The sequence below is a fragment of the Martes martes genome, assembly GCF_963455335.1.
Source record: "Martes martes genome assembly, chromosome: 15".
NCBI lineage: Eukaryota > Metazoa > Chordata > Mammalia > Carnivora > Mustelidae > Martes > Martes martes.
The window spans coordinates 25,508,084-25,651,176 of NC_137903.1; the positions used below are offsets into that span (position 1 = coordinate 25,508,084).

Here is a 143,093-nt window from a genome sequence, read left to right on the forward strand (position 1 = left end):
GGCTGTGCCCGTGGCAGGCAGTCCAGATGGGGGGTCAGCTCCCCCTCCCGAAACCGGCTCTAGCTGCAGCGACCGCTACCAGGTTGCTCTCAGGCTCAAGATCTCTCTCTGAGGCTGGGTACCTTTGGTTTCTGAAACGGATTAGGTGGGGAGGCTGAAGGCCGTGCCTTGGTCTCTGAGCGCTGCAGGCTGCGTGGGTCTTGGGCTGGGCAACGGGGTGCAGGGCACGCGGTGAGCGGCTGCTCTGGGTCTGTGGTGACGTTCGCCCAGGCCGCCCCATTCTTAAGAGACATCGCTGGAGGCTTCGAGGCTTTACGGGCAGGGACTGGGGACCTGGGAGCTGCAGGGCCACATCAGAGCTGCATAAGGCATCCGGAGGGCGCGGGGTCCCCAGGCCAGACTCTCCAGCGCGGTCAGCGTGGTGTTCCCGCGCACTCTCCTGATATGTAAATACCCCGAGGACAGGACACACTGGTTCGGTCTCAGGGGGCAGCACGGTGTGAAACACCACTTTCGACATCTTACAGAATTGACGGAGGAGATGCTACCTGCTAGAGGCGAGAGGGGGAGCAGCACCTTGTACTCCCAAACACGTCAGCAAAGCCTCTGCATTGCCTGGTTCCATCCCCGGGAGGGTAGCAGCGGGGATTCCTGACCAGGTGGGCGGTGCCCTCATCCCTCGAGGCAGGGGGCACGGTCCTTTCTCCCACATCCCGGGTTTCACCGATGGGGAGGAAGGAAGTCCAAACCCAGCCCTTTCCTTCTCTCCTGAGGTGAGCACAGCTCCCCAGGGACCAGACGCCTAGTTTCCTTCTGCTTGAGGTACTCGGCCACTGGCTTCGAAGCTCTTCCCATCCGTGGCCGCTCCTGTTGCTCAAATTCCTTCAGAGCTGGTGCAGCTCTTGTCTGGGACACGCTGGGGAAAGGGGCAGGGTGAGAGCCAGGAGCAAGAGGTAAGCCCACCTCCCGACTGAACCAGAGCGGGGCAAGGAGGCCTGCCCACTCTCTCCCTGCCAAAAATACTGTCATTTTCCAGAAAGCAGCCAAGCCCAGCTCTGCAACTGACAAGGCCAAGGTGCATGGGATGGGGGCCCGGGGAGGCATCTGGCGAGAAAGGCATCCTTCGGAAATACATTGGCCCGGGGGCGGTGTGAATATGACAGCTTTTCTACAACATCTTTTACAGGTCAATCCTTTCGCCCGTCTGGGGGAGAATCCTCCCATTCTTTCTTTGTCCAGGGACATTTCTTCGAAAGGAAAAGAAAATGGAGACGCTGGGTCTGGGCAGGGAAGATGCACAAAAGAAAAATAAAGATAACGCGAAGGGCCGTGACCAACAGAAACCGGTGAGTGCGCGTGCGGAGGGCAAGGGCGGGCCGGGGTCGGGGAGGCTCCAGGTGGCCGAGAGGCTGAGCGAAGGGCTGGGCTCCCTCCAGCTGAGCTTAGCCAGGACTCCTCCACACGGTGGCACCCCGGGGGTGCAGGGGCGGTCATCGGGAGGGGGCTTGGGGTTGGCTGGGCGGTCACTGGTCCTCACAGCTTGGCAGACCCCCTTGTTGTACCCTTGTCCCTGAAGGAGGTGGCGGCTGTGTGGTAGGTCTGCGGTGGCTTCATCTCCCCCTCTCCCCTCCTCCCACTTGCAAAGTAGTGGCTGTGTCCTGGGCGAGGGGGCTCCGTTAGGCCAGAGAATAGATGGCGTTGACAGGTGACGTGGCCTCTGAGCTTTCATTGCCCTCGGTCTCCTCCTTGTCCTTTTTGACCGTGTACTGGCCGATGAAGGACCCGTCCTCGTTGAACTGCCCCTCGCCACCCTCGCCATAGTCCACCAGGCTGTCATCACTCTCCTGCTGCTTGATGGTGCCATCCAGGGACGTCTGGCTGCCCTGCAGGGGCTTGTTGTCCTCGTCACTGGCCAGAGAGAGACAGAGAGTCAGAGCCTGGCCTGGTCCAGTGTCGCTTAAACCAAGGTGGCATAGCACCGGGCCGTTGGCCTCTCGCCGAGCACATGGACTGCGCAGCTCCGAGAGGGGAGGATCTCAGAGGCCACCGGTCAGCCTCTCCCACCCCCAAGCCCTCCCCTGCCTGGCTGGATTATGGTGGGAACCTAAGGCCTGGAGAGGACCAGGTTTCTCCCTGGCGTCTTCTCCCAGGTGAGGTGGCAAGGTGGTGCCGGGCTGGGCTTGGAGCCCAGTCTTCTGACTCCAGTCTGGGGTCAGCTGCCCCACGGTGAGGACAGCCAGCTACTGGGAGACAAGGCAGGACGGGGTGGGTCAAGGAGCTGGGGTGTGGGTCCTGCACGCATCACTGTGTGGTCCTGTGGCCTCGGGAATGCCTTTCTTCTCACCAGGCCTTAGTGTCTCCATCAAGAGGGGTTGGACTCGCTTTGACTCTCTGTGATCTGGGTGGCCCCTGTCTGGAAAGGCTCTGCCCTTGGCAAAAAGCAACGGGTCTGGGCCATGGAGAGAGAAGCCTCTCCCCGGGCTCTCCCTTCCCCACCGTGCTGTGCTTTCCGTCTTCTCTCTGGTCTACCGAGTGGCAGACGCTGTTGCTTGGGGCCTTGGCTGAAAGAGGGTGGGATAAGCGGAGGGGCACACACAGGAGCGTGTGAGGCCAGTAACTGGAGACAAAGCCCTGAAAGGCTCTGACGATCATCCTGCCTGGGTTCCTCCGAGGCCCCCAGGTCCTGCCCTTCAGACACCCCCCAACCCCCTGCAAGGAGAGCTGACAGGCTGTGGGGCAGAGCAGGGTCTACCTGCTGGGATGTCTGCAGTGCCCCCAGGGAAGTGAGACACCCCTCCCCGCTGTCTCCCATGACTGGGCTCTGCTCAGGCATCACCTCCCTTCCCCAGCCTGCCGAAAGCTCTGCTCTTTAGGCTCTGAGGGGGACCGGGTGCTGATGGCCGCATCTCAGGGGTAGATGGCCCCCAGCGGTGCCAGGCAGCATGGGCAAACACATAATGTCCCCTCCCTGGCCCCCGGGCCACACACAGTCCTTCCTGGGTGTCTGTGTGCAGGGGGAACAACCGGTTGAGTTGCCTTTAGAGTGGACAGTGCGTAATAGCTTCTCGCTGCAGTGCCGGGCAGAGACAGCCGGCAGGGGAGGACCTGGGGCCCGAACCCGAGCCCGGCGTCGGTACTTGGAACGCTATCAGCCCCTCCCTCTTGCACCCTGTTCCCTGGGCTACGGGGAGGCAGCCTGTCTACAGGGCTGCACCGAGTCTGTGTGGAGAGTGGGGCTCACGTTTTGAAAACTAGCAGCTTCTTGCTGGTCCTGGTCCTACTCCTGGGTCTTTTTTACACACGCTCCCTCCCAGGAGCAAAGAGGGTTGTGTCTGTGTGACTCTAGGGGACTCCGGGCACCTAAGCCAGATGCAGCCACTGGACAGGAACGGCCCAGCTTGGAGGGAGCGTCTTCCGTGTGTCAGGTTCTCACAGAGAGAGAGGATCTAGATCTCGAAAGAACAGACTTCTTCTAAGGGAAGCTTGAAAGGAACCAGAAGGACTAGGGGGTCTCTGGTCTAGTCACCTGTCAGCCCATTTTCTGAGAGACCCGGAAGCAGGGGGACAGATGAGGGAGAGAGAAGCAGAGAGACCCACCAGAGAGGTGTTTCTCTGCCAAGCCAAACCCGAGGCAGGTGTGTGTGTGTGCGTGTGCGTGTGGGGGTGGGCCTGTGCAGGCTCCTGTGTGTGTCTACCCAGCCTCGCTGTGGGTGGGACAGGGGAGTGGGTGGGGACAAGGCAGATATTTTTGCCCAACACCTTTGGTGTCTGGGGGAGGAGAGGTGCCTGAGGAAGAGGCTTCTCGGAGCCCAGGAGGTCCTCGCCCCTGTCTGGGGTTGCACTGGGGGCCTGGGGGAGGGACAGTCCTGTGTCCTTTGGAAACTGGTGGCCAAGAAATAGGGCTCAGCCCCTGGGGAAGATGGGCCCTGCCAGGGGTGCTGAGGACAGTCAGGGGGACTCTGCTGCTCGCCCTTTTAGGAGGCCTTTGGAGACGTTGGGGCTGGGTAGACAGATTTGGTACATAGTCTTCTGCTGGGCTCCTAGCCAGGCAGTGGCTCTGGGCAGTGTTTACCTGCCCAGCTGCTGGTAAGCGGAGTGGTGGAGGCCAAGGGCCGCAAAAGGAGAGGTCAGGGAAGACGGCGTGATCTTGCCCCAGACAGTAACAGGGTGGGGGTGGGGAAGTAGGGCTCTGATCAGAGCATTTCCTCCCGCCCGCCTTGGTCTGGGAATGAGGCCTCCATGACCCACCCTGCATCATTCCTTAACTCAGGATACATTTGCCATCAAAATGGGACATTACAACGTCATCATGCCAGCCACAAAGGCCCATCCAGATCTAAGAGGGATGGCTCATGACGTTGCCCTGCCGGACGTCAGGCCCCGGCTTCTCCAGCTCTGCCACCAGCTCACGGGTCATCAAGCGTGGGTGGGATTCCTCGGCAGGTCACTTCCCTGTCTGGGCCTCAGTCCTCCAATTTGGGACAGGCCATGACCAGATGCCTCTCCAAGGGCTGTTCTTGGCCAGGGCCCGGAGATATCATTCAAGTTCATGAGGAAAAGGTCTAGAACCGCCTCCCCAATTCCTCACTGAGTTGAGGTTTCAAGACAATACAGCTTCCCTGGGTCCCTGTCTTCAGGGTTGTGGGAGGGAAGGGGCGGTAGGCAGAGAGGAAACCGACCCCTCATTTCATGGCCATGGCCTTCCCAGCGTCTGCTTTCAGAGGAAAGAGGTGGAGCTCGACAGCTTGGAGCTGTGTGGTTGAGTGAATGGAACAGTGTCCCTCAAATCCATGAGACTGTGCCAGGCAGTGTCCCCCCTGTGGGGAGGCAGCCTCGTTCAGCCCCCTCATTACAAGCAGGGGCTGTCGGCGAGGCAGAGGTGACAGCCAGATGGGTGGGGGTTGGGGACCAGGTGCCAAACAGGTCACCCACCTGTAGTCAAAGGAGCCGTCCTCTTCCTTGGGGTCTTCGGGGCCCAGGGGAACATCCTTCTTTTCTCGCACTTGGCCGATAAGAGAAGCAAAGACACAGACACGGTGATTATGCCCCTGCTCCCCGGGACCCCAACTGTAGAGTCGGTAACACTCTCTCTTTCAACAAGGCACCATCAGTGCCTCCCTTATTCCGGCTTCCTGCATTTAACCAGCTGTCAGGTTGATGCCCTGCCTCCTCCTCATCCCCAGGGTTTCTCTGTTGACAACTGAAACCTCCTCCAGCCTGCCCCTCCCCCACCCCTACCTCTCCATGGGGTTGCCCCCAAGCACCGAGCACTGAATGGATGTGATCTTTTCTTTGGCCCCTCTCTTATTCTGTTCTGTAGGATAAGTATTTGTGCTCAGTTCGTAAAAGCCCCCAACAGGGGGCCCTGGGCTGAGGGGACGTTCCGTAGGCACCTTTGGGTTGGAAAATGCTCTCCCGGCTGTGACCTCACTAGTGTGTGGGACCCTCTTCTCCCACGCTTCCTCTGTGGTTTGCACACACCCATCCCACACCCTGTCTTGTTGGGCTGTGATCTTCCTGCCGGGTGGGCCCCTGCTGTGTCTTGAGGGAGAGACCACCTTTCTTTTCCGGGTCCTTAGCGCCCAGCACAGAGTCTACCGTGAAGCCTAGCATGAAGGCTGGAGCCCGGGCCTCATGGTTTGCTCATTTTTCTAGTGGACTAGGGCCTTACCTTGCAGCTGGAGGGAAGGAGGTAAGCTGTGAGAAGAACTTTCTGGAAAGCAACACCATATAATGGGCAAAGGAAGCCTCAAAGTTTATCTGATGAGTTGGGGGTTGAACTCAGTAAGGCTACTCTTCTCCCTGACTCTGGCTTTCTCTTTTTCAGGAGAAAAACAATCCCAACACAGCACAATAAAGTGAAAGGAAACATTATTTGCCAATAAAGAATTATAATTTCCTGCCCTCCCTCACAGACACCTGCCTCACTTAAATCACAGGCAGAACCCTTTAGAATTCTAGGGTCTGAGGGTACGCGGACACAGGAAGGAAATAAAAGAGAATCTTCTCTCTGAGTTGAGTTTTAGGGGGACCCTGGAGGAGGACTCATTTAGAGGGAGGGAGAGGCAGGCATTTGGGGAGCATGGCCCGTGCTTGGCAATGGGGCTCTGCGGGGGCAGGGAGCAATTTCATTTTGCAGTCCGGCTGGATTTTTGCTCGCTGGGTCATCCATTACCCTGTCTCCTGTCATTCTACCCACACCATCCCAGACAGATGGTTTTGTTGCCCCTATGTGAAAAAACAATCAATATTTCCAGAAGCAGGAATGCCAGAGGTCCTTGTCCTTGACCTTGGTTTGTCCGGGCTGGTGGATCTGGAGGCACCCAGAAGAGCAATGGCTCTTTGGGACGCTAGGAAAGCCCAGAGCTCTTTACTGATGGGGTCTGGACCAATGCAGGCCACCCCCGAGCCTCTGGGGGCTCTTCGAGCAGGAGCTCCTGACCCTCTGCCGGGGGTCTGTCATTACAGCCCCGTCCCCGAGAGCCTCTCTCATAGGCGTGCTGCTTCCATCCAGACCCTCCCTTCTCTGTCCTCTCCTTCTCACGGTTAGAGAAAATGCCTTTCTTCCTTCTTCCTTCCTTGGGACATCAGATCCTAATGAGATTCAGGCTGAAAAAAGCCAATTTACTGAGCAGACGGCTGGTGAGTCAAGGGGAAGGAAGGTCATTCTTAATGGGAGTCACGGTTCCTTCCGTCCCCTCTCTGGAGCTGCCTGGACCGTTCCATCCACCCACCCCAGGCGAACCTGATTAACTCAAGTGCTTTCTGGCAGCTCTAAGATGCACAGACCAGGCGAGAGGACTGTCTGTCCAAGCTTGGCAAGGGTTAGGCTTGCCGGGAGAACCTGAGCCCCCTAGATATGGCCGGGGACCTGGGAGCTCCTGGGAAAGCTTGCTGGCCCCATGTCCCCAAGCCTGTTCCTCTTGTACATCCTACCTGGGTACTTGCCGCCCCGACTCCTCTTGATGAAACAGACGATGAGCAGGATCAGCACCAGGAGGGCGATGGCGCACATGAGCCCAATGAACCAGCCCTGGGTGGCGATGTCTGCCTGGTTGTTGGTATAAGCTGGGAGGGGGCAGAAGCAAAGACATGAGTGCTTTCCCTCGGGCGGAGGTGAGCAGGGAGACGTGGGGGGAAGAATGGCTATTTCATGTCGATGTTCCTCCTCGAGCCTTAAGCTACTACCTAGCAGCCCTCTGGCCCAAACCACCCCGCTACAGGGACAGAGAGAAAATAATTAAAGAGCCAAGGTCCAGAGGTCAGAAAAGAGGCACAGGAAAGGGATATAGGAAGCAGAATAAGCAGCAGAAGGCTGAACAGGTCCTCTAGGAAGGGGACGTTTCCTAAGAATGGGGCATGGCATTCTTGCAAACCAGATGGCTGGTCACAGCCTGATGAGGGTGGAGAGAAGGCCAGGGATTGGCCCTGGAAGTTCGAGTCCCCATCAATGAGCCTGGGATGAGGAAACGGGACTCTGCTTCCTTTCAGGGAACGGAGGCCATGGCTACATTGCAAAAACCTGTTCCAAGAACACCTTCACGGGCCCGCACAGGCCCCCAACAGTGACCTTTCCCACCGATATGTTCCCGAAGCCGACCAGGTCTCCTGGCCGGGGGTCCTGGCTGGAGTGTCGTTCCAGAACGCCGTGTGCTTTCTCGCGTTCCCCCAGCTGGACTGTGTGCTCCCTTACAGCAGACAGTCCCTGTGCGGGTACCCCCAGATGGGCCGAGGCCATGCCTTCTGCGCACCCCATGCCACTTCAGAGCACGTCCATGTGTGGAGACACCCCCCCATGACTGTGAGTCCCTCCCTAGCCCCACCTGGAGTGCGTGAAGACATGTCTCGACCTGAGCAGACCCCTTCACAGTTCAAGGAGCACGTGAGTGGGCCCAGAGCACAGGAGCTCAGCTGCCATCTCACGGTATCCCGGCTGGCCCAACGGTTGGCATTAGGGTCTGGGAGGGGGTGTGGAGTGGGCAGGACCCCCCCCGACCCTTCTTTCTATGGACTAGCGCCCCCTCTTGAAACCCAGCCTGCCATGGGAACCAAGACTTGGGAGGAAAGGCAGGATCCACCCACCCAAGCAGTCCCAAAGTAAGCCCGGAGCCCGCCGAGTGAGCTGAGGGGTCGTCTCAGAGCGCCAGTCGACAGCAGGGTCCCAGAGAGCCCACAGAGCCTAAGCCAAGCACAGGGCCTCCTTCCGGGTTGGGGCGGGGGAGCACCAGGAACAGAGGGGGTGACCCGGAGCCCTCGTGCCCCAGGGTCTTTATCCCATGCCTTTTTGTGGGGCAAGCGTCAGCGTGCAATCCTACCCTTTGCTCTTCTTGGACAGAGAAACGGTCTTTATCGCCTTCCCTGTGCCTAGGTAAGGTCATGGCACCAGGAAGGGTCTGGACAGATGGGGAAGACAGGAGCAAGCACTTTTGTGTTCTCTGCCCTTGTGCTCACCTGGTCTGTGGATGCTGTTGGGGGGGACGTCCCCTCCCTCACACTCCTGCTCCTGCAGGCTGCTCCTTGGACAGTGTCACAGAGATCCTTCTAGAACCCCATGTCTGAGCAAATCACTTCCTCAGTCCAACCCTCCAATGCATCCCACTGCTACCGGGGAAACACATACCTCCCTATCCTGTCCCGGCAGGCCCCACCCGGGCTGACCCCGGACCCTTCCTCAGGCCCGTCTCCCACCCTCTCTCCTCCAGCCACACCGGCCGCTCACCTCCCTACCTCGGGCCTTTCCATGTGCTGCTCTTCCTTCAGATGGCCGCCTCACCCGACCTCCTCTCCTCCTAGAAAGGTCTTCCCAGCTAAAGGCAAAGCCCTCTCCCCCAACCAGCCACTCCCAGATGGCTCTCATTCCCCTTTCTCCTGGCGCTCGTCCCCATCCGTGTTGGCACTAATCACAGTTCACACTCCGAGTACTTCTCCACGCTTCATCTGATTCAGTCCTCACTACCTCATCCAGCAGGCTTTATTATCCCCATCTTACAGATGAGACGACTGAGGCACAGAGAGTTCATGTGATTTGCTCAAGGTCGCAGAGCTGGTAAGCTATGTGCGCTTCAACCAGACCTTTGGGGCTGCCTGGCAATCCCTCCATTCCCCTCTCCCTGTCCCCACAAACTGCTGCTCCCTCCCACGCCACTCCACGCCATCATATCCCTGTGTCGGTGACATTAGCGTGACCACCGAAGCCTCACAGCCTCCACAGCTGTCCTTGTCTCCATAGCCGTGGCAGTAGCTCGCCCCTCCCAGGGGGCTCAGTCTTAGAAGGATCACAAACCCTGCAGCACTTTCCTCGTTGCTTTCTCCTCCCGTGAGCTGTTAAACACACTGAAGCTCCCTGGATCATAAAACAAAGACCCTGGGTGAACCCGCCACACTTTTCAGCTCGAGCTCTGGCACACTCCTTCTCTGGGTAAACTCCATCTTCCATGGGCTCCGGGTCCCGTCTACTTCTTCCTCCAACCCCGCCAGGCCAACCTCAAGCCCCTCTCTACTCACTGCTTCAACTACCACGGTGGAGTGGGTCTTTCCCAAACCTCCCTCTACCTCCTCGGCTCCTACCTTCCCCCATCCTCCAGGCCTGACTTTCCAACCAGCAATCCCTTAACTCCTCTCGCATTGTCGCTCCAGCCGGTTCCACAGCACCAAGCCCAGTGCTCCCAGCTAACACCCTAACATCTCCTTGGATGGTCTGTCTGCTCGAAACTCGACCCATGTCTTCCTGTCCTCACTCCTGCCAGTGGCTTCCCCATTCCTGCCATCCCTAAGGCTTATCCTTTGTCTTTCCAGCGTCCCTCATATTTGCCTCACTGCTCCAGGCTAGGGGCGTCCCCTCCTCACCCTGGGTCTATCAGGTCCCAAGGATACAATGGCACACTGTGTTATTATGCTCTCAGGACACCTCCCATTATGCCCGGCCCTCCAGGGGCTCCACGCGTCCCCTCCGGACTGCTCTCCCGCCGTGCCCGAGAGAGCCCGGCCTGCTGCCCTTCTTGCTCTCCACACTCCACCTCTCCTTCCTGAATCTCCCGTTCCTCCCGCTCACACCAATCTCAGAAGTCCAATTTTACTGGTTTACTCCACCAAACGTAACATTCAATTGCTCTGTTTCCTGGGTCCGGATTTTTAATGATCCTATTAAAGGCTTGAGAACAGGGGAGTCGTTGGGCCCCCTAGGACTTCATGTGATGCTGGTCATGTAGCAAGCAGGCAGTGACTACTTATAAAATATCAGTTTAATCCTAATTTAATACGGTTAATTAGGGAGACTTGCTGGCGTCAGAGGGAGATTGGCTTGACCATGAGCCACGCCTTGAGTTTGGATGGTGGTTCCCACCTTCTGTGCAACAGTTGGTTTGTAGGTCTGCAGGGCCCTGTTTGCTCCACTACCATCTTCCTGATGCTTGTTCTGTATGTCCTGACAAGCCATCTCCCGGAGACTCCCTTTGTCTTGTGAGAGGAAGTCACAATCCCAGGGACAGCGGCTATATGGGCCATCTGGGAAGCGAATGTAGCTGTCCATTCCTGACAGCACCTGAAGTTCAAATGTTACCTTCAGTCCTTGCCAAAGAGGTCAAAGAACGTTCTGGACCCAGAAGGCTCTTCAAATCCAAGCGGTGTGCTAGCCACTCACTAAACTTCTCGTGGCCCCCGCTTTGTAATACCTACACACATCAGGTCATTATGTTGTACACCTGAACCTAATACGAGGCTTTAGTCGATGATTGGTCAACAAAACCCAAACCAGGCGGGATCTGGGGTGAGGTGGGCTCCACCAGACTCCATCAAAGTGACTTAGCTTCTCAAGAACCAAAAGCAATTTAGGACAAGATGATCTCACTCACAACGTGACCCGACAGAATGGACTCTGCAAGGCGGAAGGCACTGTAGGGAGGCTCAGGGCATTACACTTGGCTGCCAACATCATTCTTAATCGATCTGTTCAACGTGTTTCAAGATTCCTAATGGACACGGTAATGACAACATTCGAAGACCGGGCTGTGTTGACACTCACCACCTCCTGCTGGGACGGGGAGCACCTGCTCTTCCAGCCCACAAGGCCTGGCAAACTCAGAGTCCCAATGCCTCTCACTCTAGACCAGAGGCCATATTTTGTGTGCCTTCCGCACACCACACCCCACACCACTGCTCAGAAATGGGCCATTCGGCGGTTCTCATGAGTCAAAGGCCGGTCACTCAAAGTCCGCAGGAGAATTACATTTCAGAAATAGGAACAGAGAAATATGCAGAACGGGACTTCCTTCAGATGCGCTGGGGCTTAGCTGCTCTTACTTAAGTCGCACCTGACGCCTCCGTATCCGCACCATGCCCCATCCTGGGTTTCTTCCAAACATAACAGAAAGAGACTGACTACAGGGAGGTCCCCTGATGTCCCTCCTTCTTGCTTTCCTGCGGTCTGAGGCAGTCCGCGGTCTGTTCCGCTAGCCCACTGTCCCCACCTGCCCGCTGCCTCCTTGGCCCATACTGCCCACCCCCCAGGACAGAAGAGCCGAGGAGCCCCCCGGAGTCCAGAGTTATGTGTCTGTGGCCCCTTGGGTCTCTTTGGCTTCAAAAGCATCAAGGAGGTGATTAACTTTCCATGTGGGATCTTCCTGGTGAGGGCCAGGGAGCTGGTTAGCATTCCTAGGGGTTTTCTTCCATATCCCCCCCGAACCACTGCTGTATGTTTGAGTCTGTGGGCTCAAGTGATGGCCTGTGGTCACCTAAGTGACCCAGAGATGCTCATAAACTCTTGCTTTGATGAGACCCTGGGACCAAGGCGATCGTGGGAACTTGGCTCGGGAGTCCGCCCACAGGATACACAGCGCGCATTTTTGAAGAATCCAGAAACACACAAACTTCAGAAAGTGAAAATATTTCTTTTCCCTCTGTGGTTTGTACGTGGTAATTTCTAGCCAGCCAGTGACGTCAGTGAGCAATACGTACTCAGGGTTGGGGTCACAAACCTGTTCACCCCAGCTTGCACGGAGTGGAATCTGGGAAAACTCATTCACTCTGAAAGCCATCTATCAGGAGACATTTCTCCAGAACCACCACAAGAAAAGAGAAAAGGGCACTGAGCCAATGTTCGGAAGTGTATTATCAATCTTCTTATTTTTCTTTTCTTTTCCTTTTTTCCCCCCTGTACCGCATGTTTGATATGGGGAAGCAGACTGGGATGTCCCCGAGGGCAGGCACTGGTTCTTTTTTCTCTGGCTCTTTCTCCACACCCCTCACTCACAGCCCCAGGACTTGGTGTTGGGAGAAGTCACATTCTGGAAGCAGAGGGTGCCCGCTTTGGCAGTGTTCCCTACCAGGGCGCTCCAGCCAGGGATCTTACCTGGGCTCCCTGCCTCTGTGCTGAACTCGGGTTCATAATGAAGCAAAATCAAACGCACGTACTGATGAGCGCCAGCTTGGGATCCTGACTGGGTCCGACAGAGTCCAGCCACCTGCTCCGCTCGCCCAGCTGCCCAGTTCCTTTGGCTGGCTGCCAAGCTGGCCTAGCCACTTGCTCAGACGTCGTGCCCGAGTTGGCTGGGCTGGCCTCAAGCGGGCAGCTGGACTCAGACTCCCTGAGTCTCGATGGCCTGGACACAGGCAGGACAGGTGGAGGCACGGGGAGGAGGACAGGACGTCCAGACCAGGAGGGTCCAGGCCAGAAGGGGCGGTGGGAGACATTTATACAGAAGGGGGGTGACTCTCAAGATACAGGCTGCCAGGATGAGCCTGGCCAGGCACAGGGGGGTAATGAATATTTCAATCAACATTCAGAAAGTCATATAAATCATTGTGTGGCATTTCTTTTTCTTCTATGCATGTGTCTACTAACCTGCATCTGATTAGGACATCCTGGGGGCAGGGACTGGTCCTTTTCTCTCTCTGGCTGTTTCCCCAACCCTCGCCCTTGGCCCCAGGGCTTAGCACGGCCACCTGCCTGGCCGACTGTGAAGACACACATGAACACATCAGCAGTGCCCTCCGGTCTCCAAACTGCCTGCCCATCCTGACCTGCTCCCGTGTCCTGAGCCCCGCTAGCCTGTCCCCTTGGCGCACTGAGGTTGCTTCTCTAGCGACAGCTGAAGTCCCTTTCAAGCCAGAACTCTGCTCCAACCGGAGAGCTTCCTCCTCTTCCCGAACACGACAGATTAACTACTCTGAAGCCACGGCAAACTTGGGATAAAAAATTAAGCCAAAATAAAGCCCCCAGCAACTCATGTCACACACTTGGGAATTCTTCTAACAGATGATAGTGGCAAGGCAGTGACATATGTGCTGATCCTGGGAAGATTTGGGGGATCGAGGCCCTTGCATGGCCCTGTCTCTTAACGCCACGCGCAGGAAGCAAGGTCCTGTGCGCATGGAGTGGGTTGCTCTGTGCTCCTCCGGCCCCCAGCCCCACACCCAGGGCCCGGGTTTGCACCTATACCAAGCCCTTTTGTTTCAAGCCCAGTGGGGGGGCCAGGTGGCCTCCTTCGTCCTCATGCTACAATTCTATTTACTTCGGACTCCCCGCTCACGCCGCGGGGTTGGAAGGGCGCTTCCTTTCCACTGTGCATGCACTCTGCCTCCTCTTGGCTTCCTGGGAGCTGTGGGCTGACGTATAGTAAGAGCCGAGACACGCCATGCAAGGTGGGGAATGGGTGGGATGAGTCTTCTTTCCAAGGAGAAGAGACAAGCAGGAAGCTAAGAATGGGATGAAATGCCCCATGCTTGCCGGGGATGGCCAGGCCAGCTCCCCTCTCACCTGTACTGGTCATAAAGGTGATGATGGTACTGCTGATGCCCTCGTTGTCCCGGGAATAAATGCGCAAGGTGTAAGTCATCCCGGGATAGAGGTCTGTCAGCTGTATAGGCTGGGCCTGGGCCTTAACAGGGACAGTTTTTTTCGTATGGTTGCCTGGGGAACAGAAACCTCAGTCAGCCTAGGGCCAGGCACGAGGAGCTGGAGAGGCAGTGCTTGGGTTCCTGGTCACCGGTCAAGGGCAGAAGCATGGCGGGGGGTGGGGTGGGGGGCACCGTGCAGACCAGGTCACCGGGCAGCTCTACCAAACCTTCTATGCGATGCTGACTCTCCCATCTGGCAGCCCTTCTGCCAAGGGCGCTCTTCCTTCTCCTCAAGCTTTTTCTCCTCACTATGGTCTTAGCACTAAACAATTACGACCTACTTCGTGGGTGCGAGCTTTCCCGGGAGGGTCAGAGAGCCAGTCAGCCCCCCTCGTGGGACATGGAGGTGAGGCAGGACTCTACTTCTTGGCTCTCCCTCCTGGCTTCCCCTCTCCTGTCTCACTGTGTGGAGAGATCACACATCAGGAGAAGCGCGTGCCTGGCCTCTGAGGTGCGGGGTGAATGGTGGCTGGCGGGAGCTGCGATGGCAAGGACCGGACTCGGGGCGCCGATTCTACAGATGGGAACGCCTCTGGCCACAGAGGACTGAGAGTCGGCTTTGCTCTTTCCTTACAGATCTTTGGGGAGCCCGCCCAGGTGGATCTCCCGGCGGGGTGAGCTGGTTTCATTCACGGCTAAGGAGAACACCACGGTGGGTCTGAGTCTCTAAGGGCAGGGCTCTTCCTTCACAGAAGGCGGATATCTGACCACACTCGACAGTCTGATCAATATGTACTCTTGATCCTGAGATCCCATAGAGAGTGAACAGCTCAGCTCCAGTCACCCACTGAGACAAAGTGGCCCCGGTCAGTGCCTTGGACGGGGGGGCCACTGGCATTCCTCTGTGCACAAAGCACAGCCGAACCCAAAAGTCTGAACTGGCCTCACCTCTCCAGTGGAGACCCCATGGGTTGTGAGTTACGGAAATCCACGCAGAAGTGAGGTTTGGCTCGTGACGGGGTGGGGGATGCTATTCAGAACCCGCATCCTGGGCAGGAAGCAGACGCAGAGCCCCATTACCCAGGTCCTCCCCAGCACATGCAACCCTAGACCTCCACTAACGGTTTCAGAAGCCCTCTTCCCTCTCCTTTGGCTGCTCTTCCCACCCCACTGCCGCCAGAGCGCGTATCGATTTCATTAAGTCATAATTAAGCCAGGCTCGCAGGCCCTCAGAGCCTGGGGCAGTCCGCGGGGTCTCTCTAATGGCATCTGCGCTACCCACCGCAGCGGCCACTGCAGCGGCCGCCGCCGCCCTCCCCCCTCCGCTCAGCAATGCTTACTGTCGATGTACTCAACCACAAAGTCAGTTCCGGGCCCGAAATTGTGCTTCCAGGTGATGTTGGCCCATTTACTGTTGGGGAGCACCGTGACGTTCCATATGGACTGCCTGTCGGGGGCTGGTGGGCAGGTTAGAAGAGGGGTTAGTGGTGAGGAGGGAGGCAGCTCCGGAGACACACACATGTGCACACACACATGCACACACACATACACACGCGTGCTCGGCTTGGAAAGGGAGGACCCAGAGGAGGCTGTGCACGGGGCCCGCCAGAGCTCCAAGCTGCAGCCTCAGTGGCCAGGCCAGAGGTCGACATCCAGGTCAGAACGGGTGCAGTCAGGAGCACCTGTGTGGGAGGGAGAGCTGGAGACAGTCTGTGGGTCTGCCTAGGTAGGGGCAGGAATGAAAAGTCGGTTTCAACCCATGCCACTGGAGGCTCGAACCTGGGCTCTTTCCTTTTCTAGATCCCCTGTCATGGATTGGAATGGGGCGGCGGAAGGAAACCAGAGAAAGCCCCGTTGACCAGCGTACAGACAGAGGGCGAGAGATGGGCCAGCCTCGTTCCCTTCAACCACAGACATTCTACAGGAAGGAGAGTGGGATCTCTTGAAGGCCCTGGAGAGACATGATGTGTAGGAAAGGCAGGACCAAAGGTGGGAAAGCCTTACTGGGCTCCTGAGACTAGAGAACAGTAACCCAGAGGGGTGGCTCTGGAGTCCCTGTGGTCCCTCTTGGTCAGCAAGCTCTTGGATTATGTGGAACAGGGCCTCCACGGTCTAAGGGGACTTGGGGTCTACAACCGCAGGGTCCCAAGTAGAGAGGAGAGCTATGAAGCCCTCCTCTCCCTCTCCTGGGCTAGGTGGGACCCAAAGAAGGTAACTCCTTCTTGACTGCCAAGCCTCAGAGGTTCAGACACCAGAAGAATCCAGTTCTTTTGGCTTCTCAGCATTAAATTGTCTCCGAGGCTTGATCTCCACGCAATATGGGAAACATTAATTATCTGGAGCCTACGAGCTGGGAGCTGCTTTATCAAAGCCACGGTACTGTCTGAAACCATAGCCTGCGGACAGGAGAGTGGCACTAATCTTCAAATGTAATCATTTCTCACCAGTCCCAGCAGTCTGATTACCCCACTGCCCAGCAAAGATTTCATAGCGGAGTACTAGCGTGAAGCCGTGTATTTCAAAGACTTTACAAGTGTGGCTCCTGTATATTTTATTAGCATGCAAAGGGGCACTGTCATCGGCTCACTTGTCAAAAATAAATGAGTAGAGTACGGTGATGCATTTATTCATTATCTACTTGACACGTGACCGAGTCTGCAGGGCTGGGAAAGTGATAAAAGATCTGGCCTTCGCTTCAAAGAGGTGCCTTCTCTATGACAACCTTGTTGGATGCCGGTTGCCCCAGGTGAGTATGATTCATGTCAGGTGAGGGGCCAAGACGGAGGCTCCACTGACAGCACCATGGGCATTCTCCGTGGGGAGGGCAGAACACGGGATTTTTTACTTATCTGCCCGGGGATCCCATTGTCCCGGCGGCTTTACGCCACCCCGAATCCCAGCTCCTTGGCATCTCATGGCTCTTGCTAGTGGGAATGAACTATGAGAACTCATGATGTGGGAACTCGAGCTTCTTCCTCCTCAGCTCTGGGGCCTGGAATTAGCCAGAGAATTTGTGTTTAAACAGCTTGGCTGCCAATACAATATCGACCCAAATCTGACAGTCTCAAAGGTAGTGGAGATTGGGGGACTGCTGGAAAAGGGGAAGCCATGGGGAAGCAAAACGACTTAGAGAAGCTGGGGGAAGACCGTGCCACGGAGAGAGAGCTGGACGCCGACCGCTAAAGAAAATGTTTGAAGAGAAAGACCAGGAAGGAGGACTACCAATTACTATGAAAACCAGAAAGCGTGACAGGAAGTGTGGATGGTTCTGCCGAGTCCTGCAATGGGAGAGTTAGGGCGCATCCCTTGAAATCTGAAAGAGACAAGTTAAGGACAAAGAAAAAGTGTCGTTTCACCCTGAAAAAAGTAAACTTTGGAAACATCTGGTCCTAAGACATGATAAAGATGAATGATCATTTTAAAAATCGTGGATGGCAGCGCCAGTCTGCTGCATTAAGGGAAATGAGGATGTTTGAGGGGTGTCCCCAGGCTCTAAGGATAAGTTCAGGGGCACGGGCAGGTCCCCCGCGGTGTCTCGGGCAGTTAGGAGTCGCACGTGAGAATCCATGGGTTAGTCCTACGGCAGCAAGGCTGGCCCCTCCGGAGGGCAAGGAACTCTGCAGGGGGGCAAGATCTGTCCCTTCTTCAGCCTCCACGCATCTGCTCGGTGACCTCACAGCACTCGTGGGGACACGGGGCCCTGTTATAAGGCAAATATGCCTCCCTGTGGCCCCAAAGAATGCCCATCACCAAACTACTGGTGGCAGCTTCTAGTAGCCTGCCAGGCTTCTCCTCAGCCAACATCTTCCTACAGTCCATGCTGTTTAAATTCTAGATATTGTACCTTCATGGCAAATTGGCATTTTCAAGGTCCGGAGAACATAATGTCAGTTATGTGTCCCTTGTCCCCTTCGGGCTCACGTAACTCCGTGTAATGGAATTAAAGACGATACTCACACGTGCATCAAGCCTCCATCCTCATTCAGGTGCTGAGAACTGAGGCCCCAGAAGGTAAAGGGACTTGCCCAGGACCAGGGGGGTAGGGGGGCGGCTACCACCCCACAGCTGCCGGCGGAGGGTTCTGGATGCTTCCTGCCTGCCCTGCCAGCTGCATCAGGCTGACTCTACAGCTGGCCTGTGCACTCTGCAAGCTAGAGGCCCTCCCCGGGCCAGTAATGAAAGGGTGTTTGATGCTTGTTTCTTAGAAATAAATGGGGGTGTGTATCTGGGGGTGTGGGGGATGCGAGTGGGAAGAACAACAGAGCACCCTTGGGCATTACGGGGCTCCGTAGCAATGCTTTCCTGGAAGCCCTTCTTTAAAAAAGGCTGGTGGGCGGGGGAGGCTGTAGATATGCTTTGCTGGGAGAGGGGCGAGGGAAGATCTGCTTGGCAGGGCTGGCCACTCCCCACTCCTCTAGGTTGTGGGGCTGGAAGTGACATGGCCCCGAGCAGGAAGCCCCCTCAGGCCGACTATCTGGGGTCAGGCCCCTGAACTTGCCCACACTCTCTCCTTTCCAGAATGCTCAGCCCCGAGCTGCTGCTCCACATGGAGGTGGAGGCAGCCCTCCCATCCAGGACCCCAGGGTACTGCCTGCGGAGTGTGGGCGTCTGTTAACAGGATATGAGGCTAGAACAGGCGTGCGGAGCCGAGGAGGGCCGCCTAAGGTGGAGCGTGCTAGGTGGCGCTCTGTGCCCCCGGGCTCCCGGAATGAGCAACCCCGTGTGCTCTCCAGGTAGAAACAACGGGAGGCGTCGGCCAACGGCACCCCCAGACCCGCCCTCCTACGCGGGAGGCTCTGGCGGAGGGACGGGGCACAGGGGCAGCGGCAGTACCAGATTCGGGCATCTTAGTCCCGGAGGCGGTGGTGGGAGGCCTCTCTGCGGTGGTGGCGGCAGTGGTTGTAGTGGTGGCAGCGGTGGTGGTGGCCACGGTGGTAGGTGCGACACTTGGGATGGTGGGGACTGTTGTGGCTTCGGTGGTGGCAGCGGGGGCAGTAGCGTCAGTACTGCTCACAGCGCCTGTCGCACCCACCGTGGTCGGGGGCCACGTGGGAGGAGCTGGGGGGGGAAATGTAAAACAGCCCATCCGGTTGGTCTGGGCGGACCCCGGCCTGAACTCGCGGCCTCGCGTGCAAGGCAGGCAGCCCCAGGGAGGAGATGGGGCTCAATGACCAGAAGCCTCCCCCCGCGCGTGACGCACCGGGTCGGACGGATCACAGTGAGAGGACACAGCCATGGGCCAGGAAGAGAATGAAGCCCCGTGAGTGTTTCATTTTCTTCTCATGGTCTGTGTGGCTCGAAGCACCCAGCATGCACCCCGCCAAGAGTGAGGATGAGGATGGGAAAGGATGGACACCGAATTGCTCAGGTGCCAGGGACGGCATGGGGTCCCCAGCCAGCACCACCCAGACACAGGCCCGTTAGCAGCACCTGGGTCTGGCCCCGGAGCTCCCGCCTTGGAGGGGGGCAGGTGGCGGCCGTGCCCTGCAGGAGCACTGGGAAGCCCCCCATTCCCAGCCATTCACTCCCAAAGTACCCTTTCTCACAGCTGCTTGAGTCCTAACACCCCCAAACCCAACGACAGAGAGCAAACAGTCCCCACTCTGGGGGTCAGCCTCCCAGTGGGGTCTGCATCTCCTGTCTCACTGTCCGCCCGTCCCCAGGCTCTCAGCTCTGGTCTGTGGCCCTGCCTCTCCTCCCTTCTTCCCTGCCCAGTGATGTTCCTTCCCGTAATTACTCTGCCCTAACTCCTCTCTTCCGAGGACATTAGGGCTCCAGGAGCCCCAGGTCCCTTCCCTTCACATTAGTACGTGGGATGGGCACTAATGGAGTCGCAGTGTCACCTGTGCTCCGTAGATGGAGAAACCCCGGGACACAAGCGAGATATATTTGTGGGCCTCTTTGTTGCATAAATCTTCAGGGAGATTGGTTCAAATCTGTGCTCACTCGCATACTCTCGTCTCCCACCCAAAGCCACCCTGGATGTCAGCCACCCCTGGGTGGCTAAGCCTATCTGTGTGACATTGTCTCCATATGCCCGCCTTCCTTCTACAGAAGGGTCGGGGAAGCTAACCGAGGGCGGCCCTACTACTCTCTAGGTCCAATATTACCGAAAGCCATGAGGATGAGAATGATGGGGGCAAGCCAGAGAGAGATAGACCCCCTCTCCCCTTGCCATCTCCTGTCATCTGATCATGGTCTGCTTTCTGGGGCAGAAGGCAGGGATGTTAAGATGAAGGAGATCCTTGTAAACCCCCGAGAAATAGACACACGCCAGCCCTATCTCAAAGCTCCAGAAGTTTAGGAAGATAAGATCCCCACTGCCCAGAAGGGGGGCCAGGGCAGGGAGGGAGTCAAAGAGACAATGGCCAGAGAGCTTTTCTCAGGGGAGAATGAAGAGACCCACAGACTTCGCACTAAGAGCCTGAGCAACAAAGGCCCTTTCATTCCCTTGGGTCTCCAATATTCCCCGTCCCCACGGAGGAGGAGGGAGTGTTCTGGGATCCCAGCCACTTCCCTATTTGCAAGATCAGAGGCGGTACTGGACCCTGAGGGTATGCTGACCACAGAAGTCACACTGGGTAGCCAGCTGTGTCCCACGCATTCCAAACATTCCTGGGCGGGGTCAAAGCCAACATGGACATCAGGAAGGCGTGGGGCGTGGCCAGATTCCCTGTCAAAGTCACCCTTCAAGGATGCATTAGTGCAAGGTGGCCCCAGGCCTGGAAAGCTCAGTGCTGTAAATGCTCAGGGTGAGGTAGTCCACCTACCCCACTCACTAAGACAGACAGACAGACAAACACACGGAAAAGCCGGAGAGACCCCAAGGCAGAGGTTAGCTCCCTTCCAGACCTGGTCCCTTGCAGCTCCCGTGGCCACGCACACACATGGGCTTTTCCCGCTGCTCTGTGCTGTGGGAAGGACCCTGGAGAGGCTAGCTTGCCCGTCTGGGCAGGACCGGCTCTGACTTGGCTCCTTACCAGCGGCGTATTTTCTAATCACTTCTGGCAAGTAGGATGTTCACAGCGCCTTCCTTTTCCATGACTATTTAAAAGGCATCGCCAAAAAGCTTTGAGGGAACAACTCTGAGTTAAAATCATCCTGTTCTGGGTAATGCACACATAGGCGGTGGTGTTACATTTCCTGGGCCCCCAGACTCAGTGGCACTTGCCCCCAGAGCTCTACACACTCCCACATGCCCCTTGGCTCTCGTAAAGCAGAGACACACACACTACACTCCCACAGGCCCACAGTGAGGCTTGCACATGCTTCCCTGGGCATTCCAGCAAGCAGCCCTAGAAACAGAGAGGCTACGAGAGGCTAGGTTAGGGTGACTTTTTTCCTGATGCTGCTGGTCAGAGACAAGAATGGGAAATGAATCTGCAGATGCTGCGTGGTCTTGCCCCTCCCCCCAACAGTCCCTTCTGCCAAGTGTGACAAGGAGGAAGCATTTCTGATGACGGCCACCTAACCACTTTCCCTCCAGGTCTGCATCAACAGTCTCGGTATCGGTAAGAAGGGAACAAAAGGCAAGGTGTGGCCTCCCAAGTGTCCTCCCATTGGAGTCACTGTGGAGGTGGCAGCCTCAGCTAGGCTGAGGTCACAGCTGGCAAATTGCTGTTCTCTCTGACCCACTCATTAGCTGTGTCTGTTGTCCCATAGCTGGACAAGGGCAGAGAGACAGGGAGATAGGGAGAGGGAGTCGGTGGTGGGGGCAGAGGCAAGATGGAAAGGCTCTGGGTCAGGGGAGTGAGTTGTTAGAGGTTCCCACGGGTGAGAGGGGGAGGCAGGTTTTCATGGAGAAACTGTCCAGTTCTTAGGTCAAAGGTGGCCCAGAGGAGTTCATCCCCTGGGGTGGGTTTGCACACAGGAGATAAGGGGCTTAGAGACGGAGAGGCCCACAGGCTGGGGAGGCGCGATGCTGAGCTCAGATGTCCTCTCCAGTTAAAGCAGGAATTACAGGCTGGAGAACCATGGTGGCCAATGAGCAGCAGACAGTATCAGCCTGACAATGGAGAGGAAGGCGGTGGGGGGCGGGGGCTAGAGCTGGAAGCACAGCACCCCTCCCCAAAGGCCACGGCAGCCTACTGGGTTACCTCACGCACACTGGAAGGTACCCCAGCCACGGCTGAGGCTTTGCCACCAGAGTTTTGGGGAACACCAAAGAGATGGGGAAAACTGGGGAGAGAGGGCTTGTCTTATTCATCTTCCTGACCCCAGAACTGGCCACAGAGCTGCCCAGCAGACATTTGCCGATCTGAGTCACAGAGGAGGACAGCAGTTTCCAGACATTCCAAGGTGAAAGCTTCAGTCCAAAAATGGCCACATGGCGTATGGACGACTGTGGCCAAGCCACAGATGGCCAAGCCAGATGGGCAGCCATCCTGAGAGACTACAGGCCGGGTGCGCAAGAGGGTTTATTTTTAGTGGGTAAGACATGAACAGGTAAGTGTGGGGATAAAACACCCAGGTTCAGGGACGACGAGCGGTAAGGGAGCAGCGGGCTGGACAACGGACCCGCGTCGGATTTGTCAGACCTGGGCTCCACCGCCTGGCACCCACAGTGAGCGCAGAAGGTTCTGGAGCATTTACAGCTGAGGACAGCCGATGCCATGAGCAAATCTCATTTACAAAGGCGTGCACTATGCCTCTACTTCCACGTCCCGGGGAAGCTGGCGCCCAGGAAGCAGGTGTGATTGAGGGTCGGAGACCCTGCAGTCACTGTACATAGCACGATGGGCTTAGATCTTTTCTAAATGGGGAGCAGAAGGTGGGGGGTTCGGAATGATCACCTCTCCCTTGCAGGTGCCACTCATGAGAGCGGCAGTCCAGGCTGGCACAGACGCTTGCTGGCACGGCAGACTCCCTGCTACCTGACCCACCTGCCTCGGGTCCCAGGGTGCCAGAAAGGGGGAGGTGGGTTGGGAGCTGGTTGACCAATGAGTTTCCAGTGGATTCTCTTGGTGTCCTGTGTCTCCCCCTTCTATGTCCACTGAGCGTGCTTAGGCTACCCTGAGCACCTGCTAGAAGAGTTCCAGAAGAAACCCCTGGGCCAAGTTGCGCCAGAAAGTCAGGGCAGCCTGTGGTCCCCACACCCAGCACATCTGTCTACCTCATATCCCAGTGGAGGCTGTTTGGGCCCTGTGGGGAGGCACTGGGACCCACCAGCCTGGGCAATGATGTGGAGGGGGGATGGGGAGCTGGGGGGGTGGAGAGGGAGGGATGATGGCTGCGCACCACCCACAGATCTGGCAAAACAAACACAAACCGAAGGAAGCAGGGTGTGCAACAGAAATAGAACCAACCTAAAATGGGGGTGGGAGGAAACCAGATCTGGCAGTCGTCTTCATAAGCTAACCCTCCGGTTCCTCACCTGCTTCTCAGTCCACCCCACTGCCTAGCGCTTCAGGAGGTGCTAGTGATCCCTGGGCCCCTAGCCTTTGCTCTGCCAGGGTAAGCCTTGCCCTCAGCTGCAGAGGAGGACGGGGAAGGAGGCGTGGGGTCCCCTGCCTAGCATAACCCAGCCTGAGGATAGGCCTTCAATAGTGACACGCCCTTTGCTGTCCTCGAACCTACAGCATGAGGGCTTAACAAGGGGGCTGCAGTCAGCAGACATTGTCCTAAGTTGGGACCTGCCCACCTACTCCTCCCTTCTGCTGTGCTTTAAGCTCCCAGACCCCAAGAGTGGCGGCTGTTCTTCATGCTGGAGACTCTGAGAAGCTGGGTTTCTAAGGGGGGCAGGGAAAAACCAGCCCACGGTGCCCACTGAGACTCCAGGTCCTGGAGCACCTGGCCCTATCCAAGGACAAGCTCAGTCCCGGTCACTGCCCAGAGCCCACGGCAGATGGCAGAGCTGGTGCCGGGCCCCCATGCCGCGTGCGCGGGCTGCATGCATGGAGCGCTCGCCCCTAGGCACCTTTCAGGGGATGGCAGCCGGACCGGAAGACAGGAGCCAGCTGCCTCCACTCACAGGCCAGCATTCCTTTCAGGGGCACGGCCGGCCACCCAAGGATGGCAGACCCTCTCTCTGCACCCCGAGATGTCAAAACTAGGCCAGGGCCCACGTTAATCAGGGGAAGGAATCACGCAGCTTCCAAGAAAGCTGCAGGTGCAGAGATTAGGTCTGGAGCCCGTGGGCGGGGGGGGGCCCTCCTAAGCCATCCGAGGGGGACCAAGAGTAAGTGAAGAGGAAGAGGGAGAAGCTTTGACCTCCTCTGGTCCCATCCTCCGCACACAGCCTTCTTGACAGTCTGGCTTCCCAACCCCTGAAAGAGACAGTCTGGAACATGCTTTCATCCTGAGCTCCCTCCTTCTCCACCCTAGCTGGGCGGGCTCCGCCTGCACTGTCCCATGCCATGCCCATTACCTCTGCTGCTGGTACGGTACCTGCGGTTGGAGTGGCTTCAGAACACAGCGCCCAAGATGGCCAGAGAGAGGGAGAAAGGATGAGAGAGGGAAGACAAAACAGAGCACAGGTGAAACCACAGGACAAGCAAGCAGAGAAGCGTCTGGCTCAAACCTGACCCCGACGGTGTGACCAGGGGCTGGCTACTGCCCTGAGGATGCCAACTGGTGTCCAGGGTTCATGGTCAACTCCATGGGCAGTCTGGTATGTTCCTACAGAAAACTTTCCACCCGGATCTTGGAGACCAGTCTAATACACTCGGATTCTACCTCCACTCAAGGACTACCAACTAAGGGGTGGTCGTAGGGACGGTGAATCTCGAGTGCTTTGTTTCCAGGTCTTTCCCCAAGGGTGTGTCTTCCCTGGCCAGGCTGATCTCTATGAGGCAGGCTGGGTGACCTTCCGGGATGCCAAGAATTGTGGGCATAAGGAGGACGTCAAACCCAGTCAAAAGGATGGTTCTCGTATCTTTGGGGGAAGATGGTGAGTAGCATTGGGACAGATGGAGGAGGGGTGAGCCTGTTTCGTGAACCCTCCCCAACACCACCTTGGCCTTGGAAGGCCCAGGAGTTCTCACAGATGGCAGCCCCGAGGCCCCCGCCCAGAGGGTCTGCTGCCCCCTGTTCTTTCCCACCAGCTGAACTTTATGAAAGAAGAAACCCAACTGTGGATTGGGAGTCCTAAAAAGGAATTCCTGAATTTACTGCAAACCCCTAAATGGAGAAGAAAGTCTCCCTTTGTCCTCTCATCCCCTGGGGCCCCAGAATGTACCCTGTGGTGGTCACTAGGGCTTGACAATGGGGTATTTGTTGATCTGATGTTCTGTTTTGGGCCAGGAATGGGGAGGGACAAGAGGCTCTCTTTATGTCTCTCCTTATAGAATTAAGGAATCAGGAAAGCGCGTTATCCCTTTTCTGGCCAGGCTTTTGCTCAGTGGCGTATTATTAGCTACTTACCCAAAGTCCCCCAGCCCTAATAAACTGCCCGAGTGCCCAGGGGGGTTGACGAGCACACTAGGAGGGGAGTTTATTGTGTGGCTCATGCCCAGTTTATAAGACCAGAGGACTGTCAGCCTTTCTCCAGGTCCTGCCTGTCCCCGCTCCCGCCTGCTTAGCCTGGCCTGCTGGCCCAGGGGGAGGGGGACGATGAGCAGGGCTGGGGAGGGATGCAGGGTGGCTGTGAAGCTGAGCTGGGAGTCCCTCCAGCAGGCCTGGTAGGCCCAGAGGAAGAAGCCCTGAGGCTCTGCTGGGGTGGGGAAGAGGTGTTTGGGAGGTCCAATGTGGGCCAGGGTCAGGCCGTCAGACCTCAGCTTCTGGGACAAGCACGGCACAAAGTAACCTGTTGTCTGCTTCTAGAAGCCCCATTCACACTGCCTCTTCCCTTGCAGAATGGACCTCTCCTCTCTGACCTCTCCCAGCCTCTGCATGGCCACTGCACCTGCCTCAGCTAAACCTAACATTCCTCATGTGGGACAGCAAAGAGATATTCTTGTGGCTCTCCCCTGCTGGACCATGTTCCTTGTTTTTGGCCCCGTGTTCGGACCTCACATGGCAGATGCTCAGGAAACGGCTGTTGAACACACCACTGCACCTCTGGAAAACAGGGGGTCCCCTCCTACAGGGCCTCCTGGAGGTTCCGGGTGCCAGCACGGGTACGAGTGGGCCTGGAGTCCCCTCTAGTGGCCTTCTCAGGCAGGCGCAACCCAGTGGGAATGCTCTGGGGCTAGCAAGATGCCAGGAGCCAAGAGCTGAGCCAAGAGCTGCTCTCAGGAAAGCTGGCTTGGCCAGGGGCTGTTTCCCAACGCCCTCCTTTCGCATGGCCTGACACCCCACCCAGCTCAGGCTCCAAGCAGGGCCGACACCTGCTGTGCTCACGCTCCTGGCAAGTAGCGTTGATCGAGGCTGCTTCCCTCCCTCCTTGGCTCCGTGTGCCCTCCGGAGAAGAGGTATCCCGGAGTCGTCCCCAGGCATCCTTAGGAGCACTGCAGCACCCTCCCCCCCCCCCCCCACACACACACAAGGGGCGAACACAGCCGCAGCTCTCTGAAGTTCATTAGCACCTTTACTTCCCACATGCTTTCCCTCATGTCGTCTCTACTATGGACCCAGGCTCTCTTTCCCATCCCCCACCCCTCCAAGGAGGACAGGTGACAGATGTTAAGTAGCTGAGCAAGTCAAGGCAAAGTGTGGGTCAGGTCTGAGTGCCACTGTCTAAGATCTGAGTTTTCCAGATACACCTACCTCTCAGCATAGGAGATGGGTTCTCTTGTATCCTGTGGGGGGGCTGGAGGACCTGCAGCCTTATTTTCTCTCCAGCCCAGAAGGCTGGCGGCCAGAAGGCCAGGTGAGGGTGTTTCTCTAGGCATCGGAATTAGCCGGGACCTTCCACCCCTGAGGCTGCTGCAATGCACCTACCTTCATTCGGGGGTGCTGGTGACTCCTCGGTGACGGCTTCCCCAGAGCCCACCTGCGTCCTGGCACTGAGGGTAAAGCGGTAGCGCGACACGGGGTCTGCTCTTTGCATCGTGAACTTGGTCTGATTGGGAGAGAAGTTTTCCACTATCTGCTTTCCTAATTTGGTTCCATTAACTGGGGAGAGATAGGTAAGTGAAATTGAACTCGAGCAGCAGCGACTGTGATAGGTTATATAATCTGCAGCTGGAAGGAGAAAACCTTCCCCACTCTGCTGCAAAGAGAACAAGGGGAGCTCGCCCCAGGACCTTAATGACCCAGGGGATGGGAGATTGGGGTTCAAGGGCAGAGACCTGGGCAGAAACTTTCTGGCTCTTCAATGACACCCCAGGGCTCAGGCTTTTTCACTGATCTCATTATCTCCAGCTCACTGCAAAGTTATGCGGCTGGTTCTGAAAGATTTGGTTTATAATCCGCAGGCCTTTTCAATAAGGACAAAACTTTTGAGGTCCTTTCTTCCTTTCAAACACAACTAGGGCAGAATCACTAGAGCTTTTGATCATTAATGCCTCCTTTGTAAAAGGCCTATTCAGTATACCTCAAAGGGGGACGGTCAGGCCAGAGATCATTCAGAACAGCACACAAGCATGCCGCTCGCTATTAAAATCGTCCACAGCACAACACCTGGCCCTTTGAGCTTCCCAATGAGGTACAACATCGGCCACTGTGGAGGCTTCTCAAATATAAGGACACTGCTGTCCAGACAGGGTGACACTAAGCTCTTTCAGTGAGGTCTTCCCTACCCGACATAAACGGTACCTGGTTTAGCCTCCCCGAGTGCTGTGTGGATTCCCCTGTGTGTAATGTATTCCGTCAGATGACGCACAAATACGGTCTTTCCTAGACTCACTTGTAGGTGTTGGAAACTCTAAGATCCCCAAAGGGTAGGGCTGAATCCCTCATTAGACCGGAAGCTCCTGGCAGGAGCAGCTGTGTTGGGGGGGGCCGGCGTTGGGTCTCTGCCTCCCCTAATCCTCTAGGGGAACTTTCTCCCTGGCACCTCCAGCCCCCTGCAGGGTGCTCTGAGCTACCTCGAGCTTTTCTCCCTCGACTCCTTAGTGAAATGGTGAGGACGGGGCTTGTGAATCCCAGATTAAGAGAAGGAAGCGTGGAACGTACAGGCCACGTATTTGAGCGTGTATCCGATCAGGATCCCGTTGGGGTGTTCCGGGTGATCCCACTCCAGGCTGATTGTCTCCAGGTTGGGCTGCCGGACTCGGAAGCGCCTGGGGGCACTGGGTACTTGGGGAAGGAGGAGGGGACAGGGAAGAGAAGGGGAGGGCAGAGGCAGGATGAGGAAACACAAAAAAACAGAGCACAAGTATGAAGGCATTGACCTGGGGCAACCCCCATGCTGGACAGCTGCTAAGCCAGAACCCAGGGGAACCAGAGCGGGGATGAGAGCCTTCGCCCCATCCAGGATGCTGCTCCCTACCCCTGTATCCCCTCCCCGTTTAGGACAAGTATGGCTCAGACTCTGTTTAAATGGGGAAGAAGTCAGTCAGGTTTTCCTTTAGCAGCTACTGTGGATTCAGCACACGTTAGGCTCTGTCCCTGCAAAGATGCCTTCGAGCCAGCAGGGAACCAACCAGAGCTGTGGGCACAGAAACTGCGGTTCCCAGTCCTCAGACAAGGTTCCTCACCCTGGGGCCCAGCGGCAGGCCCAGGCCTCTGAGCTGAGAATGCAGGGTTCAGAGGTGAGAAGAAAGAAGCCCAAGGTGGGCCTCATGGACAGAGCACCAGGAGCGGGAGCGACGGGGAGAGGCTGGAGATGAAACGCAAAATGAGGGGGCTGGAAAGATAGGAATAAAGGAAATTAGAGGGAAGAACAAAGGAGGAGGAAGAGAAGAAAAATTGGGGGGGGGGAGGCGGATAAGAAGGGAGGGAGGAGAAACAGAAGGGGGCAAAGCAAACGCTGAGCCGGCACAGGAGGACATGGTGAACTTCACAGGTGTCTGCCTCCCAGGCCCAGGGGGACCCGGAACCAGCAGCAGGCAGGGCGCCCCCTGCAGGGCCACCGCACACATGGGCCAGCTGTCCCGACAGAAGCTTCCGGAGCACAGCGCTGAAAGAACTCTAAAGGTCCTGGGTGCTGGGGAACAAGCCGGGTGCTTCTGGTGGCCAGAGTGATGGTGCTTCGGCCTCCGGAGGTGGGGGTGGCCCGGGCTCCCGTAGCGCCCTTGGCCGTGGGGGTCGGTCCGCCGGCCCGTCTGCAATTCTGTCAGCAGGCGGCACAGGTCTTCTCTTGAGACATAGCGTCTTGTCAGGGCAGGCCGGCCCGGGGATGGAGCACTCCGGGAATGGCAGGAGCTGCTCGGCTCGCAGGACGCTGGTGCCTTGGGCTCACGCAGAGGTCACCTTGTGCTGTCCGGCCCAGGCCCGCCGGGGCCGCTCCGGGCCCAGCTGGCTGTGCTGCCCTCGTCCTGCCCCACCCCGAAGAGCTGCAGGCCAGACCTACCTCCTTCCGGGGTGGTGAACTCCTTAGTCTCACTGCGAGGCCCATCGCCTCTCCCATTGACCACGACCATCTCCAGCTTGTAGTTACTGTAGGGGAAGAGGCGGGACACCACGCCACGGGGGCGGTCCCCAGGGAAGCTGGCTTGCTGCCTCTTCTGAGACACCCACAGGTTCTTCAGCAAGCTGCTCTCCCGCCAGTAGTAGGCCTTCGAGACAGAGGCGGGCCGGTGAGGGGACGGTCAGGCAGAGCTGGGTTAGTTGTTAGTGGCGCTGGGAGTGACGGGTCTTCCCTCTGCTTGTCACAGGCTCCAAGTCCCGAGTGCCCTGAGCAGCCCTGCCTAGGGCTGGGGGAGCGGCCCGAGAGGCCCCACTCCTCGACCCCTAGCAAGCATGAACTGCTGTCAAACAGGAAATAGGGATTTGGGGCTCAATCACTTCCTGAGCCACATGGGCTCTCTGGGAAATAAGCAAGTTGGCCAAAGTTTCTGGTAGAAAGGCCCCTGATTTCCAAGCTGGGGAACGAGTTGCTCATGGAGTCCATGCCGGAACCACAAACATGGGCCAAGGGTCCGGGCATGGAAAGCTCTCTTCTGGGCTCAAAGGCCACATCGCCTGGAGTTGGATTAGTATGGTTTAGCTTGGCAGCAGGCAGGAGTTGAAAAGGACAGGTTACCCCCGGAAGTCTGAATAGGAGAGTTGATTTAATCCTTTGAAGTCAAACGGTTTCTTTTAAAATTGTTTGGAGCCCTTTAGAATGAGCTAGACACATGTCCAGGTCAGTGGACACCAGGCTGCCTGGTGGCAAGAGCTTGGATGGGATGGCTTTCGGAAGGCGGCAGGGTTATGGGTAGAGTTGAGAGAGTTTGGGACACGAGGTACAGTTAGCGGTGGGGAAGAAGACCCAGGTCAGGCTGCCACACCAGCGTCACCTGGGCCTCCAATGGCCAAGGAAGGCGGAAGCCCACACTTTAGAAGGGGACCCAGTAGGAGCTTTAGCCAGAAAAATCTCCGGGCAAGTCGGTTAAGGGTACAAGTGCTGGGGAGGAGCTCATTCAAGTGTACACATCTTCTTGCCTGCCTTCCCCTGCCTACTGAATCCATGGCCCCAGAGAGACGGATCCCTGCCATTCTGCCTCTGAACGTCCATCAGCCAACTCTCAGTGACGATCCAGTCACAGAGCCTGCACTAACCCACGCTTATAGCCGCCGTCACCTCCCAGACACGTTTTGAATAAAGCTCCGTGTAAGGGAGAGCCTGGCAGAGCCTGGTTTTCTCTCTCCCCTGCCCACCTCAGCTTGCCCTTTCCAAGAGGAGAGACACGTGAGCGGAAATTGCCTGCAGGCAAGGAGGCCCGGCGCAGCCAAGGGCCTCGGTAACCCGCAGGCCCGGTAATCCGGAGTTGGCTGCGACACGGGGAAGGTGTCTACACCTTTTGGAGGCTCTGCCTGGGTTTCATGAAACCGGACCTGGTGAGGCAAGCAGCCCGGTGGGGGCCACGAGGAGAGGGGAGGGGTGCAGCTCAGTGGGGCCTCAACGCTTCTCCTAAGACACAGGTGTGTGTGCTCGCTGGTGTAGGACCGCAACGGGCCGCGCGCGGCGTCCACCCGAATCCGCCGCCCTCTGTGTGACTGTCCGCTGAGCAGTCTCTCAGCCCTGCTATCGCAGGACACACCTGGGGATACCCACATCATCATTCTCTGGGGGTATTTTTGAACAGCTAACCCGGATATCATCTTGAATCAACTCTGGATCCCACAGCGAGCCCTAGAACCCCTTCCGAGCAGCCTGTGGCCCGAGTCTGCTGGCCCCTTGCCCTGGTTAGCAAGCCGGGTGGTTAGGCCGGGCTGGGAGCTGTTTCCTCACTCGGTACTCCCTGAGTTGGCCCTGCACCGTGTCGGGGTAGACGCGGTTCCACTGCAGGCTGATGGCCGTGCTGTTCAGGACTCGGATTTTAACATCAGTGGGTGCAGCCCTGGGATCTGCAATACGTTGGGACAGAGAGCCGGTTAAGCAAGCAGGGCTGGCCCCTGGAGTCGAGGGGCCCCTCGGACTTGTTCTCAGCTGGCTGGTGCCTCCACCCCACTCTGGTCACGGGGTACTCCATGAGGCCAGGACTGTTCCAGGAGATTGCCCTTGGGGAGTGGGGGGAAGGCCAGGCCAAGGCTGGGAGAGATCTGCCCACACGTTTAGAGGGAGATTATCTGCTATCCTCCCAGCTAAGTAGCCTCCGTTTGCTCCCCCATCCCATGTACTACCCTTCTCCACCTGCTCTGCGTCCCAGCAGGCTGCCCTCTCCGGACTGTGACAGCTGCCCTCCTCCCCCTGTTCACAGGCCCCTGGGAGGCCAATGGGAGATCCCAGGGCAGGAGGAGAGGGAGGTACCAAGTCCTCTGGCCGCCTCTCTGTGGGCTGCAGGGCTGCTACACTTTTCTACCCAAGGTTCTACCCCTTGCTCGTGGGGACGCCCCGGTCCGCTGCCCCTTCAAGGCTCAGAGTGTTATACTGGGGTCCTGCTGTTGCTAGTCCTCTGGGTGGTTCCTGATACCCTGCTGTTTTCCCTCGAACCCCATCCTCACATTAGAGATAGTCCCCTCTGAGTGACACTCCTTTCCCACTAGGTCCCTGCAGGAGATGTCAGCCACAGGCTGAAGAAGCCCAAACCTCGTTCAGGAGGGGATTCTGACACTTGACCCCCTGAAAAGGGAGACCCGCACTCCCCCCGTTTGCTGCACTCTGCTGCAGGTGCAGCTCTGCCCCGCCCCTCTGGTCCAGCAGAGCACAGGCGGAGGGCTGGCAGGTGCCGTGGGAACTGTGGGCAGGCCCACGAAGTCCACGACTAGCACTACTCGTTCCATACTCACCAGCCGGTAGTTCTTGCCAGTCTCCTGTCTGGAAGTGTCTGCCACCAGGGGTGGACAGAGTCTGCTGATACTATCCACTTATCCCCGAGTGGCTGCAGTCCATAGTCACCTCCAGGGAAGTGGTGCACGGGCCCCCTGCCTCACTTCTTCCCACCTGACTGTCATGCACAACATGGGCCCTACTCTTGACCCCAGCAGTGGGGTCCCCAAGACTCTCTCCTCCCTTCCTTCTGTCCTCCTCTCCACCTGCCTACATGATCTTTTCTTGGATCACCCTGATCGGGAGGGGCTCCCCTGGCCCTCCTGCTCTGCTCAGCAGCCCTACTGAACTACTGTGCGGGATACAGGAAGGCCACTGTCATCTTCAAAGCCGGGGATAAACTTCTACATACATGCCCAGAATCTTGTTGATTTAACAAGGCTAGCCTCCAAAGAACTCTTTGTATGTTCAGTTCCAAGGGTTAAGAGCAACACTGGGATGCCAGCAGGTAGCTGGTCTGGGTCATTCCAGTCTGGGGCTCTGGAGATCTCTATTTCTCAAGGTTTCCCCTGGGGAGCCAGGGAGGAGTCTGGCCTGTGGCCCTGCTTCCTTTGGAGGAATCTGATTGTGGCTCTTTGGGAGGGAGAGTCCTGGAGTCTTGGCACTAGCAAGGGTTGACATTCAGGTAGACTAGAAGGCCTGGCTTCTGTTTTCAAGCCTGACATTTGCTATTGGGTAATATTGACAACGGTTTTCCCTTGCAGGGCCTCAGTGTTCACATCCGTGAAATGGGAGTATTGGATTAGCTGATAATGTTCGATAATTCTAACTACCGTTCAGGTGGTGATGACATTTTGGCTCCCGACATTATCAGGGGCCTATCTGCCTGAGGTCACCATAGGGAATTTCTCTTTCCTGGGAACCAGCAGTCCTCCCAGGATGTTCTTGGTAGTCCCATGACCCACCCTGAGGTTTCTGGGCTGTGAGGCAGGCTGTGAGCAGCCCGACCGGGAGGATCCTGGCTGGGGGATGGGGGAGGGTACTCACAATCTTCCCCGGAGTAACCGATGACAGTGTCTGGCTCAGGGCCCTTTCCAAAGTCATTTTCGGCCTGGACTCGGATCTCATAGGGCACGTAGACGGGGGTCTGCCCCACCACGTAGCGGGAGCCCCAGACTGTGACATTGTTCCAAGACTCTCGAGTTTCTCTCCGCCGCCACTTGACGATGTAGCGCAGGTTGGGGCCAAAGGCGGAGGTGGCGTTCATGGGCTGAGCAGGGAGAGATTGAGGGCAGGGGTGGAGCCTGGACCTACCCACAGCCTGCACCCTGCGCCGATCTGCCCAGCACCGCCCCCTTGCGGCACTGGAAGAGCAGGCCACCCTTACACTGAGTCCTCCAAAGCCCAAAGTCTTATGAATTCAGCAGCATGTAGATTTTCTGTGACAGTCTTCACCCGAGACCTAGTCTCTCTGAGTCCCAGAGCCACCCACGTTTGCAAGTGCATAGGAAGCCAAAGATTTATTTTCAACAGGACTCTCCTGTGACCGATCGGTAAGCAGAACAAAACAAGAAAATCACAGAATATTCTTTGACGTTGGAGAGGGATGAGTTTTGGTTTAACCACAGCATGCCAGCTGCCAATGAACTCAAAATTACAGAACCGACTTGGGTTCTACTGAATCCATGTGTGTGACTATCCTGTCCTGCCCCGCATCTAAGGGTGGGTACAACTCTGCTCTTTGTTCCCTAAGGGCCTGGTCCAGGAAGAAGTCCCCTCCAGAGCTGTAGACCAGGAGCCGGTCCTTGCAAGGGCCTGAAGATGAACCCCAGTGTTTTGGATCTGGGCCCAGCCCAGCTGCCTAGGCTGCTGTGAGATTGGGCCCCCAGAAAGATGGGGACAGCCATAATCTCACACGCTGTGTCTCCCTGCTTCTATCACTCCTGGCGACAGCACAGAAATGTTAATATTTCCATGGCTGAATGTGCATCTCTCAGACTTGGAATTGGTTTTGGAAAAAAGTCATTTTGAGACCACAAATCCCAATTCTGGTTTGGAAAACAGTCAGAGAGCCAAGATGAAGATGCAATTTTTTTTCAATCCCGGCCCGGAGAGATGATCTTACATCCTCTCGTTCCTTCCTGGACTAAAAGAAAGCCTGCACTCAAAGCAGCTTGGGGGTTGGTCTCCCCTGCACCCCAACCATCTCCAGTGGGAGGACCCCAGGACACAGCAACACTAGGCACCGATGTGTAGGCTAAATCTTTTCTACACCCTCCTTCTCCTAGAGAAGTTCCATTTTTGTTTGCTGGTACTCTCTCTGATTTTGCCAGACTAGCTGCCTATGTTCCTCGGTCACCTCTGCTCCTGTCTCCAGTCTGAAATCTTGCTCTTAGACAATGCTCCTGTCTGGGCCCTGCATGTCCAGTGCAGAGAGCAGCCTTGGCGCCTCAGGTGTATACGGAGCAAAAGGGCTACCAGCGCTCAAGGTCAAGAGAGCGGGTCCATTGGGAGGTGGGCTGGGAGGGACCCTTACCGTCCACGTGATCTCCATGTTGTTCTTCCTGGTGCCTTCTCCCTTCACGTCGGCAGGATTGGACTCAGGGGCTGGAACCCAAGGGGGGTGCAAAGTTCAAGTCCAATGTGCATTACCAGCTCTCCCTCCCAGCCGACCAGCCCCTTCCACAGCCGTCGTTCCTCAGCATCTCTCTGCACACCGACCCACAGGCAACTGAACTCACTCCGTGGTTTTCTCCTGAGGAGGACGTGCCTTCCTAGCTGAGACTGAACGTCCCCCACCTGCACCAAGCAGGGCTAATTTCTTTTGAGTTTTAATCCCTCACTAGACAGCATTTATCACAAGGCTTTCCGCACTTTGGATGGTCCCAACAGCCAACGCAATGTGGATTATCCCCTTCCTGGATTATCCACTAAGTAAATTTAATACCAGGCTGGCTTATCCCTGGCATTCAGCATTTTGGGGGAGCAGCACCACTCGCAATGAGCTGGTATATTTTCAGAAATCTAAATTACCCAAGTGTGATAGGGAAAGAAATCTGAGATAACACCAGACTGTATTTCTAAGGCAAATCTTTGCCATAGTGCTTCCCTTTATAGCAGACAATCCAGAATTATTAAGGATATTAGTAATAACAACTGCAGTGAGCATTTACTGGACGCTTACGACACGCCAGACATCGCGGTAGGTACTCAAACTGTATCTCCAGACCCAAGCCTCCCAACTGCCCGGGGATGGAGGCAGAGTTGCCGTCATTCCCTGTCTCAAAGCTCAGGAAGTCCAGCCTCGGAGAGGTTAAATGGCCCACCACGTTCATGTGGCCAGGAACTGGGGGGACTCAGTGGGGCCTCAGGGCAGCTGGGTTCAGCACCTTGGCCGTCAGCCTTCAGGTACTCACGCGCCCCACTGGTCCGGTAACGCTCAGAGGGGAGGCTGGGGTGGCTGCTGCCCACCTCGTTGATGGCAATGACCCGGAACTGGTAATTGACATATGGGGACAGCTGGAGGACAGCAGAGTTGACACTGCCCGGGAACTTGGAATGGTCGTGCCAGACCCCAGGCTGGAACTGGTCCTCTTCGAACTGGACGACATAGTCTGAGTAGGCAAGGAAGACAGCGCTGTTTGGGAGCTGAGGTAGCGGACTTCTGTGACGCTGTCCTGTGCGGTTCCCACTAGTCTTTACACTCTCCCTTGGGGAGACAAAGGCACAGGGAGAATTCCCCCCCAGACACTGAGAGGGGAGCCAAGGCCTCCATGTGCTCCACGAATAGCCCAGGGCGCACGTCAGGTGAGGGGGAAGCGCGACCAGAAACCAGGGCAAGGCCTCCAGCTGCTACCAGAAACCAGGTTGCCGTCCATCCCTCTTTTCTGGATTGGAGCGCAGGGCCCTGGGCTGACCTGTGATGGGGCTATTGTTGTCATCCCCTGGGATCCAGGTCAGCCTCACGCTCCTCTCGGCCAGGTCTGTGAGCTCCAGGTCCCGGGGTCGGTCTGGCCGTCCTGGCAGCAGAGGAAGAAGACACCACGCGGGACTCCCCAGTTAGAGCTGGCCTGTCCCCACACTGGCCCCGGCCTTGGACACTGTCCTGTGACAGGTCCTGGACGGGCCGAGGTCAGCACCCGCAGGAACCAGCCCTGGCCTCCCTGGAATGGTCAGCCCAGGGCCCACCCCAGTTCCTCTTCCTGGGCCGAGGAAGAACAAAGAGGAGACTTCAAATTCCACCACTTCAAAAAATCATCAAAGGACACAGGGCACAGAGAGAACCGGGAGCAACCCATCCGTGTCTGTGGCTATTCTTAGGGGTTGAGCGTTTGGAAAATGCTGCCCTTTCCATGAGACCCATGTTGGCCACCTGTAGCGAAACTGGGGAGGAAGTGTGGGATCCGGTCTCATTTTCTCGGGGTAATTACCTTCTACTCTGCGTGCCAAGGCTTGGAGGGGGCAGGGGCTCAGTGGGGTGTTGGGAGAGCTGAGTGAGGTGGACTGGTTAGGAGTTGGGAGGGACAAAGGCAGAGGACCGGGCGAGGGTAGAAGTAGGGACTTAGTTTAGAGCTTCGGTGATGCACAGCAGGACAGAGGAGCTGGGGCTGGGGACAGCACTTTCGGGGGATCCGGTCTCACTGGACTTCCTCAGTGGCTGCCAGGGCCACCCTGGCCTGGGGACAAGGCCACCTCAGCGCTGCCGGTGGGGTACGCAGGATGTTTCCCCATCCTGGCTGCTCGGGCCAGTTAGCTCAGTGCTCTGGCTGGTTACTGGGAGCATCGGGAAGGCAAGTCACGGGAGCCCACGTTTGTGTCCGCGTGCACGTGTGTGGATGCCGACTGTGAAGGGGTGCGCCGCCACAGACGGGGCTGCAAACAAGCCGGGCCTCACATAATCTGAAGAGAGAGCTTTCCCAGCTGCCCCCTCCGTGCTTCTGAGGCCGAAGCTGGGGGAGAAAACAGGCCCCCACCAGGAAGTGCTGAGTGTGGCCAGAAAGAGGGCATGGGGAGGAACGCAGCCGAGGACGTTGGAGCCCCACCTTGGAAAGGTGCAAGAAGCCCGGAGTGGGGTGGTGGCTGGGCTGCGAGGAGAGGGGCGGGGCCCTTGAAAGGCATCGGAATTGGCAGCGAGCGGCCTCCCCCCCCCCCCCCTCCGCACGTCCTGTGCTGCAGCACCTTCCTCCTCAGACCCCACCCTGCTACCTGGGCAGGGCTCTGGCTGGGATCCTGTGATTAGTACGAATTACCTTTGGGCAGGGCCGCCAAATGGTTAGTTGGAGTGGCCTGATCAGCTGCAAGGTAAGATGGGTTGTCCAGGTTAGCAAGTTATCCAGGGTTACAGGAGTTCTAGCAGGATGGGAGTAGGTGGCCAAGGGTTGAACAGCTGCCCTGGGCAGAGGTGTTCTGGGCACAACTTCACCTTCACCTCCATGGAGAAACCCCAGCCCCCACCCCCCACGCTTCCTTTGCAGCTGGCGCTTGTCTCCTTCCCATCCCATCCATGGGCCTGGGACAGCCTCCCCGGCGACCGCGAGTCACCGCCACCAAAGGGACAGAGCACACCAACAGTAACGGCAATACGATGCCTGAGAGAGGACAGAGGTGAGGAGGGGACACCCAGGCATGTGCTTCCCTGGATGGGAAAGGTGATCTTCCCCTGGGGTTGAGGTTGGCTCCATATTTACAGTCTGGCCTAGACACGAGGTGGGACATGATGGAATCGGTTTGCTAAATGCAGGGCGCCCTGCAGAATCCCATCAGGAGACAGGCGCAGGGTGGGAGGGGGAGGGAGGCTGGCCGAAGGTGTTGGTGGGACCAACTCAAAACGCAATCTGCCTTCAACGATGGATTGTTTTAACCGGGTACAGAGGTAAAAATGATCACAAGATCATTTGACAGTGATTTTGATCATTTGATCATTTGGTCATTTGACAAGATTTTGACAGTGTCTAAAAAAAATGATTTTGATCATTTGATCATTTGATCATTTGACAAGATTTTGACAGTGTCTAAAAAAAATTTGTCCTCTGTCCACCTTCTGTCCACCTTCCCTCTCTCGTTCAGGCATCCATCCGTTGAGGATTTAGGTGAGTTAATGATTCCCCTTGGAGGTAAGGTGCCTGGCACAGCTTGCTCAGAAAGGAGTGCCTTCCTAACCCTTAGATCAGAGGGAGGAGATCACTGTGTCTGCCCAGCCCGCTGACTGCAGGCGATGGCCTGGGACCTGCCCAGGCCCCACCGCTTCTCTGGGATCGGGAAGGGGTGGGGCGGGGGAGGGTCAGAGCGCGTGTGAGCATGGCTGTTACCTAGCACAGTGAGGTAGGCCTTGGCCAGGTCCTGGTCCAGCTCAGTGCTGGCAACACAGGTGTAACTGCCCTGGTCCCGCTCGGCCACACCGAAGATGGTCAGGGAGTCGTCTTCCTTCTTCATCCTGCAAGCACCCCAGGAGGGGTGGGGAGGAGGGTGAGTGGGCCGATAGCGGGGGAGCTCTGTGCCCTGCCTGCTGTCTCCCTGGAGTGGGGATGGGGGGTGAGAGGGGAGCATCACAGGCTGGGCTGGGCAGCCACAGCCCCTGGCAGGGGACAGGAGGTTCCCTCCCATGGTCTTCACCGTTACCTGGAGCTCTTCAGTGCTTGACGGAGAGGAAAAGGCAAGTGGGTGAAGCAGAAGTGGCTCTGACCCATGTTCATGTCCTCAACCTCTCCAATGTCTACTCTCTGTGCCTTTCTTACACTGTGCCCCCCTCCCAAATGAGGGTACAGCTAGGTCTACCCCCGCAAAAGGCAGGCTGGCATCCCTCCCCTTCTCCTACTTCCAGCTCTCCCTTCAGCCCAGGCCGGTCTGTGCACCCAGGCTCAGGCCAGGTGTCCTGGGCTCCTCTGAACTGTCTCCTGCAGAGGGAGGTGGGCACCACAGAGCAGGGTGGGCTGTGAAAGCTGTGGGTGCCCACTGAGTGCGGATGCCTGCGCCTGCCTGTCAGATATGCCCCTGCAAAAGCCAGATGATTGTGCTGCTCCCTGGGCCTGACCCTGCACCACCATCCCCCCTGAGATGTTAGGGGCTGCGACAAAGAGTCTTGCCGAGGGAGTAGTTCAGACCAGTCCTCGCCATCACAGACTGCACATTACAGACACCTGTCGGGACTTTTAGACACTGTCAATGCCTCCCCGCCCCCCACACCACTTGAATCTGGACCCGGGAGGCTGGTGTGGTCTAGTAAAAGCGTCCCAGGTGCCTATGGGCTGAGACACCCCGCTAACACCCTAGTGGCTGGCAGCTAGGGCCAGCCCTGCCCTCTGCTGGACAACAGGGGCACTGCAAGCGGGGCTGAGGACGGAGCGCCAAGGGGACCTCAAAGCAGAAGAGGAAGGGAGGAGGAGTGCGGAGTGAGTAGGAGGGGAGAGGGGGAGAGAAGGAGGGATGAGAGAAAGGAGAGGGGAAAAGGAGACTGAGATAGAAGAGGAGAGAGGCAGAGAGCACTGGGGTGGGGGAGCCACTGGCACAGCCACCCCACCCCCAGCAGCAGTTCCTGGGGGACACGTAGGATGCAGGCTCCTTATGCCCCGGTTCCCTCTGTGTGTCGAGGGGAAGGAGGAAGAAAATGGGCCCAGACTCGCACCAGAAAGAGAAGGAAGGAGCAGAAACCTGTTTCCGATGTAGAGAGGCTCATCATCCTTTAGCCAGGAGACCGTGAGCTTCAGGGAGGGGTCGTGCTTCACCCGACATTCCAGCTGCACCGTGGTGCCCCGTTTGGCCACCTGGTCCTCAGGCATCCGGAAGATCCTGGTGGGGTCTGTGGGGAAGCCGAGGGAGCTCATCACTGGCGTGGCCTCTGCCCACCACCCCATGTGCCCACATGGCGTGACATGCATGAAAGGTTAGATGGACCACGGAAGATGGCAGAGATAACGTTCAGTTATATGAACGGTGGGGGGTTGGGGGTGTGGGCGCAATTCCAAGGAGGAAACAATCCCCAAGTTCTTTCTCTTTTGTTTGGAAATCTGTGATGATTTCCTGGGGTGGTAGTGAGGTGTTGGTGGGGGTCTCACTCTTCCCTTTCTTTTTTTTTTTTTTTAAAGATTTTATTTATTTATTTGACAGAGAAAGACAGCCAGAAAGGGAACCCAAGCAGAGAGAGTGGGAGAGGGAGAAGGAGGCTCCCCACCGAGCAGGGAGCCCCACGTGGGGCTCGATCCCAGGACCTTGGGATCATGACCTGATCTGAAGGTAGATGCTTAGTGACTGAGCCACCCAGGTGCCCCAGGCTTCGCTTTCTAATCCCACGTGGCCCGGGCTGAACAGGACCCTGCCCTTCCAGCACCCAGGCCAGCTGGAAGCCCTGTGAGGACACAGAGGTCCACAGGGAGGGCTCCATTAGGGAGTCAACAGGACAAGCAGTGAGTTGTCAAAGGGAATGGCGCGTGGGAATCATGGCTTCCTTGGCTGCCCCAACCTGCCCTCTCCCTACCAACCTCTCCTTTACCTTTGACCTCCAGGCGGACCTGGTTTTCAGCTTTGCCCAGGATGTTGGTGGCGACACAGGTGTAGATGCCTTGGTCCTCTTTGCGGATCATCTTGATTTCCAGACTGCCGTTCTCATAGACGTGGTAGTTCCCACCATCCAGGTTACTCCCCTGCCCGTTCTTAAACCTCACGACAGAGCAGCGGAACACACAGCACACTGAGAGAGGGCCGGCCCCATGGGCAGGGTTCTGCCTCCCACTGCTGGGTGGCCCTGGCAAGTCTCTGGCCTTCTCTGAGCTTCAGTTTCCGTCTCTGCACATTAAGGGGGCTGACCTCAATGATCGGTCAACTTCCTCCCCATTCGGACCCCATAAGGTTGCCTGGTCTCACTGAATACCAATTTTGGGCCGAGGACCCCTGGGGGCGTGGCCTGGTCTCCTGGAACTTACCATCGGAGTGTGGGGATGGGGGACCCAAAGAACGGACAGTCCAGCCGTGTCCGGTTGTACAGGATCACCCTAATGAGCTGGTTCCGGGGTGACAGCATCCGGGGTGGCACATCTGCAATTCCCGGAGAATGGACCTTGGCTAGGGGGACCTACCTCCTCCGGTCCCCACGCCCCCAGGTCTTCCATGTGCCCCAGCAGCGCAGCAGCATTCCAGGAGCCCTCCCTACCACCCCCCAATCCTTCCCCCATCACCCTCCCTGCTTTAAGAAGCCTCCCAGGGTTAGGGGAGGGAAGAGGAAGCTCATCCCCCTGCCCTCAACCTACCATGTGTGCAATCCAGCTTTTGCAAAGGGTCTCCCCAGATTATACAGCAGCTACTGACACTGCCCCTCCCCACCCCAGCACAGCTCCTAGTTGCCCCTGCCCTCCCCCTGATCTAGGAGTGACCCCAGTACTCAGAACCACCTCCTGCCCTGGGGCACTGAGAATGCAGGCAGAGTTGGCTTGGATACGCAGAGGGGGTGAGACGGGCCCCTCCCCCTCATCTGGAGACATGATCCTAGCAAGGAATTGACTGTCTGCACACCCAGCTCCATGGATCTGAAGTTCCCCATCTTCCCTGGCAAATTCATCTTCTGTCTCCATGCTCCCTCCATCCCAGGCCCTCCAATCCCACACAGCCGGGCTGACCTTCGGAGCAGAAGGTGGGCCCAGGACAGGAGCAAGCCGGGGGAGGCTGCCCCGAGGGTGAGGGAGGGGTGCGCTCACCCAGCACGCTGACAAAGGCATTGGCCAGCAGGTAGCCATGCTCGTTGGACGTGTTACACTGGTACACCGCCCTGCTGCTGATCTGGGTGTCCCGGAAGATGATGGTGTCCCCGGCCACCTCACGGTTTGGGTTGGGTGGTGCCGCTACGGACAGGAAAGACGCGCCTCGTGAGAAACGGGAAGGGCGGTGGAGGGCCCTTGGGGCTCTGGCCAGGGCTCCCCATGATGACTGGGGTGCTGTGGAAGCAGCAGCCCTGGGTGGCCCCCAGGAGACGCGGCTTCTGGCTCCACTGCTGCCTGGCAGTGTGACCTCGGGCCCATCTTCAAACCCATGGGGGCTGCTTTCTCAGCCTGTCCGATGGGACTGTGAGTCCCTGCTGGACCTGCGTGAGAGCTGGGCAGATGTGGTTGAGAGCATAAGCCGTAGAAACAGAAAGGGGTTTGCATTCCAGCCACATCATCTGCCAGCGTCATTCAGCTCCTCTGAGCTCCAGCATCCTTGTGTGCAGAATGCGGATGACGTACCACCTTGCGGGGTTCTTAGGAGGATAACCTGAGATTTTATTACATGTCTAAAGTCATCAGCAGGGGCACCTGGATGGCTCGGTCAGTTGAGCATCTGCCTTCGGCTTGGGTCATGATCCCTGGGCCCTGGGATTGAGCCCTGCATCGGGCTCCTTGCTCAGCGGGGAGCCTGCTTCTCCTTCTCCCTCTGCTCCTCTCCCCTGCTCACTCTGTCCTGCTCTCTCTCAAGTAAATAAATAAAATCTTTAAAAAAAAAATCATCAGCAGAGGCCCAGCACACACTGATTACTATTTTTTTTTAAAGGATTTTTATTTTATTTATTTGACAGACAGAGATCACAAGTAGGCAGAGAGGCAGGCAGAGGGAGAGAGGAAGGGAAGCAGGCTCCCCGCTGAGCAGAGAGCCCGATGCGGGGCCTGATCCCAGGACCCGGGGATCATGACCTGAGCCGAAGGCAGAGGCTTTAACCCACTGAGCCACCCAGGCGCCCCTGTTGTTATTATTTTAATACACTTTGCATATACTTAAAGGTTTTGAAAAGGACAAAGGAATATACAACTGGATGAGACCTACCACCTTCCCATCCTTGGAGCAGAACATTCCTCAAACATTCACACAGGCCCATGAGCCCATGCCTGTTGAGACTGAATGAGTCCTTAAATTTGCCAAAGCTACCTGATCATCCCAAGAAATTTGTCCTAAACTGAGAGAAGCTATTTCCTCCCGCAGCTCTTCCAGCACAGCTGGCTTGGAATGTAGAGAGCAGAGGCTGGGGAGTGGTCGCGGGCTCTCAGTCCTGTTCACACATCCATCTGGGGCTGGGACAGATCAGTAAATTTGGGCCTCATTTCCCTCATCTGTCAAGTGTTGGAGAATTACTCCCATCCTTCTCCAACTCCGAGGAGCTTTACTAAAGGAATGGTAATGAGAGGTTTAAATTAAGTTTTCTAGAAACGCAAGGAATCGCCACTTTTCTCATCTTTCATGGGAAGGTGACCTTCCTCTGTAGGGTTTCTGGACTGAGCCAAGGTGACTTGGTTTGGACGGTCTGCGAATGCATCCAGGATAGCTCAGACCGATAGCCACAGTGGGGAGAGGACCACCCAGGGTCCGGCCCCCGAGGCGCCCCTCCACAGACAGCAAGTCTGAGCCCGGAACTGGGGAATCAGCAGGAGGCAAATAAAGACAGGTCAGCATCCTTATCACCCGCCCCCAAGGCCCCACTCAGCACAAAAGCATGAAGTCCGCGCCAGCAACTTCAGCACCTCCTTCCCTGGCAATTCTTGTGGAGCCAACTTTCTTCTCAGCCGCTCCCCGTAAGTGACAGGTGACCTTTCCAGGGCCGGGGCTCAGCGGCAAGTCCTGGGCTCTGCGTTTATTCCGCAGCGCTGTGGAGTCTGCTGCCTTTGTCTGCCTTGTTCCCAGAGTGCTGTCAGCACAGGGAGAACAGCAGAGGGCAGGCAACCTCTGCGTCTCTGCTCGTGCACAGGGCGAGGTCATGGGCCGGGAGGGCGCTGTGCCCCCGGCAGTAGACGGTGCAGACGTCCGGCAGTCTCAAGGACCCACAAGGACCCGGAGAGACTATGATGGGAAAACCTGACCGAGAGCCCTGGCCGGAAGGGGCCCTGCAGTCACCTACTCCAGCCAGCAGGCAGGACTCAGTTTCCCCAAATCTGGGCACACCCAGGAAATGCATCAGTGCTTCTCTGCTCTCAGGGGGCAGTTCTTCCTCCTATCCAGCCTGGCTCTCAGTTTGCCCTCAGCAGAGAGTGGGGCCTGGGTTACTAAACACGGCAGCGTGCTGAGCTCTGCTCTACCTTCCATGCCCCTCCCCAACTCAGAGGCCAGCTCTCCGCAGACCTGGAAACTGGGCTGGGTGGTGGTTTAGGGCAGAAAGCAAGATTCAAGAAAAACCCAAGGGAGTTTCATGCTCCCTAAATATGGGAACATAAGCCTCTTGAGATGCCCAGAGAGCTGGGATGCTCCCCAAGCAGTGGCCAAGGGGCTAGTCATTAACTTCCTTCTGTGTACCCAGGGCCGGCGCATAGGGATGGGGCCCTGGAGGCTCTGACGGGAGGCCCAGCAGAGTCAGATGGGACAACGGCTTGTTACTTACACTGCAGAGGCTCCCCGTTTATCATCCACTGGACAGTGGGCTTGGGGTTCCCATTGGCTCGACACACTAGCCTCCCGTCCTCGCCAGGAGCCAGGATAAGGTTCTTGGGTTCGTCCAGCCAGTAGGGAGCAGCTGGAAGACAAGCGGAGCGCAGGCCTCGGCATTAGACGGCTAGGGGTAGGCAGGAGCCTCCGAGAGCCAGCTCCAGGCCCTCACCACCTGCCCGGGGGCTCATCCTCATGGGACGACTCAGTCCAGGCTGCCTTTGGTGGGCTTGGCACCGCGGACGCTTCCCATTCTATTTTGGGTTCACAGAACAATAGTTCTAAACTGGGGCCGCCCATTAGACTCCTCTGAAGAGCTCTGAACAAACATGGGCACTGGGGCCCAGCTTAGACCTACTAAGTCTGAATCCTCAGGGGAGGCTGGGGCAGTGGATGCTGTTTGAGCCCCACAGGTGTTCACGATGAGCACCCAAGGGCGACAGCGGGGCAGTTAGTAAAGTAAGCCCGGGACTGGCCCCTCAGGATCCTGGGGCTATTGCTATGACATCAGACCATTTAGAAAAGACCTCAGGCATCAAGCTTTGGTTAGAGCAGACTGGCTGTCCCTTCCAACTGGGAATATGTGGAGATGGGGATTTTTTTCCTGAGAAGTTCCTGTGGATCGATCAGATTCGCAAAGATCTTGATACCCCCCAAAAGGTTAAGAACCCCTGGTCTGAGCATAGCTCTGAAACCAAAGTCATCAGGTCAACTGAGCGAGGGCTTCCCAAGTTCTTGCACTCTCAGTGTCAGACCTCATCATCCCCATCATCCGGTCAGCGCCAGGCTGACAGGGACTGGTGTACCCCATCACCCACGGCCGGGACCCATAAAGGCACATGCTCTATCGCCCACAACAGGTCAGATGGGCCATCGGCACCATGGAGGGAGGGAAGTGGCTTTAAAAAAAATAATTTGTGCTCTGATAACTCCCCATTTTTAAGAAAAAACCATGCACAAGTACATAGACAACACAGGGCTAAGACAACACACCGTGAACGGGAATGCAAAATGTAAGAAAGAAAAGGGGCTGTCTGAAATCTAAATGGCCCATGGGGGTCCACTCCCCTGTGGGGAGAGCCCCAGGCAACACAGAGAGGTGGGGGATGGTCAGGGTACAGCCTCTTCCCCTCATACCCACTGTGTGTACACACACACACACACACACACACACACTCTCACATCCGGGGGGTGACGCTGTCCCTGGCAGATCACTATTGCCACTAGCCAGTGTGTCATCAGGTCTCTCCTACTCCCCCCACCCCCTCCTCCCCTCGGAGGGAAAGGTGGGCTGTGGCGTGTAGGGCTGGCAAATCATCATAATGAGAAATACACACAACGTACCCTTTACTCTCACCGAGATCGTGTGCCGGGTGCTGCCCATCTTGTTGGAGGCCAGGCAGAAATACTCCCCGGAGTCTTCCTCAGAGACGTTGGTGATGCGTAGAGCCTTGTTAAAGTTCTCAAACTTGGCCTTGTCAGAGGGGAGGTCCCCACCCTTCTTGTACCACGCGATGTCTGGTGTTGGGCTGGGAGAAGGAGCGAGCAGGACACAGGGGTTATCCCCAGCCGTGGGCCTGCTGCTCTTTCACAGAGCCCGGGACACCCAGGCATCCTTGAAGCATACAGGCGCTCAGAAGGACGGACACTCCCCTGAGAGGGACCTCTCCTGTACGGAGCGGGTGCTCGGCCACAGAGCACTGAGGCGCTGCTGGGAAGTCACACGGGTGTGAACACATGTGCAGGACATTAACCCGTCTCCTTTCCTCGTTCATTACCCATAAAGAAGACAGCCAGAAAGGGATGGGAATGATGATGCTTTGCAAAGCCCTGCTAGGGGCTGTCTGTGTCTCTTTTCGCCCCCTCAGACTGCGGGAAGAAGAGCGCCTGCGCAAATTCCCGCCCCCCGTCCTCCTGGAGAGGGACCAGAGTGGGGGTGCGGGCTGTACGTACACCCCGGAGGCGATGCACTCCAGCAGGAGATCCATGCCACGCAGCACCATCTGACTGCTCGCCGTGCCCTGGGGGTACATGAAGCTGGGTGTCCTTTCTGCAACTCCTCGTGCTGAAATAGGATAGAAGATGCTGTCATGAGCCTCCTGCCCAGAGCGGACCCACTAGGCCCAAGCGGTCAGGCTAGGAAGAAGTGTCATCACGCCCTCTACTTACCCCATTACCCTCAGAGGCACCAAGCCCCAGACCCTCCCAGCTGAAACCCACCCCCTTCACAAGGGCCGGGGCATCATTAAGAGAGGTGTGTTAGGAAGCACAGGGCTCCCCGGCCCCACTGGCACATGTGTGTGAGCATCTCAAGTTCTGAAAGGATCTGCCAAGAGGAGTCCAGCTTCCTCCCCAGCTCAGTAAACCCTGCCTTCCTGGGCAAGGAGGAGGGGGTTGCCTGAGCAGTGAGCCGTCTACCCCCTGAGAATCTTGCATTGGGACCCCAGAGACCAATGTGGCGGCCCCCCCAGGAGGCTGTCTCAGCAGCAGTGGATGAATGAGAAGGCACGTACTGGGGCCACAGGACAGACAACCTGCTCTCTGGGACCCTGGAGACAAGGAGCCAGGATGAGCCCACAGAGACCCGGATGAACAGTCTGGTTTAGCAGAGACGTGGAGAGAATGAATGAGCAGAGATGACAGGAAATCACTCTGGGGCCAAGGCCATTCTGCTTCTTCACTAATGACTCTGGGAGGGGGCTGGGGGGGGAGGGTGTTAATTGGATGTGAGAGACTCGGGGAGGGGGAGTGGAAAGTGGCAGCCAAGATGGAGGAGGGGATCTACAATTCAACTAGGCTGGAACAGCCACGTCCGCCGACAGTGACGTGCATGTGGGGTTTGGAGGCCAGGTGGCTCCCGGAGATCGACACGGCTGGGATGGCTGTTTGGCTGTGGACGGGGACATGCAAGTCTGGACCCCACCTTACCTGCACCTCACCTCTCTTGGGGAGCTTTTTGCACAGTTCTATGGGCATGGGTAAGACGGAAGGGAGGAGAACGAAGGTTTTCCAGCCAGGAACCCCAAAGCAAGGGGAAGCTGGAGGACACACCCCTGCCCAAAGGTGTAGGGTTATAAACACGAAGAGTTAACTCTAGAAGCTGAGCCCACCCAGTGGTGCAGTGGGTCTTACGCTGGAGAAGCAAGAGGAGGAAGGCAGGCAGAGTTGCCAGGAGCTGGAAGCCATCGGAGACGCCTGGAGTGGGGACAAAGGCATCTTCCCGGCTAGGGGCTGTTAAGGGGTCCCGGCCATGAGGACAGAGTGGCAGGGAAACTGATGTCTCCTACAGGAGCTCGTTGGACAGGCTGGTGCCTGGCTGGATCCGCAAGGCTCCTGTCTTAGAGGCACTCAGCTTCTCTCCACTAGCCATTGCGGAGTGCACTTCAAAGAGGTGGGGTCTACTTTATGCTTTCGTCAGGGGAAGAAATGATGAGACGTGTGCAGAGTTAGTGAGGCGGCCGGCACAATGCATGGCACATAGAGTAAGCGTTCAGTAGGTGTTGGTGGGATGAATGAATGCAAAGGGAGAAGGGAACAAAAAAGAAGGCAATAGTGTAGCCCACGTGTTATTACTCTTTGTGCAGATGTCTTCACATGTCCCACCAGCACACACACATACAACAGTGGCTACTGACCGGGTTAATCCATTATGCAGTTAATCAGTTACTGTCTACGACCCTCGTAGCAGCCAGCTCTCAGGACCAAGGAAGCCAGACATCAAAGCAGCGGCTTCCTCCCACCCGTTATCATGGAATCCCCCAAACAGTCCAGATAACACAAGGTCAAGGGAACTGTGAGGAGAAGGCTATTTCAGGGCAGGAGGCTCTGGTGAGGCTGTCCGTTGCTGGGAAGCTGGGACGACGTGGAGGGGGTCCCAGCTTGGTTGGCATACTCCTTCCACACAGGGACAAAATTGGCAGAAGCCAGCCTGCGACCCCGTGGACATTTAATTCACACCATAGCAGGCGGCACCACAAGCACACTTAGCCAGCAGAGCAGGCGGAGAAAAGAGCCGAGTCTGGCTGTGGGGGCCTTGACGTGTTGTAGCCATGACTATGAAAAGGTTACAGCCATGCTGCACTGGTAGGGTGTGGGCTAGCAACCATAGAATTATCCCAAAGGAAGAGAAGCTACTGGGAAACAAGCCAAAGTTCAAAAATAGAGGGAAGAACATCCAAAAAGTCAGAGGCACTAATCAGGGCCAGTGTTCGGTAAGCCCGAGGGGCCAAGCCTGAGCTAATAGCTCTCTCTAGGCATCAGAGTCATGCTTACTCCTCACAACAAGCGGGGAGGGGGGTGGCTGGGTTTACCACCACCATTTTCAGCAGAGGGAACTGAGGCTCAAGGAAATCCATAGACTTGGCAAGGTCACAAGCCACTTATGTTTTGGATTCTGGACCATTTGGCACCAAAGCATGTCCTGAGAGCTCTCCGAGCTTGCCTCCTTAGAGATGGTTAGCCCATCTGTCCCTCCTTCGGACAGCCAGCTTTGGGAGTATCAAACCAAAGAAAACCCAAACATAAGGGCAAAAGAGGTGAAGGGGAAAAGACTTAGTGTCTTGGTGAGCCGCTCTGGTGAACCTCTTCTCGGTGAGACTCCGTCCTTCCTTGGTGGCCATCAGATAAACTCGGGCCTGAGCTGGAGAAAGAAGCTGGGCTAGGAATTAAGAGGCCCCAGAGTATTCTCAAGAGGATTCTTAAGGCCATGGAAAGCTTGAAGAGGAGTCAGGGTGACACGTGGTGTCATTACGGGATAAGAAGCTGGACCCCAAGTGGGGGTTATGAAAAATGCTGTCAGCAGCAGCTGGAGGGAATTACATGAAAACTGTCGGAGGACAATCTAGCTGGTGGCTTTCGGGGCCACTGCTCCCAAGGGAAGGTGGCTACTTTCTTTCCCTGGGGAAGGAGACCCAGGAAGACTCTCCAAGACAAACGTGATTACTCTCTAGGCCTCTACCCGGTGGAGGATGACAGTCTCCCAGGGTCACAGGATGTCACCTACCCTCTTAGAGGTGGAGATTCAGCCTGACGAGCTTCATAATGCTTCTCTTATTCTCCCTGATCTTCAGGGCTGGGGTTGGACCTAATATCGGATAAAACTCAGAACCCAGACGACAAAACTCACGTTGTTGGGTTCGGGAAGATCTTCCCACGAGGGCCCTTCTGACCCCTAGCCTAAGGACAGTCCGTCCTTTCCTGCTCTCCCTGGCTCAGGAGTGGGAGCGTGGGTTTCCAGGGGGATCTGGTCAGCAGGGAGACATCAAGAGATGACACTGCCTCACCCACCTTGGCTTTAAAGGGCCAATGAAAAAATGTCTTCATCGATTCCTACAAGAGGAAGGGTCAAGATTGCTGAAAACCTGAGTTGCTCCCTTCTGTTAAGTGCTGTGGGTTAGCAGAAGAGAGCCCAATGCATCAGATGTAGCTGAGAACTTTTGGCAAAAACAGCTTTTATGGGCAACTGGATCCCACATTTGCTGCTTCTGATTCCCAGGATTAAGAGCTTGTGGGGTTGGCTTTGTGGCATTTCATCCAGCTCTGGCTCCGGGAATGGTTGACGAAACAATCCCAGAAGACAAGAAAAACTCTCTGTCTAGTAACATTTGATACCTTCCACCGCCAGGAAATCTCTCCCGTAAGTCTGACCTCAACCCCTCAGTTGAGAGTCGGGCTTTTTTCTGATCGAGGTCTCAAGCAGGGCTGAGGATCTGAATAACTTTCACTTTTCTAGTCTGCCCTCAAGTCCCTCCCTCCACAGTACTTTCTTCCCATAATCGTGCTTGCTGCTTGGCTTCTTGCCCTTGGCTTCTCTTCAACTTCTCTGTGCCCATCTTGACCTCAGTCAGCACTAAGCCATTCAATCCTTCAATACCAATACTGGGGGGACACGTACTCATCACTGACGTGTCTGACGCCATGCTAGCGACCAGACGTGCATCACCCTGGTCACTGTTCACAGCAGTCCGGGGGGGCACGTTGTATACCTACTCTACAGATGAGGACATTAAGGTTTTCACACACTAAATGACTCGTCCAAGGTCACTCAGGAGCCTGCATTTAATTCGAGGCTGTCTACCTCAGAGTGCCCACTCTTCTCTTCCTTGTCTCCTCGCTGGGTGAATTCTACGTGGCAAGCTGCCATCTCAGACCAGCTTCCCTCGCCACTCAGTGGGTCAGGGGCCATCTGGCATAGGTTCGAAGGATACCAAACCACTGTAGAAATCACCAGAACAAAATGTAGTTCGTGGGGTGGCCCTAACCCTATAAGAGATGTGCCATATTTCAAAGCTAAGCAGACAGATGCACTGGGCACTTGTCACTGTCTTGTGTCTCTATGTCCCGCCCTGTACTCAGGAAGGACCTTATCTTTCTCCCTTTTCACTTCGTGTTTCTTTCTAGAAGCATTCGACCTAGCTGTCCTTTGTTCAGTGTGTGTCTCACTTTGACTTTATATCCCTTCCAGCTGGCTTAATGCTTGGGTCAGCCCCATTCATTCTACCCTGGCTTGAGGAGAAGGGGTTGATCTCCATGTGCATTCTTATGAGCTTTGTTGGGTGTCCTAGCCCTGGATGGCTCTTAGAACTCCCACCCATTCACTCGTAATCCCATCTACCACTGGCCACAAAGTTTAAGTGGCTGGAATCACTCAAATTTATCCCGCTGAGAAAATAATTCTACAGGCGTGTTCCCCTGAACGGTTTATCCAACACAAAGCGAGGTGCTTGGACCAGGTGGTCTCTAAGGGACCCTCTGGCTCTGACATACTCTAGCTTCAAGAATACTTCTGTAACAGATAACCTGAAATCCAATTTAGAGACAGGCACATTCCACACCAGTGCTCTGGGGCTCTAGACACAATGCTGGTTGGCCCCATTATTTTGAAAACAAACAGCGTCCTGAATCTAACAAAGATCTCCTGCTTCCTTGGGCAGTAAATCTCCTTGGCAGAATCTCAGTGTGGCTCTAGCTGCTTGATGCCAAGATAGAGCCTTTGCCTCGCTCCGGGGCTCTCCCTCCTTCTTCCCCTCCCCCACTCTAGACACCGATCATTGTTTATATTAGCACATCACAATGCAGACACTTCCTATCCATCTGAGGCCACAATGACCGCCCTGGGGACCTGCAGCCTCAGCTTCCGAGGCATAACTGATGACGGGGGCCAGCTGCCTTGCCAAAGCCAGCAAACGGACTGTTCCCTCTGGCTGCGCAAGGAAAACAAGACATTCTTGAGCCGTGGCGGGGGGGGGGGGTGGTGGTGCTCAGGTGTGGAAATAGCCAATTACTCTACTAATCAGCTTGAGCAACCAGTTGTGTGATGAGTTAGAAATACGCCTCACAGAAACTCTTCCGGGACGTGCAAGTGTGCGGACTGGTGGGCCCTGGATTTGCACACGCTGCCGGAGGGCACAAGCAGCCCAGGGAACAGAGACCAGGCATGGCCCACCTCCCTTTATACTTACCTTCAAAGAGAACTCAGAGCTGGACTCTCACTCATTTTTCCCAGAGGGATTTTTAAAGAGACATGGGGTAAAACGGTGCCCCCAGTAACTAAGGCTATATTGCAAGGCAGGCAAATCACATCCAGACACTCTATCACAAAGCTTTCTGCATCCTTTAAACCGCTAATAGGCACCAGATTCCCTGTTTCCTCCTCACTGTGCAGACAGACTCCCCTCTCCTCCGACACGCTCCCTCCACCCATCACAGAACCTTCCAAGAAGCTCTTTTGGAGTCCTACCCTGGTCCGACCAACCTGATCCAGACTTCAGCACCTGGTGGCTTATGCATTCCCGGAAGCCACAGCCCCTCGTGAGCTACCTCAAGACTCCCGCACTGGCCACCGTCCTCCCGGAGAGTGGTGTCCGGAAGGGGGCCCCTTGGCACCCTGGTGTGGCTGACTATCAGCCCCTCCACCCAGCGTGGGTTAATGACACGGTATCAGTCAAGTTAGGCAAACTGGGGTTAGGACAGGCAAGGTTACTCCCAAGGTTACCGCGGCGACTCACCACTATACATGTCAGGGTGGTTTCTTAAGGACGAGTCATTATAGGGGTTGTCTGCAATAAACAGAAGAGGGTGAGCAAACAGGCCACGGAGAGCTCACGCAGGCATAAACAGGGAGAGAACAACAGAAACGCGAAGCTGCAGAAAACAACCGGGGATTTTGCAAAGGAAAGACACGGCGTATTTGGAAAGGAAATATGCTTGGTGAAAAACAAGCAACATAAAACAGCCCCAAAAAGAGAAGAAAAGGTTAAATCCTGCAAAAGAAGGCAATAATAAAAAAATCTTCTTTTTAATGAAAGAAATTAGGCTTGACCTGTAATGGCTTGATCCTACTGTATTTCAAACAAATGAGGTAAGGATTAATGGTATCCCGTAGCCGTCTTTTGAACAACTTCCCATCAAAATCCTCAGTTCCCAGGACTCTGGATCGGGCCAGCTCCCAGGGCAGCTAAAGAGAAAGGAGTGTGAGTGAGCCCTGAGGGAAAGAGCAAAGCCCTCCCTGGGCGGAAGCTAAGGTGCAAAGGTGGGAGGTCAGTGAGAGAAGACAGACCAAGAGATACAGTTCAGCAGCTGAGACACAGGGACAGACGGACCCTTGGCAGCGCCCAGCGATCGTGGGCTGACCGGCAGCAAGCACCCCTCCCCACCTGAGCACTGGGAACCACCCTGGTCTCTGAGATGTCTCTGGTGGCAGAAAGCCCTCCTCCCAAGGAGTCCTGGAATGTTCTAGGGAGGCAGACAGGGCCAGGCTGTGGGTCAGATTTTCAGAACAGAAGGGGACCCTGCCTGGGACGGGAGAGAGAGAGTGTATGGGCTCAGCACTCTACACTTGGATGGGAAGGGACCGCGGACGAAGCTGGAGATGCGGAGCTCCTAGACTGGCTTGGGCTGAAGTCATTCCTTAAGGAGCAGACCAGTGCCTTTGGTGCCAAAGTCAGGTAATTAAGACTGCTGGGCATTTAATCCTCAGTGAAAGAGGTTTTGGAATAGGGCACTTAAGCCTGCCAAGCTCGGCTTTTCATTCTTCTACTGTCATCCCCATCCAGCTACGGGGTTCAAGTTTTGACGGTACCCACAGGGGGTGGGGGGCGGCACAGTGGACTGGAAGCCAAGCAGACGGCCCTGAGAAGCCGGACCCAGTCCAAGAAAGCGCCTGAGGGAGGCGAGGTGCTGTGCCAGAGTATTTGCATATTTGAAGACAGATCAGCTCCCCTTACAACTGATTGCCGAGGCTGTGCGCCCTCTTTGCTGGGACCCATATCGCAGGGCTTCCCAAATGTGCTTAAAGCCCGCTAGGGAGACTCGCATTATTCAGAACCATCCCTTAAGATGGCATGTGTTGCAAGACCGAGCCTGTCTGGGATGTCAGCTTGGGTTTGTTCAGGGCAGTGGCGTGGAGAGGCAGGGGGCAGAAGAGAGGAGGGGCTGAGGATGTACTCAGGAGTGGACATTCCTCTCCGGGGGGCAGGATAGGGGCACACAGCTAAAAAGACCCTGGCTTCATGCTCCTAAGCTCCCATGCCACTGAGGGAAACAGAACTCCTCTCTTTCCAGAGAAGTGACCCAAGCTTGGAACTGATCTCACGGTTTGTGGATTCTGCAGCTCATCTGGGTAATCCAGGGAGATTTTCTGACTCCTGAGAGTGCTACTTAGACAGCAGACATTAGGAGGAAACAGGGTTAGTGCTCCACGGTCTACCTCAGGAGACCCCTTCTCCTTCACCACGGTCACCAAAGAGACCTGCTCTGGGGCGGGCAAAGCGGGACTGGCACATCACCTCTGCTGTCTTTGGTTGCACCCAAAACAAATTTTAAAAATGGTTTCAGACTGCCCAGTGTTTTGCGTTATATACCTTCCCCTCTGCCATTCCTTATATGTAGGTAAGGCACAATCAGCCATGCTGAGATTGGCATCTTCCCCCAACGTCCAGACTGTGATGGAAACCTGTGGCGAGGAGGGACATTGAAGCCAGCCAAGCTTGGCTGTTCTGCCTCCCACCCCCAGACACGGTTCTGAAGGTTTAAGAAAGAGCCTGTGTCCTCTCCAGGCAGGAAAGCAGACAGAGCACAACTGTGCTATTTTAAGCAACTGTACCCAATTCTGGGCTGGCTCAGATGCCCAGAACTTGCTCCCGGCCAAAGCTACCCCTGGGAGAACTCCAGGAAGCAGACAGGGCTCTGTTCCCATTACCTGGGGTGGGGTGTGGGGGGGTGGTTCTTGGCATTTGTAGGAAAGAGTTTTCAGTGGAGTAGGGCACCCAGAAATGAAGCAGAAATAAACAGCCCTTACCTCCGCAGGTAGAGATAAGGATGTTTCTGGAAAACCCAATTTCTAAATGCTGAAAATCTCTAACTGCCTAATTCCACAGAGGAAGGCTCTTTACCACCTCCAACTCCCCCTGCCTCTATCCTGTGTGACCTTGAGGGCCTCTGCCCAGGACTGCAGAAGGTCACCTGGCTCAGTCCCCAGAAAGGAGTCTGACTGGCAGAGAGGAAGCCAGGGGACAGCACTAAGGACCATCCAGCATCCAGCATCTTGCTCGATGCTCCTGCCGCCCTCACCTCCCCATGCTGCCAGCCCTGTCCTGGCCCCGGAGCCCACTCAGAGGTCCCAGGCGCACCACACTGTCCTCCACGGCCCAGCCAGCTGGCCAGCAATTGCTCCTGATGTGCACTGAGACGCTTCAGGCAACCCAACTTTCTTACCCGGGGGTCCCCTCTAGGCCTCGGTCTGGAATAAGAAGGCCAGCGAGGGGGCAGCCAAGTAGACTGGACCTGGGTCTGCTGCCAGGGGCACGTGGGGCTCGTCCCCAGGTTTCCGGCCATCCTGTTGGTTAGCAAATTGTGGGCAGCCCGACTCCAACACAGAACAGTGTGTGGGGAGCTGCAGGAGTGGGGGCCCGCCTCCATGCCGGGTAGAGACGGGGTGTGGAGCTGGGGTTCTAGGCACCACCTGCTTCCATTCCTGGCAGGGGCAGCTGAGGAAAGAAGACCAGGCCCCCGGCTGTCCTGAGCAAGGACCAAGGTCCCCTAGACTCTCCCCACCTTCCCCCAAGAGGCGTGTGGGCGCAGAGAACCTGGGGTTCAGGTTCTCTTCTGCGACCTGGGGCAGCTGTCAGCGCCCACATGCTGCCCTTTGCTTGGCTTCCCCCACAAGCACCACTGTCCCCAGTGTGGAAAACAGCCTCCACAGCTGAGTCACACAGACCAAGGTCTTTGGGGGGTGGGGGGGCTCCTCAAGAGAAGGCCTGTTACACATCTGCGGTGCAAACGAACACAGCCACTTGGAATGCAACGTCCTAGGCAGGCTGAGGATCTGCAGCCGGAGCGCCAGGCCCGTGGGTCCCCGGCAAGATGGGTGTCTGGGAGATGACTACGCGGTTCTCTCCTCTGCGGAGGGCCACCGACCCCACGCTATTCTGGGTCAGGCAGGGCTGACCCGCTTCGGTACCAGCCAAACAGAATCCGGAAATAAAAATGAAAACAAGTAAAACTAGAACATTAATCTGCAGCTTGCAAATGGAGTCGTCCCATGGGGTCCGGCATCGAACACATTTCATGCTGGGGTCCCAGCCAATGCGGATATTCTGTACTGTGGCTTTATTTCTAGAAGTACAGACCACCAAACGGGGACTAGCTAGAAAAGAAATCCTCAGGCTGAGGGCATGGGAGAGATGTTGGGTGACCACCGAAAGCAGGGCTCCTTGGATGCTGCTGTGGGTCCCGAGCACCTGGAGAGCTAACAGAGGACACGGAGGCCGGGACCGTGGAGGCAGGCTCGGGTCGGGCTGGGGATGGCTGCCCTGTTGGCCCGGTGATTCGGACTGAGCCCGCAGCTTGAGAAGCACTGACTCAGAGCAGGACCAAGTTTAACTCAAGGCTTCAGAATCAAGCAAGTTGGTTTCAGAGCCACGGAAACAGCTCAGGCACCACATGCTGGAGGGATTTCTGGGTCAGCCTCGGGGACAAGGCTGCCCCCAGACCCAGGTACCCGGGGCTCCTTGGGGTCCGAGGGCTTCCGCCCCGGCTCCCAGCCCCGGGCAGGGACCTGCACTTACTGGTGAGGACCTTGAGGGTGAAGGCGTTCTTCTGCTGGATGGTGTGGGTGAAGTGGAAACGTGCGTTGCAGCTGTAGTCCGTCTGCATGTCCTGGAGCATCACGTTAGAGAAATACAGGTCGCCGTTGTGGCCCTGGGAGACACGCTTGTCTTGGGTGATGGGCTCCATGGCTGGAAGGGAGCAGAGGTACAGACAGAGGTGAGCGGTCACCGTAACAGGAGTGATGGTAGCGACTGCTCTGGTGACGGAGCGCCGACAGAGTGCCGGGTGGGGCTGGGAGTTCAACGTGATTCCCTCTCATCCTCTCAACTCTGAGGGGGGCTTCTTTCCAGTTCACAGATAAGAAAGCAGTGAATTTCACACCTCCTGGGTTGTGAAAGCAGTGAGGGAAGACGTCTGCCTGCCACATTCATGCTCTGTGACCAGACTTTTCTAGCTCTCGTCCATGTCACAAAAGCTCTGACTGGCCCCGAACCAGAGGCAGGAAATGCTATCTCTCAGGTACTTCCCAAATCAGGAGTCAAGTTCACTTGTTTTCTTTTTTTTAAGCTCTCACTCCCACCAGGAAAGAGAAAATCACTGCCAATTACAATTGCAAGATACCTACTAATCAATGATTCTAGGATGCTTTCTAATTAGAGATGTTAACAGATGAAAATGGTGCTTTTTAGAATCAGTGACGTCACAGGAGTGGCTGAGGAAGTGGACTACATTGTCCATGACTGTTGAAGCAATAGGTGTCAATTCAAACGACCGGGTCTGCCGGTTACTCGGTTTGTGAAAGCGTATTTGTCAGGCTGACGATTCACAGCTAATGCCTTCTCAGCCCCCCACGACCTTTTATTAAGTCATCATTTCTGAAAGTGCAAGGTTAATGATGCCAACTTTCCAACAATGGGATGGTCAGTGCTTTAAATGACTTATTATCCAAAATTTACTGCAGGCCTACTGTGTGCCAGGCACTGTGCCCATGATTGGTGAAAGAGACCTGAGTTAGATAGCTCCTGCCCTCAGGGAGCCCGCAGCCTAGAAGAGGCGGGAGATAAAGAAATCACTGGTACGCAGTGTGGCGAGTGGGGAGCCCGGATACGAAAGGGGATGGGCTGAGCGGAGGAGCCATGAGTCCCTGCCAGGGGGCCCTGAGCTCCGCCTCGGAGGCTCCGTGACACCAGGCAGAAGAGACAGGGGCCCAAAGAGGTTTCCAAGCAGTAAGAACAGTGCGTGCTAAAAATTAAGAGCACACAGCCGGGGAAGGGGGTAGGAGAAAGGCTCGAGAGGCAGAGGGAACTAGATCAGGAAGGGAAATAAGTCTGGACTTGGTCCGAGGTGATGGAGGAGCCAGTAAAGGGCGGGAGCATATGAATGAAACGATCAGATTTATGTTTTTAGAAAGACCGGGGAGGCCAGTTATAGAGGGTTACTGGCACCCAGGGAAAAGCTGATGGTGGGCAGATGCCAGTGATGATGGAAAGATGAGGGTCATGAGATCCACTCAGGAGATCTACTCAGGATATACTTATGGACATAAGCTGGTGACAGGTGTGATGCAGGGACGACAGACTCTGAACCAGTTAGCAAACCAACCAGCCCTCCAGCCTGTGGCCAGACAGCCTTCCCCACGCAATGCACCGAGATGACACAGAGTGAGACAACGGGTGAGCACGAAGCCATACTCTCTCTGTCAAACAGCTCACTACCCTGCTTCTTCCGGAAGCAAGCTGGTAAAAACTCGGGGATGGATGGATGGATGATGGATGCTAAGCAGGCAGGCAGATCTACAGATTGACCAATGGATGGATGGATAGAAGGGGCTGGGGGTGGGTGGGCGGGCAGGTATGGAGGATGGGGAGGGGAAGCCAGGAAGACAGATAGCCAGCAATGCTCTAAACACCTTTATAGCATGCCCCCACTTATTGTGATTGAAAGCATGGGAAGAAACTGAGGTCCACAGTGGTTAAATGAATCTCAGTGCAAAATGAAACAGGACAAGCTCTCAGTGATGATACTCTGCCCCTGCTACAAATGTCCTGTCTCCCTGTCACTCCTTTATCAAAGGTTTCATTCCTGTGGCCTCTCTGTCCTCAGTAAATCCAGACCGACTAAAGACTGAAAGGAGGCTTGGTGTCAACCTGCCTGCAGCTGGCTTATTGACAGTTTCTCCTCTTCCTCCTCTTTCCTTTTTTCTTGTTCTGTTTCTTCATCTTCACAAAGACTACTCAGCACTTACTGTGTGTCTGGTTGTGTTATAAGTTCTTTGGATGTATTAACTCATTTATTCTTACAATGATCAGGTTCTAGCCCTATTTTTTTTTTTCCCCAGAAGAGCAAACTGAGGCCCAGGGTTGTTAAGCAACTTGCTCAAGATTACACAGCCGATAGCATCTGGGCCAGGAAATGGGCCTGAGCAGCCTCTTGATGTGTTTTCCGCCATGTGGTCCCTTTACACCTGCTTCTCATAAGTCAAGGTCTCCCAACCTTGGGCAAGCCCCTCCCATGTAAGACACCCACCCCACTCCCTAAGATAAAAGTAGAAATCAAATGGCAGGCCTCCAAAACTTACAGCTGCTCATCCAGAAGATGACTGGGGACGGAAGTCCGGGTGGGGGGTTGCACTGGAGCGTCAAGGGAGCGCCTTCTTGAACCACAACAGGGTCTAGGTTTTCCTTGGGCCACAGGGGAGACTCTGGGAGGAATCAGAGGAGCATGAAGTGAGGGTGATGGTGGGGGCCAGGACAAGGAGCTCGGCTAGGGGCAGGCATACAAGGAGGAAAAGCAGAAGGGCAAAAGGGAGAACAAGGGAGTGGGTGGAGACGGCCCGTGAGTCTAGGCTGGGTGCAGCAAGAGAGGAGAGGACTTCAGTCTTAATAGATACACTTCTCCAAAGGCTCCTCTCCTTCCTCTCCTCCCGGGCCCAGAATGCTCGTGAAGTTGTTCAAGACTCTGGCTCGGAAGCCCCGTTTCCAAGCAATCTTTTTGAGGAGGGCAAGGTGTGCTCCTGCTTGGAGGCAGAACAGGAGGCAGGATGAGCAGAGCACCAAGGCACCCATAGGCCAAGGGCAGGGATGGCCCTTCCGGAACGACCCTCCATGTCCCTCCCCACCATGCGCCGAGGAGCAAGGCACGCTAGCAAGCCCATGTGCTACTCACTGGACACCTGTAGGCGGATCCTGTTGGACAGCGCCGTGCCATATTTGTTGCGGGCGAAGCACTGGTATTCCCCTTCATATTCCTCCGGCCGGCCCCCGCTGCGGAAGTCGATCACCAGGGTCCCAGACCGCCTCCTCATTGACACTCGGGGGTCCTTGGCGATGTTGAAGTACCTGCTGTTTCGAGTCCAGTGGAAGCTGTGGGCAGTGGGGGGTGGGGGTGGGCAGAAGCAGAGGCAACAAGGAGGAACACAGTGGACTCCGGGCTCCAGGCGAGAACCTCAGGGCCCTGGTCCCTGGCCCAGTCCCATAACCACACCTCCATGTCCCCCTGACTAGGTGGCAGAACCGGCTGGGAAGCCGGATAAAATGCAGAGTCCCAGGCCAGAGCCATAGGTGAAGCTGGAGGGGAGCGGGCTCCTGACATTAGTGCTTTTAGCCAACCAAGGCTGAGAGTCATGGCTGTAAGTGACACGTACCCAAGCCGCCACTGGGAGATTCTGTCCTCTGCAGGAGCCGGCGGGGACTCGGATTGCTTTAAAATCCAGAGTCACCTGCAGCTTCTACCCCAGGGCATCCCAGCCTCTGACCACGAAGTCAAGCCCAAATTCCCATTTCACCGGAGCCAAGCCCATCAGGGAGCTAGTTCTGCTCCTCCTGTCTCCCTGTTTGAGAACCAACTCTAAAGCCAAAAGGTGGGGCACCTGGGTGGCTCAGTCATGAAGTGTCTGCGTTTGGCTCAGGTCATGATCCTGGGGTCCTGGGATCAAGCCCCGCTTCGAGCTCCTGGCTCAGCAGGAAGCCTGCTTCTCCCTCTCCAGCTCTCCCTGCTTTGTTCCCTCTCTTGCTATCTCTCTATGTCGTAAGTAAATAAAAATCTTAAAAAAAAAAAAAAAAAGGCAAAGGGCAATGGCTCAGGTTATCCGTGCCCTGCTCAGTGGGTAGAGTATAAAGCAGGGGCCACACATTATAACCCAGGAGGGGAGTTTGAAAGAACCGGCAGCCTTCAAAAGACCCCAGGGGAGAAGAGACTAGAATCTCCCTTTGCTTCTGGGGGTGGGGGTTACGTCTGCAGCCGCCCAGGACATAAAAGAAGCAGGGGCAGTAGGGGCTGCTCCTTGTCATGGAATCATTGTCCCTGCAAAGGAACCATGGTGGACAGACCAAACTTCAGAAGGCCATCTGTGCCCCGCCTGACCCTTCCGGGTGACCCTGCTTCTTCCAGCCTGGATGAGAGTGGCGCTCCTTGTTCTCGGGCTCATGCAAACTGGGGGGGTGGGGGGCTAGGAGGCAGGCAGAAGGAGGCTGCCATACACCCAAAGTTCCGCCCTGCCTCATTTCTCCAGAGAGACGCCCAGCACAGGGTCGGGTCATGTCTGGTTTGCACGGTGCAGCCTGTGGCTGCTGCTTTGAAGGAGGGGGACAAATAGCAGAACAGCTCTCCATCTCCTGCATCTTCCGTTTGGTAGAAACACACCTGGCCTGGGGCGGGGGAGGGGAAGGGTGGGGTGCTATCAGATGCTTGGGTTTAACTCCAGGCTCCCCCCCATTTCAAGCTGGGTGACCTTGGCAAAGGCAGGTAATACCTCTGTGCTTCCATTTCACTTCCTCTTCCTGAGGACATGGGTCCCTCTCTGAAGGACGGAGAGGGGCTCTAAGGAGATGGTAGGAGGAGCATCATTTAACCCGGTCCGCGCGCACACACACCGAAGGCCTTCGGCTCTGGTCTGCAGACGCCCTGTTTAATGCTGATGTGCTCACAAGCCGAGATGTGCTCAGCATGAAAGACTCCGGTGAGCCAGCAGGAGGAACTTCCTATAAGCTACGCACGGTGGTGGTGCACTGGGTCGGGGGGAGTTGGGGAGGTAAGGCAGTGGAAGGAATGTGTGACACCGACAGTCAGAAAAATTAGTATCTCGTCCTGACTTCCGGGTGTGACTTTAAGCCACTGAAGATTTCTGGACCCCAGTCTCCTCATCAGCTACATTTCTTAGTTCTCTGAATTGTACTTTCCACCAGGTAGGTATCCAAGAGATGTCTTCTGGATAATTTTAATTTATCCACTGCTTCAGCTACACTCAGGGCCAGGGTGTGGTTTCAATACCTCTTTGGGGGGGGCGTGGATTTACCTGCCAGTGCGCTCACCTGGGAGCAGGGTTCCCCTTGGCTTCACACTCAATCAAGATGTTGTCGCGGGGATCCACGATGTGGTCCTTCACAGACTGCTTGGTGATGGTTGGGGGCTGGGATACTGCAACAGCACAAACAGGGGCGCTCAGGGCTTCGGGGGCCTGGCTTGGGGAGTGGCTGAACTGAAGGGCTTCGGGAGCCACAGCACAAGCCGGCAAGCCGGGTGGGGGGGCAGTACCCTGTGCCAGGGGCCCAGCTCCTTAAATAGGGCTGCGGGAAAGGGGGTTATGTCAAGGACTGAGCCTAAGAAGAAACTCTTTCAGATCTCGTGGAATCTCTATGAGAAAGTTCTGTTTTACCCACTCTTGTGTCCCAACACTTGGCGCAACGCTTGGTGCGTGAGACTTCTTGAAATACATTTACTGAATGAATCAAGACCACAAAGCAGCTAGCGTTCCAGAGCCCAGTGGCCGGGATGGTTCTGAGCCCCGGAGGGTCCACAGATGGCCAAAGCATGGTGAGACAGGAGCTCCCAGGCCCAGTCCCCAGGGACTTGTCTGCCCGCCAAAGAGCCAGCACGTCTCACTCTCGGCCCCGCCTCCAGTGTTCTCTGTGGGGCTCCTGTGCTGGCCACCGGAGCAGGGGGAGCAGCGGCCCTTCTTAACCCCTGCTCCTCTGCCGTTCCCAGTGATGGGGGGCTCCGGCTGGCCGCTCCCCTTCCTGGGCCCGCACTACAGGGGCTCTGGTGTCAAGAAGCCCCCACAGGCAGGGTGGAAAGGTGGTTAATCCCCCTGTATCTCCTCACTTGGCCTTCTCCCGCCCCTCCTTGCTGCCCTCCTACCTCCCAGAGGCACGAGTGCACAGAGGCACGCAGGGACTTACGCTCATTCTGAATGCTTGCTGTTAGTTCCAGTGGGTTAGCATTGCGAGGGGAGGAAAGAAGACATCGGTTATAGGTTATCGCAAATGACTGCTCGCCCGGGTTCCTCAGGCCCCAGCCCGCAGGGAGCGCGCCGAGGCCGGCCTGGGTGGGGGCATGGCGCCCGGGCTCTTTGCTCGTGGCTGCAGAACTCTGTGGGACAGCCACACAGAGGTGGGGACAGACCCAGCGAGGGCTTCGTGGAGGAGGTGACAGCTCCACGGGGGCCTCAAACCACGCAGCTGAGCAGAAAGACCAGCCTCTGCCCAAATGATGCCATCAGGAAAGTCCAAGTATCAAAAGTGACAAGGCTGCTTGAAAGAGGCTGGACTCTAGACGCTGCTGAGGGAAGGGGGCTCCCGGGCCAGCGGGGCGGGGATGAGAAGCCGGGGCACAGCAGATCGGAACCAGGGCTCCAGAGCAAAGCCCCAAAGGCCCCGCATGGTCCACAGGCCTCACTCCTCCCACCGCGCCTTCCTCTCTGTCACACACGCAAGCACCTCCTTGCCTACGCTTTGGAAAATTCTAGGGACCGATGAATCGCTGTGGCTCTGCTCACAGCAGAAGTACATGGCCATACGGAAATCCCTCTTCCAAACGAGTGCAGGGATGAAGCGGAGCCCGCCACTCCTTCCGGCACTTTTTACGGAAGGGATCAGGAGGCAGGTAGCACAAGTCTCGCCCAGCCCTCACCTGAGACGTGCATGGGCCCGTGTACAAGTCAGTGCATATTTGAGGTCGGGCTTCTCAGACTCTGCCAGGTACGTGAGCCACCTGGGGGGCGGGTCTGGATAGAATGTAGGTTCCGACTGAGCAGACACCGCGTTTCTGACCGGCAGCCAGGTGGTGCCAATGCTGGGGGTCAGGGCACCAAGCTTCCAACAGCAAGACTTTTGATGGTAACTTTCTGGGGGAGAAGGCCTCCGTGTAAAATGTGCAGAAAAGAGACTGTGTGTTTCTGTCACTTTGTAAGAGGCCTTTTCTTTATGCTCTGGCAAGAAGTCATATGCGAAGCTTCTTCCACGCCAGTGCTGAGGTCTGGGACGCGCTGGTGTCGCGGGCGGACTTTTCCAGGGGAAAGAAGAGGCTGTGCGTGAGCCCAGGTGACCTCGAAGCTTCCTGACCCAGCCACAGTGAGATGTGGAAGAGGAGCGTTAGGGGCCCAGAGAGGGGCGGCGTGGAGAAGGCAGAGTTAAGGCAAGACCAAGAGGTGCCAGAAGGGTCCCGAGGGAGAAGACAGACATCAGGGAGGAGAGGCGGAGTGTGGCAGGAAGGGGTCCCCTGCTATGTGCACTGTCGGTAAGTGAAACTCTTGAGTAAGGTGCACTAAAAGGTCCAGAATAATGCTTTCAAGTGGGCCACGGTTGCGTGGTCTGCTAGGGCACCGAAAAGTAATTTCATCTGTACCACTTGCCTGGGCGCAGCCCTAGCAGGAAACGAAAAGAAATGAAAAGTCCCGGGGCGCCTGGGTGGCTCAGTGGGTTAAAGCCTCTGCCTTCGGCTCAGGTCATGATCCCGGGGTCCTGGGATCGAGCCCCGCATCGGGCTCTCTGCTCAGCGGGGAGCCTGCTTCCTCCCCTCTCTCTCTCTGCCTGCCTCTCTGCCTACTTGTGATCTATGTCTGTCAAATAAAGAAATAAAATCTTAAAAAAAAAAAAAAAGAAATGAAAAGTCCCGGGGAAAAGGGGAAATCTGGGGTTTCTGAACACATGCTCCCTGGAGTTCCCCATGGTGGCATCCTCACCCTTCTAAGGTTTTCCCGCCAGTGGCCCAAGAATGGTTAATTCTGGAAAGCTAGTGTATTGGAGCATGGGGACAGGTGGGGAGAAGGGGCCATTTTTAGGAAAAGCAGGGCTGACACTTGACCTATTGCCTGGGACCACTAACCCAGGCTTATGGTTTCTTCATCTGAAGACACAGTGGGTGCCTCTCGGGTCCCCACACACAGCGGAGGGCTCTGTCCTGGCCCTGGCAGAAGCTCTGCTTTGCCCACATGACCCTCAAGCCTCTCTTTTATAAAATCAAGGGCTGGCTCAATGGAAAGAGCCCTAGACATTATCCAGGGAATCTCAGATTCTCGGATGGGAAGTCACTCGGTTAAGGTCAACAGGACATTTCCTACAGGAATGTAATGAGAACCAGCCCACCTTAGTCTGATCCAGAGCTCTTCTTACAAATCTATCTTTGGCCAGAGAGGTCAGTTGGCTAGGTGGGTCCCCAGCACGCTCTCCTTGACATTCCAGATGTGAATAAGGTGAATAAGGGGGAGACCATGGGGGAGTGAGGACTCCCCGAGCTGGACGGACACTGTCCCCGGCCCCACGATGAAACCAGGCCGGGGGCCTCTTGAGAGTCTCCTTCCCTAAAGAGGTCATGACACCTGGAACCACCACTGAGTCACCAAGGAACTTATTACAGAGACAAAACCAACCCAGAAGACAAGCCAGCACAGGGAGATGACAGTGAGGACTGCCCACCTGGGGACAAGGGCAACCTACCTAGTCCTGTGACACCCCCCCTAATTCCATGTCATGCCACCTGCCCTTCTCTCCACCTACAAAACTTGCTGGTCACGTCAAGTGGAAAATGGGTCTGCTCTTTTGACTTCCGAGGGGGAGGGAAAAATCTTCCAATGAGCTCTGTAGGGTGTAAGGCAGAGGCCCGCCCGGTCTGCAAGGTTTCTTTATCCCCACACTTCTTCTCTTTCCCTGGCACCAGACCCTGGCACCTGTCCCTGGAGGATAGAGAGTGTGCGAACGTGCGTGTGTGCATGTGTATGCCTGTGCGCGTGTTGAGGTCATCCTGCAGCACTCTTTGGGATGACAGTGAGGACGAAATGTCTCCCACCCCACTGTCTCCTCTGTGGGTTCCTAGGAGAAAAATGCCGAGTCCCTCAACGTGGGGAGAGGGATGGAGCGGCAAGCTGCCAGCAGACTCACTTTTTGGCAAACCCACTCTTGTTGATGAGGCGACCCTTTGCTTTCTTCAAAGGTCACGTTGTTCTCCTTGGGGTGGGTGAATGGGAGGGAGGCGGGTGCGTGTGACTCTGTTGGCAGAACGGCAGGGGCTGGAGGCCAGTGTTTCAATGAGGGATTGTGTCGCAGCCCAGGGCTGTTCCAGGAAGCCTGCTGGGCCCCAACTCCCCAGAGCAGAACCAATGCCCCGGTCCTTAAGGCACAGATTTGGCCTCCTGAAGGGGCAGGCGGGCGGAAGGGCAGCCTCCGGCCTGAGCCCCCTCAGCCACTCCCAGGCAACACGCAGAGAAAGTTACGACCACCTGATCTTCACATGCCCCACACCTGGGTGAGCGCGGATAACGCTTCAGGGAACACAGCATGTAGGACTCTGTGGCCTTTTGTGACAACATGGATAGGCCTTGAGGACCTTATGCTAAATGAAATTAAGTCAGAGAAAGCTCTGGTATGTTCTCACTCCATGTAGAATCTAAAGAAGTCAAACTCAGGGGCGCCTGGGTGGCCCAGTGGGTTAAAGCCTCTGCTTTCGGCTCGGGTCATGATCCCAGGGTCCTGGGATCGAGCCCCACATCAGGTTCTCTGCTCAGCGGGGAGCCTGCTTCCTCCTCTCTCTCTCTCTGCCTGCCTCTCTGCCTGCTTGTAATCTCTATCTGTCAAATAGATAAATAAAATCCTTTAAAAAAAAAAAAAAAGAAGAAGAAGTCAAACTCAAAGAAACGGAGTGGAATGGTTGTCAAGGGCCGGGGAGATGCCGGTGAGGGGTCCAAACGTCCAGCTATGAGATGGAAATGTTCTGGGGGCCAAATGCACATGCAACTATAATTAGCAGACTGTATCACGCACCTGAGCGTTGTTTCGAGAGTCGATCTTCCGAGTTATGGCTACACACACACAAGGTACTTCTGTGAGGGGATGGGGGGTAAACTAACCCACGTGGCAGTCATTTCATAATATATGCGTAGCAAATCATCAGGCTGTACACCTTCAACTTACATATGTTGTATATCAGTAAAGACCTGAGTAACCCTGGGAGGTGGTGGGGGGTGGGGAGGAAATCGAATGTGTGATCTTTCCCCAGCCCAGCCCCCGGGGCCTCAGCGCAGGGTAGGAGGGAAGGATGGGCTCAGGTAACTTGGTGTGTGTATGGGGGGTGTGCCTGTCATGCTTGACCCAGCGGGAGGGGAAAAGCTGGCTGAAAAGGACCTCTTCCTCCGGCCACTGGGTCTCCTCTGAAGGGCTGGCCTTCTCTTGTCTTGCCTTAGGCTTTGGCAGATCCGTTCTGGACACCGTGCCTGCAAGATAGACTTGCTCTGGGAAGGCATCATGAGTTTCCTGCTGTGACACTCCCGGGGCACCAGACATCGTGTCACAAAAGGCTTCCCCTCTTCATTCAGATAGGGGCTGTAGTCATGCGCTGGGCCTGCCACTTAGGGGCTGGAGAGAATGGCACCCCAGCTTCCTAATGTCAGCAAAGGACTCCCTGTGAGAGTCACAGGAGATGCTCCTGTAGAAGCCCTTAGCTGTCGTGCACGGCAGCTGCTACTCTGGTGAGTTCCAAGAACTAAAAGAAGGCGGGATTACCATAGGTCAGGGTGAGGCATGTCAAGTGCCAACCAGGTGGGATGCCAAGAGACCTGGGTTGTATTCGTGAATCTAGTGCCCCTTTGCTGTGTGACCCAGAGCAAGGAAGGGTCTCCATTTCCCAGAAGACAATTCCAGAACTCGCCGGGCCCTCCCTCCTCACAGACACTGAGGAGATGGGGAGACAGCACTGAGGGGCGGGGGTCTCTGACCCCCATGGGGTCCCTTGGAGACACTTGCAGCTGGGTCACCTGCCCACAGCTCCAGCAGAGCTTTAGAAATCCAGATTTCTAACACAGATGTCAAAGCCGTCTCTTTGTAAGTTCTTCTTGGAGGAACTCCTCACCCACTAGCCCCAGGGGTCACAGTGGCAGGTGAATGAGTGAGGAGAAGCAGCAGAAGAGAAATGAGCCTTCAGCACCTCCTTGATAACCCAATTTCCTCGGCACCCCTCTCTTCTCCAGGGACATGGCCTTATCATTCTCCTTATTAGATTGCCTGCCTGGGATTGTTAATGAGACACTCTTCCTTGAGTTAGCAGTGCAGATGGTCTCCACGGGAACCGTTCTTTTCACGACACCCTCCCCCCCGCACTGAATAAACACACACATACATAAACATGCATACACACACACACACACACACACACACACACTTGGGGCTATTGAGAGAGCAGCAAGGGCCTTGCCCATCTTGGTTCTGGGTCCAACTTACAGTTTCTGCTGGTCTTCTCTTACCCAGAAGTGCCCACTCCTCTGGGCAGCTATTATCAGTAGGGTTGGGTGGGAGGGGGCTGAAGTACGTGCAATTCTTCTCCAAGCTGTGCTAAGTTCAGGCCCCAGGGCCTGGCTTTGGAGAGCTCAGTGGGCACTCCTTGAAGGCCGTATTGCTCTCCCTACCCTCCCCAGACATCTGTCACCTGGACAGAGCCCAAGTCAGGGTTGGCATCACGTGGGTCCCATTTATTTCTGGAAGCAGGGAACAGGCAACAGAGGTGGTATGCCCACATCAGAGCACTGGAATGCCAAGACATTCTGATGGAAGAGCCGGAATTACGGCAAAGGTGGTACACATCTAAAAGCGGGGCCAAGGACCGGGGCTGCCAGTCCCCGGGCCCCTTCTGAACGTAACAACAGACACAACAGCTAGAGACGGGGCTATTAGAGCACCATCCTGAGCCCCTTGTCTGATGATTCTGGTGGCCAAATAATGCCCCCACCTTGGGACACAGAATAACCCGGGTTTTACTTCCCAACTTTGCCATGGGAGAGCTGAAATCAGCACCTGGTTTTCCCACAATGGTATTATAACGGAGCTCTGGTTTAAAGTTTCATTTAGCCCCTGTCTTGTGCAAAATAATTCCTTTCCCTACTGTCCCCATGACATCCGTCCTGATTCAGACCTGCCAAGACAGCCCAAGGGTCTAGCTCAGATATAGAAAGGCAGATAAGTATCCACTACACTTGGTCCTTGGAAACTCCCTGTTGATGGGCAAGTCAGGACCGCAGAGGGCAGTGGGAGGGGAGAGGAGGGAAGGACTCCCAAGGGACACACAGACTTGCAGACTCCAGCGCCTCTGGTCCCGCTTAGCAGGCTCTAGGCAGCACAAAAATCAGCTCAGACACAGTTTTTGGAGATCGTGCTATAAAATTCATCTCACATTCCTGAACATGAGCCTGCCTGCCTCCATGCTTTGGAGGGAAACCCAGCTCTGCCTCCAGAAGCTACCACTTCCCCTCTCTCCAGCCTTTTCGAAAGCTGGGCTTAATCCCCCCCTGACCTATCCCTCCCTTCCAACCCTCTGCCCCAAATCAGGAGAATCAAAGGAGAGGATGGAGTGGGACTCACGATCCATAGGAATCTCGATGGCCCCACTGAGGCAGAGGAGGCAGAGCAGGACGGCTGCGTGGACCCAGGGCGGCGGCTGCTGCCTGGCCATCCTCAGCACGGGGCCCCGCTCCCTGGTCCCCGGCCTGCGGGGTCTTGCTGCCTCCAGCCGCTCTAACTGGGCCTCCCGGACAGAGCTCAGCTGTGGAGAGAAATACAATGCCAAGTGAGTTTTTCTTGAACTTGCGGTTGGTTCTAGCAATCCTATGGGGCCTGAAAAACTCAAGGGTTTGGTCATAGACCGATGTTCTTAAATAGGGTTTCTTATAAACTTGTACAATTGACATTGCAGACCCACAGTTCTTTGTGCAGGGAAGGATGCTGGGTATTGCTGGGTGCTTGGCAGGCTCCCTGGCCTTTACCCTCTAGATGCCAGCACAGCCCCTTCCTGCCCCCAATCAGAATGTCTCTAGACACTGCCAACTGTCCCCTAGAGGACAAAACCACTCCCAGTGGAGAATCACTGTTCTAGAAGGAAGGGCAACTCTTCATGGAAAAGTCATGAAAACAAACACGGTCCCACTGGTCCAGCACCTAGAGGCTGCCATGCGCTGGGCCAGTAAGAAACACACCAATCTCATAGCTTCTCTGAACCTTATGTGCTGTGTGGAGTTAGATGAAAGCTGGTTGCTCAAAGGGCTTTTTTTTTTTTTTTAATAAAAAATGGATTTCTGGAGACATTTTGTGCAGCAAAGGTATGGCAGTCCCTGATGCTGTCCCTTTAGAGATAACAGCAATGCTGAAACTACGACCCAGGAACAGGGGATTCCAGCGGGTTGGTAGGATGAGCAATATTATGACAGCCCAGTGTCCACATTCTCAAGCACAACAAATCATGTTTGATTAGAATGATTGTCCACATCCTCGCCAACACCTGAGGAAGGGGCACCCTCCTACACTTTTTGTGGGAATGCAAGATGGCGCAGCGACTCTGGAAAACAGTATGGAGGTTCCTCAAGAAGTTGAGAATAGAGCTACCTTACAACCCAGCAATCGCATTACTGGGCATTTACCCTAAAGATACAAACGTAGTGATCTGAAAGGGCACGAGCACCAGAATGTTTATAGCAGCCATGTCCACAATAGCCCAACTATGGAAAGAGCCTAGATGTCCATCAACAGATGAGTGGATAAAGATGTGGTACGTATACACACACACACACACACACACACACACACACAATGGAATACTATGCAGCCATGAGAAAACCCTGAAATCTTGCCATTTGCAAGGACGTGGCTGGAACTAGAGGGTATTATGCTGAGTGAAGTAAGTCAGTCAGAGAAAGGCAATTATCAGATGATCTCACTGGTATGAGGAATTTGAGAAACAAGACAGAGGCTCATAGGGGAAGGGAGGGAAAAATGAAACAAGATGAAACCAGAGAGGGAGACAAACCATAAGAGACTCTTAATCTCAGGAAACAAACTGAGGGTTGCTGGAGGGGAGGGAAGTGGGAGGGATGGGGTGGCTGGGGGATGGACATTGGGGAGGGTATGCGCCATGGTGAGTGCTGTGAATTGTGTAAAACTGATGAATCACTGACCTGTACCCCTGAAACAAATACTACATTATATGTTCATTAAAAAACAAACAAAACCCCCAACTGTCCAAGGGCCCTAGAATGAGTCTTTAAGAGAGAAACCCTTTTCCCTAGCTCCTGAGAATGAGAGAATGGTCTATGGGGGGTGGGTGGGGGATGAATGAAACACATTAAGGGGTTAAGAGTACACTTATCCTGACGAGCACTGAGGAATGTATAGAACTGTTGAATCGCTCTATTGCACACCTGAAACTAATACAACCCTGTGTGGTAACTATTCTTGAATACAGAAGCGAGTGGCCCAGGGAAGGCACTGAGATGCAGTGCTTTGAGACTGCCACGGGGTCTGAAACGTGGGGTCTTCAACCTGGGTGCAGTGTGCTGTTCTGCCCTGGGGCCGAGTCCAGGGTGGGGGAGGTTCCCACAGAATTCTTCTCTTCCCTGTACCCCACCATCTCCCATCTCTCCTGCCTGAGGCTGCCGGCAAAAGGAGCAGGGCTCCCGGGCTGGATCCTGGGAGACAAGGTTATCCTTCCGAAGACCTGGAGGGATGAGGGACCTCCCCTGGGCCGGGACATGAGGCCAGCTAAGGGATTCGATCCCCACAGCAGCAGGTTCTTTCCTGGCAGCTGGGCCCAACAGCAGCCCCCCAGCCTCAAGCCCCACTGTCCATTCACTTGCCTTCCTTCCCACTGCTTCCACCTTGGTTCTGGTCACCGCTGTTTCACGACAAGGACCACAACAGCTTCCTGAGTGCTCGCCCCACTGCTGCTCTCACCCTTCTGACTCACTCTCCACCGTCACCAGAGCTGAATCCTTCGACGTGGCTCGGCGGTCCTCCGAGCACAGCCCCTTCTGCAATCTCACCTCTCATCACCCTCCCTCCGTGTTCTGCGTTCGAGCCAACACTGGTCACCTGATAGGTCCCTTCATGCGTCCTGCTCTGTGACTTCTGCGCAGATTAGCTTCTGTCTAGAACATGCTTTGAATCTGCCTTCTCGTGAGGACTTGCCAAGGATGACTTTGTGTGTCCCCTGACTGCACTTCTGAACGCCATTTACGCCCCCCTCCCCAATATATAGCACTTGCCACCTGCTACTTATGTTTTAAAGATTTATTTATTTATTTATTTTGGAGAGGGAGAGAGAGATTTCGTGAGTGGGGGGGGGGTAGAGGAAAAGGGGGAGAGAGAATCTCAAGCAGACTCCTGCTGACCATGGAGCTTGAAGTGGGGCTCAACCTCACAACCCTGAGATCATGACCTCAGCTGAGATCAAGAGTCCGACGCCTAACTGACTGAGCCACCCAGGTGCCCTAGCACTTGTCACTTTGTACTCATTGTATTCATTTCAAAAGCCACACATCTGTATCCCCTATTAAAAAAGGAAGGCTCCATAGGGAAGGTGCCTCATCTTGTTTACTCCTAGACTCTAACATGGTGCCAAAACCACAGCAGGCACTCAAAAATATGGGATGGATGGATGGGAAATGAGCAAATAAATGGCTGACCGAATGAAATAAACCACTGGGATCACATCTTTTTTGTTTTTGTTTTTGTTTTTGAAAGTCGTGCTACCCCCAGAAAGCCAGCAGGCAGCTCAGGAGAACGCATACTTTGGACCTGGATGGCATCCTATGGAGGCTGCCAATTAGTGGAGGAAAAACTCCCTCCCTCCCTAGGCAGTGCACTCGCGCCAGTGAATCAATCAGATGGAAGAGGCTCAGGAGAGTAGAAATCGCCCAAGGAGGAAAAGCTCCTGTCTGGACAGTATCACAGGAGGCCTTTGGTTGTTCCTCCTAACCTTCTAAGATGGTCTTGACATGCACTGAGCAAGAGTCTGCTGACTCCTCTCCTTGGACCCGACAGCTCCCAAGACCAGACTCGGGTGATCCAGCTGACCACCTGAGCGCTGTGAGAACTAGCACAGGGTGAGGCTCCGCATTCCTGCAGAGAACACAGTGGGGATGGGTCTTGGCTTCGTGACTGCCATGTTTTGTTCAGGAGCTGCCAAGCAGTAGGAAGTGATGGGCAAGAGAAGGATATCTTGTTCTGGGAATCCTCATGGGAATAGGAAGCCCAAAGCCATTCATTAACTAGAAACACACAGGCAGGGGGAAAAAGCCCCATTACTTGGGGTGCTTTCAACTCACAATTTAAAAACATGGTAGAGAATGCACACAGAGATAATCAGGTCTAGCTGTTTGACAATTCTCTCTCTTCTCTCTAGAACCCAACTTTTCCAATAAAATCTTTTTTTAAAGGATTTTACTTATTTATTTGAACAGAGAGAGAAAGCACAAGCAGGGGGAGCAGCGGAGGAAGAGGGAGAAGCAGGCTCTCTGCGGGGCAAGGAGCCTGATGTGGGGCACGATCCCAGGATAAAATCTTAAAAGACAAAGAGAATTGAAAGACCATTTAGCTTTATGCAATCCCCTTGCTTTTCAAATGAGGAAACAAGAGCCCAGAAAGAGGAAGTGATTTGTTCAAGTTCACCCAGCTGGTTAGTAGCAAAGCCAGGAAAAGAACCCAGATCTCCTGACTCCTCATCCACTTCCCCTGTCTTTACATATGCAGGGAAGTTCCAGAGCAGAATTGCTATTTAAAAAAGAAATGTATATTTCTTTTTTCTTAAAAAATTAAACAGAATTATCATATGACCCCATATTTCTACTTCTAGATATATGCCCCCAAAGAATTAAACACCAGGACTCAAGTACATGCGCACACATGTTCACTGCAGCAACATTCGCAACAGCCAGAAGGTGGAAATAGCCCAAATGTCCATCAAAAGATGAATAAATAAGCAATATGGCAGTTTGTATGTTCCGTGAAATATTATCTGGCCATGGAAGATAATGACGTACACATGTGTTGTGATGGGGATGAAGCCTGAGAAGGTTATGCTCGATGAGAGCGGCAAGACACAAAGGGTCACATATACAATGATCTCTTATATTCAAGGTCCAAAACAGGTAAATCCATATGGACAGAACACAGATTGGTGCTTACCAGAGGCAGAGGGGGAGGGGGAATGGGGAGCAATGGCTTAATAGGTATGGGGATTCCTTTTGGGGTGTTGATAATGTTGGGGTGAGAGAGGGGCTGCACTGGTATCATAAGCAATAGTCGATTGAGGTGAGGTTACACACACTGTGAAAGGGCTGAATGACAGTGAATTATTCACTACACATTGGCTGATTGTATGATACGACGATTTCACCTCCATAACAAAGAGATGTAAGCACTGGTGTCTGGAATGTGCTCATGAAGATAAAACAGCAGAGGATGAGGAGGGTGGGTTATTCCGAATGGGGATATAGGCACCCTCAGCTCCCCGACCCCAGTCCACTCAGCCTGGAAGACAGGGACATGGCTGGCAATCCTTCCAGTAATTCTGTAGGGCCTTCCACCCACATCTAAGGAAGGGGAGTGTCAACCGGTGTCAGGGCATGGGGGTTCTAGTCCTGACCTCAAAGAACCCAAGCAGAGTGAGGAAGGAGATGCCCCACCTGAAGGTACCCCTACATCACCAGGCTTACAGTTCCCCGACCCTGATAACCGGATGGAAAAGGCCAAGGGCAGGGATGTCTAACCGAAAGCAGTTAAATGCATACTTCTTTTTTTTTTTTTTTAAGATTTTATTTATTTGACAGAGAGAGAGAGATATCACAAGTAGGCAGAGAGGCAGGCAGAGAGAGAAAGAGAAGCAGGCTCCCTGCTGAGCAGAGAGCCCGATGCGGGGCTCAATCCCAGGACCCTGAGATCATGACCTGAGCCGAAGGCAGTGGCTTTACCCACTGAGCTACCCAGGCACCCCTAAATGCATACTTCTAACCAAATCTTTCTTCTTACAGTATCTTGCCATATGGCCCAGTCACATAACATCTCAGGTTCCTCTCCTGCTAGGAGTAGAGAAGTACATCATCCAGAGAGGGTGTGGGGGTGGGTGGATGGACCCCTTCAGGGGGAATGCCATCTGACAACAGAGCATCCTGGGGAGGATTAAGGAAAATCCCATATCCTGTGAGAGGGCAGATGGGGGCTGCGGAAGAGGGACCATGGTGACTGTCTTGGAATGGTGGGAGAGGGTGTGGAATTTTTCTGTTCAGCTCCACAAGGGCAAAACGAGAACCAATGGGAGACAGTTCCAGAGAGGTAGCTGCTTCTCTGAGATGTATGGAGGAATGATCTAATAAATACAGCCACTTCACAATACTGTCCATGGTGATAAGGACTCTACCTGCACACGTACCAGTATGATGTGTTTGGAAGATCCTTTTCTAGAAAATCGAACAGGTTAAGTGGTAGGTTGTAAGGATGTACGTTAAACGGGGGCTATTGCAGGGGGGAGAGTGAGGAAAACAAAATAAATAAAACCAGAAGAGAAATTTTGTGTGGACTGATGCTGTACTACGAGCTGGGGAAGAGGACTCAAGTCTCGCATATCTGAAGTCCTCCCCTGACCCCGTAAACCCCGTGTGAAAAGAGAAGAAAAAAGAGAGAACAGAGTCACCTGTACATGAAATGTTCTGCTGTGTGACACACTGAGCTCACTGTTCCATAAAGAATCCAGACAGCATTTGGTCAGGGGCTGTGATGACAATGTTCACACAGGAAGGAAACTGGATGCTATCAGAATTCCCTGGGCGCTACTTAAACACACAGATCCCTGAGGCCTCAGACTTCTAGGCAGCGGCCAAACTAGGCCTGCAGAGTCAAAAAAATCTTTTTTGAATTTGAATGCCCTTAGAACCTCTATTATTGTATCCAGAGACGCTCCATTCACACATGCACCCCCCCTGAACGGAAGCTTTCAAGTTTCCTAAACTCTAAATTTGCAAGTCTTATGGGAGATTCAGACTCAAAATGTCTAGGATGGGGACCGGGACGGGTATGTGAGTTGGGTGATGGTCAGCCATTGGTGGGGACCGCTGGACATGCCAGCCTCCCTCAGTCAAGTTCAAGAGCGTGGACTGTGTGGGTCTGAAGCTGCCCCCCACTTACAAGGTGGGGATCATGGGCAAGTACTGAACCCTCGGAGCTCTGTACGTCTCGTCTGAAAAATGCACAGAGTCATATTCCAGAGGGCTTCTGGGATGACTTAACACACAGCTCCTACACAGAGCACGTGGCAAAGCGTGGGGCACAAAGGAAACCTCGGCAGATGCTAGCTGCCGCCACTGAGCGGGGTTCGAGCTCACAGGGCTGAAGGAAGCATCCTGGCTACACCCAGAGGTTACTGGTAACAGTCGCTCTGCATCGGTCCGCGGTCCTATTTTTCCTCCTCTCTGCATTCCGGTTTGCTTTCTTTCCCCAGACTGGGAGGCCCCTGGTGTTGGTACCACAAGCTGTCCCTGGCAGACGGAGGAGAGGCCCACGGCTCCAGCAAGCTGTCCTCGTGGGGAGCCCCCCACACTCCCACAGCCCCCGCTCTTGGGGGACTGCGCCAGTGGTCACAACACATCTGTGATGATGGGAGGAAAGTGCTGGAACACGGCTCAGCGGGCAGAGCACACTGGGGACTTGTGGGCGGCAGGCAGCGGGCCGCTCACTCGTTTCAGGGACCCAAGTTCGGAAGACGAGGTATCTCTGCTCTCGTGGAGCCTTCTGTCCAGTGGGGAAGACGGGACATAAGTGCTGAACAAACTCAGTAGCAATAAGCGCAATGAAGAAAATCATGATCCGGCCTGACACGGGTGCTGAGAGCAGCCTTACCCGTGATCGCCGCAACATGGGAGCGACCGAGATGTCCTCTGTCCCTCAGCAGGTAAATGGATACACAACATGGGGTCTGTCCACACAGCGGATTATTGTTCAGCACTAGAAAGAAATGAACCACCAAGCCGTGGAAAGACATGGAGGAAACGTAAATGCCTATCACGGAGTTAAGGAAGCTGGTCTGAAGAGGCTACGTACTGATGATTCCAGCCCAGGGACATCCTGGAAAAGGCAAAACTCTGGAGATGGTAAAAAGATCAATGGTGGCCAGGGGGTCAGGGGGTAGAAAAGGTGCAGCACAGAGGACTTTTAGGGCAGGGAAACTCCATATGAGGCCGCAATGCTGGACCCATGTCATTGCACGTGTGTCCAAACCCGCAGAATGGACAACACCGGGAGTGAGCCCTCGTGTCAACCACGACTGCGGGTGATGATGGCGTGTCTGTGTAGGGTCGTCAGCTGTAACAGATGCACTCCTCTGGTGGGGGTGGGACGGGGATGGTGGGGGAGGCCATGCGTGTGTGGGGCTGGGGGTATATTGGAAATCTCTGTACTTTCCACTTAATTTTGTTATGAATCTATAAGTGCTTTCTAAAAAATAAGGTCTGTTAATAAGGAAAAGACAAGAAGCCACAATAGGGTGATGAGGGAAAGGAAGTGAATGGTCAAGGCCTCTGTGAGAAGCTGACATCTGACCAAGACCCAAACGGCAAGCAGGAGCCGACTTCGTGAAGACGGGTCAGAAAGACAGGCCAGGGGAACCGCTTGTGCAAAGACCCTGTGGCAGGAAGCAGAGGGGTAGGCGCAAGGACCTGAAAGAAACCGGCATGGCCGGAGCCTGGAGGGCACCTGGGGAAGAATGGAGTAAGCCTTGCAAGGGCATTCTCACAGCGTGCTCTGAAGGCCGACGAAGCAGGGAGTTTAAATTCGGTTCCAAGCACTTTAGGAGGTTCCTGCAGAGGTCTGCATGGTGGGGTATCTGATGAGATTTGTTCACAAAACCCACCCCGGTTGCTCTGTGGAGCGTGGCAGGTAGACAGGCAATGGTGGAGGCAGAAAGACCCTCTAGAAGGCTCTGGAGCCTCTGGGGACCTTCTCCGAGGGGGGAGGAGTTTGCTCTGGGTTTTGCCTAAGGTTTTATTCGAAGAAAGGATTCTCTTAGTACAAGAAAGCACTGAAAATCCTGGTACTACTGTCTGACTCTCCAAATGCAGAAGGCCCGCCCTACAGCAGGAACGCACGGCACCAGAGCCAGCACGCCGGGCCAGGAAGAGCACGCCCGGCCGGGGCTGCAGAGCTGGACTTGGAGACCCTCTGGCTTCCCGGCGCTAGCAGTTATGCCTTGACGACTGGGGTGCCCTTCAGGCCCAGAGGACTTCTCAGGACTGTTTCACGATCCCCGGTCCCCAGTACCCCAGGTGGGCGGCAATGGGGGAGTGTCTCCACCACGTGTGACAGGAGGCTAACTGAAGCCTGCAGAAGGCAGAGGGAAGATGTGGGAAGATGTGATTCTTTTTTTTTTTTTTTTTAAGAGTACCTTTTTCTTTTAAAGATTTTATTTACTTATTTGACAGAGAGAGAGAGAGATCACAAGTAGGCAGAGAGGCAGGCAGAGAGAGAGGGGGAAGCAGGCTCCTCACTGAGCAGAGAGCCCGATGCGGGGCTCAATCCCAGGACCCCGAGATCATGACCTGAGCCGAAGGCAGAGGCTTAAGCCACTGAGCCACCCAGGTGCCTGGAAGACGTGATTCTTCATGCCACTGCTTATGTCGCTGACGGAGCGTGTCCTGAAGCAAGCCCTAACTGTGGGTTTTTAAAATTGCATATGTGTTTACATTAAAAATTCCCTTTACCAGCCGCTTGGAAGCAAGTTTTCTATCCCTAGCAACGGACTGTACTGTCGATCAGAAATGCTCCCGGAATGTTGGTCAAAAGCATAAGCTTCCCATGGCCTCCACTTTCTGTGTAAAAAGTGTCCCTCCTTCCTCCTGCCTGCGTCTGCTGGACCCAGCCCCACCCTTCCACAGAGACCTGCCCTCGACCACCAACTATCCACTTAGCATTCTCCTCAATTTCTGAACTCTTCTCAGCTGGCTCCAGACCTCAGCAGAGAAACACCTTCAAGTTCCCCTCATAACAAAACCAAAAGAATCTTCTCTGGATCCCAGAGCTTCCCCATATACACCTGAATTTTCTCCACCTCCGTCTCGTTTCATGCACGTTTCTTGGTTTGAAGAGTGGGCTATGGCTTCTGCCTTTACTTCCTGGGTTCTCCTTCACTCCTCCAGCCAGACTCTGGAACTCTCTCTCCAGGCCTCCCATTGGCCTCTGGATGGCCGACTCCAGAGTGCTCAGTCTTTATCTTGCGAGACCTCCTGGAGGCATCGGCAACTGTTCACGGCTCCGTCCAACCCGCCTCACCTTCTTCCTCCTTGGCCTCTGAAACACCATTCCAGAGTCCTCTTCTCTCTGGCCATGCCAACCTCCAAGGCGGCACTGATCACACTGCTAGATCCTTTCCTTCTGCCTGATGTTCTGTGTGTCTCCACTGGGGTCCTGTCCCTCTATCTCTATTCTCTGTCTTTGTTGGTGGCACCCACCCAAGTCACCCAAGCCAAACACCTGGGAATCACCCTGAAACCCGAGCTCTTCTCATACCTCACACCAAGCACCGAGGCCCTCCTGTGTCTCCCGTCCCCACTCGCTTCCCCACACGCCCACCCTCTTACCTTTGATATGCGTCATGTCTCATGAACCACTGCAATGACCTCCCAGCTGTTCTCTGTCTAGTCCAGGCCCCATGTCACTAGCACAGTGATTTTTCTAAACCCTTGCCTGATCCTCTCAGTGCTGTTTCCGTATCACCCCCATCGGTCCCTACGATCAGATCCAAATTCCCAAGTGCAGCAAGGCTCCGGGATGTCAGGCTCCTGCAGGGCTCTCAGACCCCACCCCAATGCTGAAGTTTCCCTAACTAAGCGCTGTGCCATTTTCCAAGCATGCCACACATTTACGGCCCACACACTCTACCTGTGCCATCCTCTGTTCCCAGAAAGCCCTTCTCTTCCTGTCACGGGATTAATTCCTACTCAGCCTGCAACATCCTGTGGCTCAGGCATCTTTTGCTTTGTGGCTAATTTGTTGTGCCTCCTGCCCTCAACGCACTGGCTGCCCCCAGCAGAGCCGAGAGTGCCTGTCTCTATTCTCCCTTACACCTGCTTCTCTGGGGCACCTAGCACACTGGTAAAACTGTAAGTTAAAACAAGGGTTGGAGACCTTTTCTGCGAAGGTCTAGATCGTAAGTGTTTTAGGCTTTGTGAGAGCTTTGCAAGACATACTGTAGTCTCTGTCACAATTACCGGACTTTACTACTTTAGTGAAAGAGCACCATGGACAATAAGTGAGCAGATGGCCATAGCTCTGTCCCAATAAAACTTTATTTACAAAAACAGGCAATAGGCTGTTTTTGTAGGAATTGTCCTGAGGGCCAAAATTTGCTTGCCACTGGCTTAATCTTTCTCCCCCACTTGTCTTTTTTCTTTTTTTTTCTGAAAGAGAGAGAGAGAGTGTGTATGTGCCCACGCATGAGAGGGGTAGGAGGGGCAGAGGGGCAGGGAGAGAGAATCTTAAGCAGGCTCCACGCTCAGCACGGAGCCTAACCTGGGGCTCGATCTCACAACCCCGAGATCATGCTTGAGCTGAAATAAGAGTTGGACACTTAACAAACTGAGCTGCCCAGGTGCCCCTGGAATTCTTGAGGCTGAGACCATGCCTGGGTCATTCTTGTGTCCCAGTGCCTGGCATACTGCCTAGTAGGGAGTATTTATGGGATGGAAGATCCAAGTAAAGGCCTCAATCCTGCCACTTATTTTTTTGTAAATTACTTGTTTCCCAAGCCTTTTTAAAAATTTCAAAAATGGAAATAAATACTCCTGTTTCTGGTGGTTTTTGCTGGAGAATCAAATGGATAAAGCATAACAAAGTAAACCACAGCACCAATTAAGCCGCTTTTATATTCTTACTGTGTTCTTTCCTGACGACCTCAAATGACTCTGCTCTGCACAACTTTTCTTTTCTTTTCAAAGATTGATTGATTGATTGATTTAGAGAGAACACTAGCGGGAGGGGCAGAGGGAGAGAGATTGTCCAGCAGACTCTGCTCTGAGCACGGAGCCCAGTGCAGGGCTCTATCTCATCACCCTGAGATCATGACCTGAGCTGAAACAAAGAGTCGAACGCCTAACTTACTGTGCCATCCAGGTGCTCCAAGACTTTTCTTTGAACCTTGGGTGAACCTAAGTTCAAGAGAGGGCCTGTGACCTGTCCATCATTCTGCCCATCACGCGGCTGGTGTGGGCTTAGCTGCAGGCCACTCTCTGCCCTACAGCCTCCTCCTGCTCCAGCAGGAAACCCCCAGGCTGAGGGTCCTCATACCACACCTCCCCTCCCTGTCACTGTGCTCATCTTTCCCCTGATTCCAGATGCCACACACAGTATCAGAGAGCATGCATGCAACAGACAGACGGCTTCCCAGTATCCAAGGACCCCTGGGATGGGAGGATATTTTCTGAGTTAGAAACACCAGAGGCTGACGACTGATTGGTAGTGGGCAGTGAGAAGAAGGACGGCGTCAAGGTTTCTAGGTTGGAAAACTGGATTTGGATGATGCTAATGATTGGTATCAACAATACAGAAAGGAATCCATTAGGGCTGGGGCACAGGGAGGGCATGAGCTGTTACATGAGTATGTCCAGTGTGATGCCTCAGAGCCCTGAACGGAGCAGTTCTGCAGGTACGTGGAGGCTGTGCTCCTGAATGAACAATGCCTAGGGATATGCCAACACATTAGTACCGGGAGGCCACGTGCCAGCAATTAGTTCTCAGAATAAATAGCGAAAGGACTAGAATAGTACTACAAAAACCAACTAAGGAATATATTCACACATCACTGCCACAGGATATTGTGAGGGAACAGAGAGATAATAAAAGCCCAACAGAGCCCACATAAAACTCCACCATTCTGCATTAGATGAAACAAAACAAAACAAAACAGAATCAGTAAGGCTTATTACTATAACCATCTGAAGCAACCCGCTCAGAAATCAGAGGACAGCTGAAAGACAAGAGAAAATAAAGGCACTTCAAAATAAGCAGTGGGGCAGGGCCCAGTGTGTGGGAGCTGAAGAGCTCCGACGGGTCCCACCCTGGGCCGGAGGGCTCTCGCAGACAGGCGAGTGCCCTTCTTAGCTGGAACCCAGGGCTCAGAGCTAAGGTATTTCTCAGCGAATTTGCTGCGCTCTCTCTTTCTCTAAAGTAAATAAATCTAAAAAGAAATTCAGTGTCTCAGGTTCCCACCATAATAACCATACTCTCACTTTCTGTTTTCTTTCTTGAAGAAGGACAAAGAGCCAGGGTATGTTGTGCCTGTGATCATCCTCTCTCCTATCTGTCCGGGCAGAGGATGTGGTGGCAGAGCTGGCCTACACTCTGTGGGCAGCATTCAAGCCCTGGTGATCCGGCTCCCACCCTGTGCAGCCTTTCCTCCAGCAGGACCCCGTCCAGCGCTAGGACCCCTGCCACTCCCCAAACAGGCCAAGTGCCTTCCGTACCTTCGGCCACCTTTGCTCCTGCTTTGCTTAGGGCAGAAATGCTATTCCCTTACTTCTCTCTGGTGCAGATTCCCTTCTTCACCAAGGCCCTGAGCGGTGATTCCCGTCCCCCACCCCAATACTGACCCTGCTTTCCCACTAGTAGTAGGCTGCCTTTCCCTCGTATTCCCCATCACGCCACCCAGCTCTGTTCCGGCGGTCATTTCCTGCCCATGGGATTCCCCTGCCCATCTCTTGCATCAAACTCGGAACTTCTTGAGCTCAGAGTCCATGTCTTGCCTCCCTCTGCAGAGAAAAGGTACAAATCATATATGTGGGATGCGTGAACGGCCATCTGACCAGATACTTCCTCTTACTGGGAGATCTTTACCCACCAACAGGGCAGTATACTATAAATCCTTGGTTAATATCACATACGACAAAGCCATTGTTACGGTATAAGCCTGAGTCATGAAAACAACAGCAATAACCAAAAAGGAACACCTGTCCAGCATCTTCTCAGCAGACACTCTCATCTCTCTTTTTCTGAAATCCTCATCCCAACGCCTTTCTCAGAGCTTTCTGTCTGATCTGTCAGGGTACTGTTTTCTCTATCCCACAGACAGGTCCCTATGCAGGGACTCAGCTGCGCCAGGCAGTAGTCCTAGAACTGCTATCCCCTCCATTCCCAGCCTGCCGACTCCCCAATCCAGGGGCTTCGGTGTAGCTGTCCTGGGTTCTGAAGTCCACCTGCGGCTCAGTGTAGCTGTCCTGGGTTCTGAAGTCCACCTGCCGCACGGGGACAGCCCTGGGTCCTACAGCAGCAGACCGTCCACCCCATCCCCCTCCTGCACTCTGATCCCCCCCAACCACCTCCCTTCCATCTCTCTCATGCCAAGGAATAAACGATGCAACAGATGGTGACCCGAGACTGCTCCACTCCCTCTGCTCACAGGCATTTGAAGGCCAGGGGGTGGGTTTCCTAGGAAACTGGAAATGCCCCCTACTGAGGATCATCAGCCTGTCCCAAAGAGACAGAGCACCAAGCAAGGAGGAGAAAGACAGAAGGATCTCTGAAAAAGACAAGCATAGAAGGGAGAGCAGCAGGGAGGAGTCCTTGGCTTTCTCTTCTGGGAGCACTTGCCAAAAGATTACATCTCCCCACATCCCCCTCCTCACCCCCGTGGAATGACCGCATGTCTCAGCATCTTTAAGAAAGTGTCTGCCCACACAATGCACCCATGTCCCACTCGAAAGGGCTGTCTGTAACTACACCAAACCCTCTGGGTCACCAGGGCTTGACAGCCTAAGAAATCACTCACCAGCCTGCTTCTAGACGCTGGCCTCTCCCCATGCCCAGGAGGAGAGAGACCCAGTTTCCTTGTCTGCGTGGGGGTTGAACCAGTTGTCTTGTAGGATTTTTCCAATAGACAAGGAAACCCAGTATATGGGATTTGACTCCCCCCCTTCCCCCACCTCCCTTCTCAGGGTTGGAGGGGGGTGGTCTCCATCTGTTCAGTGGCTGTTACAGCCTTGGCTCCCTTTCATTGTCACAGGGAGAGAACTGGGAGGAGTAAAGGGCTGTGTTTAACCGTTGACAGTGATCCACTTGGTGGTAGTGGCAGGCAGGGGAACCTAGCAGACCCAACCCCTCCTCTTCTTGCCTCAGCTAAGTTCACAGAGGCCACGGGACTCAGCAGGAGTGGGGGATGGGAGAACAACAGTATCAGGTGGCCCTTGATTCCCACCTGGGGAGGGAGCCAAGGGGGACACCTGGCTTTCAGATTAGGGATTTGGCTGAAAACAGCTGCTTCCTGCTCAACACCCAGAACTAATCTATAGGTTGAAACCTGAACCACTTGGCTATTTATTAAGCTGGGGGCGAGGGAGCGAGAGAATGGGAGAGAAGAAAGGGGGAAGAAGGCCTTCCCTCAAGGTGACCACCATGAATATCTAGTGAATATCCAGTTTTCGCACCAGGTTCTATAGGGGCACAAAGTACTTACAGGGCACCCTCGTGTTCATAAGGCACCAGGCAGGCTGGGGTGCCAGAAGAAGGCTGCACTGACCAAGAGAGTGTAGCCACTCCAGGGGGGCAGGGTGGTGCTCCCGTCGGACTGCCACGGCGTAAGTGGTTGGGTCACCAAGGCAATGGGGCTTGGACACGGAGGCCTGCAGTGATTCTCTTCCCTAACTGCACTGCAAGGGTCTACCACACAGCTTTTAGCCATCTCCTTGTCGAAGACCTTTTTGGGTTGTCCTTCCTTATTTTTTCTCCATTACAGCAATGCCACAATGAACATCCTTATACATATAGCCTGATACGTGGAGGAAGTGGGGCTGCTGTATCATCTCATCTCTCCATCATGTCATCCAGGCCAGCTGGAGCCTGGCACCTCTTAGCCTGGCCTGGCAGGGAGGCCCAAAGTGTACAGGTGGCCTGGTCCGTAGTCTGGTCCTGCCAACAGCTCCCATATGGGCCAGCGGTTTGCTGGCCACACAGGGAAGGACATGGCTTGTGCTACAATCCAGCCGGCTTTCTGAAGTTCTTTGGGGCTGCGCATTTTCTCCCCCTATTATTATTGTTTATTCGTTCATCCTCCAGGAGGCAGGACTAGGAGACATACGTGGAATGGGACAGGCTCTCCAATGTCAGCGTAGCTGAGGACTAGCTGGGCTAACAGGCTGTGCAGAGCCTGGCTTAAATAAGGTTTGTGGCTCTCTGTGACCTTCCGTGTCTCAGGCTCCACTCACTGGCCCTGCTTGTGGTTAAATGAGCTCTGGCCAGTCTCCTTCTATACAGATTAGCAGGTAAAGCAGACTGTAAAGGAAACACAAGTTAACATGTGTGGACTGCCCCCACCTTGGAGCCATCAGGATAAACGAAACTGATGCCAGGAAAGGTGGCTTGGGAGGATGAACAGGGAACAACACCCTTGGGCAGGAATTCTAGCACCTCCAGGAAGGAGAAAGAAACTTCCCTCTCTCTACAATTCAGCGACCTAGCTTCTCACTGTTTGGCTCCCCATCTTCTACCCTCAGGGAGAAAGTTTCACAGCCATCAGGCGCACATCTTTCTTCACAGCTGGAGAGAGAGGGTTGTGAGTCCCCCACCCCCTCGACAAGGGGGTGGGGAAGACATCCAGGATAGCAGCAGCTGTCTCCCTGGGGCCTGTCATTACAGGGAAGTGGCTGAGCAGAAGGCTGGAGGGGAAGTGATCATAATCCTACAGGACAGGTCTCCAAGGGTGGGGTCCAAGATTTGGGTAAGAAGGAGGGATCTGGAAGGGGAAAAAGATGGACATTGAGGATAAAGGGCCAGAAAGAAAGGCTTGCCTGTAATACGAAAAGACCTAGGGTCTTTCAGAAGGTGACACACAGTGATCCCATGACCCAGCAACGCCACTCCTGGGTAGGTACCAAAGAGAACAGAAGACATGTCCACAGGAAAATCCACACAGGAATGATCACGGCAGCATAACTGACAATCGCCAGAAAGTGGAATGACTCAAATGTCCATCACCCGATGGATGGGTAAATAAAATGTGGTATGTCCATCCAACGCCATCCTGCTCGGCCACAAAGGGGAGCGAGGTGTGGAGTCACGCTAAAACACAGCCGCACTATGAAAACCTCACAAGAGGTGAGAGAAGCCAGTCGCAAAGATCATGTATTGCATCGTCCCACTAATATAAAATGTGCAGAGTAGGTATATCTATAGAGGCAGAAAGTAGATCAGTGTTGTCTACAGCTAGAGGAAGACCACAGCGTGGGGGAGGGGACCCCTAATGGGTATGGAGTTTTGCAGGGCTGGAGGGCAAATTCTATGAAAATGTTCTAAAATTAATTGTGGTGACGGTATGGGAATTATATCTCAATAAAGCTGTTATTTGAAATATCAGTAAGAAAAAAGAATTACATAAGGAGTAGGAAGAAGGTTTTGTTAGAAAACTGTGGTATTTCAAAAAGGAAAGTGAATGGTAAAATTTACAAACATGGTTTCAAATGTTGAAAGGGACTTAATGAACTAAGTTTGTTTGTTTTTTTTAAGAGTTATTCATTTTCGAGAGAGAGAGAGCGAGAGAGTGTGCATGCCCCCTGCAAGTGGGGAGAGGGGCAAGGGGAGAGAGTCCTGGGGCCATCCAGGCACCCCTCTGAATTAAGTTTCTTCCTTTCCTTTCTTCTCTTTCCTTTTCTTTTCTTCTCTTTCTCCCTCCTTCCTTCCTTCCTTCAAAAGAATTTATTTACTTATTTTTGAACTAGTGTCTTAATGGGATCTAACAAATGCTTGTTAAAATTTACGAGATTTATGAAGACAACTATAAAATTTGTCAGTTGAAAAGTTTAAGGAAGAATTCGGTTTGGGGATTTGGAAATGTAATATATTGGATATTGATTTAAAACAAAAGACGGAGGGCTAAGTGTTTGTTGGCCACCTTGGGCAAGCCACAGTTCTGTCCTCCACCCCACAGTGAATATGGAGGGCATCGGTAGAGAGAAAAGGTAGCAAACTCAGACCCTCTCAGAAGCTTTCCTAAAGGAAGACCGCTGTGCATCTAAAGCCCTAACCATCTTTCTTTCAAATCCAGCTTCCTCCCCCAGGCACTGACCGGTGGTCTCCCAGGTTCCCTGAGTGGGGTGCCCCATCTGGATTCCTGGCCACTGTCCATCCGAAGACCTACCATCTGGATCCGTCTGCTCACATCACTCGGGTTAAGCTGCTTACTCTGTCCTCTGTTAGTGGGATTCTAAGCCTGCTTTCACAGACCAAGGTTCTGAAGCCATTTAAAAACCACAGACTGAGCTCAAGCCAGGGAAAAAAAGAGGGACAAGATTAAAGGGGAAGCTTGTTTGGGGTGCAGGAGAGAGGACCTTGAGGCCCTTAATCAGACGGTGAGCTTCCTGAGGGTGGGGGCAGTAGCTCCTACCTTGTTCCTGTGTCCTTCGTGGGAATAAGGGCCTGTCGGTTCAAAGCCGAACAGGGCTGGGTGTAATCAATAAAGGTGAACAATGAACTCACTAGGACATCACGCAGACCAGGAGAAACACACTGGACATGGACACAGAGATGTGGCTTCAATGCCCTCAAGCCATCGACCTGCTGCGTGGTCTTCACCAATGTGTTTACTGTCTCCTGGAGCCTCGGTTTTCTTGTCTTTAAGAGTGGGATGAAGACACTTACTAAAAGGTTGTTGCGATGATTATGAATTAAATGGACTGCTTTGAGTAGATTCATTTTTCATCAATTAGTGGGGTAATGTCTATGTATAGCATCTAACCCAAGGCCTGGCACAAACTTGGCGTTCAAAAACCACTGGTCCTTCGTCCTATTCCCCAAGTTATAGCTGGTATATGGTATCCTTCTATGGCTTTGGATAAGCTGGGCTTTCGAATCTACAAGTCTGCTTTGTAGATCTTCAGAATGCGCAATGCCTGTGCAAATAACCAAATACTGGCTCTGTGGCCAAGTATTAAAACCAACATACGGTCATCTGCCCAGGCCCTGACTACTTCAGACCCGAGAGGGAGAGCCGCGTCAGTGCTTCAGAGGTAACTCCCACCCTGCTCTCCTTACTGGTGTAGCCACTGATATTCCAAGGATAACATATCCCCAGTTGCATTTTTAAAGATTTCCTGTTGGGGGCACCTGGGTGGCTCAGTGGGTTAAACCTCTGCCTTCAGCTCAGGTGATGATCTCAGGGTCCTGGGATCAAGCCCAGCATAGGGCTCTCTGCTCAGCAGGGAGCCTGCTTCCCCATCTCAGTGCCTGCCTCTCTGCCTTGTGATCTCTCTCTCTGTCTCTCTCTGTTAAATAAATATATAAAATATTAAAAAAAAAATTCCTGTTGGACTGATAAAGTGACACATGGAGGAAAGGACTAAGACAGCAGGAGGGAGTGGCCTCTGTCCCCCCTCTCTCTCTCCGGCCCCCTCCATTTACATCCTAGACAGGCATCAGTCACGATCCCCTGCCATCTCGGCAGGCTTCTGCAGGCTGGGGGTGTGAAGATACGGGAGCCTGGAGAAGGGGATGTGGCGCAGGCAGGGAAGGTGGCGGCCTGTGTTAGAAGGTGCGCCATGTGTCTGGGAGTCTGGTGCGAAGCGCTGGCGGCTACACACTTACGCTGAAGACTGGCTCCGGCGGCGCCGGGGGAAAGCTTTGTGTCTTATGCCCTGAGAAGCACATCTGTCAGCAAGCAGAACAGCCTGTCTCTTGGCTGGAGATGAGGTCCTCTTATTAGAAATAGAAACCCAGAGGTGACTTGCTGTCTCAAACTAAACAGCCCCGCCTCTGCTAAAAAGGTGGGTTTAGCGGGGTGGCAGCAAAGGCCAAGGGGTGGAGAAGAGATGGCATCGCTTCAGGAGAAACGAGGGAGACAGCTGTTTGGGGAATAGTTGTCATGTCCCCACACCCAGCCTGCAGACCTCAGCACCCCAGGAGGGGGTGGCTAAGCACGGGTACCACCTCAGGGCCCGGGAATCAGTCTTGGGGCAGGGGATGGAGACGCAAAACAGCTCGTAATGAAGATCCCCCGCTCCTCCATCAACCCGCAGCCCTGAGTCCTGAGCCCGCGTTGTCCTGTTAGAATGCTGCTGCACGGAGGAGGCCCAGCTTTGCCGCAACAGGCAGAAGGGCTTAGGAGTGTGAGTGCGATTAACCCAATGGATCCATCTGGGAAGCGAAGGCCTGGGGAACTGGGAGGTTTCTCTGCCTTGCATCAGAGGGCAGGTGTGGCTCCGAGTGCCCGGTGAGGACCCAGAGCCATAGCGCTGGGGTGGGGGAAAGCGGGGGTGGGGGAGAGATTAGGCTGAGTGGGGACATCACGCAGGGAGGGAGGAGTGTGCTGAGAGCAGATGCCTGGGGCAGCTCCAGATGGCAGTGGCCTCAGAACAAAAGGGGAAGAGCCAGAGGGAAGCAGGACCCAGAAACAGAGGACTGGCCCCTGCAGGCTTCTGATATCAGATTCCCACCTGGAACCTGGCTGGAGACGGGCCAAGTGAAGGTGACCCAGAGTTTCCAGGAAGACTTGGAAGCGGCCACCCTGAACCCGACTGTGCGGGTCCCAGGGCAGGACTGCTGGGATTCACACTCAAGGCCTGGCCCTTCCGCAGATGTGCAGCTTTGGGCACCGGCCTTAATCGTGCTGCATCTCTGTCACCAGTAGCACGTGAGCACAGTGCCCGGTGCGTACGGGGAGCACTCAGGATGTTGATTACTGTAAGGATGACGGTGATCGCCCTCTAAAGAAACCTGGATCAGCTCCCCTTCTCTCAGAACTTCCTGCTCCCTCAACAGCCATACGGGCCTGCTTGCGTGTACTCTCTGCACTCTTCTTTTCTTTTTAAAGGTTTCTCTGTGCATCTGAAAGTCCCTGGACCTACTGACCCCTCAGGGTGTGCCGGTGCCCAAGGCTGGAGCAGGCAGTGTGGGGTCACGGCAAGAAAAACAGCGGTCATTGAGGGCACCTCACTTCTAGGATGGGCTCCGCTGCTAAGGAATTTTGTGGACCTGGGAGAAATAACTTCTTGAGCCGCAGTGTATTCCTCAGTCAAATGGGATGAAGACCCCAGCCTTGCTCGCATCACAGAATGATCATGAAGGTCAAATGATGTAATTAAACGGATGCACGATCAAAATGAAGCTCGGAACCCGTATTAGCGATTGCTGGTTAGGTTGGAAGTGTTCGGAGGGGCAAGCCAGCACAGGTTTGCTCTGCTATCACCTGACAAGATGGGGGTCTCGAGAGGCAACCTACAGAGCTGGTGTCCAGAGAGGGCAGTGAGGAGCTCTGGCGGGCACAGGGACAGACATGAGGAAGGGCACCTGAAAAAGCGTCCAGAGAGGGGGCGTGGCCATACAACGCTGCCTACCTCCTGATTCCACCCCAGCTCCGGAGGTCTATTCCCATGCTGTTTTTCAGAGCCTTATATGCCCATGAAAACAGCTGGAATACCACTTTTACAACCAGAGTCCTCCAGAAACAGCAGAACAAAAGAATGGTGCCTCCCACCCCCAAGGTCAGGTGGTATGTTCAAGTTCAGTATTTAACAACAATGATTCAGTGAAAAGCCCTGTGGTCAGATGGATTTCCCGAGCAGTCCCTGAAACCTGGCAGTGTTTTAATAGCAAGTCGTAGCCCTAAAAGGGCCCACAGAGAAACTACCTTGATAAGACAAGTACATCTGAGCTCTGTTGATAGGCTAGATAATAATAACTTTCCTTTACTAAACACCTGCTACATGTCAGGCACTGTGCAGGGCTCTTTGTACATTTCATCTTTGATCTTTACAAGATGTCCATTATTATCCCCATTGCATAAACAAGGAAACTCAGGCCTACAGCAGTTAGAAACACTCCTAAAGTCACCAAGCAAGTAAAGCTGGATTTTGTCCAGATCCGAAATCCATGTCATCAGCAAGCTCTGCTCCCACCTTTGAACCCCCTCCCTGCAGCCCTGCCCACCCCTTCCCCCAGCCCCACCTCCCAACTCCTGGGAGAATGAAGACATCTGGAAAGGGGGCCGGAGAGAGAAAGACAAAATGCCATGAGGCAGAGGTGCCAAGAGTCAAGAATAAGGAAATCTTTCTGTGCTCAGGCCTCCAGGCCACTAGCTTGTGATCTGTCACCAGTGACTCCTCGGTGAAAACTGCAGCCTTCACTTCACACGTTTCCTCCCCTGCCCACCCCCCTCCCCCAGCCTGAGACTCAAACAGCAGCCGCGGGCAGCAGGCAATTCTAGTTGAGAATGGAACAATGCAGACCGTGCACACAGGGTCTGCTTCAGCGATGCGGCCTCGGGTTGCTCACTGGGCCATGGACAGCGGTCCATCTGCCGGGGCCCAATGTCCCGCCCAGAGGAGGGGTTCTCTAGACTGCCCCCCATATGCCGAGGCTGTCACTCAGGAGGCTCCCAGGTTGTGGAGGCCAGGCTATGTGGGGCGGGGCAGGGGGCTACAGATCACCAAGCTGTTTCCCAATTTTTCAATTCAGGTGGACAGTTGGACAATGACAAGTCTAATGCCACTGACTGCATCGCTGGAGAAAAGGAGCAAAAGCTGCCCAGTGCCAGTCTCCTTGCAAAGGGGAGCCTGGAGGTCTGGCTCTGTGGCCAGCCAGCTCCAGGGAGAAGGAAGGAGATGTCCTTTTATGGGACTCGGGAAGCCAAAGAACCTTGGCTCATCAGAGAAGAGGAGAGGCAAGAATCTCCCCCCCAACCCCCACCTCTGAGCCTCGTGCACCATGCACCGGGCCAAGCCCCCCTCACCCCACTCACCCCACTCACCGTCTCTGCCTCATTCAGCCTCCTTCTTGCGATACCAGAGGCGCTCTTCCAGCCTGCAGCGGGAAGGAAAGCTCCAGGGTCCCAAATTGCACATAAGTCAATCAACCTGTCACAAAGCAAGCACAAAGAGCCCCAGGGTCACTCTTGGAAAGGAAAAGAAAAGGCTTTGTGGTTTGCAGTCTGTTCATTCACTGGGAAATTACATCGTTGTCCACACCCATTTGGAAAGTTTTGCTTAGCATAATGACATCTTTGTTTAAAGAAATTCAAGGCACTGGGCAAGAAAGGAGAGTGATTCTGCAAGGTGCCTAATTATGTCAGACTTCGGTGGTCTCTCTCGTCCATAAGATCATTATTAGTGCCCTGACATCATAAACTAATTGCTGGTTCCCTGTTCACCTAAAGGAGTTAAGTCATATCTTGGAGCATTTCTCCTATACCCATGGGGGAATTAACCCATAATTATCCCATTAATTGTCTTAACTTAGGAGAAAGATTGGGTTTTTCTTCCCCACCTACAGATAATCAAACCGAGTTCACCATAAATTCATCCATACCATTGAAAGGAGATCTAAATTCAGGGTCAGGGCACATGGATTTGAAGTTCTAATTTGTTATGTCATTTAGGGTGGATCACTTCCCTGCATGTGTCTCACAGTTTCTTCATCTGTAAAATGGGGAGAAGTTACTACTAGTTAGAACTTACAGGTTCAAGCCCAGTGCCGGTCCTTCTGGGCAACCATTTAACCCTTCTTGGTGTAGATAACATATCTCACTTAATCATTTGCTTTAACATTAAAATGTGTCTGCAGGAAATGGTAAAATCCACCTTTGTAAAGGGGAATGTGGCAACATGTATCAAAATACGCATGCATTCACTCTTTGACTGGCAATCCCAGTTCTAGGAATCTGTTTGAAATATATCCTATATGCCTATGTTGTGATCTCTACTATTAAGTGGAAAAAACATGATAGGGAAAAGTGTGTTTAATATGCTATCATATATTTAAGAAAGGGAGAGAAACACGAAGATAAATATGTACCTGCTTATTTTTTTTAAAAGACAATAAAAGGATAAAGCATAAAATATAATTTAAGGGGCGCCTGTGTGGCACAGTCAGTTAAGCATCAGACTCTTGGTTTTGGCTCAGGGTCATGAGATTGAGCCCCACATCAGTCTCCATACTCAATGAGGAGTCTGCTTGAGACTCCCTCTCCCTCTGTCCCTCCCCCTCACATACGCTCTCTCTCTCACAAATAAATAAATCCTTTTAAAAAATTTAAAATTTAAAAGACCCACAGAGAGGGGAGGAATGACATGGATGGGACAGGAATAAAAGTTGGGTTTTAAATAGACCTTGTTGTGTGAATTTGCTTTGGAACATGTAAGTATCTGACATAATTATAAAAGCACAATTAATATTTTTAAAAAGAAATGTCTAAAAATAAAATGCAACAAATGAGTTCATGTGTCCAGTTGGTTGGCACTACACATTGAAAAATTAAAACACAGTAAGTTGAATATCCTTGGAAGAATATACCTAAGAATAAAAGGAACTGCCCCATTCCCTGTGCCCCTCCAACCCTAAACTGTTTCCAATAATCATATTATTGATGGTACTATTCTGTTCTTCTTATTGTTATTCTGGGACTTTTGTAGTGTATTATGAGATAAGTCAAAGGAATAATACTACTAATGTTGCTGAAAAAAGTTTCTTCTTCAAAGGTGATACAGATGCAAGGTCGATGAGATCAGGTAAAAAGTCTGTAGCCCTGATTGTTAACTGGAGTCTCAGTATGAACTTTCTATGTTTTATCTTGCACACATTCTTGCATGCATGCACACACGTGCACACACAAAGCATACTCCCTAGCTCTGTCCACTGTAAGACCAAGAAACAAGGATCGTCCCAGGAGGACTGAGCACCCCTGGCAATCAGTTTAGGAACTCTAAATATTAACCCCCCACAAAGGAACAGGCTTCCTTGGGGGAAATGTCTGAGGCAGCAGTCGTACAAGATAAGCCTAGAACACCTCATCAAACCAAAAGATCAAACGCAGCATCAAAGACATCTTGTCAGAGTCATGCCAAAAGGGCTCAAAAGCCATCCAGAATAAGGTTTCCTTGGTCAACCTGGACATCTGCAAGGATCATAACTGCAATAGATTGAAACATAACAAATGTGTTACGAACCTCTAAGAATATCTCTTAAAACTCCAAACAACCCATTTTGAGGATATTAGGGAAATACTTCATTATTTTGAAAATAGGTCAATAAAGCAAAAAAAGAAAAGGTGGGTAGGGGGATAGCTGAGACAGGACTGGTCTTGTACTGCTGACTGTTGCAGACAATGATGGGCATGTCAGGTGTGTTGCATAATTCTCTCCTTTGCAAAGCATTTTCAAAATACAAGTAAATTTTGAATGCTAGAACAGACTGAGAAACAAGAAATCATTAGAATGCTAATTCTTGAAACCCTTTCAAACCATAGTTCTTTAATCTTAACAGTAATTCAGTCTAATAATGGATAAAGATATCATCATCCCCATTTCACACTGGAGGAAACAGGTAGAATAAACCCATGTTCTTATCCCGAAGTATTCAAACCCGCACGTTTTTACTCCCAAGACCCACTGTGCCAAAGCTGCTTCTTTAATATCCCCATTTGTATATCTGGGTTAATAAAACTTTCCTTGCCTATATGAGGGCATCGGGGGGCTACAATGAGATAATGTGTGGGAAAGCACTTGGAAAACAAATCCTTGTACAAGTATTTTACTGTCATTTGAAAACTGGGGATCAGATCTGCCCTACGAGGTTGCCGTATCAAATGAGAGCTGTGATTTGAAGAGAGGTGGGCAGATATAAAGACAGACAGAGAATCTTAAAGATGAGGAGGTTATAACTACCCCCAATGTTTTTATCATCATTGCTCACAGCACTTCAGGGTTAAGTGAGAAGGGAGACTTAGAATCCATGGTAAAGACTCTCCACCTGATCCAGGGGTAAGATGGTTCCAGGAAGGACACCTGGTGCTCTGGGGAGGAACCATGATCAAGTGATATCTAATATCCCACAGGCTGCAAGAAGAGTGGCTCTCAGTCACAGATGGATGGGGACCACTCCCAAGTTGCTGGGCATCCGAGGTACTACCTCCAGCTTCCAGAGGCCAGACACCTGCTGGGTACCTCTGAACGAGGCCTAGGTTACAGGGGGCAGAGTGGGCAGTGGAACGTGCTCCCCAGCAATAAGGGGCAGGCAGAGCATGTTATACTGGTGACCAGAAGGAATGTTTGGGTTGCTCACTGGCTCCCAAAATGCTATCTCTTGGCCTTCCTATCTCAGTGTGTGCGTGGGGAGTGTTTACAGATTTCTTCTCAGCAAATGCTTATTCTCAGATTGTCCTGCCCCTGGCCACAGAATAAAAGTGGGACTGAAGAATCTCCAACACTTTCTTGCCTTGGAATTCTATGATTCCATAAGTGCATTTTTCTGAAGACATAGAAAAATCGAAGTATTCCTGAGTCCTGGCTCATGTCCCTCCTCCCCCTGGATATTTAATCTGTGCAGAGGGAACGAAGACTTATTTAGTCTCTGTCTCTATTTCTTTCTGGAGATTCTTACTTAAGCGAAGCATTTAAAAAATTTATTTTATTTTTTTTTGGATAGGTAGTCCCTTCACATGATATGAAATTCGAAAGATGCAAAAGAGTGTATAATGATATATTAAGAAGTTTATATGAATAATATGTATACGCATATATGAGTAAATTCCCCTCCCAATCCTGTACCCCTCTTCCCAGTTCCACTTAGCCCCTCTCCCTGGCCAGCCACTGTTAGCAGTGTGTTTTATATCCTTACAGAGGCTGGCTGTGTCTACGTAGATACACATTTTTTGAAAATTACAACATACTATACATATTTTTCACCTACCTTGCTGTTCTCGGTTAACAAACATCTTAGATATCTTTCTATATTAGCTCATGTAAAATTGCTTTTAGCAGCTGCATAGTATTTCATTGTATGAACATATCATATTTATGTGCTCAATCCTCTACTCTTAGACATGTAGGATGTTTGTAATCATTGGATGTGGAAAATTGCTCCAATACATATTCTTGGATATATGTGATCTCTCACACTTGCAAGACTATTTATAGGATAAATTCTTGGATACAGAATTTCTGGGTCAAAGGGAATGTGGCCAAATTTCTCTCCATGAAGGCTGTAACAGTTTATACTCCCACCAGCCATACTTGAGTTTCTGATTCCCACTTCCCCAATACGCTGTATTAATAGGTTTTTTGTTTTGTTTTGTTTTTGTTTGGTTTGGGTTGTTTTGTTTTTTGGTTTCTTTTTGGTCTTTGACAATCTAATTGTCTTTTGTGGTTCATTTATTATGAATGAATTTGAGTATTTCCTTTCTTTAAATTGTTCCTATTTTTTGTTCATTACTCTATTAGTTGGTTTATTCTTATCAGTTTGAAGAAACTCGTTACTTACTAGGAAAATTACCTCTTTATCTATAAGAGGAGCTTAAAATTGTCCATGTCATTATTTTTATCCTGACTTTATTTGTGCACAAAATATATACATTAGAAAAGAAGAAAAGTCTCAAGTCAATAATATGAGGTTCCACTTCAAGAAAGTAGAGAGGATGAAATAAACTCAAAGCAAGCAGAAGGAAGAAAACAAGAAACAGCAGACATAAATGAACTAGGAAGCAAAACCAATATAGAAAATCAATGAAATGAGCTGGTTCTTTTTTCTTTCCTTTTTACCTAACATGAGCTAGTTCTTTGAGAAGATCAATAGAATCAACAAATCTCTAGCAAAAAAATTGCCAATATCAGGATGAAAAAGGAGATGTCATTAAAGACCCTCCAGACATCAAAAGGATATAAGAAGACACTACAAACAACTCTACATACATAAATTTGAAAACTTACTCAAAATGGACAAATTCCTTGAAAATGCAAACCACAACTCCTAATATGTAGTAGATATTCAAATGGTTTTGTAATTACTAAAGAAGTTGAATTCATAATTTTAAAACTCCCAAAAGAAATCTCTAAGCCTAGACTGTTTCACTGAAGAATTCTAGCAACTTTTAAAGAAGAATCAACACCAATTTTAGAAAGTCTCTTCCATACTATAGAAGAGAACACTTGCCAATTTATTTTATGAGGCTAGGTGACTCTGATAGCAAAATCAGACACAGACAGAAAAAAAAAGAAAAAGAAAACTAAAGATCGATAATACCTCTCATGACTAAAAATACAAATACCTTTTTTAAAAATTAGCAAATAAAATTCAGCAGTATATAAAAAGAATTGTACACTATGACCAAGTAGGTTCATTCCACAGATGCAAGCCTGGCTTAATATTCTAAAATCATCAAATAAATCTACCATATTCACAAGCTAAGGAAGAAAAATCACATGATCCTATCAATCAAGGCAGAAAAAGCATTTGACAAAATTCAACACCCATTCATTATTTAAAAAAAAAAACTCTCAGAAAAAATTTTGAGAGAAACTTCCTCAGTTCAATTTTTAAAAAACTACAAAACATCTCCAGCTAACATTATACTTAATGGTGAAAGACTGGATTTTCCCCCTAAAATTGAAGACAAGGCAAAGATGTGCATTTTCACTGTTCTTACTCAACATAGTGCTTGAAGTTACAGCCAATGGAATAAAGCAAGAAAAGGAAGTCAAGGGCATACAGGACAGAGAAGAAGAAATAAAACTGTTTCTATTTGCAGATAACATTATGGTCTATGTAGAAAATCTCAAGGAATCTATAAAATAAGAAACAAAAAACCTGTTCAGAAATAATAAATGGAATCATCATGATTTTAGCATATAAGATAAGCATTTGAAAACCAACTGTATTTCTATATACAAGCAATGAACACATGGAAAAATTAAAAATAAATGCCATTTACAATCCCTCAAAAAAGCAAAATACTTAGGTATAAAATGAACAAAACGTGTACAGGATTCATAGGTAGAAAATGATGCAGTGCCTATGGAAAAAAATCAAAGCTCTAAATGGACAGAGAGATACATCGTGTTCATCGATTAGAAAACTCAACACAGCAAAGGTGTGAATTCTCCCCAAACTGATACACTGGTTCAATGCAATCTGTATCAAAATCCCAGCAAGACTTTCAGTAGACCCAGACAGATTATTCTAAAATTTAAATGGAAACACAAAGGAACTAGAATAGCTAACAAGATCTTGAAAGGAAAAAGAACATGGGAGGAAGCAGTCTGTCCAACTGAAGGACTCATTAGATAACTCCAGTAATAAAAGAATGTATGGTACTGGTAAAGGAACAGCCACATAGATCAATGCAACAGAATAAGGAATCCAGAAGTAGATCTACACAAATAAGCTCAAATGATTTCTGTCCAAGATGCAAAGGTGATGGAGCAATGGAGGAAAAGACAGCCTTTTCCGCAAATGGTGCTGGCGCAACTGAACATTCATGAGCCATTAAAAAACAACAACAACAACAAAACAAAAAAACACAAAACCACAAAACTCAGCCTAAGTCCTTATACAGAAATACAAAAGCAATACAGACTAGATGGAAATAAGTCTCCATCAAAATGGAGGGAAGACTTAAATGTAAAATGTAAACTTTTAAAACTTGTAGAATTAAAACAGAAAATCTTTGAGATCTAGGGGCAGGCAAACAGTTCTTTAGTTTGATGCCAAAAGCACCACTGCATAAAAGAAAAAACTGATAAGCTGGATTTCATCAAAATTAAAAACACTTTTCTGCAAAAGAGGATGACGAGTGGGAGAAATCACACATATGACAAAGAACTAGTTCTGGAATATAAAAAGAATTTCCAAAACTCAGCACCAAAGATGCAAACGATCCAACTGGAACATGGCCAAAAGACATTTCACTGAAGTAGATATTCAGTGGCAAATAAGCACTTGAAAAGCAGTTCAACGTCACTAGCCATTAGTGGAATGCAAATTAAAAGTGCAATGAAAAGGAAAGAAACAGGACAATAATGAGCTATCATTACACACCTATCAGAATTGCTAAAATAAAAAATAATGACCACACCAAACACGGGTAAGATGCGAAAACACTAAATCACTCATACATTGCTGGTGGAAACATAAACTGGTACAGCCAGGTTACAATACACTTTGGCAGCTTCTTAAGAAATTGAACATATAAACTATAATATAACCCAGCAAGTGCACTTCTGTGCATTTATCCCAGAAAAGCAAGGACTTATGTCCACACAAAAACCTACACAGGAATGTTTATAGCAGTTTTATTCATAATAGCCCCAAATGCCAACAACCCAAGGATCCTTCCATGGGAGCATGGTTACACTGTGGTATAGTGTAGTGGAACACTACAGCAGCAATAAAAAGAGAAGAATTATTGATACATGTGGCAATTTAGATACATCTCCAGAGATTTATGGTGAATGAAAGAAGCCAATCCTCTAAACTTAATATATTGTAATTCCATTTATATAACATTCTGGAAATGACAAAATTATAGAAATGGAGAACAGATTAGTGGTTGCCACAGATGAAGGAAGGTGGGTTGTGCTGGGAGAAGATGGGTGAAGCTTTAAGATGTCCACAAGAGGAGGGGTGTCTGGGTGGCTCAGAAGGTTAAGGATCTGACTCCTAGTTACAGCTCGGGTCATGGTCTTGTGGTTGTAGGACCCAGCCCTGTGTCGGGCTCTGCTCTCAGTGTGTAGTCTGCTTCCGATTCTCTCTCCCTCTCCTGCTCTCTCTCTCTCAAATGAATGATAAATAAAATATTTGGAAAAAAATGTCAACAAGAGGGATCCTGGCTGTGATGGAAATAGTTTCCATCTTGACAGTCTACTGCCAATATCCTGGCTATTGTACTATTATTTGTTTGTTTGTTTGTTTGTTTGTTTCTTTAGAGGGGAAGAGGGAGAGAGAACATCTTAAGCAGGCTCCATGCCCAGTGTGGAGCCTGATGGGGGTCTTGAGCTCATGATCTGAGACCACAACCTGAGCTGTAATCAAAAGTCAGATGCTTAACCAACCAAGCCACCCAGGGGCCCCAGGTTCTGCTATACTTTGGCAAGCTACTAATGGGGGAAGCTGGGCAAAATATACAAGGGATCTATCTGTATTATCTGCTATAATTGCCAGTGAATCTATAATTGTTTCAAAATAAAAAAGTTTGGTTAAAAATAGTTTTCATGGGGCACGTGGGTGGCTCAGTGGGTTAAAGCCTCTGCCTTTGGCTCAGGTCATGATGCCAGGGTCCTGGGATTGAGCCCTGCATCTGGCTCTCTGCTCAACGGGGAGCCTGCTTCCTCCTCTCTCTCTCTGCCTGTGTCTCTGCCTACTTGCAATCTCTGTCTGTCAAATAAATAAATAAAATCTTTAAAAAAATAGTTTTCAGTTGCTTCTCTTTGCATTCTATGTAAATACAACATCTTTTCCTTTCCAATCTTTATACCTCATTTCTTTCTCTCAGCAGATTAAACTTAAAATGCAAAAACAAATGCAAAACAAATTAGGAAGAAAAATCTGCTACTACAGAAAGTAATACAAACTAGATGGAAACAATTTTTTAAACATATTTTCATTATGGGCTAGCATGGATTACAAAATTTGACAGTATTTCTAAAAACAAAAACACTTTCTCAGATGTATTAAAAAGCTACTTCTCCTCAAAATAAATTGCCCAGTGCTGAGCATCATGAGTGTTCAATAATGACATTTCCAAGGAAAGAGATTCATTAACTTTCCTTGGTAACTTGCTTCACTGAGGGGATCTCACATTCCAAAGGTGCAAAAAACCCAGCTAAAATCGGACAGTGTTATTTCAGTACAGCTGGACCTGTGTTGTGACGCCAAAAGAGATTCTCTAACTGTAAGGAAGATAGGCATTTGCTCTGGAAAGTTCAAGATTGGTGTGAGCACTCTCGCCCACAGATCTAGCAAAACTAGATCAGTCCAAACAGAACAGCAAACGATGTGGAGAAGAATCGTATCTTCAGAGAGTGCCCCAGGTGATTGCTGGTGATAGCGGGGAGTCCAGCATCAAGCACCCCTCTGCAGCTATGCCTGCCCTAGGCAGTGGGGAGAATGACTAGGATGGGCCAGGAGGCCCTGCGTGGCCATTTGAAAGACACTGCTAAGAGAATAAAGGACAAGCCACAGACTGGGGGGAATTGTTTGAAAAACACAAATCTGATAAAAGGCCAGTCAGAGAATATAGCAAGAATTCTCAACTGATAATAAGAAAACAAATAACCCAGTCTATGGCCATACCAGCCTGAACGTGCCTGATCTCATCTGATCTCGGAAGCTAAGCAGGATCGGGCCTGGGTTAGTACTTGGATGGGAGAAAACAAATAACCCAATAAAAGACAAGCAAAGGACGTCAACAGACACTTCTTTCCCAAAGAAGATGTATTTTTGGCGAATAAGCACACAGAGAGATACTCATCATCTTTAGCCAACAGGTAAATGCAAACTAGAACTACAATGAGATAGGATTATATACCTGTTAGAAGAGCTCAACAACAGAAAAGCTCATGATACCAGGTCCTGGTGAGCATGTGAAGCAAAAGGAACTTGTATACATTGCTGATGGGAATAAAAAATGGCACAACACTTTGGAAAACAGTTTGGCAGCTGTTTAGAAAGTTAAATATCCAGTTAACATATGACCTAGTAATCCTATTCTGGATTTTTTTAGTAAGTTTAGTGGAGATTTTTAGTAAGTTTATTCATAATTGCCAAAAACTAGACACAAGCCAAATGTCTGTTAACAGGCGAGTGGGCAAATGAACTGTGGTCCATAATAGAATAGTACTTATCAATAAAAAGAAGTGATCTACTATACATGTAGCAAGTTAGAGGCTTGTGAAGGCATTGTGTTAAGTAAAAGAAGCCAGTCCCAAAAAGGCTACATACTGTACAGTTTGATTTATATGACATTCTGGAAAATGGAAACTCTAGAGACCAAAAAGAGCTAGGGTCAGTGGGGAGAGGATTAACCAAAAATGGGTATATGAGAGCTTCTTGGAATGATGGAGAGGTTCTGTATCTTGGTTATAGCAGTGGTTACATAATTATATATGCTTGTAAAATTCATAGGACTCTACACCTGACACAGGTGAATTTTATTCTACGTAAGCTATACCTTAATAAATCTGAATTGGAAAAAATAAATCTTATGGTACATGAAAACACCAGTTAAGACTTAGGAGAAGATATTGGGTATGCACTCACCTAACAAAAGATCACTGTCAAGAAATATACAAAGAGCTTCTATAAGCAAATAAGAGGATAACAAACCAACTGAAATAAAGGCAGGAGACACACGGAAATATATGTGGCTAATAAACATAATGGTGACTGGGAAATGCCAATCAATATATATATATATATTCAAAATATATAATAAATATATATTATATATAATCTATATATAATCAATATATAATAGATTATCTAATCTCTCTATATATAATCTCTATATATATACATATATATATCACTATAATGAGATACCAATTTATACTCACTCAACCAGCAAAAATTACGAAGTCTAACCATATCAGGTGTTGAAAGAGGTTGAAGATTTCTTATACAATGCTAAGGGTACAAGCGCTCTGGAAAAAAGTTTTACATTACCTCCTAAAATTGAACAATCACAAACTATGATTTAGTAAATCTACTCCTAGATATGTACCCATGAGACACACTTGTACCTGCCCAAAAATGTTCCTCGCAGCCCTCTTCACCATAGCAGAAACCTAGAAAGAGCCCAAAAGCTCATCAAGAGAGAAACAGATAATTAAACCGTGGTAGAGTCAAACAATGAAATATTACACAGCAGGTGGGATAAGTGCGTTAGAGTGCTATGTAAGAAAACTATACAATAAGGGAGGGAATAAGAGAAACTAGGATCCAAGATAATGATTACTACAACTCAACAACAAAATGAACCACCTGACTCAAAAATGGGCAAAGGGCTTGGGTAGATATTTCGCCAAAGATATCCAAATGGCCAACAAGCACATGAAAAGATGTTCAACATCACTAATCATTAGGGAAATATAAATCAAAACTACGAGTTATTACCTCACACACATTAGGATAGCTATTACTGAGAAAACCAGAAAATAATAAGTTGGTGAGGATGTGGAAAATTGGAATCCTCCTACATTGCTGGTGGGAATGTAAAATGGGGCAGCCTCTACCAAAAACAGTACACAGTTCCTCAAAAAATTAAAAATAGAATTACCATATGATTCAGCAATCCCACGTCTGGGTGTATACCCAAAAGAACCAGAAGCAGAGTCTTCACAGAGGTATTTGTATGTCCATGTTCATCTCAGCATTATTCACAGCAGCCAAAAGGTGGAAGTAACCCAAGTGTCCGGGGATGGGTGAGTGGATCAACAAAGTGTGGTACACACACAAGGGAATATTACTCAGCCACAGAAAAGAAGGAAATTCTAACATGTGCTACAACACGGATGAACTTCGAGGACATCATGCTAAGTGAAATAAGCCAGTCACCAAAAGACAACTACTATATGCTCCCACTCATATGAGGTGCCGTGTGTAGTCAGGTTCTTAGAGATGGAAAGGGAAAATGTGGTGGTTAGGGACTGAGACGAGTAGGGAATGGGGTGTAGTTGTTTAATGGGCACTGAGTTTCAGTGAACTCAGTGAACGGAGTTCTGGAGATCAGTTTCGTAACGATGTGAATGTATTCAACCCTCCTGAGCTGTACACTTGAAAATGGTTAAGATGGTGTTATGTCATGCATATTTTAATGCACTTAAAAATTTAAAAAATTTTTTGAATTAATGATTACTTCTGGTAGTAGGGAGCTAGAGAGGATGGCTAGGTGGCGGTGGTAGTGAAATCCTAAGACAAGATATTTTCTAATTATCAAAGTTCTATCTTTGGTTGTGCGTGTAGGTTTGCAGGTACTTACTATATAAATAAGTAAATGGATGGATGGATAAAATGGAAATGGGAAAGAAGTAACCAGAGAAGTTATGGAGATGGAAGAGAGGAAAGGAACAGGAATAAAAGAGAAATAAAAATTGCAAGGGCATGTAAGACCGATGATAAGGCTGAGTCATGAACCAAAGATCAAGGCTAACCCAAGGCTGTACACCTGAGGGCCAAAAATAAATGAAAGTTTTTTCCAATGGGTCAAAGGAATCTTAGATCATCTACAATGAAAGGGATCTCAGAAATCTCTAATTGAAGTCCATCATTCCATGTGATGAGAAAAGTGATACAGAGATACATGAGAAACGTGAATGAAGGGCAAAGATGTTCAGTGATCTCTCTAAGGTCACACAAACATGGACATCCTAATCCTTTCGCAGTCATGTTTGCCAAAAAAGGCAGCAGCAATGAGGGAAAGTTAAGAACACTCACTCCTAGAGCAACCATCTCTTTTAGTCCTTACAACATTCCTCTAAGGAAGGAAGGCATTATTACGCCAGCTTTACACATTAGAAACCCAAAGCCCAGTGATGTGTTGAAACATCTCATCTAGGGGTTCTCAGCTGGTGAGTGGCAGAGCCAAACTCCAGCCCACGTTGGTGGCCCCAAAGCCTCCACTTTTTGATGCTATGCCAAAATCCACTTTATAGCAATGCAACAAAATGTCAACCACTACTTTGTGAACCGTCCTGTGGAAGACACAGAGACATGCAAACTACACAAGGGATTTCTTGAAAAAGTCCTCTCTGTGATTATCTCAGAAAATTGTTGTTATTCCCACGGGAAAACAGGAAGAGTAGCTATACTTGGTTTATATATTCAGTATATCTTGGTTTTAAAATATACCATGAATTTGTACTGCTAACATGACTAGGTGAGAGAAATATTTTGCTTTATGAAACATCTCTTCTTAAGGAAGATAAGGCAGGTAAGCCCCAGCAACTGGGCGCCCAGTCCCATGACTCAGACTTACAAAGAAATGATCCAGTAAGACAGAACTCCTGCTTTAGGTGGAAGTCTTGGCAAACTGTTAAGAAGGGAGCTGAGGGGAGCACCTTACGAAGGATGAGCCATAATCAGGGATGTGGGAAAGATCTGCATTTTTAGATGATGCTTTGCTTCCCAACTGGCCCTCAATGACACCCTCCATAGGACAAACTCACGCATGAACACAGGGATCTGATGCAGAAGTCATTGTCACCAGAGGCATTAATGTCACACTTGCCCAGCTACTTGTACACAGGGAAAGAACACTCAGACCAAGATGGCCTGTACGTAGGGCCAAAGGGGAGGAGCACGGGACACAAGGTGATTTGAACCACTTCTTTTTTTTAATTTAAATTCAGTTAATTAACATACGGTGTATTATTAGTTACAGAGGTAGAATTTAGTGATTCATCAGTTGCATATAACACCCAGTGCTCATTACATCATGTGCCCACCTTAATGCCCATCCCCCAGTTACCCCATTCCCCAACCCACCTCCCCTCCAGCAACCCGCAGTTTGTTTCCTATAGCTAAGAGTCTCTTGTGGTTTGTCTCTCTTTTTGATTTCATCTTATTTTTTCCTTCCCTTCACCTATAATCCTCTGTTGTGTTTCTTAAATTCCACATGAGAGAAATCCTATCATAATTGTCTCTGATTGACTTATTTTGCTTAGCATACTACCCTCTAGTTCCAATCACATCTTTGCAAATGATAAGCTTTCATATATTTTTTGATGGTTGAATAATATTCTATTGTATATATACCCCACATCTTCTTTATCCATTCATCTGTTTATGGACATCAGGGTTCTCTCCATAGTTTGGTTATTGTGGACATTGCTGCTGTACACATTGGGGTGCAGGTGCCCCTTCAAATCACTATATTTATATCCTTTGGGTAAACACCCAGTAGTGCAATTGCTGGGTCATACGGTAGTTCTATTTTTAACTTTTTGGGGAACCTCCATACTCTTTTCCGGAGTAGCTGCACCAGCTTGCATTCAACTGGAACCACTTCTATTCCCACTTTATTTTTTCTCATAGATGCCAGCAGGTAAAATCCTTTTTAAGAAGACTGTGGTATGGGGCGCCTGGGTGACTCAGTGGGTTAGGCCTCTGCCTTTGGCTCAGGCCATGATCTCAGGGTCCTGGGATCGAGCCCCGCATCGGGCTCTCTGCTCAGCGGGGAGCCTGCTTCCCCCTTCTCTCTGCCTGCTTCTCTGCCTACTTGTGATCTCTCTCTCTGTCAAATAAAATAAATAAAATCTTTAAAAAAAAAAAGACCATGGTAAAATATATATTACACAAAAGTAGCCATTCTAACCATTGCAAGTATACAGTCTGGCGGCATTATGTACCTCCCTATTGTTGTACAACCACCACCATGAGTTCCAAACTGGAACTCCATAGCCATTCAGCTGTCTCCATCTCCCCTCCCTCCTTAGCACTTCCAAATAAATAAATTTTAAGCACTTGTGATAAAGTATTAAATGTAGTCAACACCTATGGATGGACTGGGGAATCAGCTAGTCAAATTTGCTGTTAAGTCACGGAAGCAAAGGCACCTCCTTGGTCTTTTAAGACTTTATCAACATGATGGGTGAATGATATTCTCAATTCCTTGTACACAACTGGCTAAACCTACAACTCTGATTAAATCCAGCTCTCCACCTGCTCTGTGCCTGCACACGTGTCATGAACATGGCTGAGAAAGCACACACCTCCGTGCTCTCTGCCCTCACTTCAGATTCAAGTTCTCTAATCTCCAGTGGGCTCTTCATGGTATCGAACAATCAAATGCCATCTCCTCCTCATCCCCCTCCCAGATAGTAATTTGTACTTACCCTTTCTTCTTAACCCCACCACCTCTCCTTCCCCATTCTTGTTTTCTTTTAATTTTTATTATGAAGTGTAACGAAGCTCCATGAGCACACCAGCCAACCTCAACAATTACTGAGCCCAGGCCAACCACACATCATCTACACACCCTGCCCCATGTCTCCACTGGATTATTTTGAAGCAAACCCCTGTCACTGCAATATCATTTATAATACTTCAGCATCTACCTCTAAAAGATGACCCTTACATTAAACAAACTCAATAACATCATAACTCCAAAATTAATAATATTTTTATTACCAAATATCCATTCAGTACCCAGATTTCCAATGGTCCAACAAATATCTTGGTTTTAAAAAATTATTATTATTATTATGTTATTCACCATACAGTACATCATTAGTTTTTGATGTCATATTCCATGATTCATTGTTTGCTTTTGTTTTTTGCTGTTTGTTTGAATCAGAATCCAAATACAGTCCCAAGGTCCTAACTAATAATATTAGTTCCTATGTGTGATATGTCTCTTTTAATCTATCAGTTCCATCTCTCTTTTTCTTCCCCTTACACTTTATTTTTTAAAGAAAGAATGCTTCCCCATCATTCCTTGTTCACTGGATCTTTCCCACCAGTTTACAAACATGCCGTGATTTCTCCCAACCTAAAGAGCCTTCCCTTAACCCCCCTTTCCTCTCTGTCAACCGCCCTGTTTCTCTTCCCTTTACGAGAAAACTCCTTACCAGCCCTGCTTACATTTAGGTCCTCCAACTTCTCTTCTCCAAACTTTTTAAAAACCCATTCCAATCAAGATCCCCCTCCCTCCCCAACTCAACCCAAACTGGTCTCATCAAGGTCACCTTAACAGTATAAGCCCACTGGCAAATAAATTCCTAGTTCTCATCTTGCTTGATCTAACAAGTGATCACTCTATCTTTCTGGAAATACTTCCTTCCCTCGGCACCCGGAACAGCACAATCTCTACAATCCCCTCCTTAACACTTCCTTATCAGTCTCCTGTGCTGGTTCCTCCTCTACTTCTCAACTTCTGTTAAAGGTCTATGTCCTAGGATCACTCCTTTACTTATGCTCTCTTCCTGGGTGACCTCATGTAGTCTTATAGCATTAAATACCATCTATATGCTGAAAATTCTTAATTTTACATCTCTAGCCCAGAACCTTTCCAATGAACTTTGGACCCACATATTTAACAGCCTACTTGGCATCTCTTACCATATCTTCTTCCACCTTTCCTGCCAACACCCGATTTGAGTTCATGATAACTCTTCTTCCAGGTGCTCATGACAAACCGTTAGAGTCGTCTGTGACTCTTCTCCCTCTCTCTCACCTCACATCTGAGCCATCAGCAAATCCTACCACCTCCTGCTTTGAAAGGAATCTGTTCTGTCCTCACTTCCTCTCCTGCTACTCTCCTGGTCTACACCACCATTCTTGCCTACTATCTTATTTTTCTCCCTTGGGTCTTTGTTCCATTGTCTCTTTCTCAGTTAGGAACTGCCCCATCAACACTAGGTGAAATGTTGCCCTGACCCTGCCTAGGCCCCTTACACATGCTCTATTTTATAGCTCTTCATACTTACCATCTCCTAGTGTACCACTTATTTTATTTTCCTTGTTTATAAATGCCCATCTTTCCCCACTAAAAGGCAAGCCGCCTGAAATGCAGGCATTTTATCTACTTCTTGCTACATCTCTGACTTCTAGAACAGTGCCCAGCCCACAGACGGCAAAATACTTGTTCAATAAATGAATACATTTTTACATGGGGCTCTAATAAAAAAAATATTTTCTCCATGCAGGCTTCCTGGATTCCTTTGAACCTCCCTAGCACTTTGACTATGAAATACAACAGTTAATATTACATATTACTGCTATGTTCTTATTCTTATTCCTTCTACTAAATTCTGACTTTCTCTGAGCCTGAGACCTGGTTTCCCATTTATCATTCCTCTTCCTCAGCCCTGGCACAGTATTGATCATGAGTTAGCTGTACCCACTGCACAGGCTCTCAGGCTTGAGTGAACTCAATATTTATTCTGGCTACATTAATCTCTTATATTTTAATGAACTTTTTGTTTTCATATATGATCTCCCCAATACTATCAACACCATAATCACGTGAGGAGAAAAGGGAAATGTGTCCATTTCCCCTTCACAGGTTATTAAATGCTTTAAAATTCTTAGAGCACTTCAACATATTCACTGCAAATGATCATCATAACCACCCAGCATCATCATTCCCATCTTATGGGCAAGAAAACTTAACTCAGATGATTTTTAAAGATCCTTTATCTGAGGACAAACAGAATCACCTCATCCAAGGTCATGCAGCTTGGAGTAGGAGAGCTAGGAACTGACCCTGGTTCTCATGATTTCATGTGGCCTTGCATGTCCACCATGCTTCCTTAGTTTAATACTGGTGGGAAAAGCGTGGTCCTGGGGGCAGAGTAAAGGAATGCAGGAGAACGTGCTCAAGGTGACAGGTAAACCATTTGTGGGACAAAAGCAAGAACCTCCTGGTTAATCCACTGTCCTGTTCAGCAAACCTCAAGCTCTTCCTCTTCCTTGCCTGCTATCAGCAGTCACGGGCTCCAGAGGAGGTGTTGGGGGAGGAGCGGTAGGGAGAGAGAAGGATCCCTGTTTTGGCAAGGACGGAAAAATATACCACCTGCTAGACAGCACTCCAGAGCATCAGCTGGAAAGCACAGCTGTTCTTTAGAGGTGGGAACTGGCAAATGGGTCACCCATGACTGGTGCCACGGGCCTTGACAATGCAGGGGAATGTGAACTGTGAGCAAAGTTGGTCTTTGGAGGAGTGGAAAGGGGGAGAGGTGGCCTGAGTGTTGCCTAGGTACCTATCTCAGCCTCAGGAGTACCTCTGTCTCTTCTACCAGGGATCTAAGTAACAACCTAAAATCGAACCTGATCAGAGAGCCCACTTGATTAAGAAGAGCATCATCTGGGACATTACCGTCTTCACTGGCTTCTACTTCTGCCATGTGATGACCACTTGTGGCTCCTGGAGCTGGCCAGGAAAAACTGTCATATATCAAAGTCCTGATGGCAACGTGGAGCCAGGAATGTTGTGATTTTTTTTTTTTTTTTTTTACAGCTTTGGTAACTTTGATAATTGGGTAATTGTGCTGCTTTCTGTGTCTCCCATCAGCCTGGAGGCTCCCTAGAGCAGGTCTGTTTCTCCCCTTCAGTTTGCACTTCATGAAGACAGGAACTATGCTTTCCCCCATCACACTTGCAGCTCTACAAAGTCAGGGACTGTGCCTCTCCTATTAGACCGGAAGCTCCCCAAGGTTAAAGGACGTACCTCCCAGCAGCTTTGGAATCCCCAGAGCCCCAGGGCTCCTATGGCCTCTTTTCACCTCCCCCCCCACCAAGGACAGGAGTCTGCTTTCACTCTTCCCCTGCAGTGCCTGGGTTGGCCAATGCGACCTCTTAGAAATCAGTGAACCACTTGGGTCCTGGTGGGTCTCCTGAGAAGTGGTCCTCCGAGCTGGTGGCAGTGCCAAATCTCACGTATCTGGACTGTGAGGCACCAATATCCCCCCGTGAGCAGACAGAATGGAGGGAGGCTACATCTCACTCAGCCTAGCAGCACAAGGGAAGGAAACAACCCTAGTTTAATCATACTGTGCTTTACCCTCACAATTCACCACTTCATGCTTCCTCTCACACTTTATGATAAGAAAAATAAAAAGGTTCTTTTTGAGAGAATCATCCATTTCTTCAGATAATCAGAGTTATCTATATAACGTATAGTGTCTCCTTTTATACTCTGTCTCCTAACAAACTTTTATACCATATACCTTCCCGTCCCTAAGGGGGTAAAATCTGTGCTCAAAATGAATCTGTATCTCTTCTAACCTCATGAGCTTTATTATGTTATTCCAAGTGTAATCATCTTGTTTTATTGAAGTCACTTTATTATAAGATCATTCAAATCCCAACTACTACAGGGACACATTAAAAATTATATCATATTTTGTCTTCTTAATGACCCAAGAAGACAAAATCATGGAGGAGTTCAGAAAAGGGGCTTTGGAGTTAGAGACCCAGATATAAATTCCAGCCCTTATTAGTTTACCAATGATTTTCTAGCTGTGCAGCCTTGGACCAGTTAGTTAAGCCGTCTGGGTTCTGGTTTATTTCCTCATCTATAAACTGGGGCCCATATTTCTCTTCAATCCATTCACACTGGATCTAAGTTCTCTACCCTGGTTTACAAGGCCTTCCCCCAGCTGGCCCATGTCTACCCCTCAGCTCTGCTGTCAGAGTGCACGTCACAGCCCCAGCAGGCTGAGGTTGCTCCCTCTGCCCGAAGCTTGCTCTACCTCACCTTCCAGCTGTTACCTTCTTCCTTGCGGGGCTCTCCTCACTTCTTAGCTTAAAAGTCATTTCCGCAGACAGCCTTCTTTGATCTGCTATCCCGGAGCATGCTGAATCCCTGCCTGCTGGCTGGCGGTGTCTTTTTTGCACATACAGATGAATCGCCCAGTGATCTTGTTAAAATGCAGCATATCTGGGGCTACATTCTACTAACAAGCTCCAGGTTATCTGATGCTACTGGGAAGAACACCCCTAAGAGTGGCAAGGTACCTGTAATTACTTGTTTAATGTGAGGTAGCTTTCCTGCTAGCCTAAGTTCCCTCCCCAGCCCTTAGTGCCTGGATAAGAAGCAATTAAGAAACGTTTGACAATTACACTTAGTGGTATCTATAATGTTTCCAGCCTAGTTCCTGGTCAGAGCAAAAGAAATTCAGTAAGTAGTGCTGGCCATTTATAATAATATAGTATACTGACTATAGTACACCTTTTATTTCTTTTCCACACGCTAATAGTTCTGAGAATGGTCCTGGACACAAAATCAAGGCCTGCAAAGGGTCAAATGGATGCCTAAAGGGAAAAAGGAAAGAGAGACCAGAGTCCATGGCCCTTGACAAGTGTCCAACATACGTAGAATGGCGCAATTACTACATCGCCAGCCTTGCATATAAACCTAAACCCTCCCTCCTTCCAATTCCTACTGTGGTTAGGAGCACAGAGGTTAAACACAAACACCAGAGACCAAAGAGTTACTGAGAAATCCTCAGTGCAAACAAACAAGTGACAGCCCAGGAAGGAGGGTATTGTTTTAAAAATTATTTCCTTAGTCCTCAAAGAACTAGAACAAAGCAGGATTGTGCTGGCTGCCTCCCCTGCAAGAATTCGCATTCTGGGCCTGACTAAATGCCAGTCTAAGTGCTCCTCAGAATACAATTATTAAAGCCATGGAGCACCAGCCACGGTGTTGGGGCGGGGTGGGGGGGGGGACGGAAGCTGCAATGCTCCCCCTCCCACCAATTTCACAGCACCCTCAGGCAATGGACCTCAGTTCTCTGCACTTGGCTTTTCTGATTACCCCCATCCGGCTCCCCCGCCTCCACTTCGTTCCTTCTGGCCCACTCCTTGCTGTCTCCTTCAGGCCAGAGAGTGGGCAGAGCTGTGTGCTGTCCAGACGCTTCTACACAACACAGTCGCAAGGGAACCAGTGGATCAGGCCACTTCCAGGCAACTTACCCCGTTTGCAGAACCAATTCCCTTCATTCTCAACCTCCTACAGATCAGGGAGGAGAGTGGAAGCCCAGAGAAGGCTCTTCTGGGTCCTGAACCTCCAAGTAGGTAATTATGGGGTTAGAGCGGCCACTTACATAAAGGGGTTGGAAACATCAACTCTCAAATTCAAACATGGGGTCTTACGTATTTATAAAATGCATAAGTCTATGAGTGCCGGTTTGAATACAGCTATGAGGGGCACCTGGGTGGCTCAGTGGGTTAAGCCTCTGCCTTCGGCTCAGGTCATGATCTCGGGGTCCTGGGATCCAGCCCCCCACATTGGGCTTTCTGCTCAGCAGGGAGCCTGCTTCCCCCTCTCTCTGCCTGCTGCTCTGCCTACTTGTGATCTCTGTCTCTCTGTGAAATAAACAAATAAAATCTTTTTAAAAAATGAATACAGCTATGAAGAAAATGTTGTAAGGAAATTGGATTAAAATCAAAGCAACAAATATTTACTGAGAAAGATGTTGGGGGAGCAGTAAATAGAAATAAATCAGATATGACACTGTCCTTTATGCCATTTACAATCTTATTAGGGCAGACACGATATATAGGAAGTAGTGAGTAACGATGTGCTATTTAAGCAATGCCTAAAGGGTACAATATCAGAGGTATAACCGGGAAGTAAGCACCTAAAAGCCAAATGAATAGTGCAAGTGTTTTCAGTTCATGGTCAGTGCATTTTGGGAGACATCTTAAAGCCCACTACTGTCAGCTGACATTCTGCCTCAGCCAAACCAGCCACATTCAGTGTCACCAGCAAAAATCAGAATGAATGAATAAAGGCGGCGAGAGTGGATGGGCTATCAGGCAGCACCCAAAGAGCAGAGCCGAGTGACACAGGGTGATGTCCAAAAGCAAAAGCTCATGCACAACACAGACAAGGAAGAGATCCCGGGAAGCTCATGGGGAGGGGGAGGGGCTGGTAAGAGGTGAGATGGGGCTACTGGGCAATGTGTTAGTCTAGGTCCTGGAAGCTTGGTGAAGGGGTAGAGATTGATTAAGTCAGGGGGGAAAGGCATATGTCATTTGCTAATGGGTTGTGTCTTGAGCAATAGTTCAAGGCTGGTCTCGAGCGAGGGAGGATGCCAGTCTGAATGGAGAGGCAAGTTCACATAGAAGAGTAGTGGGAGAGGAGCTGGAAAGAATGTGCAAAGCTCAGAATGCTGGGCTGGAGGTTTCTCGTTTTGTTTTTTAATTACGCAAGGCACACGGAATACTTTGCTGCAGTAAACGTCCCAAGTGATACAGATGGCATTAAGGAACCCCTCACCCAAGTCCCCTCTACAAAGGCAATGCTGTTGTTGGCTGGGTATCTTTTCGTCAGATTTCGGACTTCGCGTGACAGGCAATGGGAACTCGTTGGAACTTTCTGAGCCAGAGACTGTCCAAATCAGGAAGAGCCAGCAGAGGTCAGCAGGTGACTTCTGAGGAACAGAGCGGTACAAGGCCCAAGGTGGAAAAGAGTGAACAGGGTAGGAAGAAGAAAGAGAGTGAGCACACCAGCCAGAAGGTGACATTGAGGCTGACAGACGGAAACTGAGACTGAGGCAGATAGATCAGAGACAGACAGAATATTATTCTCCTAATAGGCAGGAAAATATTTTAAAGGGAGGAGACCAGGAGTATAGACGACAAGGTCCACAGAAACACAACAAAGACGATGGGAATCCAGGATTTTGAAAGTCAGGGGTAGCACCAACCAAGACAGTGAGGGAACTGGCCGCATTATCCGTTAAGAACTGAGCAGAGCCTAGAGGGCTGGTTCAGGATCCCAAATGAGAAAAGTCCTCCAAGGAGTAGCAGAGCTCAGCAAGAGGTGGTAGGCAGAAGGATCTACTCTGATTTTAAAATCTTTTTTATTTTTTTCTGATTTTAAAATCTGACCTGTTATCTGCCTCAATGGTGAAATAATTGTTTCTGATACATTAAGTAAGTACTCAATAAAGGCTGAACTGAATGGTTTCAAACCTAAGTCACAAGGACCAAATATATGGGTAAGGAAGACACCACTGATCTCTTCCCCACAGCCATTCCCTCCTTCCCCCCTAGTTTATGGGGCCCCAGTTTTTTTTCCTTTTTTCTGGTATACCATGCCCAAGGAAGGTGGATCTTTCTCCAGCTCCAAGGGATGAGCCATGATCTGGTTAAGCCCAGCATGGTAATACCAGTCCCCTTCACTAGTAGTTGGCTTAGGGATGGACATATGGCCAACTTGGCTGATGAGGCATAACAGGAAGTCAGCTGGGGAGACTTCTGACAAAGATTTTTTATCTCCGTCAAAGATACAGCAAAGGCCTGACATTTTATTCCTACCAAGAAGTCGACTATTTTAGAACATGATGCTTGGAATTATGGAGCCATCTCAAAACCATGAGGTGATAAATGTAGGAACTGAGAGTGACAAAGTAAAGATATGAAAATGGAATGATGAGGTGGGGGGGAAGCACAGGGCCTTTACAACCAAAGTCTTGCCCCAGATTTGAAATCAGCTGCCTTCCGACGTTTATTATGAGAGGTCATTCCGTGTCCTTTTACCAAAGCCTCTGTTACCTTGGGCATTCTGCTCACTATCACCTGAAGGTAGCCAAATGGTAATGGTGAGAGAATCTGTAGCTTTTCCTTAGACCCTGACATGTTTAATCGGGCAACCAAGTTCTTGCTGTGTCCTGGACTCAGTGAACAAGAGAAAGGCAAGGGGGAGAATCTGGACAGAGCAGGAGAGGAGCCTCAAACTCCTAGAGCAGCCCAGGAAGTAGCAAACTCAATTCAGCTCAAATCAGCGCAGTGCACTACAAGGCAACTTAATTCAATTTAACAAACATTAATTGTGTGTCTCCTAAAAGCCCTTTGGGAAATAAGAAGACGAACACCACATGGCTCACTACATTCCAGGAATCTCCTTCTCCTTTTTGTTAGCAGTTACAGATGAAGTCCCAGGCCCTCCTGCTAGATCACATCTTGGTCTTCTTCAAAGGTTCTGCTTCCCTTCCCTGCACTGGAAACACACCTATTTCCCAGGGTCTCACTCTTGGTCATGTTGTCTTCTAAGTCCCCACCACCTCCCTGAAGAAGCTTATCTCCACCAACGGTTTCAACCACCTGCTGCTACACGATATCGACTTCTGACATCCTTCCTTCTCTCCCACAATTAAATCTGTATTTCTAGCTATCTACTGCTCTTCTCCCCAAGAGTCTCCCATAGGCACTTTAGAAACAACAGAATTAAACCAGAACTATGATCTCTATCAAACCTCCCTCTCTTCCTTACAGTCACATTATCAGTGAAGGACACCATCATCTGCCAGGTTCACCCAGCTAGCCCCAAGGACAAGACTCTTCTCTCCAAGCCTCCCACACCCAATGCCTATCAATTTTAGCTCCTAAGTATCTAATTACTGTCCCTTCCTACACATGCTTCCTGCTGTGCTTTAGTTCAAGCCTCAACCAGATCACTAGAAAACGTGGTAATTGTCTTGCTGTTGCCCAATGATATTTGTGTTGCTGCTTCCGCAAGGTGTGCAGAACAGCTCGGCTTGGCTGTAGCCACAGAAGCTATGGACTCCCTTAGGACCTTGGCACATTTGGGCCAAAAGGCCGGATGGATGTGCTTTAGCCCAGCCCGCTCAGTGATGGCCAGTAATAATCATAGGCTCTGCTTTCGTTCCAGACTGAGTGGGGAGCCCTGCTCCCAGTCTGGTCCCACCAGCGCAGGTTAGGTGAGTGAACAACAATTGATGACAGCAGAATGTCAAACTGCAGGACTCTGAGCTCCTGCGTCTGCTTCTGGCGCTCGGGTTTGAGTATAAAATGTCAGGCTGCCTGTGGCATGAAGGCATGACATGTGATCAGGGTAGGGAAGTGTTTTAAGGTGTCTGGAAAGAGGAGAACACCTCAGCTGGAGAAGCAGATGGTCCATGGCAAAGGCAGGGATTCAACCAAGTGTCACTGAAGGATATGAGTAGCACAGACAGGCCAGGATGGCAGGAATCCTGGGTTCTCACCCTTATCAAGTCACTTCCCTCCCTGGGCTTTTGTTTCCCTTACTAAACGAGATGGTTTACCGTAGACATAGGTATGTCTTCAGATCCACTGAGCAGAGAGCTGCTACCACCTTACTACCATCTCACACGGCCCTGGACCAATCAGCTGACAGGTGCACACGCCAGCCGTGTGAGGCTATGTGACGTCACCCAGCCTCCTTTGGGCCACCAGCTGATGGCAGGCACATGAGTGACTCCAGGCATGACCAGCAGAGGAACATCCCAACTGAGCCCCACTTGAAAGTGCTGACCCCCAGAATTGTGAATAAAGGATAGGGCTGTTGTTTTAAGTCTGGGCAGCCCATTAGGCAGCAGTAGGCCATGGAGATAGAAGTGGGAAGCGCTGCAATGTTTACTGAGCGGCTGAGTCTTGAGAGTTCAGGGAAGGAAGGGGTTAACTATTGCAGAGGGTAAAGAAGGATGAACTAGCCTCGCAAAAACAACCTTCCCAGGTGTAGTAGGTGTCAGACAATTCACTTTATTCCAAATGTTTCAATGTTTACCCACCCTGAGCTACCTTTTTATGCACGTATTTTGCTTACTATGGGGCTCATTGATGAGCTCAAATTTAAAACAACACAGCCCCATTGTGTGCCTGTACCAATACGAGGCACACACTGGGGCTCAGTATGAACAGAGGAGCACACAGAGTCTTTCCACCTGGGCTGGGTTAGGTGCAGGGCTCCAAGGAGGCCAGGACCGGGAAGAAGATGGTTTCCCTGGGGACTGGCTTGGTCTGACCAGAGCTCTGGCCGCAGCAGACTCAGCAGCAGTTCTTGTTGCTTACCTGGGCACCTGGCCTCTTCATCTCCATCTCCCTTGGGAAAACCAATAATGCTTCTTGGGCTCCCCCTGCCCCAACCCACCCTCAGCCCCCCATGCCACTCTAAGCCCCACACTTTTGCCAATATTGAAAGAAGATCTCTCTCGCTTCTTGTCCATTATGGTGTGCAGGTATGTGGTAAAGTGCCTCTCAGCCACATCTGTCCCCAGAACCTTTGGCCTTTTCTTCCAGTCCTGGACATGACTGGAGTGACCGGCTCTGTGAGAGCGCCCGCCCTGCTTCACAGGGCACCACCAGCAGTGCCTTGAAGAACTCCTACTTCCTGTACCTCTTGCTTCTATCCCTAGGGCTTCTTGCTGACACTGGGGAGTGAGACAACGCAAGGCCACTCAAGGAGCCCAGCCGTGTGCCACCCACAGAGGCAGGGGAACAGATGCCCAGAGGGACGAGCATCTGTCCAGAGGGACGAGCATCACCATCGGGAGAGGGCAGCCCTTCCTCTCCTGACTGACTGTCCCAAGGAGCCATCTGTTTTTACAGTCCTGAAAGACTGGGCCACTGATTGGGCTTGATGCTAAGAGGCAACCAGATCAATAACGTATCCTCACGCCCTTGCCCTCTTTCCCTTACCCCTCACCTTCTCCCTTGCTTCCGTTCTCTGAGATGGTGCTTCCTCATGAAGCTGTAGCACAAAAGAACTTACCTTAGGCTCCGTGTTCTAGGGGCTCCAGGCCAAGGTGCCAAGCTATCAAGAATCCTGTCTGAGAGGAGGTCTTTACATTCTACCCTCAACTAAGACTCAAGTCACCTTAGGACTAGCTGTTTCGATGGAGACTCAAATCCCTTTGGCTCTCAGTGAAGTAATACCTTCTCTGCCCATCTCACCATGCTTGCCCAAGAAGGCCTGGCCCACCCCCATGGCACCAGGCCACTGGGCGAGCACCCGGGGATATGTGCACTCTCACTCCCCCATAACCACCTCTTGGAAAAGGCCCCCCACTTTCCAAAGATACAGACACCATTTTTCTTCAACACTTTTACTTAAAATACATCACCTCTCCCCACGCCTGCTATTACTTCGCCTTGTTTAGGGGCAAGAGCTTGAGTTTCACATGCTCTTTATTTACCTAGAACGCAACTGGATTGTTGACCCAAGGCCAGCCCTGTGTTGCTGCGTACAGTCCCCTGTAGAATGGTATGATTTCCTCGAGCATTCTGGAGGCTCTGAGAGGGCACATGCCAGGTCTCACACAGCTCTGGCTGCCAGGCTGCTCCCAGCACGAGTCCCTGAATGCTCAGCAAACGCTACCTGGAAAAATGGATAGAGGAAGGGATGGATGTTAACAAGGAGGTGCCTCACGGCCCCTCTCTTGGGGGATTTAAAGTACTGAGTATCTCTTCCTGAAGGTCTAATGCCCAGCAAGTCAGCTGTATGGCCTGGAGCTGTGCCTCACCCTAAGCAGATGCATGCAGACCACGCAGACCTCTCTCAGACAGGAAGGCCCATAAAGACTGTGCGGGTCTCATTTGAAGACTCTGTTACAGCCTCAAGCAAATAAACATCCTCTCATTTTTACAAACAGAGCAGCAGGAAAGGGCGGTCAGCTCCCGGAGGGGAATTGCCCTTTTCAAGGAGCAGCGAGATGCTGAGATAAGGTGGGGTCTGGTTACAATTAGCAGCAAGCATCAATGTTAATGGATTCTACAAATTTGTCCTCTGAAGACCTGATGACTGGGCTCCCAGTAGCCAGACAGATATCACCAATTGCCACCGGGCACATTTACCTTCCCTGATTGTTCCTGGGATCTGGGAACTCTTAGCCGCCACCCTTCCAACCGGAGGGAAGGAAACACGGCTACAGCACACTCAGGGGTGGAAGTCTGGACTACCTCCCTCTGAGAAAATGGCCTGAAGGAAGAAAAAGACAAAGTCTCCGGATCTGACAAGCTGTTTACCAATGTGTAGAGACATGTCTGTAAAAGTGAACCATTAACCATAAAACTCCACACAGAAAGGCAGTATCATCAGCTGATACAAAAGCAATAAAAAGGATGTTATTCTTAGCTGACAAGGATTCTGTGGATTAACTACCACCTCTGCTTCACTTCACCCTCTGTCAGTCTGGATAACCGGGCACCAGAACTAGACCAGAAGAGTAATTCCTGATAACATCAATAATGGGCATCTTGTTGCTTTCAAGAAAATTTTAAGTGACCTAGTCGCGCCCTTAAGTGACCCTGGGAGAGGTGGAAAAGTGATACTGACCCACTTGAAGAAATTCCACGCTTGCCTGCTACTGCATCATGGATAGAAGGACTCTGCAAACCAACCGGGAAGAGAACGCTGTGGAGTCTCAATTCTCCTTAAACTTAAAATACAATCCTTTTGGTTTTGAAGTTTCACAATGTCCTCCTGAATCAGCTGCAGAGACGTGTGGGGTTTTGCAGACTTGGGCTGGAACCAGGTTAACACGTCTAGAACCTGTTCTTCCTTCCTCTTTAGCCCCCGGTGTCTCTCTGCTGATTTCAGGAGTCAGCGCTCTAGATGCCCCGAGATGAGGGTGGAAGGCTTGTCCTCCAACCCTCAAGCTGGTACCTATTCTGAAGCAGAGAGCACTAGACTTCCCAACTGCCCTCTTTTATTCCCAGGGTCCCTGGAGGTGGTGTAGCCCCAGAGACTGCTGGGTGGTGGTAAAAGTCAAGCCAAGTAGTTGGCTATTTCTTGCAAAATGCCCAGCCCCCAGCCCTGCCTGACAGCATTCTAGGCTCTTTGTCACACTCCTTCATTAATTCGGTAAGTATTTCTTAATCTCCACTCTGTGTGAGGTCTTCCCACCCTGGCATGCTGCCTTCCTGGGAGGACAGTCGTATTCCACCCGGAGAATGGCAGGTGCAGTGCGATGGCGTGCGCCCCATTCATGCCAGACTTCGTTCTGCAATGCAGCAGGAGTGTTCTGGGGCTGGCAAGACTTGGCGGACAGGAACACAAATTTGCATAAATGCCCAAAGACAAATACTAATGGAGATCCATGACAGTGAAGTCAGAGCAGAGTCAAGGAGTAGAAGAAAGCCCGAGAGGCCATCTACAGCTTCTGGTAGTAAACAGGGAGTAACAGGGTCGTTCTACCACGAGGCCTCAGGGCAGCCAACTCAGTCCCTAGCACGTGACCAGAGCAGGAAGAGCCAAGGACTATTCAGACTCTGTTATCCACAAATTTGTCCGTGGAAGATCCTTAAGCTCCCAGAATCAAAGCAAAGCAGGTTCCTCAAAAAATTAAAACCAGGGGGCACCTGGGTGGCTCAGTCAGTTAAGCATCTGACTCTTGATTTCAGCTCCGGCCATGATCTCAGGACCACGAGATCCAGCCCCACACTGAGCAGGGAGTCTGCTTGAGATTCTCTCCCTCCCTCTCCCTTTCCCCCTCCCCCTCTCCCCATGCTCGTGAGATCTCTCTCTCTCTAATAAATAAATAATTCCTTTTAAAAAAGAAAGAAAGGAAAGGAAACACAGAATGGCCATATGACCCAGCAATCCCACTTTTGGGCACGTACCCAAAAGAGCTGAAGGCAGGGACTCAAACAGATATTTGCACACCCATGTTTGCAGCAGTATTATTCACAAAAACCAGAAAGTGGAGGCCACCCAAGTGTCCATCAACAGACGAATGGATCAACAAAATGTAGTATACACAGACAACAGGATCTTACTCAGTTTTATAAAGGAAAGAAAGGGGCGCCTGGGTGGCTCAGTGGGTTAAAGCCTCTGCCTTCAGCTCAGGTCATGATCCCAGGATCCTGGGATCGAGCCCCGCATCAGGCTCTCTGCTCAGCGGGGAGAGCCTGCTTCCTCCTCTCTCTCTTTCTCTCTCTGCCTGCCTCTCTGCCTGCTTGTGATCTCTGTCAAATAAATAAATAAAATCTTGGGGGAAAAACAAAAGGAAAGAAATTCTGATACATGGTACAACAGGGCTGAACCTTAAAGACCTGATTACGCTCAGGGAAATAAGCCAGTCACAAAAGGACCAGAACCGTCTGATTCCCCCTAGATGCAGTGCCTGGAGTGGTTCAATCCAGAGACAGGAAGTAGGATGGCGGTTACCAGGGGCTGGGGGAGAGGACTACGGGCAGGTGCTGTTGAATGGGGACAGAGTTTCAGTTGCGGAAGATGAAAGAGTCCTGGAGATGGATGGTGGTGCTGGTCACACAACAATGTGGACACACGTCATGCTCCAGAATTAACTGCACGCTGAGAAATGGTGAAGAAGGTAAATTTCATGTTGCAGCTATGGTATCACAATTTAAAAAAGGAAATGAAACACAAGCTATTCCTGGGTGGAGATGAAAATCATGACTTGGTCATACTAAAGGGGCTGACAGGCCAGATTATTTGAAATTATTTTGCAAAATCCTAAAAACCAGCAATCCTGTGAACTAGTCTCCAAACAAGAAACAGGCGTTTGAGGAGGACCAGACGGGGCACACAGGATGTCTGATTCCACTGCCAGCTTTGTCACTAAACTAGTTATAGAACACTTGGCAAGAGAAGCACTTCTTCCCGTACCTCAGTATAGCAATCTTTACAAGGGAGTTGGATTCAATCACTAAAACCCCTTTCCGTTAGGCCAGGGGTTCTCAAAATATGGTCCCGGGGCAGCAGCGTCACCTGGGAGTATATTAAAAATGCAAATTGGAACCCCCCCCCCCAGACTTACTAAATCAGAGAATGTGTGTGAGCCCAGAAGTCTGGGTTTGGACAAGCTGAGACAGGTCTGAGGACCCCTGAGATGGGACGTTTTATGTTTTTTATAACTGATAATGATCAAGGCAAGCCACATTGTTAAGAAAATAAAAATCACAGACACCCAAACATAAAACAAATGCATCAGGAAATGAACAGGAACGAAGAGGATGGTAATGGCTTTCTTTAAAACATGCGGTGTAAATATAAAGTAGCAAATTCATTTTTTAAAATCAGAATTAATGCATCCAAATGAGTGCTGTCCTTAGAATTACAAGAGTCTACCACCTGTGTTCTCAGGATTGCAGTGCGTGCTCAAAACGTCCTTAAAATTTTACTTGGAACTGATTCCTGAGTCAGTTTAAAGCAGAACCAAATCAGCCTCATTTGTTTGGAACTAAAAGTATCTTCATTCAGTTTGATCATATCCTTATTGTCAATGACACGTGTATGCACTACATGACTTACTGTCCCGATGAGGAAATCAACTTCCTTCTAAGAGGAAGAAGACCGTCCCTCACTGAGGATACTGAATGGACGTGCCAAGCTTAAAGGCAAATTCCAAAGCAGAGGTCAGACGTGTTTTGGATCATGGCAGAATTGTACGTTGGACATCCCGGAGTGCCCGTCTGGAAAAGGAGCAACACTCAGGTCATCCAAGCTCAGACCTGAGGGCTGGAGGTGGAGCAAGAGACCACTGGGTCAGAGCTTGCCCCTCAGAAGGACCAGAGCTGGTAAGGCCATTTCACGGGTGAAGCAACTAAGGCCAGAGGGGCCCAAGGAGTTGTCTAAGGCTGTCAGACAAACAGGTGGAACCAGAAATGAGCGTTCCTAAAGAATCCTGAATAGGCGAACTGCCTTTCAGCCCGGGAGTGGGGGCTGGATGAGAATGGAAGGACCCAACCCACCAGGCCGTGACGTCAGATCAGAAGAGGAGACGCCAGGCCAACCGCTTTCTTCATCAAACAAAAGACTCTTGAATTTACTGAATATTTTGGCACCAGTCCTGGTCAGTTCCTTCTCCTTCGGTGGGTTGAAAAAATATTTCTAGCGTCCCACAAAGTCCAGCGAGAGCAAAGAAGGTGGAAGATTCTCCCTCTGCTGGGCTGTGCAGACACTCTGATTTCTGAGAGGGAGACTCCCAGCCGTCTCTGCCCCCAGGAGGGCAAGGTGAATGTGAAGATGGAGGGTGTTATTCCCTTGGGCTACTGGCCACCTGGCCAAGGGCTTCCTCCTTGAACCCCACTGTGTTATTCTTCATTGTTCACTTAGGGAAAGAAGGGTGGGGCCAGATACCAAAACTGGAATATTATTTTGCATACATACCAAGCTTTTTCCCAATCCCATGCTCAATGCCTCAAAGGCCTTTAAAGTCATCTTCTTCCCTTTTGGATTTCTCCCCAACACCCTTATTTGGTCTAAATCCCCCCATTTTAGATTGATGTGTATGTTTTGCAAGGTACTCTCTTTTATGTCATTCTCTTTATTCAGACCCATGCCCACTGGCTGGTGCAGAAGTCCCCTTGATCTCCTGTAGCACATGGCACAGTGCTGGGCACAGGGCAGACGCTCGGCCATCATGTGCTGATGGTGGTGATGCTGACATTATCACGAGTACCTACTAGGGACTGGGCACTCGGACCAGTGCTCTATCAATATATATTATCTCGGAGTCCTCCTCACAGTGCTGTGTGCGAGGTGCTGCTTTTTTCTTTTTTTTTTAAGATTTTATTTATTTATTTGAGAGAGAACGCACAAGCAGGGGAGCGGCAGGCAGAGGGAGAGGTAGGCTCCCTGCTGAGCAAGGACCTCCCCCCCCCCATGCAGGACTTGATCCCAGGACCCTGGGATCATGACCTGAGCCAAAAGCAGACACTTAACCGACTGAGCCACCCAGGCGTCCCATGTGTGCGAGGCACTTTTAACTCTACTTTTTAGATGAGGAAACAGAGGCTCAGAAAGGTTAAGTAGCCTGATCAAGGTCAGGGCAAGAGGCTTGAGTGCAAATCTCCGTCTCCACACCCCAGGCTCACCAGAGCCCTTAACACTAGGACACGGCTCACTCCCTCCTCGAGATCCTGGATGGAGGAGTTAGAACAGGCCTTCAGTTTATCTTCTAGGTCAGGCGTTCTCCCTGTCCCAGGTCCCCCCTGCTGGCTTCCGCACAATCCCATCCTCCAGGCCAGGGAGGAGGCAGGAGGAAGGAACCTCAAAACCCAGATGGTGATTTCAGCACCCACCCCCACGATGAGGGACCCTGGAAGCACCAGGGCAGGTAGAAGGGAAGCCGGCCGACAGAGAAGGGTAGGGCCCCACCGGGCACAGACCCCTCCCTTCGGGACTACTCACCACACACACTCCCCACCCGGGGCTGAAAGTCCTTGGCGCACAGTCCTGAAGTGTGTGCTTCCCGCCACCCCTGGCAGGGTGAGGAAGCTACATCACAGCCACGTGTGTAAGGAGAACAGCTGTCACTCCAGCAGGGAGTGGGACACAGCTAATCTCCCCAAGCAGACCTCATTACTTCGGAGTGAAGCCAGGGGCAGGGCCCTATCTCACTGAGCACCTGGGCCCCTGTGCCAAACAGGAGGTGGCAGAAAGAGGGCTGAGCTGGTCTGGGTCCCAGCTCTGCAGTAACTCTGGCCACTCGTCCCTCTAACAAGGAAGTCACTGCCTGGTTTGTAAAGGACCTCCCGGCGGCTCGCGTTGGCAATGCTGTGATCAGGTGGTGACCAGGCGGCAGAGGCCACCTTGCCAGTCACATGGTGCTGGCACCGGCCGGGCTACAGACAGTGGACAGCTGATTCTGGAGATAGGGCCTGATCCCGGCCCACTCCCCGGGAACTTGACCTTGCTTCCCCTCAACCGCAGGCAGGCTCTGACAGTCTTCCAAGGAAAATGCTGACCTCTGGCCTGGTTGAGTCCCGGTTAAACAAAGGACTGCAAGCTGGTGAGCCGGGGGCCATCGTCCGCAGGCTGGGTCAGCGTCCACCCGCCAGCTGACTCTTGCACACACCCTACGCCCCAGCTGCACCAGCCATGGCGGGGAGGGGCCGGGGCTCGCTGGAGGGGCCCTCATGACAACAAGACTGCAGGGAGATATGAGTGATAGGGAGGGGACCAGACAGGAGAGTTTACGGGTCACTGCTCCCGAGCAGTCCTAGCCCTGCACGGCTGTCACTCTAATCCAGGCTCCCAGGGCGGGAAGCGTTCTCAACTTAACTGCTTCACCTTGTTCTACCCAAGTTCAAACTCTGCTTCAGCCAAGTAGATCTGCTGGGACACCATGACCCATGGGGGCTTGCTCCATATGGCCCCTTCCCATCACAAAGCAGACATCAGAAACAAGTCACCCAATGCCTTTCTGTCTTGTATAAAGGCCTGCCCCTTTCTATCAACTTGCTTCTCAAGATCTGCTTTCCAGAAAGTTCTCCAGAGGCCACTTCCAAAGCACCCTACCTGATAACTTTATGTTCATAATTTCTAGCAACTACACATGGGTCCTCCGAACTTGACTAATACACAGACATCTTCCAAAGGTAACACAAATACCCAAACTCCCATGATTGTATCCAAGAACTCCCAGGGTCTGTATACCCCTGTGTGAGAGATCCTGTCTTAGGAAACCAAAATCTAATTTTAGGAAAAATGTCTTTAAATCACCAATTAGAATTACAAGTGAGAAGTTTTATCTTTACCATTGGTGGACGAATATAAAGCATGTGTCGACATTCTCAGAGAATGCAAAGCGAACCAAGGCTACACAGTTTGTCCCTCATTCATCCAATATTTATCGAGTACCTCCCAGATGCCAGGTGATACTCGTAGCAGTGGGACTCAGTGGTAAACAAGGCATTGTCCCAGCCCTGGAGGAGCTGGCTGTCTAGCAGGGAAGGCAGACGATCCGACAGTGAACTAGTCAGTAGTGCCGGTGCTGTCAAGAAAAGGCAAGCAAGCAGAGAGGCTAAGGGAGGGGTTTGGGAAGCCGGGAAGGGCTGCTTGCCACAGGGTGCTCAGGAAATGATACCAAAGGAGAGGTCTGAAAAATACAGTGAAACAGTGAGGGAGCTGGGAGGTGTTGGAGAAAACAGCCCCCAGCCAAGGGAATAGCGAGGCAGGACCCCAGTGCCCCGGCCACTGGAGTCTCAGGAAGAGCCCAGGGCGCGGCATGGCAGAAGCGGAGGGAGCATGGGTAAAGAGTGACAACACTGAGTCCAGAGGGGTAGGAAGGGCCCAGTATGGCACCTGGTACACCCCGGACGCGTCTGACTTCACGGGAAGTGTGAAGTGATGGGCTTTTTCTACCCTGTCTCTGTCCATTACCCTGGGTCATTGGTGTTCTTCTGGCTGTCCCCATTGGGCTGGGAACTCATGGATGGCAGGGGCTGTGTCTCTCCTCATACCAGGCACGCCTGGATGGCAAAAACTATGTTCCCCCTAGCTTTTCATACCTTTCCTGCAGCCTCCAGGACAGAGCTCCACTCACAGTAAAGCTTCACCGGGTAGTGCCTCCAATGTAGGAGTACGCCCCGGGGTCTGGGGAGCTGTGACCATTAGCTCTGCCAGCCTCCAAAATAAGGAGAAAAGAAGAGAAAGCTGCATACCTACCACCAATGGACCACCAATGGACAGGTCCCCCACATGTCACCTAAAACCCAGCAACTGCACAGGTGGTATGCCCTAGCTTACATCACTGCAATAAACAGCCTCTCGTGGCTTCAACTCCCTGCTGCCCCAGGGGAGCCCCAGTCGCCCGTATCCATAGCAACCGTCATCTGTGAGTTGCAGTCCCAGGAGGGCAGGCAGGCTGCCACGCTCTGGCTTGTTCTGAAAGGCCACATGCATTTCTCTCGTCGGTTCGGGACGCCCTCCATTCCTGAAAGAAGTGTCCTAGTGCACTTTCATTGTTTCCTCTCTCTGTCAGCAAGGTCCAGATGGAGACGATGCATTGACTGGAAGACAGCCTTTTCTTGGGGGTTCTATAAGAAGCTGATCCTGCATGCCATCTTGCCTTTAAATTACCTGGGAGCCCAGGGTGGGGACAGTGAGGGAAGAAGACCAAAATGACACAACTGGAAGGAGCCTGAGATGTTCCTTCTTCCTGCTTCTGGCACCTTGCACCTCAACTCATGGTAGAAAAACCTCTTCACTTTTTAAAATAAATTGAAAATTAAAATAAAAAATCAGAATGGTAATAATAAACACTTTCCTTTTCTCTCTTCTTAAAGGAGAACCCGGCCTTTGGGACTCTCATTTCAATGTTTCATATCCCTTTTTGGGCGGGCAGGGAGAGCCTTCTAAGTTTACCTTAGCCCTGCAGGATATGGCTGACCCACGGCCAGGGACGAGGGGCTGCCTGGGGAGACTGGAAAGAGGTTCATAGGTTGTCTTTTAAAATAAATCATTTACTGCCCCCTGCTAGACACATTAGCTGAGCCAGTCATAGAAAATCTGTTCAAACTCCCAAAGCAGGCTTCCATGCAGAAACTGGGCACCAGAGCCTCCCTAAAACCCAGGAGGACGCTGCCAGCTGCTCCTGCCAGCTGGGGGACCCACCCGCCACAAGAACCCCAAACCACTTTGATCACTGGACAGAGTCAGCCCAGATCAGAAACTGCTCCTTCTTTATCCTTAAAACGACCTCTTTCAGTCCCACCAGTTTAAAAGACATCAAGTCTTCTTTTAAATAAAACCCAAACAAACTGTCCATCCCTTCTTCAGCCCCAGGAAAGAAGTCTTCCTCAAGTTCCAGTCCTGACTCCCCCCAACCGTTCCCACCGAAGAATGGCCCTGTCTTTTAAATAAAAATCAATCCCATGGTCCTCGATAAAGTCCAGAGGAAAAAAATGCGCCATTTGGCTGCCCTCAATCCTCTGAGAACACACATCTGGCAGGGTTTTTTAATAGATGCACATTCCTGCAGCCCGAGAGACGGTCCCGGTCCCCTCAGCCCTCTCCTGACCCCGGTCCTCCCCATCCTACGCACATTCTGCACACACAGCTCAGCATGAAGCCCTTTCCCCTCATCAGCACCATGGACGTCATTCTTACAGACTGTTTGGGGCCGGGCAGCAAAGGAGACGATGCCCACAAGATGCACCGGCACACACAAGTGTGAGTTGTTATTAGTTAGTATTTTTGCGGACCACGAAGTTCTGGAGAGCAGACACCAGTGGGTCAGAGCTGGATCTGCCGCCTTAGTTCCGTGCCGGGCGCGCTGAGGTATTCATAAAAAAATAAAAGCGGAAATGAAAAAAAAAGTGGAAAAGTTTGTTAAATAAATCTAGCTGAAGAGGCTATAGGCTTGTTTTCCACCAGTCCCCGTTCCACCTCAAGACTGCTTTGGCTTGGTGTTGTTCTCCTAAGGGGACAGTTATCCTCACATAACCCTCTCTCTTGCCACTCAGAAGAATTCCAATAAAATCAAACAGTAGGAGGAAAATGCTCTAAGAAAGGGAAGCCTCCCAGCATACCACCCTGCCAGGTCCTGCCAGGCCTCTCAAAAGATCTGCCCTCCTTCCTCCCCGGCCTCCTGGATGGTGTTCAGTAGCCAGCTGAATAATGAACCATCAGAGGGGATTCCAACCGGTGGCAATTAACACTCTTCCAGCTGGGAAGAGATTTAGCTCTGAGATTCCCAGACCTGCCGATTCCCCTTCTCTCTTCCAGAAAACACCAACTGCTGCCATACCACTTGGGAGGACCCCATGGATCAAAAAGAAGAACCTGGTTGATGAAACAAGATGGGCCACGTGTTCATAATTATTGAAGCTGGGTGCTGAGTACGTGGGGATTCATGGTATACTTGGAAAAACAAAACAAAACCTTAATTAATAATTCCATATTTTACCAAAACTAGGGCAAGGAAGCCCAAAGGATTATTCTTTTCAAATCGTAAGGGGAATTCCAGGCTTGGATTTCCATTGTAAAAGAAAAGATCCAGGAAATCTCTCTGGCTCATCTGCATTTGAAAGGCCAGGGAGGTATTCAGGTGGTGTATGGAGTGTTGGCCTCCGTGAGTTTGAGCAAGTGACTTAACTTCTCTCAGCCTCTCCTCGGCTACCTTACCCTCCACACTCAGGTTGGGTCCCTATCTCAAAGGACAGCCCCTTAAAAGGATGTAAAGCCAGTGGCACTTTTACTGTACCTTGAACAGTTACCTGAGAGCACATAACAGATACTTGATAAAATTCAGTTTCTTTTCTTTCCTTGGTGAACCAAAGATATTCTGTTGTATTCTGGTATTAAGAAGCTTCATAGAATCAAACTCCCAAAAGACAGCTGATGGCCAAGAGTAGATGAAACAACACAGAGAAGAAAGCTGCTAGGAAAGGAACTCAAAACCCTAGGTCCCCCATACTCATCAAAGACTGAAGTATTTGCAGCACACCATTTGTCACAGGCAGGACTCAAGAGGAGACGGGGTGCCGGGCGAAAGGAGCAGGAAGGCCTCAGGCAGCAGTAATGTAAGCAGGAGGAGCAACTAGGGGGGATGCTGAGCATTTAAATACCATAATGGCTCAAATAGGTATTTGTATACAAATGTTCATAATAGCAGCATTATTCACAACAGCGAAAAGGCAGAAACAACTCAGATGTCCATTGGCAGATGAACGGATAAACAAAACGTGGTATACCTATACAATGAAATGTTAATCCAGCTTTAAAAAGGAATGGAATGCTGATACTTGCTACAGCAGGGATGAATCTGGAAAACATTATGCTAAGTGATAGAAGTCAGACATGCAAATACCACATGATTCTGCATATATGAGATACCAAGTGTAGTAGAATTCATAGAGACAGAAAGTAGAAGGACTGTTGCCAGGTGCCAGGGGGAGTGGGGAATGGGGAGTTAATGTTCAATGGGTATGGAATTTCAGTCTGGGAAGATGAAAAGTCCTGGAGATGGATGGTGGTATGGTTGCACCACAATGTAAATGTGTCTAATACCACTGAGTGGTATAATTAAAAATGGTTAAAATGGTCAATTTTATGTTGTGTATTGCAGGAACCAAGGGGAGGCTGCCCCAGGACAGGCCACATGGACATGCAGATTATAAAAAGATTATTAAGCTGAAAGTAACCAAGACCCAAAAGACTCAGGAAGAAACCTTGATCTCTGCCCCCTACACATACACAATAAAAGAATTTAGATAGAGGACCCACTCTAGGAAGTGGGCTATCACCACAGATAACTACATTATGATATAAACTAGGTAGGGGAGACAAAGAGGAACCTAGCAAAGCCTGATTGTTCAAAGTCCTCTATGTCCCATTGTTTCTGAGTGGCCTAGCAAATATTTTTTTTACCAAATGTTGATGCTTTTTAATATGTTTCTGTGAATTGCATTCCTTTTCCTTGATATACCAGACCCCACCCTACCCCTTCTCTATATATCTCATTTTGCCTGACTGTCTTTGAATTGTTATGTCTGGTAGATTCCCTGTATGTATGAAATTAAACTTGATTTTCTACTTTCACTCTGTTTCATGTCATCTTAATTCTCAATCTAGCTAGAAGAATCTTGAAGGACACAGAAAAATTTCTTTCTCCCCAACAGTATATTTTACCACAATGAAATAATAATGATAATAAAACAAAATGAAAAAATATCATAATGATAGCATCTTGGCTTTAGTTTGTATCCCTTTTTCCCAAGAGATGAAAGTACCCCTAAAATATCCTTCAAATCTGTCCATTTACAGAGATGGGTCAACAGGATCCGGAAAGATGATGCAAATAGCAGCAAATTCTTAGCACTTTGTCCTTTCTACCAAGCTGGCACCTAGGATCGCTGCCACCATGTTAGAGTCAGTGTCATGTGCTGCCCTTTCCTCCTGCCCAGGGAGAGGAGAAGCTGCAGACCCGAGCACAAGGAAAAGAGTCTGGGCCAGTCAGCTCCAGTCCACAAGATGGCCAATAAGCCAAGCTCCCTGCTGCTTGTCCTCCAACACATCCTGGCTAAGCAAGGTCCACGCCATAGGCTGGACCTGAAGTCTGCTTGCTCTCCTTCCCCACTCCTCAAATCATTCAAAAGAACCCCTGAATTCTAGGAGAGCAGCTTTCACACTCACCTCGATGCAAAGAATGGCGGCAACAATGGAAACAAAGCCAGTAGCAGGAGACCCATTACCCAGGGTCTACTTCCTGGAACCTCACAGCCATTTCTCAAGGTTGAGAGTCATCCTCCTCCACATCTTGAGCTCTGCAGCTATAGGCCAGAATTCCCCAAACCTCCTCTCCCTACCATTTCCCTATATTCAGTACCAGAGCAAAGGGAAGGAAGGGATCTCTCTCCTGCCACAGACTCAAGGTATACCACGTCCACACACTAAGTGAGAGCAGGCTGAAGGCCTCGGGAAGGATGGAGAGGGCGCAGAGCCAGGAGATCCCCTGGCAGGGGCTGTGCCTGTGCAGGAGTCTCAAACAACCTATTCTCCCCTGAGGTTTATCAAACCCTAGCAGTGACACAAAGACCATACTGCACACATGGATATCTAGAACAAGCAAATCAATCTACAGTGACCGAAAGCTGCCGGGGTGGTTGCCTGGGGTCAGGGGCTGGGGGAGACTGCCTGCAGGAGGGATGCGGGCATGTTTGGGGGTGATGAAATAGTCTATAACTTGATTGGAATGGTGGTTACACGGGTATATGCATATGTCAGAACTCATTTGACTGTGCCCTTGAAATGAATACATTTTATTGAATGTAAATCGTACCTCAATACAGTTGATTTTAAAAGTGAAAAAAATAAAAACACTAAGAGCTCGGGTGAGAGACTGGCACACTTTGGGAGTAATTTAGAAGGCAGATCTTAAAGGCTTAGGAAGGAAGACAACACATTCCAAATGACTGTATTTACCAGGAGATTCTCCACGGAGTCTAAAGGGCCTGCAGAGCCCTCCGCCGTCACCTCTCCCCCAACCCCAGAATTTCAGAGTCAGGCAAACAAAGACTCCATCAGACCTCTCCTCAAGCTGTTGGAATTTGAGTTCCAAATGCTCCTCAGAACTAGTTAATCACATCCTGTCTTGGTTGGGGATTTGTGGAGGGGGGAACAGGGCAGCTGGGACCTACCATTGGCTCTTGGTGTGTGCTTAGGCCCATTACCGTGTCACTTACAATGTCCTCCCCTACAAAGAGCCCCCAGCAGGGGAGCTGAGGGGCACAGGGAGAAAGCAAGCCCTGAGAACAGCCCGGAGCCTGGAGACTGGGAGCAGTTATTCCTGCAGATTGTAGAGGTTTCTGGCTCTCAGGCCTCTGGTCTGTCTGCAAACATTTTGCAGAATACTCCCTCACAGACTGTTTTTAGGGAGGAGAAGCACTTTATTTTTTAAAGATTTATTTATTTATTTATTTGTCAGAGAGGGACAGAGAGCACAAGCAGGGGGAGCAGCAGAAGGAGAGGGAGAAGCAGGTTCCCCGCTCAGCAGGGAGCCCAATGTGGGGCTCTATCCCAGGACCCCAGGATCATGACCTGAGCTGAAGTCAGACACTTCACCAACTGAGACATCCAGATGCCCCTTTAAAGTAACTTTTTTTTTCTTTTAAGATTTTTACTTATTTATTTTAGGGAAAGAGAGAGAAAGAGAAAGCACGCGAAAGAGCCGTCCACTTAACTGACTGAGCCACCCAGGTGCCCCCACAAGAAGCACCCTAACTTTCTCATACTGTATTATTCAGGCCCCGCCAGATTCCTCATTCTGATTTTTATTCCTCTTCTTCCAGCAAAATGGAGCCTATTCTCTGGCATGTGTGATCTGTGGGAAACTGATGGCTTTAACAGTGTGACCGCATCCACCTGGGAGGCTGACAGACAGCGGTTCAAGGCAAGGGTCTCCCCTCTTCCCTTCAGAGATCCACAGCCAGGGAAGGGGGGGTTAGGAAGAAGGGAAATGAATAGGACACTTGGGTTTGTTCAGAGTCAGAAATCCAGCTCCAGATGTGTCTGCATTAATATCCACCTTCCTCTGGAGGATACATGATTCCAGGAAAAACAGACCCACACTCAAATCCTGACTCTCCCACTCAATCACTGTGTGACCTTAGGCAAGTCGCTTAACCTCTCTGTTTCCCCTTCTGCTGATAGAATGGGGACTGTGGTGTCTGACTCAGGTTACTGAAGAGACTGAGTGAGGAGATGTATCAAAAGGATAGGGCAGTGACCGGGGACAGCCAGAAAGCATTACGTCACCCTCCCCCACTCAACCTCCTCATTCGGACCCTGCTTAGTCTGGGGCAAAGGGGAAAATTACCTCTCCTTTTCAAAAATGATCATCGCTCTGGGGCAGACTCTATCACAGGGCCCAGCTTTAAGCTTCATATAACAGAAAGAGAATATGCAGCATTCACACGGAAATGAAAACCTGGGTCCCGCAGTACTTCTAAATGTCAACAGATGTTTGCTGTGGGCATGCGAAGTGTCCTTGGATCCCAGAGAAGTAGGAACTGGATTATGTTCAGCCCGGGGACAAGGCAGAGGTGGGAGAAGAAGCCTGCTGGCAGAGAGAGGGAGGGACCTGGGGCAGAGGCACACAGGACAGGAAGCCAGAATGGTGGGGAGGAGGAGGTGGGTGCGGGAGGTTGGGTTGGAGGTGCAGCCGCTGGACCTGGAAAGCCTGTTACAGGGCAGAAGGGGGGAGGGGCAGAAGAAAGCCCTGACTCGATCCCATACACTGGGTAATGGCTGAGCTGTGAGGAAGACCCGCCAAGTCAAACATGTGGAATAAACCAGAAGCAAACTCTTACTTCTGTAGACCCCAAAATAAATGGGGCTGAATGCAGCCCAGGGGAGCTGAAGTCCTGGACCTTGAGCATCCGGCCTCGCACCGGCTCCTGTGGCCAAAGGGAGCGGCAGAAGGACACAGCTCTGTTACTTTACCCGAGCCAAGGCCAGGAGCAGAGGACCCAGATACTAGCACTTGCTGAGGCCACCTGCCTGACGCAGGCCTGGGCCCCAGTATAAGACCAAGCAGGGCGGCGTGGGGGAACTGAAGTAGCCAAGTGGCCCGGGACAGAGGGGTGTTCCTCCTTCCTCCTGTGCTAAATAAAGTCACAGATTCATTCATTTATCTTCACAAAGTCCGAGAGACTATTAATGTCACACTTGACAGCTGAGGAACCGGGGAGGTCGAGCAGCTCGGGGTGGAACTTGGACAGGAAGCCAGGCAGCCTGACGCTGGAGGCTGAGAGTCTGATGGCTCCCCCACACGCCTCCTTCCTGCAGCAGATCAAGGAGGGAGACAACACCCTCCCGCCCTGTGTATTCCTCTCTACGGCTGTCCCCCGGTACAGATCTGGATGACAGAGGACAAGAAATGGGGTGAGTAGCCCTGCAGCTGCCCAGATGGCTCACTGGTCCCACCTCCGCTTGGAGAGCCCCCAGTGGTGGTCCCTAAGCACGCGGGAACTCCAGACGCGTGCCTCCTCTGGAAGAGGGTGGTTCCGGGAACGGAGTTCCAGCGAAGCCAGAGATTTCTTTCTGGGTAAACGAGGCACGTCTGACGGGAAGGCCAAAATGAAAAGCCTATTAACCCACGTGCTTCTCCAGAGCTCCCGGCAGGTGGCTTCCCTCTCGTGCCTTCCTCTCCCTACTGGAGAATTCTCAGAACCGTCCCCCACTACCCCCTACCCCAGCCTTTTTTCCAGACCCCAAATCCCAGCTGGGTGTGTGGCGTGCCCAGAGGCTTCCGGTTGGTTATGCTCTGGGCCACTGAGGCACGGTCCAGCACGTCTCACAGGGAGGCTGCTGACATAAGATCCCTCCAGCGGTCCTCAATCCAGAGCCCAGCCTGCAGGAAGGCCCCTCCTGAAGCACTAGACGCTTCTCAAAGATCTCCAAGGAAGATTCCACGTGGCCCTTCTCACTGCCAGGAAGTCCTCCTCTGCATCTGACTTCAGCCCTTCTTGTCACCTCCAAAACAAAGCATCTGTTGCCTTCTATGGGGTGGCAGCCCAGCACAAGGGCTCAAGAGAACAGGGCCTTGGGCTGGGGAGGATGACTGGCTTGGTCATGGTACTGTGACACCGGGCAACATGCTTAACTTTTCCAGGTCTCAGTTTCCTCGATTCTAAAAGGACAGTAGCCCGGGTTACAGGAGACAACAGACATCAAGTGCTCAGAGGAGAGCCGATCCCGGAATAAGCTCTCAGTGAGCCGTCGCCTGTGACAGCTGCAATGGCTTTCCCATCCTGGGAGAGGCCCCCTTGCCTACCCCTCCTGGTACACACCAGGCTTGTCTTCTTGAGAGGGGCGTGCCCACAGCATGACTCAGCCTGCCTGCCTCTCTGAGGAAGACCCTTGTCTCTGTTCCTGGACCTTCCTGGAACATCCCATAGCAACAGACAGCCACGTAACAGTCAGTAGGAACCCCTGAGAATCTTGGTAGAAGATGCTGGGTCATTCCTGCAGGCCAGGGGCCCAGGTGGGTGGACCGCAGTGGGGTTGAACACACACACACACACACACCCCCCACTCCTGCCCTCCAGCTGGTGTGCCAGCTCTGGTGCCCTGTATTAGTAGAGCATCCCTCCTGGCCCATAAAACCCAGGAACAGTGCTCCTAGGAGCAGGCAGATGCTACTAGAAATAGTCACCACCTCTTCAGACTGTGGGAGGGGAAGGGAAGCGAGTGCCCACAGCATCTGCAGGAGTGGAGAGCCCAAGGAGGACCTACAGTTCTCGGCAGGGCCACCTCCTCTCCCCACTGCCCTGCGACCAGGACCAGGATGGGCCACCCAGGGGTGCCATGTGCTCAAGGAACCCGCACTGTTTGTTCTGTGCATTTGGGGGGAAGGGAGTGGCCTGCACAGCTCCAGGACCCTGACACTGCCCTAGGGAAATTTGGGGAGATTGCCCCTTCTGGTTTGAGCCTTCAGTAACCTAGAATCAGCCCGTTCTGGCTGGAATACAGACTCAGACCTTCCTGGGTTAAGTAGGGTCACTGAATCCTCAATCCAAACAAAAAGTTCAAGTCACTAGGTCCAAGGGCTGCCGCAGGGAGGCACAAGGAGTGCAGGAGAGACAGTCCCTGCCAACAGCCTCCTTCTCCCTCCCAGCTCAAAGCCAAAACAGCATAAACAGCTCCTCAGAGCCGGCTTGAGACGGAAATATGTCCCAAATCAGGGGAGTTCCAGGCCAGAGCCACTTGCAAAGGCCAAAGGGAGCACCACTAGTTTCTGACAGAGCCAGGTGACCCAGGCTTGCCTGGGCCCTGGCTTCCCTCTTGTTTTGGTTCAACTCTAAGTGGGAGGGAATCCAGACTCCCTGAATCAAAAACCTGCTCTGCATCCCTAGAAGCCAGCAGAGGGCAAAATGGCCTGCTCTCACTTCTTCCCAACTAGCAGCTTTTGCATCCCTGGCCTGAGATCCAGAGATGCCAGGACTGAGCCGGACAGGCTCTGCTGGAAGGAGAGAGCTGTTTGGGGATGGTGGGGCCCAGAGCCAAGGGCTGAGCAAGAGAAAGGGAGGGGCTCGGGAGGGCTAACCAGAGGGACAAGCCACAGAGTCGATGCGGGCTTTGCAATCAGCTGCACAGCCTGAGATCCCGCTCTGCCAAATGCTCCCCAGCCTCTCACTTTCCCAGACACCTTCAGACCAAAGCTCCCCTGCGCAGCCTTGCCAAGGCACGGGAGCCTCATCCCTTGCCACTCTTCCTCCGAAATTGAAGCTAATCCCTTCTCAGCGCTCCTCTCCCTTCTGGCCTGCTTCTTTCATGTTCCGCATCCTCACACCAAACTGTCGGCTCCCTGGCTAGGAAGATTCTTGCAGCCCTTGCCCACAAACGCAACGCCAACCCCTTCAGGAAACAAGGCACCATCGCAACACAGGCCACTTCGGAGTCCCGGAGGGCCAACGCGGAAGGACTCACCCGGAAGGAGGAATGGGGTGGGGACAGGAGGCCGGAAGGAGGGTAGAGGTGACCTGTCCACCTCTCTCCTGAACGCGTCGTGCTCCCGTTCCTCCAGTGTGTCCTCAGTCTCCCTCCATGGGACAGGTGGAGGCGGAAAGCTAGGCATCTCTCAGGACCCAGGCCATTCCAACGGGCAGACGGAGGCCTGAGCACAGCCCCAGCTAGACCTTCCCCCTGGATGCTGGGCTCAGAGCAAACACAGCAGCCCTGCCCCAGGGGGAATCAAAATAATTCCTGGCTTCCCTGCTCCTTGCCACCTCCCACTTGCCACCTCCCCAGCCCTTGGGGGCATAAACAGGGCTTTATTATCTCAAGCCCACCACGGTCCTCTGAAAGTGCTGTGAATGGAATCCCACACAATACTCTTGTTTATTAATAACCACTCAGCCCCCCCCCCCCGCCCCAGCTTGCTCATTTGCTCACTGCTGGGTCCCCCTCATGCATAATGGAGGAGTTATGTGGCCCATGACACAAGCCAGGCTGTGCTGCTCAGGCTCCGAACGGATAGATGGACAGAAGTACCAGGCTGGGCCAGGCTCCCCAAGGCAGGGGTGGAAGGAGGAGCAGACCCCCTGGTTAAGACTAGAAGATGTAATCTTCTGTGGGTGGTATCGCCCCCGCATACGCACACCCTACTCGAACCCAAGCTGGGATGGCAGCAGGTCATATAAAATTTATTCGACACCCACCCTGCCCAACTAAAGCCCCACAAAGGACGAGGGCTCCCACAATGTCAACTTCAGCCCGCTGGTCCACTTCTGCTCTAGGACCTCAGGACAAAACTCTCTCTCTTCTGCTCTACAGCCCGTCGCACGTTTGACTGTCACCACGAGTGTACCCTCGCCTTCTGTCCAGCATCCAAGTCTTCCCCAGACTACGTATCTCCAGTCCCTTCAGCTGCCCCCCGTGCAAAGACTTCCATCCCCAGCACCATCCTGTTCCCCCTATGATGGCCAAACTTCTGAGGGTCAGGCTTTCTCTTAGAGTGTAAGGCCCCACCCTCCTTTTTCGCTGGTAAAGAGCGGACCTTGCTAATGTTCTTCTGGAGGGAAATCTGAAAATGGATAAAAGTCTTAAAAATGTTTATGCCCTGGGTTGCCTCGGTGGCTCAGTCCATTGAGCAACTGACTCTTGATTTTGATTCAGGTCATGATCTCAGGGTCATGGAACGGAGCCCTGCGTCGGGCTCCAGGCTTAACGTGGAGTCTGCTTGAGATTCTCTCTCTCCCTCTGCCCCTCCCCCAGCTTGTGCTTTCTCCCTCTCTCTCAAAATAAATAAATTAAATCTTTTTAAAAAATGTTTATGCCTTGTTTCATAAAATCTACTTCTTTTTTTTTTAAAAGATTTTATTTATTTATTTGACAGACAGAGATCACCAGTAGGCAGAGAGGCAGAGAGAGAGAGAGAGGAGGAAGCAGGCCCCCCGCTGAGCAGAGAGCCAGATGCAGGGCTCGATCCCAGGACCCTGGGATCATGACCTGAGCTGAAGGCAGAGGCTTTAACCCACTGAGCCACCCAGGTGCCCCCATAAAATCTACTTCTGAGAGTAGATCTTAGGTAAATAATTAAGGATAATGAGAATATGTAAGTCACACAAATCATCAGAATATTCCTTGTAATAGCAAAAAGTTAGAAAAAAATCTAAAGAGACATCACTAGGGGAAATGATGAGCTATGCCACGTCCATGACGGGAAGCAGTGTGTGAAAACAAGGGTTTTGGAGCCAGACGACCTGGGTTCAAAATCTGGTTCTACCATTTCCTGGCTGTGTTACTTTGGGCAAGTTATTTAGCCTCTCTGTGCCTCCTTCTCTTTATTTGTATAATTGGGGTAATGATAGTATCAGTCTCAAGTTACAAAATTCAATGAATGATAATGTCTGACTCATACGGTAAATACTGAAAAAAAATTGGATTCTTATTACTATCATAAGTGATGAAATACTATATAGTTATTAAAACAAAATAAGATAGAACAATATTTTAATGATATGAAAGATGATTCAGTGAAAACATCAGATTACAAAAACAGAGTAAGAATGGTTCTCTTTGGGTGGTGAAATGATGGGCAATCTGCATTTTTTCCCTTGTACTTATATATTTTTCCTAAATTTTCTGCAAAGAACATAAGCTACTTCCATGAATAAAAAAAGCATGTGTGACAGTCTGGTGTAATCCCCAGCACGGAACACAGGCCAGCCCTGGTTCCAGATGCCATCCTTCCTCTGGGGAAGCTCCGCATACATCACCTTGCAGCCTCTTACTGAACTTCAAGTCCACAACGCAGCCCATTGGCCCTGGCTCCCTCCTGCCCCACACAGTGCCCCCCACCTGGCCTTCTCCCAGGGGCTACTGTTGAGCCATTTCTCTTGTCTATAATGAACACAGGTTAGTGGACTTTGTAAGAACATGGGAAGGATAGCTGAGAAAGGACCAAGCAGAGCGGAAGGTGTCAGCCCTATGGTTCAGAGCCAGAAGCCCAGGTTGGAGGCAGAGGGAGTCCGTTTTCCATACCAGCAGGATAAGAGAGGGGCTAAGGGAGAGACCAGATTTATCCCATCTTGAAGAGGAATAAAAGGAGGTTAGATTCTGAGAAAAACAGGCAAGCATTTAGATGGGGGGGTCGACCCAGAGGACGGGGCTGCCCCACTGCTTTGAAGTTCTCCTGGCTTCTGGAGGCTTCTGTGGAGGCAGCCATATGGGCCAATTCCTTGGAGCCAGCTATGTCACAGCCCCCTTCTCAAGTGAGGGAGACAGCCCCAGTGCAGGATGGGGAGTGGGGAAGGGTTGGCAGCTAGAGGGGAGGAACGCAGTAGGGAGCAGGGAGAGCCGCTGGGGCTGGTCAGCTTGAATGTGGGTCACATTTGCAGAGGACAGCCCACCAGCACAGGATGGCCGTGGCTGTGAAAACAGCTGGCGTGCCTATGGGAGAGCTCCAACTCATCCCAGGTCCTAGGCGGGACTCCCCTCCCCCACCCCCTGCAGGCTCACCCCCTGCCACCCACTGCCCTCCCTTGGGAGGACTGGTGTGCCAAGCTCCGCCCACCCGCTCTGTCATACCAAAGAGATCAGCAATACAGTGATCTAGGGGATGGTTGACCTTGCCAGACTGCGGTCAAGGGATTGCCTACAGGAATCAAGGGGACAGCGTGGGGCTGGGTGGGCCGAGGCCCTCAGACAGCAGTTCTTAACTGGCTGTTGACTGTCCTGGCGAAGGGTCTAGTTTCCTCTCTGTGTGCATAACCCTCACCTCCTGAGATGGAAAGTGAATTCTATTATAACAGGAAACTTGCAGCATTTTATCCAAAGGACTGAAACAGAACAGCATGTGGCCTGTGTCAGAGGAGCAGTAGACATCCCGGCACTGAGTGGGAGAGCACATCAGAGCCCATCCAGCGCTGAGACCCCAGATGACACATTCATGGGGCGGGGGTGGGGGGCTGGGAGGGGCACATGAGGAACCCCTCCCCCAGCAACACATCCTGACTTTGCCCCCACTTGAGTCTGCGTGTGCCTCTGCGGTGGTATGACGGCCTCGTGGGCGTGCCTGGGGCTCGCCTACATGTGAGCATGTGTTTGTGAGCATGCGTGAAGGACATGCCTGTGCGTCCCCGGGAAGAGTTTCAGTTCCCAAGTGCATGGCTCCGTGAGTGTGAGCGCTCTGCTTGGCTGCTGTGTGTGTCTGTGAAAGTGTGAAAGTGTTTCAGGGTATGCAAATGTCTCCCTGCCTGGCTTGGTGGGCATATGTGTATATCTGTCCCATAGTTTCTGTCTCGTATGCATGACTTATGTCATTAGTGTGGTTCAATATGTGCGGGTACCTGTCTTAGTGAAGCTACAGGTGTTGCAGCCCATGTACGTGATGTTGACTGCATGTCTCCCTCCATTTACAGGATGGCATCATTCCGTCTGTGCCTGTGAGTGTGTGTGTGTGTGTCTGCTCAGTAAGTTCTTACCTATGGCTATATGTTTTGATGTGTGGATCTCTCGGTTTCAGTGCGTGTGTTAGTCCTAGTTTCTGTATGTATGTATGTATATCTACCTTGATGTATGTACTGTGTCTGTGCTTCTCCCTATGTGTGGGTCTATGTGTGCAGGGCAGAAGCAGGAGAGGTCAGGGCATTCCCACGGTCTCCCTGCATTACCAGAACGCTCTCCAGTAAGGAACAATACTAAATGACTCATCCATCTACAAACCCTGCAGGAGCTCCCCGGTCCTGCAGAAGAAAACCCACCTCCCCCCGTGGACACCTAGGAAACTCATCAACATCCAGTAATCTGACTACACTTGCTTTTCTCCAAAGGCCTGGAATAGCCCACCTCCATCTCTGCTTTTTAGGTTTCTTTTCCTGGAGTTCCCTAATTCCATTTCTGCTCAACAGAATCCTACTCATCTCTAAGGCTCAGGGCCAGTGCCACCTCGTCTAGGAAGCCAATTCCGCCCTTAGGCTGGACATGAACATCCTGGCCTCTGGCTTCCAAAGCACATTATGTATATCCCTCACAAAGCACAAACCTTGTCCTCCTGTCCCTGCAACGATGTGTGCAGTATTTCTTCCCCTACAGGATGACAAATAACATAGTTAGCGGCTTCATCCTGACTTTTGCAGGTCCCAAGATGCCTGGTTCCATGTCTGGTACACAGGGTCCTGCAGTAAATGTCTACTGAACTACATGACTTGAGTTTGGCTAACCAGCAAGCTGAACGTGGAAAGAGCAGTCACTGCCCTGGGCAAGCACAAGACACAGGGTGGAGAGTCTCCAGCCCTAGTGTGCTGTAAGGCTGGGAAAAGCCACTTACCCTCCTTGGACTCAGGCTCTGTGTCTGAAGGGGCCTCTTCTAGGAGCAAATGCCAAAGGTCAAACGGGACAGCTCTACTAGCTTCCTCCTTCTTGTGAAGCAGTTACCTAAGAACTGCTCTCAGGGAGAGAACCTCATCTCTCCAAGAGCCTCATCTATGGGGACATTCATGTGCCTGACTGCTGCAGCCAGGAACCATAACCAGGTCCAATGACCAACTTTCCTTTTGCACCTTAACAGGTACTCCCAATCCTAAGGTTCTCTTGCATAGGCTGAGTTTTTGTGCTGTAAAGATGCAGCTCACCAGCCAGATCTCCAGCCTCTGGAGCTGAGCAAGACCCTGAATGCTGCTGATGGGGCACAGAGCAAGTAGCACTTTCCAAGACTTGGTGCCAAGAGAAAGATCATCTGAACAAAGAGATGTGGATGCTCACATTGCCCCTGAAAAATATAACAATGTCGCACTCATAACTCAGGGCAATCTACCAGAAAGGTTAAAAGTTTACAGAAGAATTGAGATGACCAAACATGGTACAACTGGAACTCCCATAGATTGTTGGTAGAAGAATAAACCGGCTCAATCACTTTGTGAATCAGACAGTGCATATTAAAGTGTGGTATGACACAGCAGTATCTCTGGGTAGCATTTATAGATCCATAAAAAGATACATTAAAAAATGATTATACTCAAATACATAAAGAATCAGAAGAGGCCCTAACTAGCCAAAACAATCCTGAAGAAGAAGAACAAATCAGACTCACATTTCCTGATTCCAAAATTTACTATAAAACTATAGTAGTCAAATCAGTGTGGTACTAGCCTGAGGAGAGACACATAGACCAGGGGAACTGAGTGCCATACATCTATGACCAATTGATTTTTGACAAGGGTGTTCAATGTGGAAGAACTGTTCCCCCTCAACGGAGAAAGAACAGTTTCTTTAACAAATGGTGTTGGGATTGCTGGATTTACACATGCAAAAGAACTGAATTTGGACCCCTACCTCACACCATATAAAATAATTAACTCAAAATGGATCAGTCAACAGCCTAACTATCACAGTTAAAACCATAAAACTCTTAGAAGAAAACAAGAGGTAAATCTTTATGACCTTGGGTTTGATAATAGATTCTTATATGTGTCACCAAAAGCATAAGTAAAAAGAGAAAAGAATCGATTAACTGGACTTCACCAAAATTTAAAACTGTACATCAAAGGACATTGTCAAGACAATGGAAAGGCAACCTGAAGAATGGAAGAACATATCTGCAAATCATACATCTGGTAAGTATTTAATATCCAGGATCTGCAAAGAATTCCTAAAACTCAACAACAAAAAGACAAACAACCCAAATTTAAAAATGGGCCAAGAACTTGAGTAGGCATATCTCTAAAGAAGATAAACAAATGGCCAACACAAATTTGACAGTTCCTCAAAAAGTTAAACATAAAGTTACTATATGAGCCGATAATTCCACTCCTAGGTATACACCCAAAAGAATGGAAAACAGGGACACAAACACATGCTTATAGACCAGTATTCATCACTGAATTATTCACAATAGCCAAAGGGTGAAAACAGCCCAAGTGTGTTGGGGTGGGGGGGGGAGTAGGAGTGGCTAAACAAAATGTGGTATATCCATACAATAGAATGTTATCCCGCCACAAAAACAATGGTGTTCCAATACATACTTCAGTACTGATGAATCTCAAAAACACTATGCCAAGGGAAATAAGCCAGACACAAAGGGACAAATCCTGTATGAGTCCACTTAGAGGAGGTACCCAGTGTAGTCAAATTCATAGAGACAGAAAGTAAATTAGAGGTTACCAGGGGCTGGGGAGCAGGGAATGTGGAGTTGTGCTTGACGGTGAAAGAGTTTCTATTTGGGATGATGGAGAAGTCTGGAAATAGATCATAGTGATGGTTGGATAACATTGTGAATATACCAAATACCACGGAATTGTATGTTTTAAATTGTTCAAATGGCAAATTATTTATACACACACACACACACATATATATACATAAACATAAAATACATATATAAAATATATAATATATAAATACACTATATATATTTACTGTAATAAAGTTTTTGAAGAAGTCTCTACAACATCCT

At 51.6% G+C, this 143,093-nt stretch overlaps 1 protein-coding gene across 5 annotated transcripts; it reads right to left on the minus strand.

The window, feature by feature from the left end:
* Positions 1 to 1,676: 1,676 nt before the first annotated feature.
* On the minus strand, positions 1,677 to 69,133 carry NFASC (neurofascin; the record flags this gene model as incomplete). Of its 5 annotated transcripts, XM_080825163.1 has the most annotated exons (27): positions 1,677 to 1,908; positions 4,933 to 5,002; positions 6,937 to 7,068; positions 24,220 to 24,234; positions 26,653 to 26,826; positions 27,829 to 27,951; positions 29,168 to 29,372; positions 31,031 to 31,146; positions 33,056 to 33,278; positions 34,545 to 34,615; positions 35,425 to 35,622; positions 35,926 to 36,027; positions 37,258 to 37,302; positions 38,317 to 38,441; positions 39,656 to 39,803; positions 40,494 to 40,660; positions 40,924 to 41,035; positions 41,692 to 41,835; positions 44,334 to 44,465; positions 45,722 to 45,906; positions 46,331 to 46,442; positions 52,384 to 52,434; positions 56,443 to 56,613; positions 59,004 to 59,126; positions 59,591 to 59,787; positions 61,735 to 61,840; positions 69,043 to 69,133. In XM_080825163.1, the coding sequence occupies 27 exons, from the start codon at positions 69,131 to 69,133 to the stop codon at positions 1,677 to 1,679; spliced, it is 3,570 nt and encodes a 1,189-aa protein (XP_080681289.1). The 5 variants fall into 5 exon arrangements, with proteins under 5 accessions (XP_080681289.1, XP_080681290.1, XP_080681292.1 ...); XM_080825164.1 differs by lacking the exon at positions 37,258 to 37,302; XM_080825166.1 differs by lacking the exons at positions 37,258 to 37,302; positions 52,384 to 52,434.
* Positions 69,134 to 143,093: the final 73,960 nt, after the last annotated feature.